This window comes from Barbus barbus (genome assembly GCF_936440315.1).
Source record: "Barbus barbus genome assembly, chromosome: 8".
Lineage (NCBI taxonomy): Eukaryota > Metazoa > Chordata > Actinopteri > Cypriniformes > Cyprinidae > Barbus > Barbus barbus.
Window position 1 is genome coordinate 9,465,161 of NC_136736.1, and position 141,260 is coordinate 9,606,420.

A 141,260-nucleotide genomic window follows, 5' to 3' on the forward strand; every position below is an offset into this window, starting at 1 on the left:
AATTCATAATTTTGACTAATTTCTTCATCACCTTGGATATCATGGTCAACGTTTCTACGATATTTGACTATCATTGGTTCTGTAGAGTTGATATCTCCAACTAAACACCTCAAAGTATTAATAACTTTCACACACTTTTTTACAGTTTTATCTATGTGTACTTTCCAAGTTATTCTTTCCTCAAACCAAACTCCTAAAAACTTAAGCAGCCATCTTTCCAACAACATCTCATTTTGACATCTCGCGTGCTTCTGTGTGATTTGGACAACTTCAAGTTACGCCCCCTGCTACTAGTTACGCCCCCTTCTTGCAGTCCGCAGACAGACGCTATTGTCTTTATCCAGAGGAAACAATTGACCCCACATGAGAATTGTGAAAGACCAAGCTTAGCCTTTAAAAAGAGGGTCAAAAAGAGCCATGATTGCTGTGTCATTACATTAAACATTAAAAGCGTAAAAAAATAGTATTGTCCACTCAGATAGTAGTTCATACCAGTGGTGTGGCTCCATATTCCAGCAGTTTGGTGATCATGGACTTGTCTTTCAGATAAACTGCCTCATGCATTACTGTCCATCCATCATAGTCTTTAGTGTCCATGTTGACTCCTGATAGAGCCCAGGCATGGAGCAAAGGGTAATCTCTGTTCTGCACCGCTCTGTAGAGTGACAAGTTACACAAAAATAAGCTCATAGACACATAAAATATAAAACATATTACAGGGGGAAGTAGTGAGATATTATGTGATTAATGCTTACTGGATCATTTCCATGGCAATTCTCACAGGGTGCAGATTAACAGTGTCTTCTTTCATGTGCAGGAGTTTGACAGCATGACAGCGCCTAAAAGAAACACCAGGCTATGTATGTGCTGGAAACACAGTTACGCTGACATGTTCAAATCGAGCATGCACAAATGGTTTTACTGCCCCCTAGTGTTAGTTTGGATTAAATTGAACTAGAATTCCCTATATAGTGAAATGGGCAGCTGTAAATAGAGGGCCGCAGTGATGACATTTTTGTAGGCCAACCTGGAAGTTGGCCTCATGCTGGTTCCCTCAATAATGGGATTTTGTTTTTGGAAGAAATTGCAGAAAAAAATCATTTATCTTATTGCAGAAAATAAGCTATGTGGCCTAATAAAAGTTTATGATTTCGACAACTCTTTTGGTCTTTATTTAAAACATTTACCTGAAAGTTTGTGTCTGAATAGTTTGAGAGAGAGCGATGAGGCTGTAAAAGTGAGCTAGTGCGTAGATGTAGTGAGTAGAATTAATTTCCTATTTAAAAAAAAAACAAGGGGGTACCGTATTACTGATGTATTTTATATTTTAGAATACATTTTCTAAAAAGATAAGAGTTTTTCTTAAAATTTTCAGACATTTAACCAAAATCCTGTTGACTTCGGGACAATGGAACTGGAAGCGCTGAAATGCTCACTCATTTCCAAGTTATGGCCTACAAAGATATGTCACGCCAGACAGGAGCAACACATACACATAGATGAAACAGAAGTTGACATACTTTACTACTCAAAAATGTCAGCTCAATCAACTGATTTCAGATCACAGAGGTATACTCTAAATACCTGTTCTTAATGGCCATGTCAAATGGGCAGTGTCCAAATCAGTTCACCTTATGAGGAGACGCTCCGTTTGCAAGCAGGAACTTAATCATAGGTTCCCCAACTCACAGGCTGTATGAAGAGGTGTTACATCATCACAGGTTCGGCAATTGGCATCCATCTTTTAAATAAATAATAAAGAAATCACTTTAGGTACAAAATAGTTTTTTTGTTGTCTAAATTTTCAGTTTAGTAACCTTCTCTAGGAGGACACTTAGAGAGAAGAAATCATTGTTTTCCACAGCTACGCAAGCAAAACACGGTATGATTCTGTCAACAAGTGATCTCCTTATCTAAGAGATAGCAGAGTAATTTCAAGCACAATGGACATATATTAATAAGTTTCATATAAAGTTCAGCTTTATATATTATCAAAGGACAGGTGAAACCGGTCTAAATTTGTTTAACAATCAAGTCTGGATGGAATCAAAGCTATATGGATGTAAAATATTACATTTAAGGTGTCTGCACAGTTATTCCTTTGAATTACAGACCTGTCTGTATAATCAATGTTAAGATCAAATATAAAGTTTCCAGCCTAAAAAATAATAATAAATGTGTTATTATTGTGTTACTGGCGCTGTAAGCAATCGAGTCTATTCATGCCTGGACTTCTCTGCCAAGTAGCCACTTAAGTGTCAGCACTTTGCCAAGTCTATGCAGAAACTCTTTGAGGACCGTTGTCTGTGTTGCTAGTAACCAACATACGAATCCTTTGTCTGCGTAGCTCATGAATATGTATTAGATAATGTTATTGTGTCTGTTGCTTGGTGTTCTGAGCTGCTTATTTATTTATTTGTTTGTTTATTTTAGTTAGTTGTTAGTTTTTGCTTTGACTACGATTTCGTGAACCAAGCTCTTTTAAAGTGGATTTTTTTTTTTCCATTATAAAATCAGTACATAACTGCGAATATCACATAATTCAGTCATGTGACTGACGATTTGCCCGGAAGCTGTCTTGTTTCTTCTAGTAACTTTTTTCCCCCTTCTTTTTTTATTGAGCATATTGAACAGAATATACATATACAATGGCACTGATGAATGTAAATAAATAAATATTAAGCAAGGCATATATACAATATAAATGCAAAGTACCAGAGTTACATTCTGAGAAAAAAAAGAAAAGGAGAAAAAAGAAAATGGTAGGGGTCTCTTCATTCCTCTTCAAATAAATCAAGTTCTCTTATTATTCCAACAAATTTCTGGGCCTATTACTTTTTATATATTCCCAATTATGGAAAGTAACCTAATTATGAATAAAGTCTCTTTTAAAAACAGAAATATAAGGTTTCATACATACATGAAGAAAAATGTGTCCAGAATCAACATTATATTAATTTTTATTTTGTCATCTAATAGCATTCCAAACATAATGTGTTTTCTAACAAAATTGGGCAGTGACAGAATTTTTGTCTCCAACCAATAAGACATATTTTCGCCAGAAAATTCTGGAATACACACAAAAAAGAAAAGGTGATCAGTTGTCTCTATGTCAACTTGACAGAAAATGCAGGCATTTTCTTCAAAATTAAACCGGTGTCTTAAAAACTCATATGAGGGATATATACCATTGAATATTTTAAAGTGAGTTTCCTTTGCTTTAGAAGCCACTGAAAAGCTAATATACTGCGTTTGCAATTTTTCAATAGTTGGCTTATCATAAGCTTGTAAAATACCGTTTTGGTACAAGTCTGTTGGATATAGTACAGAATTGAAACAAGCGCGAATAAGTTTGTTGGGAAGCATTGCTTTGAGGTCTTTACCATTAAAGAGAAGTGACAGGAGTTCACATGATCCATCTGGTATGTTAACAAAAGTGTTTTGTACTAGATTTATACAACTTTTTGGAATGGCATTTAAAACGCGCTCAAACGCTCACAGCGCAAACAGTATTTGGAACAGAAGTCACTGAAGGATAACAAACTCCCATCCTCGTTCATTAAATGAAGAACTGACTAAACACCCTTTTCAAGCAAATCAAGAATACATAGAGACTTATATCTAAATAGAATAAACCTATTGTTCCATATTGGGGTTCTGTGTGGAGTGAAATTGTGATTTTATAATAATTTTCAATACAGCAAGAACCTTTTAAGCACCTTTATTTTAAAGAGTGTAGTAGGAAATCAATTCCACCCAATTTTCTTAAAAAACCTCTTGGAATACAAGACCTTTTCTTCTAGTAGGCTAACTAACAAACAAAGTAGAGCCCACAATGATGGGAACAAGGTGCTGTTTCAAATTGTAAAATAAAACCACAAAAGACCATTTTTAAATGTAATTTTAATGATAATTAAAAAACAATCTTTATATGTTTATTTTGATTATTTATATAAAAGTATACAATTCACATTCGATTTTTCCGAAAATACAACAACACTTCAGCTAAATGCATTGGCACAAGAAAAACCACACGTAGGCTATATAAAGTTGATAGTTAAAGGACCTCTGATTTAAATCCAGAAATGTCATGGGATTAAGCAGTATGTCATTCAGTCACGGTCTGAGAGAGAAAGAGGGAAATCCACATTAGAAACTCACCTTTGAAGCATACTTTGAATTTAATAAATAATTTGAATAACTTATAAATGAATTAGGCAGTTCAAAATCAATAGTAACAACACACACACGCACACGCACACACACACACACACACATATAATATATAATTTTTCTAACTAAATATTTACCGCATAGCCTGTAAAGTTGCTCCTCTGATTATACAGTATAACTGTAAAAGCAGAGGACATTGCTGTCTGGACCATACTGACCATGGAGATGGTTGTCTTCAATCCCATGCTGAAATGCTGATTTAAAGAAAGAGTTCTTACTAAAATATACAACTGTTAATATAATAGAACGCTCACATATGAGGGTATGAGATACATACAGTGGCATAATACTGGTGGTCACACATCTGGTGTAGTCCCTCATGGCATTTGGTTGCCGGATTGACAACAATGTCAGCATAGTATAGGATAAGTGCAATAACTGAGATGATAATGGTCACAGCAGAGACTGCCAAACAAACAGAGACCTAAACACAAGTGCAAATGTAATTATTTTTTGTCTTTTTGGTTGTTTATTTTGGATTTTCTGTTATACAGAATATGCCTGCTGATGTGGAGCCTTTGCATTTGATTATGAGTGAAATACAAGAACGGCATATGCCAGTCTCTAAAATGTGTCTGTCTTGCTGTAAATTAAAACTCACTGCTTTCAAGTTGGCATACTTTTCCAATGCTATTGCAGCTGCGCCTGAAATGACAAACTGTTTGGAAAAAACGAAACAAAATATAAAGTTCAGTGATAGGTTTATTGTTGGCGGATATACAAATTTACTGTGCATTCCTTTAAATACTTTGCTGTCATCTTAAACCATTATATAACCATGTCCTAACGTTTTAGTGTAATTTACCAAAATGCCACTCCACCACGGCACACCAAAGTTAAGTATCATTGTCCTCTCCGCGGCGAGCAGAGGAATAGAATAGGAGATGATCAGCAATCCTATTACTATCTGAGTGACCTATGAGAGACAGAAAAAAGAGAGGTGGCTCAGCATACATCAAGTAAAATATTACTTGGGTTTTTGTAATCTACTGTAGATGAGAGTAAGTTTAAATCAGTTTTAGCTGAGGTGTGATGTTGAACTATTTCTGATAGTATCTTAAACAAAAATGATCGTTCTTCTATAATCATTATTCAGTGTTTAGCACTACTTTCACATTTACACAATATGAGTAGTATAGTGCATAGTCAAGAATATACTAAACATATTAAGGACAAAATCTTATTTATAAGACTGGAACACACAAATCAGAACTGTAATGTACTAAACTATATTTGTAGTTTTAAATGTCGATTTTCTTTAAATATTATTTAACATAACTATAAATGTTGTAATGTATAGGCTAATTAAATGATCGACTTTGTTATTTAAAAAGGTAAAAATGCAGGGGCCAATATAAACCCCTAACAACATCTATACTGGAAATATAGAATTCATTATTTCAGAGGAAATTCTATTTTAAAGTGTTTGTGTTTTTAATAACCATGTTCCCTGAATCAGGAGCCCTAAGACATTTTGAAGTCTATGCATATTATATAGGCTACAGATAAAGACAAGATGCAAGGTGCAAAGAAAATGTAAATGTACACACATTGTCTATTTGCTGGTATAGACATTTGCTTTAAGTTAATTTATGAAATTATCAGTGAAAAGAACCCCCATTTGCTTTCAAGATTTTAAAATTGTGCTAGAAAACCTCCCTGAGAACCTGTGCGGAGCCCTTTAAGATTATTGAAGCCATAACACGACGTTCACTCACCCCGAATATTTTGGGCTCCCCCTTCGCGATGCTGTCCCGCAGAGCTTTTTGTTTGTCTTGTAGTTTTTCCTCTACCTGACTTGGGCTAGAGTTCACTGAGAGGTCCGTCGACACGGTCAAAGTCATCCTTCGATTACAAGTAAGTGAGTTTTAATAACAAATGTGAAAATGAAGAACACAACTGAGTAATGTCAGATACTTTTAAGAAGTACAACAAACTCGGAATTCCACATGAATGAGTGAGACAAGCTGACCTAAAAAAGTCTGCAGGGATTCTTTCAAGTTGTTTGTTGTGTAGCTACTAGCTGGACCTTCTCCTGTTGCTTGAATGAATCTCTAAGTGCGCAACAATTCCAAAGAAGGGATCTGGGCGTCAATTCTCTCTGTATTACAAAAACAGTTAGACCCACCCTTGCGTTTTTATGCAAGCATCACAAACAAAAGGGGTCCGTCCACCCCCTTCTCCCCCCATAGGAGCTTTTATCGAGCGTCTTCTATCACTTCATAAACAGCTCTGTTCCCCTCAGCCACGAGCTTTCTAGGATTCCCAGAAACGATATTCGAGGTGAGTCGGCCGTGCTTTATTTGAATGAAAATTACGTATGACCGGACATATTTATCAGTAACATGTGACATACTTTCTAGCTGTATTTTTGGGTGATACCTGAAACTATTTTTTAAAAAAGTGCATTTAAATTGTGTAGTGGCTTGCAATAGTTATCGTGTGCATTTGTGATCGTATACAAACTAATAAAAACGCAAACTTGAGCTGTTTTGGACATCTGGTCAGTCCAGCCCACTTAAGGCAATGCATGTATTGTACAACCCTAACCCTTTTCCTCTGCACTGCTGTTGAGCAATCAGCATTGCATCAAGCTGTGCTGCTCTTCTCTCCAGACACATTTTCTGTATTATATCCGCCCACTTCCTCTCCTCACAAAGATGTTTTTCTTCACCAGCATCTGTATTCCAGCAAAACGTTCCATTAATCCGGGGGGAGCAGATCATGTTTCATAGCGACTCTCTCACTATTATCTAATTGTGTAAGGAGCCATTATAATCATTGATCAGGATTTTGAAATGTTTCTGTTTTACAGTACCTCAGTTGAGTTTTAGCTGGGCTTTCAAGATGTCAAGCAACCAAATGCCGTCTGCTGACTCGGATCCTCCCAAATTCCATCGCCTGTTCAAGTTTTATGACCCTGAAGTGGTGGCAGTAAGTGGATGTGGGCCAAATAATTTGTCATTAAGGAAGACAGATAATGGTAGTTTGGGATCTTACTGTAACAGTTTTCTTTGAGATGTTTTTCTTAGTGTTTGAATCTTTACTCTCACCATGTGTTTTCCCTCTCTAGCTTATGGCAATATTATTAGGTTTGTTCCAGCTCCTCCTGACTATACCAACCTACAGCATCAGCCTTGATATAAAATATTTGTTTATGTACCCCCTCTGTGTTGGTTCTGTGGTATGTTTATTTCACTACTAAGACACTGTAGTTGTTAAAACACAAAATACATAAATGAACATACACAAAGCAAACATAGCATATAAACACATATCAAAAAGTCCCATTGACATTCTGCCCATTAATAAGCTTTTGTTCAATTGCATACTTTATTCTGACAATTGCTTTAATGTAAGATCAACTTTCTCTTCTAATTCTGATGGGCTTTTTTCATGTAGTCTGTGATTGCTGGATCATTTGGTATGGCATCTGAAAGAACTCCTAAGAGAGAACTGGTAAATTCAAGTAACTAGAGCTTCTTATTGGTTCTGAATTGTTCAACTTTATTCTGACTTAAAGTCAATTATCTGCTTTTCTCCCTGTAAGTTAAAAAACTGTCTGATCTGTGGTCTTACTGGCCTGGTGGGGACACTGATTGGACTTATTCTGTATGGTTATGCTGCAAGTACCTCTCTGAACATCCCTCCTTGCTCACATGAATCCGATGAAGACTACACCTGTCCAGAAACGATCTTTCAAGTAAGTGCAATGCATTGACGTATCCTGCCATTCGCCAGTTACACAAATGAAAATAAAAACTGGCCTGTTTTACACATTAAAATCTACCTGCCTACTTCTTTATGTTAACTCTAAAAGATACCACTACATTGCAAAATAGCATAATACACATATTGTGTGCTGTGACTCACACTATTTTTATCATGCTTAATGGAGAATGTATCGGCCAGATATATTATTGAATACTTTTCAGTTGATAAAAAAAAAAAAACATGAACTGATTAAATCTTCTCTTTTTGTTTTGACAGAGTTTTTACAAAGCCATCGCTGGGCAGCTGTTGTTTTATAATATTGCAGCTCTGGTTATTCATTGTTTTCTATCATTTTCTGCATTTAAAGGACTGAGAATACATTGAGATTACATTTTCCATACAGCACACACTTCTCTTTTAGGCACAGATTTTTATGAGCGTCTAGTCCTTTATATTTTAATTAGTATTTTGCCTCCAAATCATTATCACTGCTATTGTTTTTCTGTCCTTGTTTTCTCTTCTTCTTATTAAAAATGTGAATTTACAATATTTTCATGTACAAAAAATACTGATTTGAAAGTGGAGACATAACTTACTATACACTGTAAACATTTAACCCACTATTACTGAAAATTTAAGTTTATTTGCTACTTTATTCGTTTTTTAAAGTAATAATATAAAACAATGTGGTGCCAAAGTTACAATCTTGATGGTATTTTCGACCACGTTGTTTCATTCGCAGTGGAATCATTGCTAATGAAACGATCATTGAAACTCTGAAAACTAATAAAATCACAAATTATTGTGTCAAATGAAATGGATATAATCACACAATGATGAAAACACACAGCTTTACAGTGCTTGTAATGCCAAAAGCTAAAATAATGCCTCTTTTGTGCTTATATATATAAATGTGTTTCTGAAATATTAAACTTTTATATTTAAAAAATCTATGTTGCCTCTCTGGTGAATTATTAGGACCATGCTGCCATGCCACATATGGAATATTCCCGTCACATCGGGGTTTCCCTTTCAGTCAGCTGAACATACGACGATACCATATCAAATCAAAGTTAGGGGAACGTTATGGCATTTTCACGAAAGGATGAGAATGTCTTTTCATTTTCTCCATTATAAAATTGTTATATAGTTATTTAAGCCATACTCTAAAATTAAATGTAATATTCTCGTCAAAAAATGTAAGCTGTGTTTTAAACATATCTCACGTCCCTAGACGAAATCGACAATGGTTTCATCCAAAGATGGCCACGATATCTGTCAACGAGAAGTGAAACTTTCCCTCAACAATAGGAATATACTTCGTCTCCTAACCTTTATTTGGACTACTTTGCTCGAATTGACATCGATGCGGCTTTACCGGGCACACATTATGATGTCTTTCTGAGTTGTTATGTCGTCCGACGCTGTTTGGTATTGAATAACAACCCGCCTTGCTCAACTGCTCTCTTTTTAAGTGAGCTAGCCGTCCTGCTAACCGCGGGGAGATTCCAGTCTCCCGGAATAATTTCGGGAAAATATTTGCACTTTGTCGCGCTCAGTAACGCGCTACACCTGGTACCGATACTGTCTCGTAAGTGAAGTGTTTCTGGCACGAAGCGGGTTTAACGCCGAAGTCGTTGTCAGGCTCGGCGCTTCCGTCTACACCTTTGCGCCACTCGCTTCCAGTTAAGTTTGATGTTTTTCCATGAGCACTGTGCGGAGAGGACTTTGATTTGCTTGTACCTTGTAAGTATTGGAGGGTTCTTTAACAAATACCAAGATAGTAGAGTTAAGATTAGCTTCATTAGCATAATTCCTAGCCATACTTTAAGTAATCCACTGTTACGTGTGCTGTCTGAATGACATAAGACTGATCCAGATTACCTATCAATCTTCAAGTAGTGGTTTGATATCCAAAATGACACATACTACTGCTAGCCTACTTCAATTGAAAAGGATAGTTTAGCCAAAACTGGAAATTCTATTTTCATTTACTCATGTTGTTCCAAACCTACTGTAATGTAACGTTAATAAATAGATTATTAGCACACATAAGTAAACCTGCTGTTGCTCCTCAGCTGTCCTAGCAAATCAATGGAGAAGCTTCAAGACCTCAGCCAGCCCGAGTTGCAGGATTTGCTGGATAACTCTGAGCGGGTGGAGTCTATGGCACTGGAGTCTGATGAGGTAAGATGATTATGGAAGTTTGTTACAGATAGTTATCCCAATAATAAAAATTCTGTCATTATTTATTCACCCTCACATTGTTCCAAACTTATTTCAATGTCCTTTTCCCGTGGAACACTGAAAGGAGATGTTAGGAATGATGCGTTTGCTGCTTTTTTCCGTGCAATGAAAGTAAATGGTGCCTAAGGTCCTTTAAAATGACCTTAAACCCTTAAAAGTAAAAGTCCTTTATTATCATCAGGGGTTCAGTGAAGAACCTTTAACATCCACAGAACCTTTCTATTACACCAAAGGTTCTTCAGATTATTAAACTGTTCTTCACACTTAAACATGAAAAAGAAAAGGGTTTATATTGAGAACTGTTCACTAAAAGGTTCTTTAGGAAACCCAGAGTGTTTTTTTTTGTCTTTTTATTTAGGAGTGTCCTTAAGACTCATTCACCATACTGCATGTTTTTTTTAGTCATATCTTCTGAATTTCTAAAATGTGTGTCAGGATCAATTACAAGGCCTCGCTGCAGTGTTGTCAAGCCTACTGTGAGACATCCTTATGTGTCATATTTGAATATACATGAACATAAATGAGATTTCAGAGCTTTGGTTGAGGAGAAAAGTGAGTTGTTGAATTAGTGAAGTATTCAGTGAATAATTGGTTTGTTCTTCGCATAATGAATTTAAGGTAAATGTTGTATTTCACATCAGTATTTCTCAATCTGTCTCTGTGAACTGTAATTTTCCTATTACCCTAAATACCCTTGTGCTGCTTTAGAAAATGCAGCCCTGAAAGGTTACTATTTAGAATGACATAACACTTATTTTATCAGCACCATTTGTGTGGCATACAGTAGCAGTCTGTGGTGTGATTAAAGGGATAGTTCACCCCAAAATGAAAATTGTCATCTTTTACTCCCCCTCAAGTTTCTTAAATCTGTTGAACAAATTATGATATTTTGAAGAATGTGGGTAACCAAACATTTGCTGGAAAATACTATAAAGGTCATCTAGAAAAATACTATGGAGGTCAATCATGTAAATCATGACAATTTTTTATGAAATAACCTTTATATTATTGAGGCTATAAATGAACATTTACATTTGCATGTTTTGCTAAAGATTCAAAATTAAACATCAGATTGAATTTCCATTTATTCACTCCTCTCTGTACTCATTTTGTTTGTTTGTTTCTGGTAATCTCTTCATCACTTCATTCAGAAATGACCACGATCTACTCCGCATCAACAGCTATCACTAAGTCCTGCCGAGGATGGATTGTCCTGGTTGACTTTATATAGCGTTGTTGCTTTTGTCATGTGTCCGCTTTATTCTTCTGCAGATTCAGAACATTCAGTTGGAGAGAGAAATGGCTCTGGCTGCCAACCGCAGTCTGGCTGAGCAAAACCTGGACATGAAGCCCCGACTCGAAACCGAGAGGGTGCGACTGGTGGGAAAATATTCCGAACTAGAGGAAGTGAGAGAGAAATACAAACAACACTGTGCCATGAGAGGTAAGGGAATGGAGGAATTGATTTGGGTTACTAAAGTAAAGGTTTCAAAGAGAATATAGGAATGAATTCTGGGTAAATTGATGTAAAAAGAACTGGGAGAGAAATTGATTGAAGTCTGAGCAGATTTCAGAGGCGGACAGTAACTAAGTACATTTACTTAAGTATTGTACTTATGACTTTAACTTCACTACATTTGAAAGACAAACATTGTACTTTTCACTCCACTACATTACTATGTAGCAGATTTGAAAGTCAGTGGGTGATTTTTTTTTTTTTTTTTTTTCTTCTTCTCTAAAACGTGACTTTCTTTTTTTCAGACATTTTATCAGGAATCACTCTTGTAGGGCTACATGAAGTGATTTCTCAGCATTTTTTGAACACTGACCAGTTGCAAATGTGATATTTATTTACAGCAATTCAATAAGTAAAAAATGTGGTATATATTAGACACAATATTGTCTGATTTTGCTAAATTGTGTAAGTGAAAATATTACCTATAAAGCCAGAAGAACTGTTGTGCGTCTCCTGATAAAACACAATAGGTGTTGGTCTTGAAGCAGCACTGCACAGACCGTTCTGTGTGTGACATCAAAGTACTGCGAGAACGATTAGACAGCATTTTTGAAATTTTTGTTTTGATGTCAGATAAGTCTTGCTGTTTTGCTTTTTTGTTAAAGCAGTGTTGCTGTTGTAAAGTTATACAGATGCAGTTGTGTTGCTGGGTTTTAAAGCAGGTTTGATTTTTATTTATTTTTTTATTTCTTCCTTATCACTCTGTATTTACATAATTTCACTGTCCACTCTGTTTTAATGTGGATGAATGGCTACACATAGATGTGTGCACACACTGTCAGAGCTGTCTGAGATCACCACCATCCTGCTTTTGTGGGGGTGGTAGGGGTGTTAAATAATAATTATTATTATTTCCCCATAGGTTTTTAACATTCTAAAAGCTCTTTATTCCAAAGATACTACAAGCTAGTCAATGTATTCAGTAGGTGTAACATATTGTAAGTTGCTTCAAAGGTATTGCAAGGATTACGTATAACAATAATAAAACAGTGCTTTGACATGAAAAAGGAAATTTACTTTTGGTACTTAAGTACTTTTAAAAGCAAGTACTTCTGTATATAATATATTATAAATTGCATAGCCCCTTTGATGAAATTCATGATCAAAACCAGATTAACATTTTCTGATTTCTGTTGATAATGTAATATTGATTTTATTGGAAAGTTTTCTCTTTTTTTTTGTCATTTTTATATTTTATTTAATACATTTTCCCTATTCTTTTTCTGTTCAGCTGTAACTGAAATGTTTAAATCTTAATGTCCTGTTGTTGTATATTGAATCTTAAGAAAAATAGAATGTAAACCTCTTAGGAAAATGTTTCAGTGTTGTATATGGAACATAAATGAATTTGAATATTCTAAAAGAGAAGAGCAGCTTGAAAAATATAATTAATCTTTTTATATTATTAGTACTGCTTTTAGCTCAATGAAGTGAAATTAAAATGACTTAACTTTTGTTCACACTACAGTTAAACTGCCCTGGCAGTTTTCATGGTACTTTAAGGCACCCTGGAAGCATTACAGACACTGGAATTCTAAATGGAGCATGTTGTTCAGCCAGAAAATCATCTTCTATATGTGCATGTCTGTCATATAGTGCTGTTCTATGAGCTTGTTTTGTTCTGGCACTCATTCTCCTCCCCTTTTTTTGCATCTGTGACATTACGTCACACAAAAGCTATGTGTCTGGCCTCTTTCTCCGTAGTCTCATTCTCCTTTCTTTCTCTCAGTCTATTCATTACTGCTTTTTCCTTTGTTAAAATGATTACGCATTTCTAGTCAACTGATTTGTTTGCATAAGTTCTCACTTTTCAGTTTCTTGCTCTATTACAAGCCAGCCTATTTATGTGTCAACTCTGTCCCACTTCTGTTTCTCTTTTTCCTCTCTGCAGACAGCATCATGGGGCAGGTGTCTCCGGAGGGGCTGTTGTCTCGTCTGCAGATAGAGGGCGCCAACACAGAGGCAGAATCAGAGGTGGGCCACTTTGACCTTTATAATCACCTATTTTCATAGGTTTTTTTTAATATATTGGAATTTTCATTGTGAAACTGTCAGGTTTGTTTATCGATTGTGGATAAAAAAGATGATTGTTTGGGAAACAAATGTACAGGAAAGAGAAGAAAGGCTTTTGCCTTAAAATCAGTTATTTCTTATACCTTTACATTATATTAAACTTAATAATTAACATCAACAAACATTTTTACATTATATACCCTATGAAACTGTATGTGATCGTTTTAAAAATGATAACATCCTGCACATTCAAATGATGAAAGTCTGGAAGCCTTGATGTAATCATATAGTTTTTCATAAACGCAAGCATTAAAAAGTTTTCAAAAATACCAAGACATTGTTCTGTTTTCTCACAATGTTCAATATTTCAAAAATACAATTTAAATAACATTATACATGACTGTATATAAAGAAAGGGGATCAGAATAAAAATAAGAAACTTATCGAAATAAATAAAATTCATCCTTCTGTTCACCAGTGTAGCATTTAATTTAATCTAATCAAAATAGTAATTTAGTAATAATATAAATTATTGTAATTAAAAGTAATTATAATCTAATTATGAATATGATGATAATATTTTAAAATGACGACTTTAACTGTCCTGGCAAAGTTATCAAATAGTCTAAGCAGTTATTACACTAGTCTACTGAGAAAATCTTCTGTAATCCTTAAAAGGATTCTTTGAACAGAGATCTTAATGCAAATATATTTTTTGCAAATAGAAGTAGAATGCTTTGCAAAAAGTAAAAAGGTGAATAAAAGTGGCTGTTTATTTAAACAATACTCTGTTTGCGCAAATGTCTGAATGGTGGTGTACATTCATAAGGCTTATGAACTACTGATCCCCTAAGCATTATATAATGTTATAAAACGTTTATGGTTTTACCAACCCCACAGGATTTGTAAATTGCTCAATCTCTTTCCCTCAGGTTTTAGCGGATGAGTTTCTCGAAGGTTCGATATCGCTGGACTCCTTCCTCGAACGCTTCCTTTCCCTCCGCTCTCTCGCTCACACGAGACGAGTGCGCATTGAAAAGCTGCAAGAAATTCTCAGCCAAAAAAGCAAAGGGATAGGAGATGCTACAGTGACATCACAAACCGGTGCCAATCAGGATGCTGGATCATCATCTCAGTGGCAACAACCGCAGCCTCAACAGCAGCAGAGCTCCAAAATCAGTGCACCCTCCAATGCTGCCACTTCTGCTCTGCCCTACACCCCCTACCCCATTGCTCCCCCCTCAGCCTCCACAGCATGCACCACTAACCCTAGCACAGCGTTTCAGCCCTACCCTGGCCAGGGTACCCCCTTCCCTCCATCGACAGGCTACACAGCTCCCAGGCCTGCGTTTGGTCCTCCAACTTGCCCGTACCCCACCCAACCACCATTTCCTGCCCCACCATTTGGGCAGTTTGGTCCCACGGCTGCGCCGTACCCCAGTCCATACCCCTATGGAGGGTACAGCTACCCCACAGGCCCCCATGGGCCATCAACCCAATCACCCACAGCTAGACCTCTTTATAGGCCCGGTTTTGGGGTACCACAGCCGTACTCCTGAGCCACTCTGTGCGTGTCTGTCTTTCTCTTTTTCTCATGATCCTCCCTCTCGTCTCTCTCCCACCTTTCTCCACCTGCTCTGCCTTTTCCTTACCCTCAGATTTGTGGTTTGCGTACCCATGTCACATCCTGTTCCTGTCTGAGGCTTCTAAAGACACTTGAGATCGAGCGTGTGCTTGTTTCCCCCATGAAACCTCAGTCAGAGACTCAATACGGCCGCCCAGTGTAAACGGCACAGTTCCTCTCCATTTTAAAGCATGTTATCAGTTTGCAAAATCTCTGATTTATTATTATATTCAATGATGAAATGCTGTTTTTTTTATGACATTGTGTTACAGCTCAGCCTTATTTGGCTGTTTTTTTTCCTCCAATCATTGTCAAAATTTTACTGAGACAAACACGCCACACTACATGGAAGCGTTACGTTAGCGTTAGGCTAATCTCTTGTCTATATCAACACTTGTTGACAACGTCAAACCAGAAAGCACAGCACCATTTTCCACTCCATCACAGATGAGAACTTAAAAAAGCCGAGCGTATTCTTTATCATGAATAAATTGACAACTTCCACGTGTGCAGATTTGGGTGTGGTGCGTCCTGTTATGAATGCTTAGTGTACCAATGCGCCAAATCACTCCAAACCTTCTCGATACCTCTTTTACTCCCTCTTTTTTTCTTTCACACCCTTCCACTCCATTTATTTAATACACCCCTTGACAATAATTGGAAGGACGGTGTACTTAACAAATCAAACTGATATTAAAGGGAAACTGGAGAACAAGGGATATTAATATAGACATATCTATCTGCTATAGCACAGGATTTGGTGGGGCAGTTGAGGCAGCACAGAGCATATGCAAAGAAAATAGGCGCTACATAACATGCTTACTTTAGTAAATATAGCATTCTTTTGTGGTAAAACTATGCAGACGAATGCCTGGCTGCATATTTTACACTGAATTTAGACACAATGAGACATTTGATGGTCTTGTACAGCTGGCCGCCCGGTTTGTTTCAGAGGCCCATTGCCCTCAGAATCATAACATGGTTGGGATTGGATCTGGTTAACCAATAGATTGCTTTATTTTGTGGTTTGATTTGAGTCCACCTGGTGTTATGTAGATCCGTAAAAGCCCCATCTATTTGAGGTCTCCTTGTCGGACAACCGGAGAACCATGTGAATCACATTAGCACTCCACACTAACCGCCCCGAACTCTTTGGCAACAGGAGCTGGGAGCGGGGCCTTCGAAGCGTCAGCTTTAGAATAGGCGTGTGGGGTTCTCTCTTTATTTTTGTACTTTAAAGCAATTCAAAACCAGAGGCGTCCTCAATCAAGCCTCGGGTGGCTTTATCTAATTCATGTACTCAGTAATTAAGACTCAGGTTTGTAGCAAAACCCCCACGTTTAGGTTCCCTCCCCAGCACCTGGAGCGAGGGAGAGGGGTGATACGACACGAGGATGAGAAAAAAAATGGGATGAAAACTTTATTAGCACATTGATTTGCAGCATTAGAGGAAAAGAAATTCAATTGCATTGGTTGTGATGACTGTAGCCTGTTAAAAGTGTATTTTTATTGTCCTTTTTTTCGGGTGTGAATATTAAACACTGAAGTTGATCTACGATTTCTGTGTTGATTGGAATAACTGACTTTTTTTCTGACTTATTTTTTAGTGAATTAAATCCATTGATCAAAGGTGACAGTAAAGACATTTATAATGTTACAAAATATTTCTATTTCAAAAAGATGCTGTTCTTTGTTCAAAAGATGTATCAGAGTGTTCACAAAAAACATTCAGCAATACATTGATAATATGCTCAACACTGATAATAATGATAAGAAATGTTACTTGAACTATAAAAATCAGTATTTCTCATGTGACTCTAAAGACTGGATTAATGGTTACTAAAAATTCAGCTTTTGCTATCACAGAAATAAATTACATTTTAAATAAACTCTATTTAAAAAAAATAGTATTTCACAATATTAATGTTTGTACTGTATTATGTGTTTAAAAAATGCAGCTTGGGTGAGAAACTTTTTTTCAAAAAAACGTACTGACCCCAAACATTTTTTTTTCCTCTTACAGTACAATCCCAATGTTTTCACAAATTTACAAGAAGCGCAGCGGTAGTTCAGCTCATTGACTCACTTTTGAAGGCTGTTTAAATTCCGTTCATATTGAATCATAGACGAGAGTTTCAAGAGGGTGTTGGGGGAATTTTTTGGTACAGGTATAAAACCCAGTCTTTACGGGTCTCTCTCCGACTGTACGATATGGTAAACCAACCCCGGCGACACCTGAGAAAAATCGAGAGAGTGAGGGAGGGAAAGAGGCGGCTGGGAAACATTGAATGAAAAGAAGATATGAGTAACAGTGAAATGAAAGGATAGATGTGGATATCGGTGGTTTTGTAGCCGTAATGATTGCTGTAGCTAGTTCCTGTGAGCACGATTAATCATCTTAAGCAACGTGTGTGAGCGTTTTCAGAGTGTGCCGTACACCACAAGAGGCTCAGTTCCTGTATGCAGACAAAGATTTTGAATATGCAGATTTTTTGTTGCATTGTTTACTTCCATCTTTAAATTTAGGATTAAAAGATAATTTCACCAAATTTTACCACTAACTTTAATTTTTTTAATTAGAAAATTTACGTTTAAAAAAAAAAAAATTTTTTTTTTACATTTAATACAAAGATAAACAATGTCACTGCTTAGTACTTTTCTCCTCCCACTTACCAACACAGTTTTTTTTTTTTCAAGCTTTTCTTCATTTTTGTTTGTATGCATCTCTCTTTGAAGTGAGGAAGCAGTGCAATGTGCAATCAAACAGAGTTTGAGATTAAAAGACACGCTCTGTGTGGAGAGACAGAGGATGGGGGCGGGGAAATAAAGAATGTAGCTTATTTCCTTTCACTTAATTTTTCTTGTCACTTGCTCCACACATTTGTTCTTGTCAGTCACAGGCAAGGTAAGATCTGATAATATATTGTTAACAAGCTGGTTAGAAGTTGTGGTGTTTCATTGATGTTTGACACTCTTTGAAGAAGAAAATCTTCAAACGCCGCTGAAGCAGAGACGTGAAGACAGCTGTCAGTTAAAAACGACATAATGTAGCATTTCTAAAATAATCTAAATAACTTAAAAGGAAGTCCAGTTTGTATTGACAAATTTATTACTGTATGTCACTAGTGAATGATTTGTTCTTATTGTGGTTCAAGTCACGGTACGATTGGTCTTTGGCCTTCTGTTAAGAAAAAGTGCAGGCCAACGATTTTAATATGGTCATGGTTACGTATTTTTTTGCTTTATCTGAACCACTAAAAAGTATGAGAACAACGAAATTAAATATTCAAATTGAGCCAAGGCCCAATAAGATAAACAAAAAGACATTGCTTGTCATGTACAAGAGGTCATTAATTTGACCTCTGGGCCTGTTATCCTTTGATGTGTATATGGTCACTTTGTTTAGTCAAATGAAGTTTTTGCATTAAATGTTTGGCAAACCTTTTGCCAGATGGAAAACTCTCTGCTGATGACTCTTACGGCGCTCCTGCTCCTTGGAGTTCGTAAGTAAATTGTTTGTTCTTTAAATATACTTCATTGTTGCATTTTTTGGATGATTATATGTACACGGATCTGCTCTGCACCTGAAACTTTACCACTTGAAGAAAATATCAGTAGTAAGTCGTAGATGTTCAGATAGATTTTTATCTGTCTGATCTAATATTTCTCTAATAAGACAAAACTGACCAATAGCGCACAGCTAGAAGTTATTCAGATGCAGTCACAGTATTGTATGTTATATAGAAGAACTTTTAGAATGCAAAACATTGAACATAATGAATATCATCATATATATAAAATCACAACTTCATAATTTCAGGGTCTGCAAGAATGCATTACAAAATTAATTGTCAATAAAATATGTCATGCTCGTATAGATTGTTGTTGTTGTTAATTTGTCAAATTCTTACTCTAAACTTCCTTTGGAAACGGATGTCAGCGCAAATATTTGAACATTGTATGTATCTAATATGGTGAATTCAGTAAACCGGTTAACCTTTGCAATAACTCTTTTTACACATTTCTTTATTATAGAAAAAGTATATATTTTAGATTTTTTTCTTTGTGTTTAACAGATAAACTGCATACAACAATCATAAGGGAGTAGAAACTTAAAGTTTGTCGTTTACATGTACAATGGTATTATTTTATCCCAAGTTATGCCATAAAAAGATGCTGTTGTTGTTGTTTAAAGTTGTCTTTGCTTTGGAAAAATTGAATTTATGATCAACATTACATTGCATACTGTTAAAAAGGGAATTCATGCCAAATTACAAATTACAGCCAACAGTCTGCTAGATAAATCATTTTGCCATTTGAGTTTTATAAACGATAAACGATAAAACATAAAAAAACAACAACACATACACAGCCCGGGACGCAGTTTTCACATGAATAGGTAATAACTACATAAGGTTTTAAACCATTTAACATAATTAACCCCAGAACTTTTAATATATTTTTTGTTTTCCATCAAAAATAAATGTAACTGGACACTTTCTTAAATATTAAGCACTGAAATGTGAAAATCATATAAATGCCACCTGTATTACACGAAATGTATGTTGTTGTGAATAAACACAGGCTTAGTACATTAGAATTCAGTTTTAGAATCCTACAATTTTCAAATTTATATATAATAGTAATAGTTTAATATAATTGAATAAATAGACAGTTTAAACGTAAATAACTTTTAAGCATTTGAAAAGTTTTTCTATTCATTCCATTCCACTCACATAGCCATAATGATTATATGAATAAAATCATTATGGTTCATTTTGATATTTTGAAATTATAGATCCATTTATGCCGTGATTCTGAATTTTCTGAATGTCCATCGGTTTGCAAAGTGCAATCTTGCAATCAAATGTGCAAACTGTGTGAATGTCTTCGAGCACTGTGCAAACATGCAAGAGTGTAATGAGTGCAAATGATCCAGCTATCTGCTCTCTGACCTCAGTAACAGGGCGTTTTATGCTTGAATAATGCAGTGCATACCGTGTTTTACATAGGAAATATTGTATGAAGATGTAGAGTTCTTAAAAGGAATATAATATTGAGATGTGACGATATTAGTGACAAAAATATAATATAGCAGCTGAAGCAATGTCTACATGTTAGTTGCAATGCAATAAAATAAGAGCACAGAACAGCAATCTGCATACTGCAATTAACAGTTTCTTGGTGCAACTCATTTCATTTACATTTGATCCTTGAAATATTTCAAATTCCTTCACAACTGCACATTTTATGTGGTGAAAAATGATGGTGATGTTCCAACATAGTCATGAAAGTAAATTATTTCGACGTGCTTTTTCCTTTACAGAAGGAATCTTAGCTCAGACCCCGGGCAACAACACCACAATCCTCTCAACCCCACGACCCACTAGTGCTATGACATCCACTACCCTACAGGTCACATGTCCAAAAATCCAAGTTATCACTAAGCCTTTTCTGGTCCGACTGAAGGTATCTTTTGAGAAAGGGAGTTCATGTGAGGGTCAGCTGTACCTGCAGTACCCTAATCGGAGTACAGACCCTTTGTGCTTTAACAGTCACTTATCACGCAAGCGGAGGGATGAACTGTGTAAGGACATGAGATGTGGACCCTTCGATTTCATTAAGCCCATTTCTAAAGGGATTAAAGAGTTTAAAGGTCTTTTTCTCACAAGCGACATGACATTAAACTATGAAGACTGCTCAGGCCTGATGATCGCTTGCCAAGGTGTGTTTGTGTTTTTAAGAAAATATTTACTTTATAGATTATATGAATTTGTTTGTTGTAATGTTTTTCTTGATGCTTTTTTCATATCAGGTGTCATTGGCAACATAGTTATACTGTAAATCTATTTAATATGCTGTGCATTTTGAATTACACATTGTATTCTTTCCTTCCCACATCAGATCCTCTAGGAAAAGAGTTGGCTGCTTATAAAGCAGTGACTGGCATATTAATTTTCTTGATCTTGGGTGTCATTCTCGTTCGGTTCAGTCGGCCCACGTACAAAGCCATCCGCAAAAGATGTGAGTCAGTGAAGTCAACGATCATGTTTTTGATTTTATATTACTTATAAAAAATATAAATGCTTATGAATTCAAGCATTTCTTAGAGTTGTTTTGTACAGCCCAAAAGTACAGCTGCATAAAATAAAGAAAAAATATTTCAGATTCTGCACCTTTTCTAGGTCACTAATCAAATATAAGCAAATTATGTGAACTTTTTGTATAGATGGTCTGATGTTCTTCTATTAAAGCACAAGAGTTCATGCAGCTTGAGTACCGTAGACTAAAAAATAGTCTGAGAATATAATTTGTAAAAGCATTTTCATTAGTGCTCTCATGTGCATCTCACTTGTGTAATCACATCAACATATGGCACTATATAGTTAAAAAAGACTATTTGACTCGCACGCTTTCCTGTTCTTTTGCCACAGATTTTATTTTATTTTTTTAAATCCTGTGTAAATTAAATGCTGTGTCTAATTGGACTATTTTTACCTGGTTTAATGCAGTTTCACAAAAACGTCAGAGTCGCTGGGTCGGCCCGACTCAGAGCGGTGAGTCATCATCTCACACATTAACACATTCATGACTGGCAGCTCAGAAAAGATTCAGCATTTTATCTTTCTTTTTAAAGTGTGCTATCACAGAGGTCAAGGACCCCCAAACAAAAACACAGACAAGAGACAGTCCTTTCCTGGTGAGTAATCTCTCTCTTTCTCTCTATCCTGACCGTTCTGCACTCTTTCTATTAATCTGTCACTCGCATTCATGCTCATTTACTTTGTACTCAATTACATAATGATAAATTGAGTAATATGATGTACTGGAATTTTCATTCAAACCGCTCAGCAATACAAATCACATGTGTGTGCTTTTTTGGTTGTGAGATCTATTTGGATACGTAAGATTAAACTATTATCCAAAATAAAAACAACTTTGCATGAAAAATCATCATCAATTATCAATTTTGACCTTCGTGACTATATACAACAAATAAGATCATGCAATGTCATCATTTGGAGTCAATGAGTCAATGTATATTTAAAAAAAAAAATTATTGAGAAAGGATTTTGTCCCAAATTATCAACCTACTTTGTGGTTATAGGGATTATTATAGGCTAATTTGGAATGACCTATTTGTTTTATGCAATTTTTAATTTATTTATCTATTTTTAAAAAATGTTTCTTTAATGCTAAATGCAAATAAAATAAAATAGTCAAAGTTTTTGCTTTTGGTAACAATTTTGCTGAAATTGGAAGCCAGAGCTGAACTGAAAGTAAAACAGCTCATACAATATTTAGTTGCATATTTAGTTCAATCCCCGAGGTTGAGAAATTCTGACCAGGATTAGAGATTTTTGAGCTTCCATAACCTGTCTTCTTATAGACTAGTGGAAATAAAGCAATTATCCCAATTCTTTTTATTGCCCTTTACGTATTTGTGTCTGTAGATTTCAGTTACGATACACATTTTAAAGGCTATTTTCTCAAAATGACTTTTTTCTTTTCTTTCTACATTTGACTCACCAAAGCAAAACAAGAATTTCGAACCTGGCTTTACCCAATGTTCAGAATTCTGTTCTGGAAATGAATGCAAGTTAGTGCATATTTAATTAGATAATGCCACGGATGTAACTTTTCAGAAAATTTGTAATACAAGAAATGTTTGCAATTCTTAATATGGTCAAGCAACTGGGGAATTATGGAGATGTCTATTAATTCAATTTTGATCCTGTTCACCTGGGGTGTCTTGGTGAGTTTCAGACTCTGTACGTGAAAAGTGGCAATGCTCTGTACTGGTACCCATTCTTATCTGTCTGTGTTGTCAGGTTTGGAGAGGCTGACGGTAAACCAGAGCAGAGAGCCCTCATCCAACAGAAACAGTGACTATGACTCATACAGCTGAAGGCCTGTGCTCACAAAAGACTTACTGACCCTAAACACAATGCTTTCGTCATCTACAATCAGCAGATTGTTTTACGTTACACAGCTTCGGTTGTTTTGAGCTGTCGATTGGCAAGTCAAGAAAGCTGTAAATATCTCTGAAGAGTGAAACTGAGAAAAATAATAATAATTTAGTCTCAACATAACCACAAAAGCGCTTACTTGGTATAGCATAGCAGGCTTCCTTTTATTAATTATTCATTTTTTATGCTTTGTTTTTTATGACTTGATTTTGCTGTGTTTGTTTTTTGGTATTGTTTTTAAATAGTCAAAATGGGATTTCGCTCATGTCCTGGAAGATGATGGCTTTTTAAAAAATGTTTATTTATGCAAGTGATTGATTTTTGAGTTGGAGTATGAATAATTTTAAATAAACTAAAAAGACAATCATTCAGATCTTTCGTGACTTTTGACTTGGGTTTGCAGAATCAGAATAAAGCTGGGAGTAAATTAGTAGAACAATACATAATAAATATATAAGCATGGTTATGTTGGAGCTTAGATGAGAAATTTGATGAGAAATGTCTTCTGAGGTGGCATGGAAGTGAAGTTAAGGTTGGGAGAGGGAATGTGGTGTTAATGCAGAATTTTGCAGCAATGTGGTTTCCTGTCGTAATTCTATTAACTTCCTGTTTGTGTTATTTCTGTCGCTCATGCTCTAAATATACTGTACATGTACTCAATCTGCTCATTCCTTTTGGTGGGTTTCTTTGTCTTTCTTTCTTTCTTTTTAATATTTTCTCATCTCTCTCTCTCACTCTCTCTGACCCAGTTGATTTTTTTTAATACTGCACTCATAGAGGGTTTAATATCACAACAGCTTAAAATCTTATGTTTCGCCTGACTGATGGTAGCTAAATGAAACTCTCTTTCTAAGTGCACCAGTGAGACAGAAAGTTAAAAACCTTGGTGGGTTTCTGCCTAAACCTTTCTCTCCATGTGTTTGCATGCACAGCAGTTCAAGATGGTTGTTTCAGTTCTGTTCATTTTTTTTTTTATTGTTATGTGGCTTTGTCTTTGCAGCTGCTTTAGTCTCTCCTCATATTTGAGAACAAATATACAGCCGAGAGAAAAAACGCAACAGCGGGTTTCGGGGGAGAATGTGTGTTGTGTGTGTGGTGGGTGGATAAGTGTCGTCTCCTCCTCATCCTCAGGTCAGATTGAAGGATTAAATCTGTAGTTTAAATGAGGTTCCAGCAGAGAACAATGACAGATGACAACAGATTACATGCACAGATTAATCAGAGAGACCACACTGGATACAATATCTAATGCATCTATCCGTCATTTCTCACAAAACACTTGTGACACTGACATCAAACCTACTTGTTACCTGCATACAGTCTGTTTTCATGTAAATCTTTTGCATTTAAATTATTCATACCAGCTTTTGCTTTATAATGTTAACAGTTCAATCAATTGTACAAAAAGTGAATTATAAAAGCCCCCCCAACCAAATAAAAATAAATAAAAAAATGTAATTGATGCCCTTGTGAATACATATTTTTGTCCATATCTATTTGAGCAAATGAATTGAGTTAATGCTTATAAAGTGAAAAGTTTGAAAATTCAGCAGATTTGTTTCCTTTTTCAAGATATGACTAAGAGAGAAGTCATGAGAACGATAATAAATGGGGATAACGGTATGTGAAAGAGTTCATATAATATATTTAGATTTTATGTCTTTAGATATTCTCAGTGGTCAAGAAAGCAGAGAAAGATTAGATGGAAAAAGAAACAGTGGTGTGATTCAATACTTTTATTTTCAGATGCATAATGCCCTCATTCTTGCTAATAGGATTTTGCATTTAATGCCGGCGTCTGCAGCATTTCTTCCTCATGTACTACTAATCATTAAGCTGCTGAAATTAAACATTAAAAGCATTGAGATCCCATTACTTTAATGTATGTGCAGAAACTCGCCCATTTGTGACAGCATAAATTCTGCATGTTTTATTATAGTAAACAGAAGTGTAGATAACTCAGAGAGAGAGAGAGCGAGATTAAGATGAGATAGGAAGTGGGTTTCAAGATTTACCAGGAGTTTCTTGGAAGGATGTCAACTATCTTTGGCTAGACAGAATATCCGAGAAATAAAGAGAGAAAAAAGGGGGAGGGGGAGATCTGAGGGAAAGAGGAAGAGAGAGGATTATTTACCATTTTAAATGAATAAATCTGTATTGTGTGAATCCAGATCAGCCAAAGAGGCACAGAGAGAGTGACAGACCGAAACAGTGCAGAGCTACAAATGACAAAAAAAAAGAGAGAGAGAAACAACACACGAAAATAAGGAAAGGAGGATTTTAAAATCATTTGGATACTTCTGAAATATCTTAAGTATGTTAGATTTACAAAAACTTCTAAAGCATAGAAACAAGTATCCTGACAGAAAATGGATTGATGAAACGCACACATTGGGCTGAGCATGTTTGTGAGAGAAGAGTGATATGTTACTTTCAGTTTTGCAAATCTGAAAACCTGAAAGGACCGTTGAGGCAAGTACAAACTTTTTGGAAATGTTATAGTGTATTATTATATATTTTTAACTTATTTTATGTGAAATTATATTAACATGTCACTTTTTGTAATTTAAAAATTGGAGTATTTGAAATTAGTGTTTTTTTTATGTGCATTGTATTTGTAATGGATACTATTAAAAGGAATAGTTCACCCAAAAATGAAAGTTTGCTGGAACTTTAACCTCCTTCAGCTCATTCAAGATGTAGATTACTATCTTCATTGCAACAGATTTGGAGAAATTTAGCAATACACTTCCTTACCAATCTCTTCAGCGAATGGGTGCCATCAGAATGAGAGTTAAAAATGCAAATAAATACATTACAATAATTCACAAATATAATCCGCAACACCAGTCTGTCAATTAATGTCTTGTGAAGAAAAAAGCTGTGTGTTTGTAAGAAAAAAATCCATCAAGATGTTTTTAACTTCAAACTGTTGCATCCAGCTAAATGAATCCTTAATCTGTTACGTTGCTTTCTCCGGTGAAAACGTCACCTCATCTGAATCAGGAGAGAAATATCCACAGATCAAGGTCTATTCTCGAGTGAAAACAGTTCTAAATAAATTTGTCATCGGATTTTGATGTGAGAGTAGAACAGGGGATGGACTTTTCCACCGGAGGAAGCATTACTATGGATTAAAGACTTATGGATTTTGGCCAAAAGCGATGGTTAAAAGTTAAAATGCCTTGATGATGGATTTGTTTCTTGCAAACACACAGCTTTTCACTTCACAAGGCATCCACTGATGGACTGGAGTCATGTGGATTACTTGTGAATTATTGACATGTTTTTTCAGCAGTTTGAACTCATTCTGACAGCACCCATTCACTGCAGAGGATCATTTCTCTAAATCTGTTCTGATGAAGAAACTCATCTACATCTTGGATGGCCTGCAGGGTGAGTACATTTTCAACAATTTTTCATTTTTGGGTGAGCTATTCCTTTAATAGATTTGTTTTAATAGATAAATGCAATAACAACAAAATTTATATTGACTAGAAGAATTTATTGTTGCAGGGTGCTATGGATGTGCTAAGTCTTTCTGGACTCAAATGGAAGTCTTCTACTATGAGACTGGTAACCATTCACTTATTAATAATCCTCTGTAAGTATGACTTTTTTATACTCTCCCCAAAACACTGCATAAACACTTGAAAATGAAGGTTCTTTTTTGGCATCTATGGTTCCACGAAGAACCTATAACATCCATAGAATCTTGCACGGCAATTTTCTTTTTTAAATTCTTGTGAAGTTTCTCAGACCAAGTTTGAATTGATTTAAATTGATTTTTTTTTTCTTTTGCATCTTGTAAATCCAATTTTTATATTACTGTTAATATGAGAGATCAGTGCTTAAATGATAAAGCAATTGTTACTAATCCCACAAACTAATAGCTCAACTCTCCATTTTCTCCATCAAAAGCCCATTGTCAGACACCTCCTTCCCCATCACTTCCAGTCCGGGTCACTGTTCCCTCCCCATGGCAGTCTCTCCCCCTCTCTCAGGCTGATCTGGGCCTTCTCTTCACCAACTCCAGCCCCTTCACCTCCACCCAGTCACTGTTGCTCATGCCTCCATCTGGAACAGCCTCCAAACCTCTTCTCCGAGCTACATTTGGTTCCTACACCATCACACAGGTACTGCAGTCTCGATTACAGTTAATGACTTTTATCTCAACTTAAAAGATAAAGTTACTTATTCTGTTCTACCACTTCTTTTCTTCTCAAGGTGATGTCTGAACCCATTCCTCCCCTGACTCCATCTCTCACTGCATCACTGCTTTCTAAAACCATTGTGAAAGAGAAGGAGGTTGACAGAGGAGAGCGGTTTAAGGTGCGAGTGCTGTTTCACATGAGGGGTGATGCTAACAGAGGAACCTGTGTTACTCTCCATGCTTTCAAACAGACAGAAGAACAGAAAGCTTCCTGCATCACTCAGGTATTGTTGGTTGAAGATGCTATATATATATGGCTCAGGACAGCATATATAAATTTTTTTAAACAATATTAAAATGACTGAAAAATGAAAATATATGTATAAAAAAACTAAACTAAAACTTACTGAAAAAAGAAAAAAATTATATATTAAATATATATGTAAAATGTGTATGTATATATATATATATATATACATACATTTATTATACACTCAATAGTTTTGTTTTTGAAAGAAGTTCCTTATGCTAAAAACAGTAATATTGTGAATTTTAATATATTTAAAATGCAATTTGAAATGTATTTTAAAAATCAGCATATTAGAATGATATCAGAAGAACACTGAAGACATAATCTGAAGAGTAATCGCTACTCAAAATTTACCCTTGCCATCATAGAAATAAATTACATTTTAAAATATATAAAAATAATAAACAGTTTTTCAAATTTGCATAAATATTTCACAGTATTACCATTTTTAATTTTGATCAAATTATTAAAAATTTTGACCGGTATATATTTTGCAGATTTATTTATTTAGCCATATGACAATCCCCTTTTGTTTTCTTCCATTTCTCCTCAGCCACCTTTTGGGTTGTGTGTGGTCACTCTGACACTTTCAAATGACTGGTTTGAGCCTATTCAGAACATCAAGGCAAACCTGGACCAGATTTTCAGGCAACGTCACTTGAGCAGAAACCGTTCTCGTTCTCGTAACCGTGGGAGAAGGCATCTGTATGTGCCAGGAGGACTCAGGGGCCAGTCTGATCAAATTCAGCTCTACTACTCTTCCTTTGGTATTGAGTCCAATCCTAAAGGCGGACCCCCTCTGTGTGTGGAGGAAGTATTGCAGCAGTCGGAGAGGAAGTTGTAATACATTGGTCCTGTGGGACTTGAAGATGAACAGATCAACAAGACCGAGCAGAGCTCTACATGTTTAGACAGACAAGTGGAAGAGAAACGTTGGTTGGATTCCAGTGTGCTGATTGTCTACAGCAAAGGGCCTGTAAGAGCTGGGCAACCAGTCAGAGTGTCAGTAAACCTGAGGGCAAATTTTAGTGTGGAGTCACTGACCATTAGGTAACATTAATATTATTACATAAAACTGCTCAGCACATTTTATGCTACAATGTGTTGCATATTTCTGTTCATATTTTTTCTTTTTTTGCAGACTGAAAGTGAAAAAAGGGTTGTTGTCTCTAAAGGTCCACCCAGTCATAAACTCCGACCTGTGGATGGTTAATGTAGAAAGGACAACGGGTTCAAAACATGATGTTATTTCCATAAATAGCCACAGCACTGGCACTCTTCCAGACAGCACAGGGTAATCAATCAATCAATCAATCAATCTGTTTGTTTGTTTGTTTGTTTGTTCATTCAGAGCTGCAGATATAGCGCCAAAGATAAAAAACAAAACATGCCCACCTAAGATATCTGGCAGCCTATCATTTTATAGCTGGCAAGATCTGGGCCAAACATTTATATAAAAATATTTAAATAAATAGTTCAGTCATGAAACACAGCTCTCTATTTAGTTCAGTGTTCCCAGCCAATTGGATTCACATGCTCATATAACCAGGACGTATTCAATGAATGCCATGTCTGTGCACTATGCATGTCCTCATATCAGCCAACTGCCTCCCCAGCACCACCTGCCTACATCTGCTACGGGAAATCTTTCTCTCTCTAGTAGCAGCAGCATGCTTTCTTTTTTTATGATCTGAGCATTTAGCAGAAGCAAGTCTACTTGCTCAGCAGCAGCAGCAGCAACGTGACAGATCTAGATCTCTATTTCATAGGTGTGGTCTACCAAGACCACACCTATGCACATTCAATTTACATTAATAAAGATTTTACAATCTATCCCGATAGTTGTCACGACTGAATTACACTTGTGCTTTAGTTTAGCTTTTTAGTCAACACACCAAAGAAAGTGTACTTGTTTAAAGCATGACAAAATATACATCACAAACCCAAGGGCTGCTAACTCTCACACATTCAGAGTCATGCAGTTGAGACACACATCCTTTTTCTTACGCAGCATTGCGAAGCAAAGAGGACACTGACAAAGATCCAACAGAGAAGACAGAGCAGGCAGCACAGTGCAGCAGCAAGTTATTCAAACCAATCGGATCTGTAATTTATTGTAATGTATACTTATGCATGCTGAGTCTCTCACTCATCTTGTACCATGTGACTACAAGCAGGCAGGTCAGTGAATTACTTTTATGGTTACACGCTACATGTTTCTGACGTGTTTAGGTTAGTAACTAATATGCTGTGCAGCCTACCTGGAAATAGGTTAGCATTAGCATTTTTTTTTTTTTTGAAGCACTGCAGCAGTTATTTTACAGTTTTTCACTGTAGTTTTTTCCAATGTGGGCGACTTCAAGCTGAATTTGGCAGCCCTGCTGAAAGCTAGTTGAAACAATAATCTGACATCCATTGTTTCTTTTTTTGTCTTTGTCACTTTCCTTGTGTTACAGCACTTCTGCGCTAAGCCAGGTCTCCTGTCTGTCATTTGAGGCTTTACACAGAAACTTTGGCATAGCGATGACTGTCACTGCTAGCTGGTGGGTGGAGTACTCAGCACGCAAGTTTGCAGTGTCACCACACGGCACAGCGACAACCTTTTTCTCCTTTACTGACAGAGAAGTGGTGGGCATTGCCCCCATCACAGAGGTAAAGATAATTGCTAATTTTCATATGCATCCAAGTGATCATAAGGATCACTACCAGAATGAGAAGTCCCAATGCCTTTAGTTACTAAATATTATTTTCATTCTATTCTATTCGTTCTATTCATTTTCTCCATTGTATCAACTTGTCTGAGTCTTGTCTGTTTAGCATTTACAAAATTTAAGATGATAATTTTTTACCATCTTCCTGCAAACTACTCAAAGGAATACCTTACCCAAAAATGAAAAATGAAAATTTACAGAATATTTACTTTTACCCTCTGGTCACCCAAGATGTAGATGAGTTTGTTTCTTCATCAGAACAGATTTGGAGAAATTTAGCATTGCATCATTTGCTCACCAATTGATCCTCTGCAGTGAATGGGATGAAAACATTGCAATAATTACAAGTAATTTATACAATTCCAGATTATAAATTAACGTCCAGTGAGGTGAAAACCTCACTTGTAATAAACAAATCTGTTATTAAGACATTTTTAACTTCAAACTGTTGCTTAAAGTTAAAATGCCGTAATGATGGATGTTTCTTACAACCACACAGTTTATCACTTCATAAGACATTGATTGATGGATCGGAGTTGTGTGGATTACTCATGGATTATTGTGATGTTTTTATCAACTGTTTGGACTCTCATTCTGACGGCACCCATTCACTGCAGAGGATTCAATCGTAGGTAAGTGATGTAATGCTGAATTTCTTCAAATCTACTCCAATAAACAAACAAATTTACAGCTTGGATGGCCTAAGGGTCAGTAAATTAAAATTTTTTGGTGAACTATTCCTTAAATGTTAAATGTTTGAAGCAATATGTATAAAGAACTAGAAAACATGGAGTTTACAGAGGTCCTATTCTTTTCATTGGCAGAGCAACACAATTATCAACACAGCTATCTTGACGAGCCAACCTGTGTCACTTCCTGTCATTGTCTTAGCGATGGGCCTTGATGGCAAAGTATCAGATGTGACTACAGCGGTGAAGTGTCATTCAGCCAATGAAGATATCGTCAAGGTAAAGATTTTGGAGAAGGTCTGCTCTAATGCATGAAATATATCAACTCATCTGACAGCTCTTTTCTTGTCTGGCAGGTGTCTCATGATTGCTCTGTACTTTTTGTGGATGGGAGTGAATCAGGAAGGGGCAGCATCTGTGTGGAGCTGGAGTTTTCTTTGGGAATGCACAGTGGCTCTTTGTGCATGGCTGTGTGGGGTCCTGTAGTTCCAATGCGTGTGTTTCTCTCCGACTCTGTCCTGAGTCCCATAAAGGCTGGAGCTACTTCAGTGAGAGCGGGTATGCAATATTTGGTTAAACTTAACAATAAGGTCCCATAAGTTTATGCTAGTTAATGCATTGCCCTTGTGAAAAAGAAGCATAGATTTAAGAGTGCTTATTAGGGAAATAACATACTTTAAGTGAATGTAATGTTTTGGTCACTTAACTGCATGTTATCTGAAATTAAATAAAAATGCATTATAGTTAAGTACTTTCTTTGAACTTATGCTTTTTTACCCACTTAAGTAGGACTTAAGTACATATTTATATCTAATTTCATAATTACTTTTCTTTCGTCTTTCGCATATGGTTAAAATACTGACAAATGTACTAACAAGCATATGATAAATGCAATTTCTATTAAAACTTGTATCTCATGTATTTAAATATATTTGTAATAACACATTTGCAATAATTTATTTTAAATTTAGTACATTTAAAAATACTAACTTTAAATAAACTTTCAAAGCCATGACAGTATACTATCTTTGATTCCTTTTAAGATTTTAAGTCCACTACAAGTTTACATTAAATACAGTTAAGTACATTTCTTTTTAACAAGGGTTAACTTTGACTAACAATGAAAAAAAAATTGTTACAGCTTTTATTAATCTTTGTTTTATTAGCTATAATTAACTAAAAATTCAACTGTTTGTGTTGGCTCAGGTCCATTACATAGCTAAACAGATAAAAAAAAAATATTTTAATAATTAATTATTACTGAGTTTAATAAATTTACCAAATTAAACCTTATTATAAAGTATTCTTCTGGAGACTGTCCAATAGCATAAGGTAATGGCATCGATCATAATGAAATCACAATCTCTCTTTCTTAGGTGTGAACCAGTTTATCAGAGGTCCACCATACAGATTTTGGCACAGTTCAGTGCCCAATCAGGAGCTCAAGGCCAACCAACCAACCTACATGCTTGGATCACCGGATTGGTTTGTGGATGTGACTGAACTTGTCCGAGACTGGCTGAGGATAGAAAACCCATATATTGCAGCTCTTGATAAACAAAAACATTTAATTGGCTTGAAGCCTGGAATTACATCATTATATGCTGGTATCTGAATTAAATACACCTAAAGGGTTAGTTCACCAAAAAAAAAAAAATTAGTAATTTTGTAAATTTTTTCAATTTAAGTAATATTTAATCAAGTAGTAATTTTTGTCAATTTAAATCCGTTTTCTGAGAAAACTCAAAAGGAGTTATTTTTAAAAATGTCTCAATTTTGCCATACAATGATGATACAGTGCATTTTGGCTCAAGATATTTTGAAGGTCTGAAAAATCAAAGTTAGTGGGATCCAAAGCAACATTGGACCCAGGTAAAAGGGGTACAATGTTGTTTTGGATCCCACTAACTTTCATTGTTCAGTCCTTCAAAATATCTTCTTTGGTGTTCAATAGAAGAAATAAGGTCCTACAGGACACAAAGGAAGGCGATAAAATAATGACAAGATTTTCATTGGTGAACTATTCCTTTAAATGTAGGTATGTCTTGGTTCCTTCTCCCCTACTGCTTCACATATCTCACATATGTTTTTCAAGGTGATATCAAGTCAGTGGGATGGAGTGCTTGGAAGAGCTAATGTCATTGTATCCTCTGAACCAGTCACTCCTGGTGACCTCTCCGTTCAGTTGGTGGGAGGGCTTGGCCTGTCCATTAATTCCAGCCCATCTCATCCATCTATTGTCACAGCAACAGTGAATGCTCACAACACACTGTACAACCACGGGCAAGTAAGTAAACCGAGTACTAACATTTTAACTCTACTGTTTCTAGCAGCCTTTGTTCTAGTCCTTATTCTCTCCACTCTTCTTTATTAGGAAGCATCCATCAGTGTTTGGATCCAGTTTGATGATGACTCCACTATACCTGTAAATGCCTTTAGTGGGATTCCATTTACACTCCGGCTCTCCTCTTTGGCTGAGTCCGTGGTTGCTGTGACACCTGCTCCATCCCAGCGCATTTTGGCACAAGGTGATGGCGGTGGGCCTCTTGTGAAAGCCGAGCTTCTGGTTTCCACCTGTGAACCAACATTTAACCACGTTGAACCAGAAGTGATCCAAAAAGGAGGTGAAGCAAAAAGATTGGCTAAAGGCTCTGGCTGGATAAGGGTGAATCTGAACATGGACTTTTGGCCGATGGGGAGTGAGGAAACCAACTTTGAGATGCATGATGTGACTGATTTGTTTGTCGACTCCAGCAAGGATCTATATGATAACTTTGAAAATCAAGAAATGACGGTAAATTCCACAAGTGACTATGATGTTGGTAATGATGTGTTCAGAAGAAATGACTTGGAGCAGGCGGTTTTGATTCCCAACCATGAAGAAAGTGCCGTGTATTTATCCCCTGGAGTGGAAAAAGAAAGGAAAGAAGTTAAAACTGCTGATAGACAAGTAGAGATTGGCATTGGAGCTGTCCTTTCTCTTCTCTGTCTCTCTTCTCTCCTTTTCCTGGTCAACTGCCTGCCATGTCTACTGAGAGAACAGAGGAACAGAGAAAGACGAGAGGGCAATGTAAAAGACACCGTGGAGAAAGATGAGGAAACTGTAGAAGAGCAAGAAGAGGGAAAACAGTGTAGTGAAGTGGAAACAGGAAAGGACAGAGGGGAAAGGAAATGACTTTTTGACTTTCAGATTACCACACATTGCATATTACCTTGTGTATATCCTGGAAAAAGTCAATAAGTCTTTATTTGCCCTTTACAGTTATATAATTATAGTACTGGCCATCAATCTGAGTTTTTTGGGTGAGATGTAGTATTATGGTAATGTAAATGAGGTATTTTTTGTTACAGTTTTTTTCTTTCTTTTAAAGTCATCTGTACAGGAAAGGCAATATGCTCATAATAATGCATAAGAGAATAAATACCACACAATATTAATCTAACAAACTTTTTTATGATCTGAAATGATAACTTAAAGTCACGCATACTTGAAGGGTTTTAGACTTTTTTTTACACCACTCAAAAAGGTGAAAAAGATTCAAATGTTCATGTTCTTTTCCTAAAAGGGGCTGGCGGTGTTCAGTCATACAGACAAAACTTCTTGGACTTTATTACAATAACAAAAACTGATGTGATTCTAATTCATTCCGATTAACGTCGCCATGGTAAATTAAATAAAGTTCATTCAGTTTCAACTAAGTTAGAACGTCTTTAGACCATCTTACCACTTGTTTTTGCAAATACAATCAGAAAACCACAATTACAATCAAACCGAATAACTGTATAACTTAGTCTTGTATTAATAGTCTTGTATTTCTGCGAGCAGTTACTTCTCGTCTGCATCGCTCCCTGGTGGTCTAGTGGTTAGGATTCGGCGCTCTCACCGCCGCGGCCCGGGTTCGATTCCCGGTCAGGGAATGACTGTTTTTCCCCTTTAACAAGGTCATTCGACATAAGAAGTCCCATTTGTAAGTAAAAAAGTATTTGGCTGCTTGGTATGTAAAAGAAACCTTTAACATACATTCTATCTTATAAATGGACCGATAAAATCTCAAAAAGCCAACAAAACTAACCAAAGAGTAAAATACTTTAAACACGTAATAGGTTCAAACAGGAAGCCACAGGCTAAACTTCAGAATAAAACACAAATGGTCTTCTGGCAACAGCAGAGTGGCGCAGCGGAAGCGTGCTGGGCCCATAACCCAGAGGTCGATGGATCGAAACCATCCTCTGCTAAGCATGGGTTTTCTTTTCAAAAGGATCTTATTTCGTTCCCTTTTTTCAGACAATAACCAATTTTTAATTCTGAGATTTACATTTTACAGTTTTATTTCAAATCTAGGAATATCATACGAATCTCTATTGCCTAAATGATGTATGAATTGTAAAGGTTTCAAAAGAGCTTTACAGGAGCAGCTACAATAATAATAATAAAAATAAATACACAATTGCAATGAACTATATAGCTCGTAGATCTACAAGCAGCCATCTACAAGCTAACATAGCTAATCTCAACAGTTTCCACAATGAGCAGTCAGTTGGAGATCTGGAAAGCACCAGATCAACTTTTGGAGTTTAGGTTGTGTTGGCAGAACTGTTCTCTGGACAAAACATAAAGGTGCTATAAAACAACTGCGCCCAACGTGGGGCTCGAACCCACGACCCTGAGATTAAGAGTCTCATGCTCTACCGACTGAGCTAGCCGGGCAGATACATCACTCCCATTAGCCAAAATATTCCAAACAAAGAACGAAGTACAACACACTGAAACATTACACTTTTTAAAAATGTTTAAATGCCTTTAATACTTCGAGCACTTAAAAACAGCAGACTTTTGTACCGCCAAATCCGTTAATACCGTGTGGATAAGGTAAAACACTTACGTTCATCAGTGCTAGTGCACCATCTGCTGCTCACTTTTAATATTACAATTCATGGACAGTCAAGTTTAACCGCTGCTAACATCTACAGACCTTAATCTTCCTATTAATGTTTCCATTTATATTTCATAAGCCTCTTTTCTTTCTTGTGTAAATTATACCATGAGTATCATAATGATTCCTTTGACATTCTGAAGACCACTGAGTTCATAAGAAGGCATGAGTTGGAAGCGCTGCATTGTCATCAGATATATTATATCAGACTCCTCCACAGGAGGCCGACTGCTGATGTGTCTTGAGGTTGCAGATCCAGGCGAATCGTTTCCCACAGCGGGGACAGACGAAGGGTTTCTCTCCTGTGTGAACTCTTTGGTGTTTCTTGAGGTTGCCTGCCTCTGTGAAAAGCTTCCCACACGTGTCACACTTGAAGGGCCTCTCGCCTGTATGCACTCGCTGGTGGGCCACAATGTTGGACAACCCTGGGAATGCCTTTCCACAGTACTTACAAACATAGCTTTTCCACCTACCTTTCTCCGTGTGCTTTGGTAGCTGCAGCACGGCAAGAGAAGCCCCAGGCTGAGTTAAGTTAGACATAATTTGGGGAATCACAGTTAAATATGAAGGGTTTGTTCTGCTTGCAGTCTCTGTCTGAATTACTTCAGGTCTACTGACGTGGCCTGATGCTTCAATTTGGCTTTGCCTCAAAATGGCAGTTTGATTCCACCTTTCCTCTTCTCTGATAGACTCCTCTGCTACATTTCTAACAGCACGTGTTCGGGTTGATGACGCTCCATCCCGTCCACCTTTGGAGCTTCTAATAGATGATACAGTCTCTGACTGAACCAGCATACAGTCTTGATCCTGATCAGACTCTGTATATGAGCAGGATGGATGTGTGGGCCAGTGCGTAAAGCTGGTTTTAGGTTCTGCAGGTCTGTCATACAACAAGCAGTCCGTTCCTGACATTTCAGTGGCTGTCTTTTCTCTGCTGAGCAGAGGCTGGTTTGTGGGTGAAGTTCTGCTTTTCACCATTCCCTTGTGTAAGTGTCCTGAGCCTGTGAGAGCTGCAGTTTCTCCTGTTGTTAGACCCTTGCTAGGTCGAACAGCAAACCTGTGGTACTGGTGCTGTTGAGAACTACTTGGACTGGACTCAACAATACCTGGATGTGAATACGTTCAGATACTGTAAGAGTACTTTTAATCTGCAAATAGCTCTAAATTTAAGATGACATTCAAATCTGTTTAGTAAGGTGGTAGTATGTAGTGTTCATATCTGTATATATGTGTTGAAAAGTTAACCTTCATCTGTTTACTTTTCATTTCCTCACCTTGTATCTGCAGTCCAGTAGAGGGAGAAATATTGGTTCTCTGACCCCTATCCAGTCCATTTTCACTCAAATGGGAAAATTCCACCTCTGTAGGCTGGAAACAAAATAAAACTACATTCATGTTTTTTGTTGTTTTAATCCTAAAGTGGCTTACGTTTACTTTGCAGCGGTGATGTGTCACTTTCCTCTTGGCACTCTTTAGCTCTGTCCTAGTTTTTTGCATCTTAAGAGAACAGAAAATCAACAAACCTTCTCTGCACCAGGTGCAACTGTGCTTTTGGCTGGTGAGGTAGAAAGTCTTCTGCTACAATTTTCTGTATTTGACTCTGCTGAGAAATGAGAACCAATGGTCATTTTTTGGATACTAGATTCCAGGCCAAAGTATGTAAATAACTAGTTCGGTCATGAAACTCTAATGCGCCGGTGACTGGCTTCAGCAGCCTCTTTTTTTCCCCTATCTAGGTTAGTATTTAGTACCGGTCCTACCAGTAGGGCTGTGCAATTAATCAAATTCGATTATCATGCACATCTCGTCAGTAAAGCCGGTTTCGTGATTAGTAGTAAATCGCCATCACCTGCTTTCAGATGGAGCGGCATTTACTACACAGAGCCGTAGTGCACTGACAAGCTAGGCAATATTGCGTTCATAATCAAAGGCGATTCATCTGCGATTATGAACGCAATATTGCCTAGTTTGTCAGTGAACTACGGCTCTGTGTAGTAAAAGCCGCTCCACCTGAAAGCAGGTGATGGCGATTTACTACTAATCACGAAACCAGCTTTACAGCCCTACCAACCAGACTGTGTGCTCGTCTTAACCCTCCTCCACCCCAGCACCGCCTTCTAGATCTGCCACATGTTTTTTTTATTGCAGCAGCAATTCAATGCCACAGTGTCTTATTGAGCAAGCCTTTATACTTGCTCTGTTGTAGCGGCAAATTCTTATTATAACATAATCATATATCATAATATTCTACAAATGACTTGAGCATCAAATAGAGGACTGCTTTTTTTGGCCCTCTACTCACTCACCATCTTGCTCAACTATGGCTTGTGTCTGGCTTCTTTCCCACTGGTCGTTCAGATCGTCCTTTATCAATATTGTTTCTGGCTCTCCATCTTCCACCTGTCTTTGCTGCTGAAACCACGAAACAAGGTTTGTGTTACAAAATGGCCCTGGCTGACACACAAACATCTAAGTAATTTACTGAAGCTTTCCCTGTGTAAATAAACTAGGAAATTCTGGTGTATGATGAATTGTGTTCAGTGGATTGTAAGGGTGTCATAATGTTCCTAATAACTGAAGTTTGACAGTACAAAGAGCTGTGGATGTTGAATTTTTTTTTTTTAAGAAAATTGGGTAAGTATTTATGCTACTGTTGAACAACCGGAGTATGATTTATTAGTATTTATCAATGGCTGTGTTTCCTTCAGAGCAGTATGTGTATCTAATCATTCATCACAATGTAATGGTTTTTTCAAATGGAAAATCTGAAATTATGTTATTGCATAGTGCTGACTACATTCTGGTTATTAGTTAAATATGTTTGCACTGTTCTGATATTGTTAAGTAAATTTTACACTTGTGGTTGCAAAGGCAGTGACCAACAGATGCTTCCATAAGGTTTTACTTCCTCCAACTACCTGCCTTCAGGGTCAGTGTTCTTCAAAAAACAAACACAAAATGAGTACAGAAATGTTTATTTAAAAATGTTCAACACTTATTATACCAATAACTGCATTTCGACTAAGATGCTTCACCTTTTTCTACAGTACACCACAGGACAGAGATTTACTCTGAATTTGCTATTTATATAAAAAAACACTTTGACTCACATTCCTATTAATCAAAAACAATGTAAATCATGTAAAGTCTTATCCAGAAGAGATATGATGGTGGCATACTACACACTCATTAGCAGTAATCTAGTGATCATTTATTGACTCCTCCTAGAGAAAGCATTTCTTCTGCAGCTAACACATCAGGATGGTACTTCTGTTGGTGGTTTCTGAGGTTTCGTATCCAGGCAAATGTCTGTCCACACTGGGTACAACTATACGGTCGTTCTCCTGTATGGACTTTCTGGTGTTTTCGCAGGTTTCCCGCCTCTGCAAAGAACTTCCCACAGGTGTTACACTTGAATGGCTTCTCACCCGTGTGAATCCTCTGGTGGATGACCACCTTTTTGGGGCGGTTGAAAACTTTGCCACAATATGTGCAGGCAAAAAGTTTTTCACGAGCAACTCTGTCATTTCTAGTCTGACCAACTCTTTGTTGGTTAAATATGACATCTCTGACATGGTGGTAGCTGTCCATGCCGTGTATCTTTGAAGATGTTGATGCCACTGCTGCAAAGTCATTTGTCACCAGAGGCGGATTGGAAGAAGGCAAGAGGATCCTGCTATCCTGACGTTCCTCCCTCCTGTATTGGGGATAAACACGTGGAGCCTGGCTTTTCCCACATGCTACTTTGCTAGCCCACACAGAAATCTCTTCCCCCTCCTCTGCAGGGTCGACTTCTATGACCTCTGAACGGCGCAAAGGGTCTGTGCACTGGCTCTCAGCTGATATTGCATTGTTCACGTACGTGCAAGATCGCAGCCGCAAGTCTGCATTGTCACTCCCTTGCATAAAATAATCCCTCATAGGACTGGATTTTCCATTCAAATCAAACTTTCCTTGAGCATGTAATTTTACGGGCTCTTGGGATATCCCCTTAACCCTCTCAAACTCTGGCTCAGATTTAAGCGCAGTGTCAGATCCACTGACCTCCAAAGTCGGCTGCTGCATCCCAGAGACCTGATCATCATCTTTCACCATCTGAACATCACCAAAACCTGCCTCTCCAGTCTGTGATGGCATCTCTTTTACTCCTGAAAGAAGAGAAACCGTGTTAAGACAAGCTTTAAAAAGAGTATTGTTAGTTACCCATCCTCTGGTCATTTTAAAATAGGTGGCTTATGTTCTTCTGTCCACTCACCACCATCTCTGATGAACAGTCTCTGCTGTGTTTGGTCCTCCTCAAACATCTCATCCTTTATCAGCACTGTGTCCGCTTCTGATAATTCTGCATCTCCTGTCTTTAATGAAAGGAAATGTTTCACAAATCTCTATATATTATACAGATATGCATGTTTGCTATACATATACATGTATGTTATACTATACATCTGCTGTAACCTTTGAGCTCATTATTACAAATGTCACAATGAAAAGTGGATAAATCAGTTATTGTGGTTATCATAAAGAGATAACGGCTTTCCTACCATATTGTTAGTTTCATTTTCCTCTTGCTGAGCAGCTGAGTCTGTTCCTCCACCTCTCCACAGTCCCGAGTTAAACTGAGCTCCATACAGCACGTCTGGATGTGTGAAACAACACAAAACAGAGTACTTTCACTACATTAGACTTATTATTTATTAGGTGTGACAGAAACACTGGCGGTAGAATATTTCATACAAGGTTTCATGATCACACACACCGTTAGTTTGGTTCCTGTATTTGTCAGACAAAGCGGCGCTCACTTGAACCCGGTTGGTGCGATTCAGTGAACTAATCCTCCTCTCTGCAAACCCTCGAGCCATCTTTAGCTCCAGGATGTGAAGTTTTCTCTTCAGCGCTTTGTTTTCACGCTGACATTGGGTCATCTGTAAGGTTATAACCGCGTAGTCGTCGTCTACGAGTTTGCATATCTCAGCCACCGCTGCATTTGCCAGCACCTCCATAATGGAAGCTAACTGAGTCTGAAAAGCGATGCGATTTGACATGGTTGACGTTTCAATGGACGTTCAGTGATTTGGGAGCTGGATGAAAGTGATACAGAATTCAAAAATTTAAAGACACATCTTCAAAACGTCGTGGGAATAACACTCGGGTTTGACATCGCTCAGCACTTCCGGTCAGTAGTAGTGACGAAAAAACCATAAAGACTCTTACACAGTGCACACCAATTTAGTGTCGACACTGTTCAATAATACATTTACTAAATTAATGAAACTATGAATGTTGTTTTGGCCACTCTGTTAGTTATAGTTTGGTTAATTTAGGCTAAACCGTTTGTCTATGGCTTTTTGAATATTCACCCCAAATGAAAATCGTGTTTATTAACTCATATGGTTTCAAATCTGACAAAAATCTATCCGAACAGTCACTTCGACTTGTCACTTTAACAGACTGATAAGCTCTTCTTGCACTACACTCATAACAAAACAAAACATCTGCACAGTTTTGTTTTTGTACATTCAACTGGTTTGCACTCCATCTATTCTGCCATGTGCCTTGTGCACTTTATCTATCTCTCTTGTTTTTATTTTCTACAATGTCCTCAGACTGATAAGCTCTTTTGCACTACAAATATATCTACACAGTGTTGTTTTTATTTAACTGGTTTTGCACTCTATCTGCCATGCGCCTTATGCCACTTTATCGATCTAATTCTTATTTTTTTCTACAATATCCTCATTTGTATAATTGTATAGTTGTATGTACATATGTTTAAACTGTATTTATCTGTATCTGAACGTGTTTAATGTTAATTAATTTAATGATCTAATTCTTATTTTTTTCTACAATATCCTCATTTGTATATTTGTATAGTTGTATGTACATATGTTTAAACTGTATTATCTGTATCTGAACGTGTTTAATGTTAACTGTATGCACCAAGGGTCTGAGAGTAATGCAATTTCAATTCTCTGTATGTATGTACTGTACATGTGGAAGAATTGACAATAAAGCTGACTTGACTTGAAAATCTGTTTCTTTACTACAGCAGTCAAGCCAGCGCCACCTGGATCTCGATGCACGTGTGTTTGTGGTATTACGGTACGGAGACACGAAGCGGCCAAAAACCTGACGAAGACCTATATTTCAGCGGTTATGAATTAAATGTGTCCCAAAACACAAAAGATAAAAGATATGTTCGAATATATTATACTGTGTAGTTTTCCATAAAAATAAAGTCTGCTAAAATACATTATAGCACTGATTATTTCCTACTATTTACTACATGCATTATTCAAATTCCTTCAGAGTTAATACGAAAATGTCAATAAATTATTTTTCAGAACGACCAAGTCTCTATCTGTGTCAACTTTCTCTGCGTTTTACTGTCGAATTTTAGAGCACTTCATGCTTACTTCTGCTGACAAGCTTTATGGAGATGCTGATTTCATTTTCCAGCAGGACTTGGCACCTGCCCACACTGCCAAAGGTACCAAAAGCTGGTTCAATGACCATGGTGTTACTGTGCTTGACTGGCCAGCAAACTCGCCTGACCTGAACCCCACAGAGAATCTATGGGGTATTGTCAAGAGGAAGATGAGAGACACCAGACCCAACAATGCAGATGACCTGAAGGTCGCTATCAAAGCAATCTGGGCTTCCATTACACCTGAGCAGTGCCACAGGCTGATTACCTCCATGCCACGCCGCATTGATGCAGTAATTCATGCAAAAGGAGGCCCAACCAAGTATTGAGTGCATAGAGATGAACATACTTTTCAGAAGCCTGACATTTCTGTTTAAAATATCCTTTTTTTATTGATCTTTTGTAATATTGAAATTTTCTTAGAGACTGAATTTTGGGTTTTCATTATCTGTAAGCCATAATCATCAAAAATAAAGGCTTGAAATATTTCACTCTATGTGTAATAAATCTATATAATATATGGGTTTCAGTTTCTGAAATGAGTGACAAAAAATATTGACCTTTTTCATGATATTCAAATTTTTTGAGATGCACCTGTATAAGCTGCTGTGGCAGGTGAATTTGTTTAAGAATTTCAGATTCTTACATGGTAGCTAGGAGACTAAAGTTTTAGTGCACATAATGGCACCGCGGACGGCCCCGTCTTTGATTTAGCTCAACCATTCCCTGTATCGCTGCCATAGTTTGACCAAACTCCCCCTTCAGCCCTGAAATTCAGCTGCTGGCTGCTCTCCTCTTTCTCTTTTTTTCTCTGCCATAGCTGTTGATGAAGGCATACTGCCAGTTAGTGATATGCATGTTTAGTTTGTGCATGAGGTTGTGGGTTTCAAAATGTAAAAATTATATAAAAGATCCAATGTTGCATTTAGTTTACAATTTGGATTATTTTTATAAGTTTGCATGATTCCTGATAAATGCCATTTCAACTATTTCTGAAGTGCTTCTTGTTGGAAAGGAATCTTATCAGAATGTCTTTCTGTTGGACTTGTGCAGGCCTATTTTTAAAAGCAGTTAAAAGCTGTTAAATTATTAAGTAGTGATTTATGTAGGTGTTTTTATGTGGTGACCACTGGGGGGGGGGGGGGGGCATATATCTTTCTTGGTTTTATTCCCTGACATGAGGCATGTTGCAAAGTAAAAGTTTCACGCATGTTTGTTGCATTCTAACAGGAAAGAGTTCTGTGTCTTTATTTAAAATCAACAATTATTTTATAAAGAACACCACTTTCTCACATTACGCACTGAAGCAGCCCCTGCAGAGTGAATAATCCATTCTCGATCCATCGATTTCAACAAATTCAGCACCACCCTCATGGACAGCACGTCGCACGTTAGAAGGTATACCTGTAAGCAACCTCCGAAGGTATAGTTCGGGGAACACGCCTAGAAATGCTATACCTTTAGTTAAGATATACCTTTAGAGTCTTCGTAGTGCACTAAGAGGCAATGTTATCGGGAAACGCACACCAGAGACATAATGTATTGTGACAGACTTTGTTTTTAATTTTCTCCAAAACTTCAAAGTAAATCCCAATGAAGGTTGACATAGACAGAGTCATGGTCGTCCTGAAGAAGAATCAATTGAAATTTCCTTATTACCTCTGAAGGAATTTGAATAATGCCTGTCTAAATGTCAAGGAGTGCTACAATGCATTGTGACAGACTTTGCCATTCATTTTCTCCCAAATTCGACAGTAAAACGCAGAGAAAGTTGACACAGATAGAGACTTGGTCGTTCTGAAAAATAATTTATTGACATTTTCGTATTAACTCTGAAGGAATTTGAATAATGGATGTAGTAAATAGTAGGAAATAATCAGTGCTATAATGTATTTTAGCAGACTTTATTTTTATGGAAAACTACACAGTATAGTATATTCGAATATATCTTTTATCCTTTGTGTTTTTGGACACATTTAATTCATAACCGCTGAAATATAGGTCTTCGTAAGGTTTTTGTCCGCTTCGTGTCTCCGTACCGTAATACCACAAACACACGTGCATCGAGATCCAGGTGGCGGCTCACTTGACCGCGGTTCTTTACTGGATATCTGAATTGTTAATTTTTTTTACTGGTCTGAGCTTTGATGAGATTTTAGCCATTGAAGCCTATCTGTGAAAGATGCATAAATCAACAATCATTTAATTCTGCATAAAATACATAAATAATACATGCAACATATAATTGTTTTTATTTCCTTTTTTTAAATTTTTTTTTTATACATTTTTCATAATGTGCATCAGTGTTACACAGATCAGTCATCATTCCACAACATCTTGCAGAATAAATTAACAAATAATTAAATTAGTTGGGGGAAAAAAAACAATACATTTCAAATATTAAATATTAGCTACTTGTGAAGACTTTATGTGTGACACTGGACCACAAAACCAGTCATAAGTAAGCACAGGTATATTTGTAGCAATAGCTAACAATGCATTGCATGGGTCAAAAATATGTATTTTTCCTTTTATGCCAAAAATCATTAGGATATTAAGTAAAGATCATGTTCCATGAAGATATTTAGTAAATTTCCTACCGTAAATATATCTAAACTTAATTTTTGATTAGTTATATGCATTGCTAAGGACTTAATTTGGACAAAGGCGATTTTCTCAATATTTAGATTTTTGCACCCTCAGATTCCAGATTTTCAAATAGTTGTATCTTGGACAAATATTGTCCTATCCTAACAACACATACAACGGTAAGCTTATTTATTCAGCTTTCAGATATATAAATGATTAGTGTATACAATTTTGTTACCCTTATAACTGGTTTTGTGGTCCATGGTCACATATTACAGATTTAAAGAAATCATTCCAAGGTCGTCAGAGACCACCTCCAGTGTTTGGCTTAGCTTCTTTTCATTGAAAGGCTGAGAGGTTTTGGGTGGTTTGCTAACTTTGCTGTAGATGGGTTGGTTCTCTTCAGGAATTTTGTTTTGTTGAGAGTTATTGTTTTGAGTCGACTGTACAATCTCAGGTACACTATAAATTGGCTCCTCGGACTTCTGGTCAAGTTTTTTACTTGTGTTTAATTTTACATGGTCATACACCTCAGCGTACACAGGTTCTTGCTGCTTGTCATTGTTTGGCATTGTCTTGACAGGCCGGCAGTCTATCGTATTGGTAGGGCTGACTTGGACAAAATTGTTAGGTTTTGGGCGGATGACATCTGCATGATCAGAATACACTGGTTCTGATTCATCCCTATGATGAGACAGGAGAGGATCTGTCTTTATATCTGCATACACAGATTCATGACTGCCTATTAAAACGGCAGGATTTGAATACACAGGCTCAATCAAGATAATACCGCCACCAGGATCTGAGTGTGTGCTTTTTGAGGAGCTAATGGAATCTGCAGGGTTTGCATACACAGGTTCGGTTAAACCAATAGGACTTGCAGGTTTTGTATGTACAGGATTTGAGACAGCATATACGTTTGGGCTAAGGACATCTGCTGGATTGGGGTTCAAGGGCAGTTTTGCATCTGAAGGCTGAGGGCTGTTGCGGCCCTCCGTATCAAGCAATGTAAAATATTCTGGGCGTCTGGGCAGGGGTGAGCGAGGAGAACGAGAACGTGGAGAATGTGGCGACTGCCTGTCTCCAGTAACGGCAAGGCTCTTCTGTTGGCAAATAGCCGACTCAATAAGTTGAAGGATCTTGTCACTCTGACTGGTCTCAAAGTTAAAGGCTCCAGGGCCCGATTCACAACGCCTGCCTGCTTCTATAGAAAACAGCATCTAGAGAGGACAACACAGAGAAAGTCAAAAATATTTGTAAGCACTCATTTAACATGTTAACTAAGTTACCTTATATTGGACAAAAAAAGAGTTTACTATATATTAGGCTATATATCATTTTAACATAAAAGTTTGTAGAGTAAATAGTTTTTAGAATTTTTTTTCTGCTGACCTTATCTCGGCCATAGCGGCGCAGCAGCTTGTATGGCCACTCCATTACAATCCTCCTGGTCTCCAGATCTTGAAGAATTAGCATGTCCTCACCAGCTTGTAGCCAGTATTGTCCTTTCAGGCCACATCGAACTGAAGCCTCGTTCTGCAGTACAACCACTTTAAACTCGCACACTAAAATGAAAGAGACATCGAGATCAGAATTAAACTTAAGCTGTAATTAAAGGGTCAAATGTTATACCATCTGTTTGTGTTTTAAACCAGAATTGCATCAAGGTAGTTCAGTGCTGGCTGGTCAAATAAATTCACTCTTTATACAGCAATGAGATAGGAAGTGGTGAGAGTGGCCTTTTAGGAACATGACAGCATAAACGATACATTTGATTATTGTTTGTACTCACGCTGTTCTCTGGACATGTATATCTGATTGTCCTCCATAAGAGGCACTGTCTGTGGTGCACTTTTAGTGTGTTTCTGTGAAATTATGAATACCGTGAGAAACACTAGCAGACAGGGTGTGGAGTCAAGAGTACTGTACTTTAAACAACCAGTTATGTGGCTGGAATGTAGAAGTTTGTTTTATGCTCAGCAAGGCTATATTTATTAAATCAAAAATACATTTTTTTTTTTTTTGAAGAATAGAAAGTTCAAAAGAAAAATATTTATTTGAAATAGAAATATTATAACGTCATTAATGCCTTTACATATGTTGACTCTTTTGTATAGTGCATCCTTGCTGAATAAAAGCATTTTGTTTTAATAAAATCTGACCCCAAACTTTTGAATGGTAGTGTGTAATAAAAACATATCTGAAAAATCCAAACCCTCACCTGAAAGGCAATGTTACATATTGTGTCCACCCATTCTCCACAGCTTTCTTTCTTTGCTGCAAACACAAGCCTCTTGTCCTCTGTCTCCACACAGAAAGCAGCCATGTTTTCCCCTGGACAAGCCTCTGCATGAGGAGGCAGCTTGACGACACTCACACAGTCGGTCAGACGGACAACTTTCCTCTCTGGATGTCGTCTGACCACCACAGTTGTCCGTTCATGAAAGGCCTCTGATAATTCTAACCGTGCAACGCCGTGCCGACTGGCCGGGTGAAGGGCCAACCAATATCGCTTCCACTTCTGTTGAGAACAAATACAATATTAATTCTTATATTTATTATTTTCCTTCATCCATGTTTCTGCAATTCAACGACAGTGAGATTTATCACATTTAATAAGATCTAGTCTATCAGGTGGAATGTGTGCTTCAGGTAATGAACACGCCTCCGGATTGCTAAATATTAGCATTAAAAAATTCTTAAAAAAGCACTTCACGCCGGAGGTATGGATGTAATTACTCACTCAGCCAATCCCTCATTTACCTCACCTGTATTGTGTGTAAGGCAGGGCCTGAATCTAGTATAACGTGACGTGCACTTTCATGAGGGTGTGTTTTTGTCAATGGAATGTGCTGTATTACAAAAAGCAAGGCAGAGATGTGCACACCAAGTTTCAACTTGTAAAGGCAGTCTCGTTCCTACATCTCATACCATAACATTTCATGCCAAAACACAGGGGCATGGTGAGTTATATTAAAAAAAAAGTACAATCAAATACCATCAGGCTTAAAATCATTGTATATATTTTATACTTTGTTTCTCCAATATGAACATTTTGTAGTTTGAGACTAGAGGTTAACAAACACAAAAACATCTGGCTGTTTTCAATATAGAAAAAAGGCCGAAATGACAACGCTCTAATGATGTCTTACCTCACCATGTTTCCGATGTTGTAGGTAAACTTCACCTTGTTTCCTGTGAGTGTCCATGTCTGCTTAATCTGAAAAAGTGCTTTAACAAATAGTTTATCTTTTCCCAGCACAATGTGTGACCTCCTTTAACTCTTAACACATATTACCAAGCCTATTTCATGAGTTAGAGTATTAGACTCCACCTCTTAAAGAAGCAGAAAAAGACTAATTTAACAAAAGACTGATTTAGATAAATGAATATTCACTATATGACTGAATTATAAATTTGAATGGTTTTCTTATTTCCTCAACATTTATGGCTTAGTTTGGCCTAATCACAGTATATAAATAAAGATCAAACAGCTGGATAACTATGGCAATCTTCTAAAAACCTTTATTAACATAATGGCCAATATAAATATCCAGCTTTTTGGTTTTGGATTGTGCATCTTCATTTTATACTCCACTCGTTACAGTTTGACATTAAGTATACATAAACGTATTAAGATCAAAATATGATTTAGTTTTAAATCACTAATTAGAATCACATGCCCATATGTAAACGACACACTTCAGAACAGCATAGGGCTATAAAACCGCAGTAAATTGTTTTCTATATTTTTGAGGGGATGAACTTCACTATTAATTTAGCAAAATGTAGATGGAGCAGTTTTTAATATTTAAGAAGCCTTGTAATTCCAAAGTTGGATTACAGATAGTGCTCTAAGCAAATACATAAAATGTAAAGTGTCATACAAATAAATTAGCCTCCAAGTGGCTTTGGACTGATGTTTAGGCTGTCCAATCAATGGAGTAACCATGAGACTAAAGGAATGTGCACTATTTGCTAAACTGGTTATTTTGAGTAAGTATGTAGTCTACATTGATTAACAAAATCTAGATAGTAATTTCACATGGTGACCAATTTTTATCATACAATATATTGTCCTCTGGGGTGACATTTTGCCTTACACTTTGGGTAAAATCTCATTTAAAAATGTTTATATTTGCACAATTTTTTATCAAAATGTATTTGCCCTAGAATATGTTTTTAGAACAAATCCTTGTTGTAAACCACTAATTATTCTTCTTCTTAAACTTCTCAATAACTGAATTTATGTGATCATGAGGTTACAACTCAGATATGGAAAATTATAGTGACACAATATATTGAAAGTTAACATTTTAAAGCATTTAAAAAGTAGTAAGTTTCTTTGGAGACCCTCCTTAAGCACATACAGAGCTAGCTGAAACGGTATTGTACATGCACAGACTGGCACACAGACATAAACTCACAGCCTTACAGACAGACGCACAATTATGTTATGTGCAGTGAGCAAAAGTCTACGAACAGTCATTCACATAAACATCTTTCTCACTATTACTTAATAAAGGATTAAGTATATAAACCTGTCATCATCATCTGACATAATTCATCTGTAGAATGCATGAGTATTCAGATAGCAAGAAGTAGCCACAACAGTGCGTCCAGACTCTTGGTAATCTTGGTTGCTTTTCATATCATTTGTTCCACAGCCGGATTTCTGGCCAAACTTACACAGTATACCTGCCAGCTGTAAGGGAAACCTGGAGAAGAACTAACGCAAGGACAGTTAATCTGGTAAAAGATCTGCATACATCTTGAAAGAGTGTGGAAAATATCAGAACAATACCTATGGGACAGGGTATCTTTGCAAAATCATAGTAAATGACCTTATGTTAAATGATTTTATAACTATTAACACAATATAAAAAGCTTAAAGGATTAAAAACTAAACAGGCAACAAGAAACTGATGCAGCACTCTACAATTCAATAATGAATGAATAAATAATCTATGAATCAAAAATTCTGGAATGTTAATATGAAATATTCTTTGCCCTTAAAAGCAGAAATAATATAAACCCTTTTCCCAAAAGGTGGAGCAGTTTCGCTATGACATGTTTCATTCTTAAGTGTCTGATTAAGCAACACAAGGCGTATCTGTTTGCACTTGCTCTTAGCAAATACATAATAAAAATGTAAACAGTCATACAAAGAAAATTAGTCTCCAAGTGGCTTTGGACTGATGTTTAATCTGTCCAGTCAATAGAGTAACCACAAGACTACATACACTGGGAAAACCCCTCCTTTCAACAGTAAACAAGAAAAGGTTCTACTGATCATTTACAATATACTAAATTTGCCAATTAAGGGAATAGTTCACCCAAAAATCCAAATTTGCTGGAAATTAACTCATCCTCTGGCCACCCAAGATGTAAATTAATTTGTTTCTTAATCAGAATAGATTTGAGGAAATATAATTATCACTTGCTCACCAATGGATCCTCTGCAGTGAATGGGTGCCGTCAGAATGAGTCTAAACAGCTGACATAAAACAATCACAATAATACACGAGACTCCAGCCAATCAATTAACATGTTGTGAAGTGAAAAGCTGCATGTTTGTAATTAACAAATACATCAAGATAACTTCAAACTGTTGCTTACGGCTAATATACGAGTCCTCGATCCATTATATCGCTTTCTCCAGTTTAAAAGGTAATTTTGTCTGAAACAGTAGAGAAATATGCAGATTAAGCACCATTTACAAGCGAGAAGAGGCCAAAACAGTTAGTTATGATGGTTGGTTTTGATGTGAGAGGAGAATAGGAGATGGACTTTCTGTTTTGGATGGATTTTATGTTTTGGCCAGTTGTTTTACTATAAATATGCAGGTTTTCGTTTGACAAGATGTTAGTTGTTGAACTGGAGTAGTGTGGATTATAGTGCTTTTAGATATTTGGACTCTTACTCTGACGGCACCCATTCACTGCAGAGGATCCATTGTTTAGCAAATGATGAGATGCTGAATTTCTCCAAATCTATTCCCATGACAAAACAAACTTTTGGGTGAGCTATTCATTTAAAGCTGCAGTCCGTAACTTGTTTTGGTTAAAAATAATCCGAAATCAATATTTGAGCAAGTACATAACCAGCCAGTGTTCAAAACTATCTCCTTACTTTAGCCCGATTCACAACGGTTAGTTTATAATAATGTTTTCTAATTTGAGTGGTACGGGTAGGTTTTCACAGGAAATTCGAGCACGCTGCTGCCTCATTACGTCACGTCTGCAAACAAAGTTGTCCCGGCTACTAGGCTATCGCATGTGAGGATTCTGCAGGTGACAGATTGTTCATAGCCTTTTCTTACAGCAGCTAGAATAATTAAATTTATAATTTTGACGACGGATTGTAATCCAGAAAGGAATGTGAAAACAATTAAATTAGTTTTAAATCTGCTTCGGATTACAGGTAGCCTGGAATTACACAAGATTTGTATTTTAAAGAAAACAAGTTCAAAGGGAGCATAATTCGTTTTTTGGGTTAAAATAATTTCTTAATATGAAATTCAAATGACAATTAGATTAGATTGTACAGAAGTTGAAATCTACACGTTAATACACACTATACTCGTCACTCAACACTGATGTTGTTAACATTAATAATTTGAGAATAAAGTATAACAATTTGCATGGTTTGATGTGATTAATCTAATGGTTTGATGTGATTTAATCTAAAGATCAGCTAACTGATTTTTAGATTAAATCACCATTGGTAGTGCGATTTATTGTAATGCTTTTTTACTCAGTTGGTCAGAACAAACGTGGCAGACTTGTTACTTGCTTGTTCAGATGGCAATATACGGTGAAAAGTCTTATTTGGGTCATATATTCCAAGACGTAGGCTAGAATCTGTGATTGCGAAGTACAGTAAACATCCACACCGGTGCGGTGACTTGACTGACACACATTCACCTCAAAACATTTAATCCAGGCTGAAGCCGTGCCAGAGGACATCCCACGCAAGGAAGATAATTCCGCAAGTAACTGCAATTCCAGGTTTTCAAACAGATGACGACAAAGAGGCAAAACTTACAGACAGCAGCTTTAACTATGCTTTTTTTAAGAATCACTTTACATTACTGAAATAATTATTTAGCTCACCATTTGATGCATTTAATCTTCTACAGGCCTACCCAAAACTCCATTGACCAATCCAGTTTATGTGAAGTCCTGCCAAATCTCACTGGTCTACTAGTTTATGTCCCCAGATACCAGCCAAAAGACTGGTTAAGAATGCTCAGGGCTGAGGTTTAGTTTATTTTAAATGCACAAACACAAAAAGACATCATGGGACAGAACATGCCCAAGAGGGAACCTGCTTGTTTTATTAGATTTTTTTTCCATTTTTGTTAATGCGTGTTGCACACTGTGACAGAACTTCAACGGAGGAAGGAGAAAAGAAACCGGAAAAAATGTTTCTGTGAAAATCCCTCAAAAGTTGTCAGCTGCCACCAGTTCAGTCCATCATAGAATGGTCCACCCGTCAACGCTCCTTGTACTGTCAGGTTTTCTTTGTCCCAGCCCTTTACCCTCCCACCCTATGACACACACCTCCCCAACAAAACTTCCTTTTAAAGAAAATAAAAGAGAAGACAGGAAAAAAAAAAAAAAAGATGGCAATGACACGGGGGCATACTGCTAGTCACTATCACAATAGTGGAAATCACATAACTGTTCCTCTGAGATTAATACAAAGATCTTCCAGGAGAACTAGTCACAATCTGCAGCGGTCCAATAGGAACATTACACTGAGTAACCCGCCCACGTTATACATGGAGACAGACGGAAATAAAAAGCTTATAGAAGAGCATCCAGCACCCACCCACCCCCCGCCCTCCCCACCCACGAGCCCCACACAACCCCAGGAAGATTGAAGTATGTGTGAGGGTGACCCCTGGCCACCAGCGGTCACATAAAGTCTCTATAAAGAAGCCCCTAACTGGAGGGTCTCTAGTATTTCACACCTGGAACAAACTCCTTGGCCTCTGGGTTCAAACTGCTCTTGCGCTGTGGAAGAAAAAACAGATGAAGAACATATTACAACATTAAAATCTCACCAAAGTTTATTTGAGGTCTACAAAGCGGTTTCCTGTATTTGTATCGCAATGCATTGTTTCTAAAATGTTTGCATCGGTAAAAACCGATTTATATATAATTACTACTGGATGCGCTACACTTTTGTTTAGAAAGTGACCAATATGTTATATGTAGATTGATTTCTCCTCTCGAAATTGTTTCTCATGCGCGTTCTCTCATCACCGCTTCATGTGAATAAGACATATCACAATACTACGGAGACCTGAGTAAAAGCAGGGATTAAAATCCAAAACCTGACTTGAAATAAACTAACAAATCAATCGGGGTTAAAGCGGTTCCATAAACGACAGTATAAGTTCACACAATCTAACTAATTTGAGCACTTATTCTTAATCAGCCCTTAATGTCGACCATGGATCAAATCGATCCACCATGGCAAACAGCGAATATATCTGTGCCGTTTAATGCATTTGAGATGTTGTGTTTTCCTCAGTGTATAACTGACATGTCACGAGTATATTTTTCATCTGTAAATGTTAGAAAGTAACGCAAATATATCAATTTTGCTGTCAGGAGTGGGCAAGGCACGCGAGAGCAACGAGCGCTGCTGCGCGCTACACAGACAATAATTCTGAGTCAAATATGCGTTTTGCTAAAATATTCGTTGTTTGACATTAAATGTGCCTTTTGTAGAATTTTAAACCTACATAAGTGTATTTTTATGACAGCAGTAACTGTAAAGGGTAATACTTTAATGGTAAATAAAATTTAAGCTAATACAGTCCTAATTACTAAGCTCCGATGAGTTAATGTGTGTTTCTTATAGCAGTTAAAGTCTACTTTTAATTTAGTGATTTTAACTTTTAGGTTGGTGATTTTAATGTTTTAAAGAGCAATGCTAGATTGTAATGTTCTAATGCTATCTGTTCTAACTATAAAAGGTACATCAAAGGTACATCTGCCATAAAACCAGAGAGAAAGGCTGCATGGCTGTAGTAGCCTATAGTGAGAGAATCAGGGGTATCATTGCGTTTCTATTGGTCAGTGTTAGAAGAACTCAGTTTAGCCTGACATTCAGCCTGCCCTGGACCAGGTTAGCTTTCCAGCATAAGTTGCCACAGTGACTGAGGTTGATCTTTGATAAATTTGCTTTATGGAACCAAATCAGTGTCAGACTAACTGAAATAAGCCTGGCCTATTTGGTAAACTTGTTTTAAGAAACAGGCCTCAAGGCGTTAAACACAAGTTAATTTATGATTTGTTGTCTGTTTGAACCAAAGAAATAAAAGCGATCATTTTTTCCATTGCATCGTATTGCATTGAATCTTATCGTGTTGAATCGAAATCGGATCGCACTGCATCCTAAAAGGTGTGAATCGTATCACATCGCTAGCTGCCCCATATGCATCTTCAATGTATTGTAGGCTATGCATCGAGATGCGCATCACATTGGCCTCAGTTATGGAGATGCACATTCCTACTGTAAATCAAGCATCAAATCATTACGCTGTAATACTTACTGCAATGTCTTCGGCGTTTCCGTCACTGACCGACAGCCCGCTAAGCTGCTGTTGGATCTGCCCTACTCCAGGGGGAAGGTCTCTGGCAGGAATGAACCAATCCTGATCCTCCTCCTCCAACATCTCCTGGAAACAGCGCTCAAGAAACTCCTGCTCCAACAGTTCCTCCTCCACCTGCAGCAAGATGTCCGACCCAAATTTAGTGGTCATTGGCTACTGTATGAATACATATTAGACATGTTGTAATTCAGGCGATTATGCCAGTTTTGTTTAAAGGATATAAATATAAAATGTGTATGAATTGTAAGGTGCCACTTTTTAAGAGTCATTATGGTAGTTCTTCTGACTTGCTGTACAGTTAGAGATGGAGAGAACAAACACTGCAAATTTGTGAAAACAAATCAGACTGTGTAACTTGAGATACAAAGTAACGTTAGTCACGACAGTCAGACAGTACGCAGCGACAGACGGTCTCGCTCAAACATGCTTGCTCTCAGAATCTCAGCCAATCTCATCAGATTATTTTGTGTTTATATACAGCAATAAACAGTGGTTCACAAAACATTCCAAAAAAATGCCAAGACAGGAAACAAATCATAAATGCTATGATTTCTCAAACATACACATAATCTGCATTGATCATAAAAAAATATGAGTCCATCACTAAAATAAAAATGAACAAAAAGCACCCTAAAGTATTCCATACAACTTCTACACTACATTGCAATATCTTTATTCACTTAAACCATCCCCTCCATTACAGTTCTCAAATCTCACTCATGCATGTGTTCAAAAAGGAAAATGCTGCCTTGTATTACATTGAACAAATATTCTGATGGCATTGACACAAAACACTATTGCTTCTTAAGCAACACGACAAACCACTACACGGCCAGTTTAAAAAACATGACCGCAAATGGGATGAGAACTATAGCACAAGGGAAGATTAACAGTGAATGACTTTTTGCCACACATAATCACCATCCACTTCACTTGAAAGGAAAATGGAAACTCTAACATCCAGCCTAAATTCCCGTTCTCAAATTCGGGCTAATTTTTGCATGCAATTTGTCTTTTCAGCCCATGTATAAAAATTACATACTGGCTGACTGAAAATGTAAGTTCACTCTCTTGACAGTAGGTGGTGCTTACAGAAAAGCAGATATCAGATTTTTGTATTCTCTGTGATGTTTACCAAACAACACCAAATACATGAGTAGGTTCTGGATTATTTCTCTGCTATTCACTTTCACTTGGCTCTTGACATGCGACCAAAAGTGTGAATCTTTTTGGTTGGCCAGTTTCATTCAAATTGCGATGGAAAAGAGATTAGAACACCTTGGCGTAAAAAAATCTGTTGTATTGACTATAGGGCTGCACGATAAATCGAAGTGAAATCGAAATCGTGATTAGGCAGAAGCTGCGATTTTCATGCGTATCTTTCAGTGAAGCACGGTTCTGTGATCAGCAGTAAATCTCCACCTGAAGGCCAGAGAGCGCTATCAAGCGGAAACTCCAAATACACCCCGCAGAAGAAACCCGCTGCAGCTGAATTAACAGAAGATTTAACTGCACTTTCATTGATTCAACGTGACTAATAAACACACAACTACGATAATATATGGTTTATCTGAATAATTCTAATAATTTTCAGTATAATACAGTATATTTATAATGCAATGCATTTATTACTGCTTAGAATACTATGAAATATGTTGCATGCCTTATTCTGTGTAAGAAGCCACGTCATCTCACAGAAGGATTTATTTCAAACACTCGACTGATGTTATGAATGTGAATGTGGTATTTTCACATGCTTTCAGATAGAGCAGCATTTACTACACAGAGCCGTAGTTCACTGAGAAGCTACGCAAACAACTGTCATAGTCGTGCAATAATATCGTTTGCGATGTTTTTGCGTTACCTGTCAGTGAACTATGGCTCTGTGTAGTGAATGCTGCTCCACCTGAAAGTAGGTGATGGAGATTTACTGCTGATTACAGAACCGGCTTTACTGACAAAATGCAAATGGAAATTGCATTCGATTAATCGTGCAGCCTGACTACGTGAACGTTTATGACACCCACTCATTCAAATTAAAGTTGCTTTATGGAAGAAAAAAGGTTTGCAGTGACATAAGTGACATTGGGAAGTCGTGGCCTAATGGTTAGAGAGTCGGACTCGTAATCGAAAGGTCGGCAGGGATTGTAGGTGGGGGGAGGGAATGTCCAGCGCTCTCTCCACCCTCAATACCACGACTGAGGTGCCCTTGAGCAAGGCACCGAACCCCCAATTGCTCCCCGGGCGCTGCAGCATGGCTGCCCACTGCTCCGGGTGTGTGTTCACGGTGTGTGTGTGTGTGTGTGGATTTGTTCACTACTCACTGCTGTGTGTGTGCACTTGGATGGGTTAAACGCAGAGCACCAATTTCGAGTATGGGTCACCATACTTGACAATACGTCACGACTTTACTTTTTACGACTTATAAGGGCGAGTAAATGGTAAGTGTGTGAATTTCCTTTAATAAATTTTATTGAACTTGTGAATCCTCCTATTTAGAAGTAGGGGTCGACCGATATGTGTTTTTCAGGGCCGATGCGATACCGATTATTACAGACCAAGTAGACCGATAACCGATATATTGCACCGATATACATGTCTGGTGTAAAAATTAAAATGAATGTCAAAATTAAGAATAACAAGGGCTCTGACAAAAACGGCCTTCCCTAGTGTTGGTTGCACTTCTTACTCTTGTCTTCCCCCATGCATCCATCTACAATAAGGGTAATATATAAAGAGAGAGTTAAAAGTGGGGCCACTGTATGCTTCATGATTAAGCCTATGAATACTAAATACCAAAGCTAAACAGCTTGGGAAAATGTAAGTATTTGGCTTCATTAATTTACATGTTAGAAATGTATGTGTAATAGCATAACCTCTCATAATTCTTCATTAATAATTTTCAGGTGACTAAATCATAACCTACAAGAGGTGACTATTCAATTCATCATCTAATGCACATCAGTTGATTAATTTAAAAAGCACAATGTATATAATAAGTGTAAATAATTTAATTGCCTTCATAGCTCCATTGTAGAAGTTGTGAAGAAGATCGCAACTATTTTAATGAAACTATAACACTAATAGCCTGTAATAGGCTCACTTGGTTCAATAGCCTATTGAAATGTCCCAATTTCCATCATCCTAATCTTGGCCTATGTAACAGTAATTTCCATTAGTTTTCATTTACAGTGCACTGCAAATGAAGGCATAAAACATTAATTTAATTGATATTTTAATCAAATGGGTTTACTATTAAAATTAAAACATGGAAGAAATAGCGTATTGTGTGATTGTTCTTTTAAACAAAAGTTGTAATAATTGTAGTAGCATTAGTAAATAAACCGAACTTTTATTTTGACGGGTTGCCATGAGGACCTCTTAAGTTTCTGTAGCCTATTTATGATATGACGATCGTTTTACTCAAACGAAACAGTCAAATGCTCATGAAGTAACTCTCAGAGCAGTTCTGGGGATGATGTTCATGTATTTATGTCCTCATTTAGTGACATGGCAGATGCGGAAAACACCGCGAGCGTCGCGCACTTCAGTGTGTGTGTGTGTGTGTGTGTGTGTGTGTGTGTGTGTGTCAAAACCGCGCGTCTGTGCCTTTCACATACAGAGACAAGCCGAACATGCAGAATTCATATTTAAATAGTCTTTTTGCAGCTTAATGTTTACAGATAGTCCATATCATGAGTCGATTTAAGTGTACTGACCTACTTTTGATTAATTCATCCAAACTTTGGCTAATTCCTTGACTCCGCGTTATACAGTAAATTCCATATGACTGGATTCCGCGATTCCCCCTGCGTTTCCCCCATCTCGGAAACCATAAATAGATAATATTGAGGTTTTTACAACTTCAGTGTAGTGGATTGTAATTTATTGCAACTTGAGCAACGTCTGCTGCTGCCTTTGAGAGATAACTGATGCGTGAAGCAGCACCAGTTAGCAAGCGCTTTCGGTGTGAGAGCGCCTTTAGTCTTCCACCTTGATTGGTCGAACTCCTGACTCTCAACAAATCAGATGCGCGGTGGGCGGAGACTGCTCTAGGCCACAGAGTGGTGAGTTCCGACAGGCTGCATCAGAGCCAAATAGCGCGTTTCAAAATTAAATAATTTTATCGGCACATCGGTTTTGAAAATGACCAATACCGATTATCATAAAAATGCTTAATATCAGTGCCAATAATCGGCCAGGCCGATAATCGCTCGACCCCTATTTAGAAGTATACATACAGCAGGCATAAGCGTTCAGCAGGCTCACACTGACCTGTCTATTGTACTCCTCTTCGTTCTCCATCCACATGTACTCTGCGAAGGGGTTGGCATCCCCCTCCTTGTGTCCATTCACAACATTCTCATCCTTCCCTGATCCGCTGCCTCCTGGTGTCTTTGCTACCTCAGGACTGTTAATATCAGCAGGTTCTGGGGGTGTAAAATGCTATATTAATACTAATACTGATCCCATTCTCAGTACATAGTACCTCAAACACACATAAAATTAATACCAACGAACAAAGATGATTTATGGGCACTGGATACATTTACTTTAGATCAGGGTTCCTCAAATCTTTCCCTGGAGGTCTATTCTGCTGCAGAGTTTAGCTCCAACCCTGATCAAACTCACCTACCTGTGATTTTCTAATGATCTAAGACTGATTGGCATGCTCAGGTGTGTTTGATTAGGGTTAGAGCTAAACTCTGCAGGAGTGGGCCAGATTTGAGAATGCCTAGTTTAGATTATATGCATCAGTAAAACTTTACTCATTACTGTGCATGTGTTAAATGAACAATTCAAGTATAAAAACGTAATCAAATTTAAGTCATTGTTATCACAGCAAGAATGATTAGCCCCTCTCTGTTTGTTAAAGACTGTGTTGGCGCATAAATAAAACTTAATAACAAATTAGACGTTCAATATTACAAAATGAAGGCCCAGTAATGTTTACTAAGCTCTTTTAATACCTGCGACACGACACCGTGAGTAACGCACACGGTTTAAAGAACATTATATAACTATCTGTTACTAACTATTAGTGTGTTGCATAAATGAGACAAAGAAGAGGTCAGTCGACACCATCTTTCTCCACATGGATTTGATTCATTGTAACATGAGGCCTGGCTAGGGATCCAGAGAAAACCATCTATAGTATAAACCACTTTAAAAAGTCTCCAATCAAATCAGCTTAATTTCTGCAGTAAGATGAGTCCTACCTTTGGATAAAACACTTGCTCTAACTTTACGTTTGTGAGCGTGCCGTGTAATTGTGAAGCTATGCGTGTTAGCTCGAGCCATAACAACAACAGCAGTCTTTCCACGTGAAAAAAATGTTGTCTGGCCTCGCAGAGCAACGTTTAAATGTTATTTGAATGCCACTGAAGTAAAAACGGACGCTAGTTGTTTGAAATACTCAAGTTTTAAAGGATTTGGTTAAGGAAATGAGGGAGCGTGGTGGATGCGTGAGCTAGCCACACGACTCCATCGCATTCATCTCACTAGGCCTCCATCTACTGCGCTTTACACGAACTCTGCCAAGTGAGCCTATAACGGTTTAATTTGCTTTATATCGCACGCTAAATGTGTCGATTTAGTTCTGTGTCGTTACTCTACGCATTCAGCGATGGCTACCATTTTACAAAACAAAGAGTGAGAGCAGCACACTGCACTTACAAAGTCAAAAGATTAATGACTTCTTTTGAAGATGTGGGCTGTTAAGAGGACTTACCCGGCATTGTAACGCGTCTGTCCCTGCAATCTATCGCCAAATAAGTGGACTAAAAGAGGTAATTTTCCTGTTTGCAACGACACCGTTACCTGGCTAGATTTCACCCCACGTCAGAGTGCTCATGTGGGCCTTTCAAACAAACGTCGCGAGCGCCTCCTGAGGGCCAGCGTGGGTACTTCAAAAGAGCATTGCAAAATGGCCAGGAAACTGTCGCATGCTTTTAAAGTGAATTCAAAGATGCATTGACTTTTTTGTGCTTTTTTGTAAGACACATTCGGGAGGGTTTTACCTGCATGCAAATTCAGCGGAGAAATATTTGGTTTTATGCCAAAAGACATCTCTTTGCCTGTACTTGAAGGTGGTTTGGATAGGAACATTAGAGCATTAATGCACAAGCACTGACAAAAATCAAATGTAAGAACATGGTTGTTTTCTTTGGACAGATGCGCTGACATAGTTTGGATAAAGCATCATGAGGTGTAATCTCTTATGAAATAGTGTCATTAACCCAGATTTGGACATGATATACAGGGTTCCTACAGGGTTGGGAAAAGCATGGAAAAAAGAAAGTAGAGTATGGAAAAATATTTGTGTTTCCAGACTTTTGACCCTTTTTAGTTTGTTTTTTTTAATAATAGAAAATTAAGAATTTAATGAAAATAAATTTATCGTACAAGAAGTGAGGTTTCATGGCAGCTGTTTAGTCATTCTTTAGTGATCACCAAATATGACAATGAATTCAAGGTGCATATTTTTATTATGCAAAATGCAGGTTATAAGCATTTTGGGCTTCTTCACACTATATGCTTAGCACCTTATTACGTAACCTCAAGGACCTTTGCAAAAATAAAAAAAATATACAGAGTTTTATGTGTGCACAATGAACCATTAAATTTAGGACAATGCACACTGAGCCACTTGTTGTGCCATCAGCCCATTTTGTGGTGTGGTTTCTTGGCCACCACAGAGTATGCGTTACCTAAGGCCTTGAAATAGCCTATGGCATACTGCCCCAATGAAAGCCAAACCTTACACACTTTTTTACAGTACCAGTCTTTTTTATAGACCCTTGAACTTACATTTACATTTAGTCATTTGGCAGACGCTTTTATCCAAAGCGACTTACAATTGGGGAATACAAAAAGCGATTCATCTTGAAGAGGCAGTCAGACAGAGGAAGTGCTCGTAACACCAAGTCTCAGTCATTGTTCAAATAAGTACAAGCTAGTAGGTGGAGAGAAAGGTTTTTTTTTTTTTTTTTTTTTTGGCAAATGTTATGCCATCAGCCCATTTCGTGTCATGGTTTCTGTGCCGCCACAGAGGATGTGTTAAATTGGACACCAGGCCTTGATATTAGAGGTACTACCGTAAGAAAAGCAACATTTTGAGCAGGTAGAGCTCTGTTAATTCATGTGCATCCATGCTCTCGTTTTATTCATAGTAAGATGGCAGTGATGCACAAAGGAAATAGGTTTTATAAAACTGGAAATTGTAATGTGTAATCATGCAAAACATTACCATGCACATGTGAATAGTTTCTTGAGGGCTCAAAAAAGTTTATTTTGTGCATGTAAAAGTGCATGTAAAAGTTTTTTTTATTTATTTATTATTTTTTATTTTAGGGACTTTGAGAAAATCAATGACAAAAACCCTGAGAAAATAAAAATATTTACAGATGACTGTACTGTATACCATAAACATAAAGCTGAAAATAATGCTCTATGAACCATTTATGTTAAATATGGTCTGAAAATCTACAGAGAGGTTTGGAAATTTGAGTCTGGAAAAGTATGGAATTTTGAAATGGAAAATGTGTAGGAACCCTGGATATAAAACACTCAAATGTTTAATATAGAGCAACCTAAGTGATTAAAAAAACTAATTGGTACAAAAACACTAATTTACAGCATTTTAAGGATGAGAACAATGATCCAGATGTTATAAACAAACATAACTCCCTGCTGCATACTACACAAGCTGTAGAATCTACTGTATATTGACCGCTAATTACAATATGTTGAAACAATAAAGTATGAATACATGATAAACGGCAAAAGGAACGGTTACTTTTAAACTGAGGTTGCTTCCGCTGTTCTTTACGTATAATAGGAAACAATCAGCCAAACGAATATTTAATTTTGTTTTCTACGTTAAAAACAAAAAACACATAAGGTTTGGAACAACTATAGGATGAATAAATGTGACACAGGACCACAAAACCAGTCATAAGGGTTAATTTTCTGAAATTTGAGATTTATACATAACCTGAAAGCTGAATAAATAAGCTTTCCATTGATGTATGGTTTGTTAGGATAGGATATATTTGGCTGAGATACAAGTATTTGAAAAACTAGAATCTGAGGGAGCAAAAAAAATAAATAAATCAAAATGATTAGAAAATCGCCTTTAAAGTTGTCCAAAGGAAGTTCTTAGCAATGCATATTACTAATCAAAATTTAAGTTTTGGTATATTTACGGTAGACAATTTACTAAATATCTTCATGGAACATGATCTTTACCTTTATCATAATGGTTTTTGGTATAAAAGAAAAATCAATAATTTTGACCCATACTCCCATACTGTACGACTTATGACTGGTTTTGTGGTCCATATGATGAAAGAATTCTTAATTTTGGGGTGAACTGTCCCTTTAAGGCCAAGTGAAGTGCATTGTGGTGTGAAAATCTGCCCCCTGGCACAACTCTCAAATCTTGGGTTATACAGGGACATCTTTTAAACGTCCCTGTTCATGAATGACATCAGACCTAATGGTATTATTTTTTTATTATTATTTTTCGACTTGATGGCCCCTGGTTACTAATGCTTTTATTGTATGGGGAAAAGCATAAATTCTTATTTCTTGGAAAATATTTAAAACAATGTGATTTGATGAGTAAATGTGAAGGTGAGTAAATGTTTTGGATTTTGATTTTTGTGGGTGAATTAACTCTGTGACCTTTTTTTATCTAACAAATAAAATCACAAATGTTGTATAAATTAATGTAAAGGCCCAGGGCTAATATATAATTTTGAGAATATCTGTTGAGCTGTTATCGAATCAATTTTGACCCATGCATTTCGACCTTTCCATGACCTTTCAAGTTGATCGTTATCACTGGATTTTTAAATAGGCTAATTAAATATTCCGGACTTATAAAATTCCCTGATATTTCCAGGATTTCCATCACTATGGCTATTGCAGTGACTGTAGTAAATATTTTTTAGATGACTATCTTTAATTGTTAACTTCTGCTGCTCAATAATTTTATAACTTTATAAAAGGAGAAAGGCAAACAATAATATTATGTTCTTGTTTCATTGTATTTTATTACAAAGATAATGAAAATATTTAAGGGGACAAATCTGTGGGGATATTAGGCTGAATTGACCTCAGATATATTTTTCTTAATATTACATCCTCTGAGAAAAGTCAGATGATGGTTGTGATAAAGACAAGGAATTTTTTGAGACCACTCATATACAGATAAAGCAACAGAAGGGGTTTCCATCTCTAAAACCATCTGGATGCTGCTATTGTCCCCAAAGCACTGATCAACATAAACCTATGAAGACAAACAGAAATATATCAATTCACTGATAGGTTAGACTCAAATAGTCAAATGGTAAAAGCTGAGAAAACATAGACGAATTAAATAAAGTCAAACTCTCAAATGTTTTCACATATTTTTCAAACAACCAAATGCATTTGAGTTTTTCTTATTATATATATGCTGTTCAAACATTTTTACTGTTCTACCTTGTTTCCATGAAGTATCAGAGTTCTGAAAACTTGTCCAAAAGGCTTTAGCAGCCGTAGCACTGCTGAAGCAGCACTGGGCTGATTGGGAACATTACATACAACCAGCAAATGATCCAAAGGCGTCAGCAGCCCCTGAAAAACAGTGGGACTTGTTGAAGAATGGATGGTAAAATGTTTTTTTTTTTAAATTATTATTAACTTTTAAGTTTGAATATTTGAAATGTCTCCAGAACAAGTGATACTTGCATTTGACAATGATGGTCCCACAAAAGCATTAAACACTGACACCTGAAGTAAAAGTATATATTAAACTCACAAAGTAAATAAAAAAATGAACAAAAAAGCATTTATGAATTGTAAAATTGCTTCCATTTATCCATCAGTGTGTCAACTCACAGGTGAACTAAAGTCAACCGTTTGGGACACCAGCTCCAAACTTTGCTGTCTCATGTGAACTGGGATCGCAGAGTAAACCTTCACCATCTCCTCGGCTGAGAATTCAGTTGGAAACATCAGTAAAGCCTGGAAAACACACACAAACACAAGCTGATATAGAAGTGCTGTATTTTACTGGAAACTGCTTTAGAAAAAAAAGGTAATTATTGTTTTAAAATAAACAAGTGTAACATATACATCCTTAAATGACACACCTTCTTCCATTCTAGACAGGTTGTTGTATCAATCTCAGTTGCCATTAAAACCTCAACCGAGTGACCAAACGGGGATGCCATTTTGATGAGTTCACTCTCAGAGTATTCAAGAGGGATTCCAGACACACGAATCACACCCTTCTGGTAGAAAACAAGAGAACAATACAAATAAGTGAGCTTTGTAAAAAGAGTAATGTTTCCTACTCTAAACCAAACATTGCAAATCTCAGGCCACCAGAGATCACTGTTTCACATTTGTTCATTTGTTATAATGGGACTGTTGGAGCGAACTAGATGCCTATCTTCCTTATTTTCAGCCTGCAATGTTGAGACTAAACTGATACTGGTTTAATGGTGGTGTTTCAATCATTATTGTGGTAGTGATCACAGTTCACACTAGAGAATAGAAACCTTTATAAAACACCTTCAATTAGAGTTTTGCTTTAAGGGCACGAAGTTCTGTTATCACCATAAATGACATCAATAACCATCAGTATTTTTAGTACACCTCCCAAAACTTACTGTTTGTGCTGATGTTTTATCAGTCGTCTTAGTTACTGGCATCTGAATGCTGATGGATTCAGTGGTTACTTCTGATTTTGCAGATTTGACTGGAAATGAAGACTGTTGATGACCTTTTGTCATGGCATTGTAAGTGTTGGATCTGTGTGGAGAGGACAAGGCTCTTTGTGTAGTATAATGTCTTGCTTTATTACAGTCTAGAGAGACAAAGCTTTGCCTTATGCTGCGTTTTGATTGAGGGGGAAAATAGACTGAACCAGGCCTCCACCTAGTGACTTCAGCAGGCCCATGTTGCGGCCTCTTCAGGAAGGAATTTGATCCTCTTCCTGGAAGGAAGGGAAACAGGGATTTATAATGTTACAGCTGCACATTTCTGGTCCAAAAATAATAATAATTAATTAAATAATTATTTTTATATAATTTTATTTTATTTATTATTATTATTTTTAAATAGGGTAACAGCATTAAACCTAAAGAAATACATGTACAGTACATTTTTTACAAACAAGCACCCCACAACCCTACACAGGACAAGTGGTTTAGAAGACAGACGGACAGACAGATAGTAATAACTCACCTGAATGTCTTATTTTTAATGGTCTAGATTGGGTCGAGAAGTGCTTATAAATAACTTTAGATGGGCAACATCTTTCAGGGCTGAGAGATCTATGGGAATGGGAGTCTTGCCAGTCGCCATTTATAATCCTTGGATTCCTCTGTTCCCGTTGAGTGTATGATGACTCTCTGGATGATTCCACTTGACCAGATGAGATCCATCTAGCATGGCATTTAATGTCCTTTGTTCTTTTGTGCTGTTGAATGTCTTGTATAATGAAGGGGAGATTCTCTGTTGTTAACTGGTTGTCTGGGCATTGACTAAGTAATTCTAGATCCTCAAGAGAAAGGCCAAGGGTGGTTAAAGCTTTGATCAGATTTTCTGTTGGATACTGCAGCATTGCTTGTTGCTTTGGCTCTGCTTCTTCAATCTGTGGTCTATCAGGAGGCATCATTGCTTTGGCTGTCATTGACTGGTATTGAGAACAGTCCATATGTGGTTTTAAGGCAAAATGTTTGCCAAGATGGTTGGGACTGGATCTAAAAAGAGCTTCCTCAGATGTTGGCAGTGGCAATGTTGTATTATTCATGATGGGACCCAGTGTTTTCTCCTGAATAATCTCTTTTGTCAGAAGTGCACCACTCTCCTTATTGGCAATGCCTGAATTAATTTCTGTGACTGATGTTGAAGGATGACTGACCATGTGAAGTGTGGAATCCATGTTTTTAAAACCCCCTGGGTGCTGGTACATGCTCAAAAATGAGGATCTTTGAATGCCAACAGGCTGTAGGATATTTAAAGGAACAAGAGGGTTCCCATAACCGCTATTATTTCCAGATGCAACATTACTGATCAGGTTTAAAACTAGCTGAGCTTCAAGTTGGGCTAGTCTCAACAGGAAAGCTTGTGCTGTTCCAAATAGTGGTGGCACACTGGTGAAAACACTGCTCATCTGAGACAAACCCACTGGCCTGGGATTGATTTGAGCAGCATGTGGATGTCTGTGGGGGAATAAAGATAGAAAAACAAGAATATCTGAATAATTCAAATTTGCACATTCAGCATATTTGTTTTCTGGATCTATTAATTTATACAAAAATGTATTGAAAATGTAATTCATATATAATGCCAGAGTTAAATAACGATGAAATCATAATAAATAATAATATAAAAAAAAGAAAATAAATTATTGAAAAGAAAGCCATATTAAATTATTTTCCATAATCGTTTATTAATAATTTTATATTATCTATAATGATTGCTTATTAAGATTTGAAAAACTTTTGCCTGGCATTTAATGTGCTATTGTGTGCCCAACGTACAGAATAAAAAATAAAAAAAAATAAAACCAGAGACTTTGTATCAAGGTCAGTAATAAAGTCTCTTAAAATATCAGTTAGTTTGACCTTTTTAAGACAAGGCAAGATTATTTTAGGGTGTAATATGTCATGTGGTGCAGCTCCCAAAAAATATAATGTTAACTTATAAATAATCTTAATGTATTTATTACCCATTTTTTATGTTTTATGATAAATATATTAATTTTATAGCTTGAAAACTTTAATTATATTGTACTTTTATATCTTTCTTTCTTTATTTTTATTACAACATATTTTCACAAAACTTTGAGTCACTAAATTGAAGATTTTCGAAACCATATTAAACCAGCACAAACACTACATTTCAAAGAATTTGGCACACATCTTTTTTTTTAACTAGAGTTTTATTTAACTCTACGTCTGCTCATTATTCAAACGACTACAGTATATAAAAAAGCATTTGTTGATAAGTTCTTCCTTTCTCTGAGGCCATTAATTCTCATTGATGCTCACCATTTGCTCCCAAAGCTTACAATATTAACTGTGAAATAGTTCTCTGGTGTTGAACATATGTATAAACAAGTTCTTTAAAGCTTAGTGAAAGCGCAGCTAGTCTCAACAGAGCAAGAGAGGTCAACTTCCTGAAGGCTTTCCATCAGACATGTGCACACTTCATTATATATAATTAATAACATGCCAGTTATGCCTGTGACAGCATGACCTTGTAACATGAGCAAGACATTTGTCTAGTGTAAAGTACCACACGGATGTCATAGTTCCATAGTCACAACCACATGGTCCCTGGCACGTGTGCTCTCTCTTGGACATTTTGAATATTGTGTCATCTATTAAAGAATTATGTTTTTAAAGAAGGGTTGACAAAACCATTATTCAAAAATCTGTCCAAAAGAGTGCACACATTTGCTAAATGTTTACAGTTCAAACAATGAATGCATAAGGTGCAGAGTAAGGTTAACAGCCAAAATTACATACTATTTTCTGTCATACAGTGATGATTTACTAGGAGATGTTACTTGGTCAGATCCAGTTCTTTTTTTTTTTTTTTTTTTATGGAAAAGTGCACCTGCTTACATCAAATCCTAAAATTATGTTTAAAACACTGTACTCGATCACTTAAGTGTACAATTTCATGACATTTCATCAACTGTTTGTTTCTTAACACACTTCAGTACAGCTTTAAAAAAGTGCACCTTGTAATTATATTAAATTTTATTTAATTGAAAAACTGCATTTAATACAAATTCAATGACACATTTTCACTGAATTTCAAATAACATGCAATTAACTGTAAGCAAACATTGCATTCAATTCTCACTTAAGTATATTCTTAAGTACTCTTTTTAAAAGTATGCTAATAAGCACTTCTTAAACACAAGGGTATTCCCAGTGCCGGAAAGAAACAAACTTGAGCTTACTGTCTGGTGGCCAGTGTTTCATTCCAGTGAATAAAACTAAATGTTAAAGGTTAATGTTGTTTGGCACATCTACCAAGAGGGCTGTTGACACAGCAAAGCTAGTTATCTAAGATGAGACAATCAGTTAGAATACGCCAAAGCACATTTTGTCAACTTGTCACATTTGACTTCCTGATGAAATATTGGCTACTTTAGATGATCTGTTTGTCCTTGGTGCTGCTGTAGAAGCTAAGCAGACTCTGTGGTATCAAATGAACAGTGTGTCTGAGCAGGACAGATAAGAAAGATATGCTAGGGGACATTGTGGAAGTTCTCAGATAGGCTGCAGTGAAGACAAATATAATTTAATACAAAGTAGTCAGAGAGATTCCATTGACTCCCACTTTGCATATTAGAGTTTTACAAAGTTTTACAGTATCATTTTAACAAAATAGAAGAGCGGTATGTTCCTAAGTGTGATCTCTGACCCCAGCTGGCATGTAACTGAAATACCAAGTGTAACGAGAATCAACAACCTCCAGCTTGCTTTCCTAAAGAAATCATCTGAGCCTTCTCACTCTATCAGTCTCACTCATCGGTCACACATCTATTTAAGAAATCTTATTTATAGACATGATCATCTGAGGCAGGGTCACTCCCAGAAGTGTTCAGATTCACACATTCATCAACTCTCACATAAGGACTAACAGCAAGGGAAGTAATGTAAATGTCCAATTTCTTTTTTTTTCTTTTTTTTGTTGTTGCAGGAATTGTATGAGGGCCTGAAGAAACTGTGCAACATGTCGCTCAGCATATGGTGCTAAGTTAATAAGCTAATATGATTTACAACTCCTGGATAGATATTCATCATGCTGTCTTCATTCCTGGAAGGTGGGAACATTGGAACAGTCCATGCTGGTCAGTCAAGGGCAACCCATTACATGAAACTAAACATTAACGTGATGATAGAACAACTTAGCGCAATATTTCTGCTCTATCGTACTAGGATATGGGGTTTTAGCACATTCTGGAATGAGACCAGAAGTATCTATGTTATTAACTCATAGAAATGTTAATGACCCAGCACCTTGAAAAGGCCAAACATACTGAATTACACAAGCCTCGCCTGAAAAATTCAGGTCTCTGTTACATCTAAATATGGAGGTGGGGGGAATCCTGTCGCTCTAGCACATGACGTCCTGAAAGACTTTACCCAGATCAGTATATTATATCAGTAAATTTGAGCTATGTACTCCATGAGATACTGAACAAGGCGAGAAAGAGGAATCTTATTTATCCCACCCTCATAAATTTCCACACGTTTGTGTACATACATAAATAAGATGTTTTAAATATAATTATAAATAAATAACCGACTTGTGCCCAAATTATGTCCCAACATCAGTCAAATTATTATTTTTTCTACCATGTTCAATTATTTCATTAAATATCTTCACTATGTCTTGACAAATATCAGTCTACAGATAATAATGGAAGATCTGCTCTTTTATTATAAAACCTGAATTGGTTCAATCTAGGAATCGAAAAGTAGGCTAACTATCACATTCTCCAGTAGTTATTTGAATGCAAAATGATATGATATGATATGATATAATATACTATAATACAGTTTACAAATATAATATAATATAATACAGTGTAAAAATATAATATAATATAGTGGATAAAATTAGGAGTCATTTGTTGTAATTTAAAAAAGTAGTTTATAAAACTGAAGACTATCAGTCTGTAGTCACCCTGTGGGCAACAAGAGACAGAAACATGCATGCGATTTTGACTTGAGAACAAATTCAAGACCTTGACACACTTGTTAAAGTTCACAATGGTTGTTAAAAATGGAATCCAACAGGTGACAAGACACCAAACAAGTTCACAGTCATAAATTTCTATGTTTGTGATTAGTGACTTATGACTCATGGTTTCTTATCCAATTAAGGTTTTGTTGCTTCAAAACTTCTCAGGACTGATACAGAAGCATAACAGCTATTTTCAACTTAAATTAGAAAGCAAATAAACCAAGCTCTATTATAATACCTCATGTTAAGGTAAATATATCTGCCTGTCACTGTTCGAACTAGCAATAGATTTGTACCTTGAAGTAAAAAAAAGAAAAAAAAAGAGATTATTGTGAGATACACGTTAAAATATGAAAAAAAGTCACATTGTGAGAAATAATTGTGAGATACGTGTAATTATGAGAAAAAAATGTCATAAGAGAAACATTCAAGGCATTAGGAAGTCACAATAACAAGAAATAAAGATGCAGTTGATAATGTCACATATGAAATCACATTGAGATACAAAGTCTTATCAATGAGAGATAAAGGGAGACATAAAGTTATTGATTTCATGTATCCCATACAGAGAATGTAGTGTGTCCCTGAATATGATAAAATAGCCTAGATGACACTCTAAAATAGTAGAGTGATGACACTGGCAAGCCAGCATCAGCTGTCAACAATAAAAATAAACGCCTCTCCGTTAAGAAACTAGTTGAAAACCACTTGGATTGAAAACTTTATAAAAAGACAGAGATGTGAAAAAATGCAACTTGATTAGGCTGTGTTTAAATGTATAGCAGTATGTAAAAAGTTAAATGTTAATAGATGCTTACTATCCATTTCAAAATAATTAGAGATAATTTATATGTTTCCAACACGACTCATGCTGAAAGATTCATTCAGAGACGCTTCTAATAAAATTCTTATATACTCACATGTTGGCTTTAGTTAAAGTTGAGCTGGAGGTTATTTTTCTTTGGAGTGAATTCTTCATTATTTATCACTTCAGATTTCAGAAATCTTCAACTGTTCCTCCTGATTGTCATTTCAGATGAACACCAAAAATTGCAATTTGAACACTATTAGAAGCACACACAGATTATTTACTCCCAATGCGAAATGTCTTTTGTCTCCCTCTGTAAATTTTATCCTACTCCTCACTCCAGTCAGACACACATACACACACACACACACACACACACACACACACACACTGTAACACATTCTTTCTTCTCACATGTTTTCATCCCCCAGACTCACACATGCTTACCCTCCCAACACCAACCCCTATCATTTCCCTCAAGGCTTTCCTCTCTTTATTTTGCCCTTTGGAGCACCTCTGCTGCCATACACTCTCTCTTACACACTTCACAATAATAACTACACACTAAAATGACTAGGTGATGATCAGCACTGTATTTTAGGGGTCAGGCTCAAAAAAGTGGTGATGAAAAAATGACTTGATCACAGGATAGATTTGAAGGTTTCATGCATTGTTTAGGATTGGACACTGTTCTGTTATACAATGATGTTCAACAGACAAACTGTTATTCACTATGTCTATCACTCAATCCAATAGGCACTTTATTACCCCATAAGGCCATGTGGGACTTTTAAATGGCAGGGAAGCAACATTACAAAATAACAGTCACAAAGTGCCTAATCAAATGAATGATTAAAATACTCAGAAAGCTGTGCTTAAACTAGGTTATCATCATTCTAAACCCTGCTTTTAACCCTAGGTGATGGTACGTTTCACATTTGTAAGGTTTACCTGAGGTTAAAACCCTCGCAATACAGCACCATAAATGTCAATTTTCAATTCTACTTCCAAATTTATATTCAAGGTCAAAATACAGTATATGTTACTGCACCATGATTTTCTGTTCAAATATTGCACCAATGCATAATATAATGTTGCAAATGCAGACATTCATAAGAAAACATTAATGATTTGGGTAAAAAAAGTGATGGACAATACTATGCAAACACAATATGTATGAGCAAAGGTACATTACCTCATGAACAGATGAAACAGATTCATCTTGTCGTTTTTGGGACTGTTTCCTCAATCCAGGTATGACATTTTACAATCTAATAGTGGCAAAATAATTGCAAGATCTGATCAAGAAATTAGACTTCCTGTGCAGTTTGGAAATTATACAGTAAGTATTTTCTCTTAATTCAAAAAATATCTAGTTAATATCTGGCAACAAAGATGAGGTCTTTGATTTTGGTTCATCCCAAGATTTTTACTTTTTAAACATCTTAGGGAGTTAATATATTTTTTTATTAATGTCACCTTTGGCTTGCTTACATTTGGGACTATTAGGCACTATATTATTTTCAAAGCTGATTTGGAAAAATATTTACATCTCCATAAACTAGAAATTGCGCAGCTTATCCCATTCTTCTTTAGTAGGTATAAATCATGATTTGACTCTCAAACTAGAACAAATATGAATAATGAAGATTAGTAGAAACTACATTTGCCTTTTTGCAAAAAAATTATGAAAGACAATCTGTAAAAATGTCAGTGTACGATAACCAAGTTTATGATAACACACCATGATTTTCTATTCAAATATTGCACCAAGATTTGCTTGAATGATATGTTGCAGCAAATATGGACATTCATGAGCACACATTAATGACGTGGAAAAAACCCCCAGAGACAATCCTATGCAGACACAACAGATGTGAGCAATACATGCAGGTACTTTTGGTGGCTCATCGCAGGTGGGAACAAATAAAAACAATTCTGTGGTATATTTTGAATTATCTTTCTTCAATCCAGGTATGACATTTTTTCAACAATTCAAATACTTATACTGCAGACTTAGGGAATTTAAATGACTCATTCATTTCTGTTTTCCCCAGCTCTAGAACCATGTGTAATTCATCCTTTCAAGGCAACAATTTAACATCGACATTAGATGAGATTTTAAAGTGGTATGCCATGTGTCAGGGACATTTTGGCACTCTTGTCGTTATGACCACTACAGCATTATTTTTATTTGTGGGAACACCGATCCACTGCTGGTCCCTCTGGGTATTTCTCCATGGGAACATCAAACCCAACTTGGTGTTTCCACTAAACATCACTGTACTGGAGCTGCTTTTCAGTATTCATTGTATTGTAGACTTAATTGCTACCAAGTATCTCACAGTAGCATACCATCGGTTCTGTATGTTTCTCATTGGTCTCTGTTGAACAGTCAGGCCTTTTCTCCAGATCTGCATGTGCATGGAACATTACCTGGCAGTGATTCATCCAGTAACATTCCTGAGATACAAGGGCATCCAGTACAGGACTGCATCAGCAGCAGTAGCTTGGCTAATTGCAGTGGGCAACAGCGTGAGGCTCCTTTTCATCAGAATAGAATATTTCCCCGATCATGTATTCTTTTTGTTCTTTTGCAGTGGAGTGATAATAATTTCATTTTGCTGTGCATCTGTCCTTTGTGCTTTGAAGCATCCAGGACCAGGAGTTCGAAATAATGTACAAATGACAGAGAAAGACACACACAAAACTGACAGAGGCAGAGCTGTTGAGAACCAGCAGAAAAGGAAGGCCTTCAGAATCATCTCTCATATTTTAGCGTCCATCCTGGTTTGTTATTTGCCTCTAGTGGTAGCTTATTTTATGCGCATAACTAATATCAGTAAGCAGGTATTGGCATGTGATGCTTTTCCAGCCATTCTGTCCATCACTAGGATTACTGTATTAATTTCACCACTAGTCAGGATGTATAGTGAAGGCCATCTGAAACACAAACTGTGTTTATCAATGCTTAGAGAACAAATGAAAGGAAAATAGGAGAAACTGAGAAAAAATGCATTTGAGAGTGTACAATGTGTGTACTAAATACCTTGAGATTTGTTTCTTTTTCTTTTACATTGATTGGTCAGCTAATTATAAAATATTTAGAGCTACTTCCTAATGAATGCATCTATCTACATGGAGAAATAGTAAATACATAACATTTGCTACACATTATAGCCTGCATTAAAAGTGATACTATGGGATAAAGTATAGCATAGTTTTTGTTTGTCCTTATTTACATATATACAATACATATATAGTTTATATAGATTTACATATATGTTGTATGATGAATGAATTCACAACAACTGAAAACAGTAAATAAAAAGGTTTTTGACCGGAATATTTGTGTGATATATTAAGGGATTGAATCAGATCATTGAAAAGTGAGATGTTGAATTTACAAATGAATCATTCAATGTTATTTGTAAACCAGATCATTAAAAAGAATCATCTCCAAAGAAAGATTCCTCCATGTATCAGGCAATCGCTATCATCTAATAAAGATCTAATATCATCTAATATTTGCAGCGTGTTTCTTTATTTTGTTGTGTTGAGAGCATTTGCAGCACATTTGTTATCAAATTGATGAAGTTGTTTTCTTAATTTGCAGGGTTTTTTTCTATTTGCAGCGCGTTGAGCTCTCTTGGCCACCATATTACATACAGTAGCATGTTGTCCCTTTCAAATCAATATTTCATTTCCACCTGTTTATTTATTTGGTGAGTAGTCGTGTGACAAGCAGACTGACTGACTTTACTTTATCCCTTACATAACAAGATTTCATGTACAGGTCAGGCACTACATATACGACATGCATACATAAAAATTTTGACGATAACTTTTATTGTAACACTCAGTAATCAAAATCAGTACTCTCTCTCAAATAAACACACACATGCGCAGACACAGGTTTCTTGCAATGCTATATTCAACAAATATAAATTAATACAGTATTATTAGTTGTGTCAAGAACTTTTGACTAATTTCAGTTTCTATTTTCGGCTATGTTTGAAGTATTCATTATTAGTTTACAACATAGTGATTAAACATGGCAAATATTTAAATATCGTAATGGAAATTACTACAATCTGTACCAATCAGTCACATACAATTGCTCAATGCATCTCTTGCAGATATACACAGATTTTAGTCAAATACTATTATATGCTTAATGTCACATCATTTTGCTTCTTTGAAATCTTAAATGCACCCCCCATTTGTTCTCTTAGCTTTGTTAAACACAGTATGTGTTTCAGATGGCCTTCACTATACATCCTGACTAGCGGTGTAATTATTATAGTAACTGAAGTGATAGACAGGCTTAACGGAAAAATTTTACACATAAATATTTCCTTACTGATTTCAGCTATGAGTGTAATATAAGCTACTACTTGAGGCAAATAACAAATCAGGTTTGACATTAAAATATGAGAGATGATTCTGAAGGCCTTTCTTTTCTGCTGGTTCTCAACTGCTCTGCATCTGTTCTTTTCTCTCATCTCTACATTCTTACGATCGCCTGGTCCTAAATGCTTTAGGGCACGAAGAACAGAAACACAACAAAATGAGGTTATTATCACTGCAGTCCAAAAAAACAAGAAAAACATATGATCAGGAAAAAAGTTTATTTCCATAAAAATGAGCCTCACACCGTTGGCCGCTCCAATTAGCCAAGCTGCTGTTGCCAATGCAGTCCTGTACTGGATGCCCTTGTATCTCAGGAATATTATAGGATGAATCACTGCCATGTAATGATCCATGCACATGCAGATCTGGAGAAGAGGTCTGACTGTCAAGCTGAGACCAATGAGAAACATAACCAATTTATAGCTTGCCACTGAAGGGTAATATGTAGTAATTAAGTCTGCAAAGCTTTGAATACAAAAACCTAGGTCCACTATAGCAAGATTCAGTGGCAACACAACGTTGGGTTTGATGTTCCCATGGAGAAGCAACCTGAGGGACCAGCAATGGATCGGTGTTCCCACAAATAAGAAAAATGCTATACTGAAAATAAAGGCAAGGGTGCCAAATTGTTCCTGACAAATGCAGTACATGTACCACTTTAGAGGCTCATCTAATTTGGAGGTTGAATTGTCGATTTCTGAGGATGAATTACACATGGCTGTACAGAGCGAAAGAAATGAATGAGTTAGTCAATTTCATAAATGTCATAAATTTGCAAAAATAGACAAGGAAAGTAAGTTCAAATGAACAGAAAGCACATCTTAAGACATCACAAAATGTTTATTTTTTAGATCAATTCTTGTCATCAGTTTGTAATTTAGCTAAATTAAAGTTATTGAAAGAAGTGTCATACCTGGATTAATGAAACAGTATGCAAAAAAATGCTACAAAATTGGTTCATTTGATCCAAATGGTCAAAAGTATCTGACTTTGCTTCAACTGTATATGGAACTATATATACATGTGCTCATACATATTGTGTTTGCATAGTATTGGCCACATTTTCTTGCTCATGTGTGTTTTTGAATGTTAATATTTGCAACATCATGTTATGAAGTGGTTTAAACAAATCTTGGTGTAATATTTGATTAGAGAATCATGGTAAACTAAAATGGGGTAAGATGAGCACCCGTGGTTTAGGATATTTTGTTTCACAATACTGTTCCAACAAAACTTTATAAAAAATAGTTCTTCACAATCACATGTGGACAAATGTTACATTATGAAAAACCCTTTTAGAGGAACCAGGACATCCTAGTATCACACCACTCTCTCATTTCAAATGCTTTGATTTGATCTTAGTGAAAATGACCTCAGAGGACCTCATTATTACAATTAGGCTACTATATTATTGCACTGTTCGTCTTGTTGCCAGGCCGATTGATTTGGACATTATAATGGAATTTTTTTTTGTTTTGTTAGAGGAAGCTTTAAGACATGGGTGGGAAAAGTTGATCCTGGAGGGCTGGTGTCCCTGCAGAGTTTAGCTCTAATCAAATACACTCAGGATTAGGTCTTCAGGATGCAGTTAAGTTTTTTTTTTTCAGGGTTGGAGCTAAACTCTGCAGGACAGTGGTCCTCCAGGATCAACGTTCCCCACCCCTGCTTTAAGATAATAGACACATATGACTATCATATAGCACAGGTATCCACTAATCTGGCCCACGAGATTCACTTTCCTGCAGAGTTTAGCTCTAACCCTAATCAAACACACCTGAGCATGCCAATCAATGTCTTCAGGATCATTAGAAAATCACAGATAGGTGAGTTTGATCAGTGTTGGAGCTAAACTCTGCAGCGCATTGGATAGCCAGGGCAAGATTTGAGGAACCCTGATATAGCATATTGCCACTAAAATCAATATTTCATGTCCCTGTGTTTATTTATTTGGTGAGTAGTCAAGTGAAAAGCATACAGACTGACTGTATTTTATCCCTTACATAACAAGACTTAGTGGGCCAAACACTACAAAAACAGCATGCCTACAACATTACAATTGTGTTTATCATTTTTATTGTAATACTCAGTAATCAAAATCAGTTCTCTCTCTCAAATAAACACACACAAGCATAGACAGAAAGGTTATCTTGCAAAGCTATATTCAACAAATATAAGACAGTATTATTAGTTGTGTCAAGAACTTTATTTACCAATTTCAGTTCCTATTTTCAGTTATATTTGAAGTGTTCATTATATGTTTATTCCATAGTGATTAAAACATGGTAAATATTTAAATATCTTAAAGTTAATTAAAAATAGTCAAAACTATATAATATACTTTATCTAAATAAATGTAAGAAAAAGAGCAATATCAATAGTACTATGTAATGTTGGCAACATTATGTAACAGCTTTGCATTTAGTATCTCTCCTATAGCCTAAAACATGAACAGAACAACTAAAGCATACACAGACAAGAACGGAAAAAAAACTGAAAGAAACACAGAACTTAAATGCACAACCAAACCAATCTCTGAAATGAGACACAGTTTATACAACTCCATCAATAAAAAAAAATAAAATAAATAATAATATACCAATAAACTCAAAGAAAACTGATCTAGAAACAGTGAAAACCAACTCAAAGACCATCTCAAGCAAACAAACACATAACTCTGACAATATATTTATTGCTTTTTTGGAATCTTCGATGCATTAATCATTGAAGTTCCCATAGATATTTATTATTCCTGTTTTTCAAGGCCTTATTTGTCTTTAATTTGTTCTCTAAGCTTTGATAAACACAGTATGTGTTTCAGATGGCCTTCACTATACATCCACGGTGGTGCAATTACAGTTTTTTACAATACTTTTTGCACTAATAATAGAACCTTCATGTAATTTTTCAAAACTCTAAATACAAAACTCAAAACAGTCATTATTTGTAACACAGGCTATCCCATGTTCAAAACTGTGTATATTGCGTTCATATCTTTAAAGAAGCCTTTGCAGAAGCATTGGTTCAAAATACTAATTTCAGTATCATAGGAACATAACTTTAGATCACCCACACACAAGATACCCATAGTTTCATTGTTTAGTTGTTAGGACAATCATTAAATATAGTTATTCAAAACACATGATGCAGCGTTCGTTATGGTTCTACACATGCATACATCATTGAGAAAAGTACAGACACTGGAATCATTAAACAAAATTTGAAAATTATTGATGAAATAATCAACACAACAGGTTTTTCAAAAAACTTTAAACAAGAAAAAACTACTTTAGGCCTACAGTAAAATGTAAACTGGACTGTCTCTCACTGCATTTCTATGTTTTTATCAACCCTGTCTTGTGGGTTTGGCCACAGGTTCTCATACACATCATAATGGATGTTTTCATTAGTTAAACATCTTGGAAAAAATCTTCTGGTATGGCAAATACAGGCCTGACATCAGTTTCCTTTGGCTTGGAGAAGAGGGACTTGTTTGTGAGGTCTATTGTGAACCTTCCACCTCCATGTGGAGAAAAACACCTCAGTCGGGTTACAGTAAGGAAAGGGGAATATGGGGTAAATACAAGGTGATAAACTGGATGGGCCTGAAACCATGATTGCTCTCAGTGCCGTCGCTAGGAATTCTGGGCCCATTGCACTGATTTTGCTATGGGTCCCCTCAAAATCACATTTAGTGTGGGGTGGTAGGGCTCCCAGCGAACATCGTTCTGGGCCCCTCTCAACCGCTGGGCTCTCAACCTTTCATTCATGTCATGGCCTGCCTCATCCAAAAATATGAATGGTTTTCATCAGCTTCCAGCTCTATCAACCTCTAAAAAGATTGTAGGAAAAACAAATACTGATAACAATAATATAGAATTTTTGGGATTTCTTTTCTCCCAACAACAGGCATCTTGAAACTGATCATACCTGAAGTCCTCGGATTGACATTAAAATAAGAAAGATGATTCTGAAGGCCTTCCTTTTCTGCTGGTTCTCAACTGCTCTGCCTCTGTCAGATTTATTGCATCTGTTCTTTTCTGTCAGCTCTACATTCTTGCCATCGTCTGGTCCTGAACGCTTTACAGACTGGCTGTACAGAGCTGCCAAAATAAATTAATGAGTTGGTCAGTTTCATTAACTTACAAAAATAGCCAAGCAAAGTAAGTTCAAATGAACATAAAAGCACTTTGAATAGACAGATTTGACAAAATGTTTATTTTCTAGATCAAATCTGATCAATAATTTGTGTGTAATTTAATTTAAATCTATAGAATTAAATAAATTAAAATCATTGAAAGAAATGTCATGTCTGGATTAATGAAGCAGGATGCAAAATATGCTACAAAACTGGTTCATTTGATCCCAAAAGTGACAAGCCACCAAAAGTGACTGATTTTGTTTCATCTGTATAGGTAACTATATATGCATGTGGTCACATATTGTAAAATTTAGCATAATTTAATCACCTTCATGTTGTTCCAAACCAAGGACGCAGTATTCAAATTACCCCCCCCCCCCAGTATTTATACATGAAAATATGTATAATTGATTTATTTTGTAATATTTTCTAGATCAAATCTTGTTATTAGTTTGTGTGTAATTTAACTTTAATTGTATTTAATTGTAATTTTTACAATTACAATTATTAAAAGAAATATCATACCTGGATTAATGAAAGAGGATGCAAAATATGCTACAAAGTTTGTTCATTTGATCCCAACAGTGTCAGGCCACCAAAAGTGACTTTGTTTCAGCTGTATAGGGAATTATATACATATTGTGTTGCATAGGATTGCCCCCTATTTTAAAGCCATGCAATTAATGTGTTTCTGAATGTTAATATTTGCAACATCATTTTATGAAATGGTTTAAGCAAATCTTGGTGTAATATTTGAATAGAAAGCATGTTAATCTCATAAATATGTAGACCTGATTTGTGAACATTAGTGTTCCCAAACGAATGTGAGTTTATCATAATATATCAGACAAAAATTCCCCCTCATTACACAAATTAATAAAACCCAACTGTATCGCACTTTCATCAACACAGCTCTCAGAGTTTCATGACTGCCGTTTGACTGGGAGAGTGCAGGAGGCTCTGAAAATGAAGAGAAGCGCTGTCCAGCAGACTGCAGTAGATTGCACTAAGAGTTACGATAAAAATAATGAAATATTTACTGATAAGGAAGCATGATAATATTGTATAATCTAGCTACCAACAGTCCACATATATTGTAGTATGTAGCTAGTTGGTTGCAAAAGCTGTCACTGAGGCAGTGCCTTTTCTAAAGGTACACATCTCCACATTTTTGGTACTAATATGTGCACTTTAGGTACTGATATGCACCTTTAAGCTACTGTTATGGACCCTTTAGGTAAAAAGGTGTACCTTTTGAAAAGTCAAAACAGTTTGCACCATTTTAGGGCACCCATGCCTCATTCATCACAATCCCATGATCTCCTGGCGAAGCGACGAGTGCTTTCCTGAATGCTTTCCTCAGCTTCCTCAAGCAACCTCACCTCCTTCCAAGGTTCTCCCTCTCAACTCCAAATGTATTGAAAGTCTTTTGGAGAAAGGTTCTGTCTATTCCTGAAAGCTATGCCCACTTCAGTGACATTTTCTGCTCAAAACGAGCCTCACAATAACCATCTCACAGACCATGGGACTGTGGCATTGAATTTATTCCGGGTGAGCCAGTGCCCTGTGGCAAAATACACCCACTCTCCATCCCTGAACAGAAATAAGTATTTGGATAAATATTTAAATTTGCCTTTCAACTTCCCCTGCTGTGTCAAGTTTCTTTGGCCTTCCGTATACCAGGCACTTAAAAAGATCACTGTGAAAGTCCCCTATCCACTTCCCCTCGTCCCAGCCAACCCGGTCTCATCCCAAGTCGTCACATATTGACGCTTTGGTTTTGGCGTCGCTTTTTGACGCTCAAGGTACCCCTTTAGCGTCACTTTTCACCATCTGTGAAGAAAACGCAAGATATAGGAGGCAGATGCAAGTACTGGCATAATTTATTTAAAAATGATTAATATACGCTAAGTGTTTCCTATTTAAAAAAATTACCTTCCCTTCACGTCGAAAAGTGACGCGAGAGGGGTACCTTGAGCGTCAAAAAGCGACGCAAAAACCAAGCGTCAATATGTGACAAGTTGGGATGAGACTGTGTTATCCCAGCGGTTCCAGAACAACTGTGTGGTACATCTATCTTGACCAAGTTGGACCTCTGAAGTGCCTACAACCGGATACATGAGGGGGATGAATGGAAGACTGCCTTTGTGACACCTACGAGTACTGCACCACATTGTACATCCCCACCGCATTCCAGGAATTCATGCGTGAGGTGCTTCGGGGGTACCTTCACTGTTTCGGACTGGTATAAATCCACATATTTGTGTACTCCCAAAGCATGGCTGAACATCACCAGCACATTTCGGAAGTCCTTCAGCCCCTGTAAGAATTCCAACTCTTCCTCAAGGCAGAGAAGTGCACCTCTGCACTGTCCTCAACTGTCCCACACCCACTACAATGAAAGAGTAATAACGCTTACTTTGTTTCTCTATTATTTTATTTTTGGTTCATCCACAACTTGAGTTCCATCACTCATCTACTCACCAATCTTCTAAAAGGTAGGCACAAGTTTCTGTCCTGGACCCCAGCTGCCACTCAAGCCATGCAATGCCTCAAAGAAGGATGAAGGCATTGGCTGGAGGAAGCCCGACATCTGTTCACCGTCCTTACCATTCACAAGAATCTTGAATATCTGCGCTAAGCCGAGAGGTTGAACCATCAAGGCCAATGGGCTCAGTTCTTCAATATTTAAATTTCTACAAATCCTACCATCCTGGTTCAAAGAATGTAAAATATGATGCCCTGTCCCATTTCCACACTCAATAAGAGTCTCCTGAGAAGCCTGAGCCTGTGATTCCTTCCAGCCTGATTGTAAGTCTCATTCAATGGTCCCTTGACAAACAACTTACTGATGCCAGTGCCTGTGAATCCTCTCCACTGGGGTTCCACACATTTCCAGAACTCAACACACTCCGCTAATCAGATCTGTTCACTCCTCCCTGCTACTGCTACAAGGTCGCTTCTGGTAGCCAAGAATGGCACAGGACGTGAGAAGGTTTGTAAGAGGATGCTCCGAGTGTCCAGCAAGCTTCTCACATTGCCCACTCTTTGCATCCCTGGTCACACCAGGGATTGGAATTCATCACGGATCTGCCACCCTCGGATGGTAGCACATTCATCCTGGTCATAGTGGATAGATTTTCTAAAACATGCCATATTGTTCACCTCAAGAGACTCAAACATGCATCTCAATCATGCACCTCCATTGACTCTCTGCAATGGAAACTGCCAAGTTGATGTTTAACCATGTGTTCCAAAACTATGGCCTTCAAAGCAGACATCACAGACCTCAGTTCATCTCCAGGCTCTGGGAGGCATTCTTCTCCCTCCTGGGTGTGACCGTAAACCTCTCCTCCGGAAACCATCCTGAAGTGTATGATGGTGGTCCGCTCTGTGGACGTGTTCCATACATGCACAGTAGATTGGCTTGAACAGTAAACAAACATGTGAACAAACAATTGCCCAGAGTTATTGCACATCTGGTTGTCTTTATATTGTTTTATCGACGGATTTTACAGGTTCGGGTTGGAACGAGCTTCTTCACACAGCCTGCGCATGCGCAGTTGGTGCTTTTGTAGCCTACTGACCACGCATACTTTTACGCACACACCCTTCGATTATGTATCATTTTTACGTCTTTTTACGTCTTTGGGCCCTCAGACGACACTGCATCACTCATCGGCATGATTCTGTCATTGACATTACTAAATGGGCCCAGGAATACTTACAGAAACCACTGTCGGTAAACACAATCCACCGTGCCATCTGCAGATGCCAACTAAAGCTCTATCATGTGAACATGGTCCAGAAGCACCGTCATGTCCTGTGGGCCAAGGCTCATTAAAAATGGACTGTTTCAAAGTGGAAAAGTGTTCTATGGTCAGACTAATCCAATTTGACATTCTTGTTGGAAATCACGGACGCCGTGTCTTCTGGGTTAAAGCGGAGGGAAACCTTCCAGCGTGTTATCAGCATTCAGTTCAAAAGCCAGAATCTCTGATGGTATGGGGGTGCATAAGTGCATACGGTATGGGCAGCTTGCATGTTTGGAAGGCACTATGAATGCTGAAAGGTATATAAAGGTTTTAGAGCAACATATGCTCCCCTCCAGACGACGCAAATTTCAGCAGGACAATGCTAAACCACACACTGCAGCTATTACAACAGCATCTCTTTGTAGTATAAGAGTCTGGGTGCTGAATTGGCCTGCCTGCAGTCCAGATCTTTCACCTATAGAGAACATTTGACGCATTGTTAAATTAAAAATATGTCAAAGACAGCCATGAACTGTTCAGCAGCTGGAAACCTATATCACCCAGAATGGGACCAAATTCCCACATCAAAACTCCAGAAACTCATAACTTCGATGCCCAGACGTCTTCAAACTGTGTTGAAAAGAAGAGATGCTTCACCATGGTAAACATGCCCCCGTCCATCAAAGCAGGCATCAAATCTGAAATGAGCTTATTTTGTGCATAAAATTGTAAAATTTCTCAGTTTAAACATTTGTTATTTCATCTATGTTCTATTGTGAATAAAATATTGGCCTATGTGATTTGAAATTCTTATAGTTTTCAGTTTATTCAAATTTAAAAAAACATCCCAGCATTTCCGGAATTCAGGTTGTACTATGTTCAAGGCCCAGAAAGGTAGAAAGGAGATCGTTAAAATAGTCCATGTGTTAGTGGTTCAACCTTAATTTTATAAAGCTATGAGAATACTATTTGTGCACAAAGAAAACAAAAATAACAACTTCATTCAACAATTCTCTTCCATTTCATTCTCCACCGCACCTTTACGAGAATACCATGACGTGTGTTTGATGCTGTTGATGTAGAACCCGGATGCGCTGCGGCTTGTTTGCAAGGAGAAGAATGTACATGCATGCGTCGTGATATACTGTAATGAATGCACATTGAAGACTGACACAGAAGTGAAGAAATTGTTTAATAAAGTCGTTATTTTTGTTTTCTTTGAGCACAAAAAGTATTCTCAAAGCTTCATAAAATGATATAAGCTAATGAACGGTAGTCTGTAAAAGTATAATAACAATGTTTATATTAGCAGACTATGATTTTCTATTCAAACATGGCAAATAAGATTTGTTAGCACCATTTTATAATGTACTGTTTTAAATTTCGACATTCATAAGAAAATTGACATGACATTAGATAAAAATAAGTGACAATGTGAAACCTATGAAACAATATTTTTTCTTATTAATAATCACCCTTTTATAAACATCTATAAAGCTGTCTGAACTGTAAAAATATCTGTGTACAATAACAATGTTTATGAAAACACATTATGATTTCTTTTTAAAAATCATCAAGCTTTGGTCATTTCATGCTGTTGCAAATCTCAGCCTTCATAAGCAAATATTGATCTATGACATCAGCTAAAAAAGAAAGAGAGGAACAATCCTATGAAAACAAAGTATGCATCAGCACAGGTTATATTTCCTAATGAAAGGAAGAAAGGCAGTTTTGGTGGATTGGTGCTGCTGGGATCAAATTAAATAATTCTTTAATTTTGCATGCTGCTTCATGAACCCAGGTGAGACATTCTTTTAATTCTTTTAATATATAAACTGCAAAATTTATGGGTGAAGTTACACACAACTAACAGTCAGACAACTCCTGTCCAGTCTTCCTATTGTACGAAAGTGCTTTGTGTATATTTGAACTGACATTGCTTACATACTTTTGCAAATCATACAATAAATGAAACTGACTCACATCATTTCTGTTCTTCCCAGCTCTGAACAACCATGTACAATTCATCCTTGCAAATATACAATTCAACCTCCATATTCAATGAGGCTCTAAATTGTCAGGGGCATTTTGGCTATTTCTTCATTATTGTCATTACAACATTATTCATATTTGTGGGAACACCAATCCATTGCTGGTCTCTCTGGGTGTTTCTCCATGGAAAAATCAAACCCAACTTGGTGTTTCCACTGAACATCACTATACTGGAGCTGTTTTATTGTTTTCTTTGCTTTATAAACTTAATTATTAATAACTATATCTCTCTAAAACCCTATGCATTGGTTCCCTTTCTCATTGGTCTCTCCTGGACTTTGAGACCTCTGCTCCAGATCTTTATGTGCATGGAACATTACCTGGCAGTGATTCATCCAGTAATATTCCTGAGATACAAGGGCATCCAGTACAGGATTGCATTGGCAGCAGTAGCTTGGCTAATTGGAATGGGCACAGGCTTGAGGCTCCTTTTCATTGAAGTACCATTTTTTCCAGATCATTTAATGTTTTTTGTTTTTTGCATTGCAGTGATGATAATTTCATTTTGCTGTGTTTCTGTCCTTTGCGCTTTGAAGCGTCCAGGACCTGGTGATCGACAAAATGTAGAAACGGTAGAGAAAGACAATAAAACTGAGAGAAGCAGAAGGATTAAGAACAAGCAGAAAAAAAAGGCATTTCGAATAATTTTTCATATTTTAGTGTCTATGCTGATTTGTTATTTACCTCTAGTTATAGCCTATTTTATGTGCTTATCTAAAATTGATCAGCATTTATATTTATGTGATATTTCTCCAATGATTTTGTCCATCGCTATGATTGTTGTATTAATTTCAGCAATATTCAGGATGTATAATGATGGCTATCTGAAACACAGAATGTGCTTTTCAAAGCTTAGAGACCAAGGAAAATAAGAGACCACATTGCTATATTAACTTCTTGTTTTCTCTAGGATTTTTGAATTTTCATGTACTGTAAATTATGTGTGCATTATGGACTATACTTTTGTGACAGTGATGTTTTATTTATCTTTACTTGAAAGAATAAATGTTATGAGCCAGTTTTGTTTGTTCTACAACTGTTACTTGACATTTACATTTATTCATTTAGCTGACGCTTTTATCCAAAGCGACTTACAATTGCTATATATGTCAGAGGTCGCACGCCTCTGGAGCAACTAGGGGTTAAGTGTCTTGCTCAGGGACACATTGGTGTCTCACAGTGGATTCAAACCCGGGTCTCTCACACCAAAGGCATGTGTCTTATCCACTGCGCCATCACCACCCTCATGGACATGGAAAAAATGTTTCTAAAAGTGTTGCATAATTGTTGTTGCAAAGACTATAAGTGCATATGAATGCAAGACTAAAGATTGCAGGCTAAAGATAATAGACTTGAACACCTGCAGCTGTTTTACAGCAAATGTCACTGAACACATTTTTTCTGTGGTATTTAGCATTTACATGGCTTTCCTCAGAGTGCAGTATTTGAGCGCTTTGAAGCCGTGAACCATTTTGTAGAGCAATTGCTTCAATTCTAAGTTTCAAAGGTCTCAATTCATCACTAGTGCGAATGCAGCAGGCCCTCAAAGGTGTTCCAACCTAAAGTTTTATGGGTGATTTGAGGCAGAATGATAAAAAAATAAATATAAAACAAATTCTCCTCCACAGCTCACATAGTATCATTAGCCTACTATAAAATTAGTGACATAAGTATATGTTCACATTTAACACATAATAATTGGTATGCATTATTTCCCAAAATATATTGTTGCAAAAATTATATTCACAAGCATGCAGGGCATGATATAAGCTAACAGTGACAAACATATGCAAACAAAATCGGAGTGGGCACACATATGTTGGTGGTTGTCTATGAACAGACCAAACAAACTGGATGATGCATGTTTGATATAGTAGCTCCTGGGATCAAATAAAACAGTGCTTCGGTGAATATTTGAATCCGTGCCATCAATCCAGGTATGATATTTCGTTCAATTTTAATTCATATAAAATATTCTTATATGTTTAATAGTTAAACTATACCAATGTGCACATTATATAAAACTTTATTTTGAAATCAGTCTTTTTGTCCAGTCTTACACCATATGAAGTATTATTAGTCATCTGTTTTGAGACACATTAACTATAAAATCTACTGTATGCATATTTGAAAATGATAAGGAAAATAAACTGCTCTACTTTAAATATTTGATATATTTGATATTAAATTAAGAAGCTTATTATGAAAATCCATATATTTTTATATCCCCAGCTCTGTTCAACCATGTGCAATTCATCCTTCATAATCTGGAATGCATCTATATTTGAATGGTACTGCATTTGTGAGGGACGTTTTGGGACTTATTACGTTCTTTTCACTTCAATATCTACTTCTCTTTGGTGGTTCCTCTGGGTCCATTTCTGTGGGGACATCAAACCCAACTTGGTGTTTCCACTGAACAACAGTATACTGGAGATTTTGTATTGTTTTCAATGCATTGTAGACAACATTGTTATCAGGTATCCCTATAGACTGCGCCAGAGCATGCTTCACTTTCTTATTGGTTTCTGCTGTACTTTCAGACCTCTCATCCAGATCTGCATGTGTATTGAGCAATATTTGGCAGTGATTCATCCAGTAACATTCCTGAGATACAAGGGCATCCAGTATAGGATTGCATTGGTTTTAGTAGCTTGGCTGATTGCTTTGGGGAACAGCATGAGGCTTGTTTTTGCATTGCAGTGATAACAACCTCATTTTGCTGTGTTTCTGTTCTTCTCGCCTTGAAGCGTCCAGGACCAGGAGATCGAAAGAATATAGAGATGACAGAGAATTACAGACAAAATAAAACTGACAGAGGCAGCGCTGTTGAGAACCAGCAGAAAAGGAATTCCTTCAGAATCATCTCTCATATTTTAGTGTCTATCCTGATTTGTTACTTGCCTCTAGTAGTAACTTATTTTGTACGCATATCTAACGTTGGTGAACCTTCTTATATATGTGAAGCTGTTTCACTGATTCTGTCAGTCACCCCAATTACTCTGCTAACTTCACCGCTAGTGAGATTGTACAGAGAAAGCCACATACTGTGCTTTTCAAATGTTTTCAAATGAAAGGAATGTTGCATTTTAAAAGAGATGTGACATTAGTACATGGGAGTCAAAATTAGATTTCGTCATTTATATGTGACTTGTGCAAATACAAATTAAGATTACATTTATTAAATAGCATGATGTTGCCACTATAATACAGCACTATCATTTTTGTTATGTGTGTTATGATTATTTGGATATATCAGTTGCTTTGAGAAATAAATTGACCCTTGTTTTTTGGATTTTGAAAATATGGTTTTCACTAGGCAATTAATTCACATAAAGGGCTTGGCACAAAAAACTGAAACAATTAATGTGTTATTTAAAGAGATTTTTAAGTGGCATATATAGAATATAGTGAAACAAGCATATGAAAATAAAACCAAGATTTTAATTTTTTTATGAACATTTATTGTAAAGAACCATTAAAATATCACATTTTATCATTACGGTGCTTCATCACTACAGTGTTCTTGTAAAATGTTCCATAAAGAGATCATTATGTAAAAACTAAAAACAAACAATCAAAATGTCTGTCTATAATACAGGTGTTTTTATAAACACAAATACTGATTTTCTATTCAAATATTGCACCACTATTTGTTTGAACCAACCCACAAATAAGCTGTTCAAAAAAGAAGAAGAAGAAGAAGAAGAAAAGCATAATGATTAAGAACATACTGATGACATGAGCTAAAACAACAGGGCCAATTCTATGCAAACATAACATGAGTAGACACTTTTCTTGGAAATACCATCAGTTACTAAAAGGTCAGACCATTTGTAATGTAAGATAACACTGTGGCTATATCCCTCTTTTTCTTATTTGTGTGTGTCTTTTTTTTTCAGTCTTGAAAGCCGTAACATTCAACCCTATTCTTTATTTTCTCCACATTGCATAGTTGTTACATGTATGATCTGTTTTAGTTTAGTTTCTATGTCTCCGTCTTCCTGCCTCCATGGTTTTTGATTAGTTAGTTACACACCTGTTTTCTGTTCCTCCCTGATTACGTTTAGTATTTAGTATTTAAAGCCTATTATTTTGGATGTACGTTTGGTTGAGCCCTTCTCAGTCATTGGATTATTAAAAGAAACCCTTTGATTTTGACTCCTTCGCCGTGCGCTTGTTTTAAACACACCAGACCCATAACAATAGTAACTTTATTAAACAAACATACTATAAAAGAAATAAAGATAGAACTATTTGACTGTATGTGAAATTAGCAACTGTCTAAAATGTATGACAGCACATTATGATATTCTATTCAAATATTATACTAAGATTTGCTTGGAGCATTCTATGGGATGCTGTTGCAGAAAACCCTCCTATATATTGATTTATGACATGAAAAACAGAGGCACTCATATGTGAAACTAATTGGGAGCAGACACACACACATACACACGTTTAGAATTTCATTCTGACGGATGAAGCATGGCGGATGGGGTGCATTCAGCTTGATTTTTTGACACAGTTTAAAACAAAGGCACTTTTGGTGGCGTTTTATTCTTGGGATCAAAAACAATTCTTCTGTATATTTTGCATGACCTAACATCAATCCAGGTATGACATTTCTATAATTTTAATTCATGCGTCAGTTTTACGTATTAAATTAATAGTGGCAATCTGGATCCAGAAATGCATTTTTCTATCTGTCTTACTAAATAAAATGCTTTAAAAATATGGTTTAAAAGGTTTCAGTATAAAATTGAATGTAATGAAAATGTTATTTTGCCAGCACACTGACCCATTTCTGTTTTTCCCAGGATGTGCAATTCATCCATCAGCAATACAACTTTCATATTTGATGAATCGGTGGACTGGTTCTGCATGTGTAAGGGACATTTTGGCCCTATTGCCACTTTTTTTACTTCGATATTGTGCTTCATCGTGGGAACGCCGATCCATTGCTGGTCTCTCTGGGTGTTTCTCCATGGGAACCTTAAATCCAACCTGGTGTTTCCACTGAACATCACTATACTGGAGCTGTTTTTTTGCATCCAATGCATCATAGACATAATTGTTATCAGATTTCCTTCTGTGGAGGGTGACCGTTTAGTTAATGCTTTCATTGGTTTTAGTTGGACTGTCAGACCTCTGCTCCAGATCTTCACGTGTATTGAGCAATATCTAGCAGTGATTCATCCAGTAAAATTCCTGAGATACAAGGGCACTAAGTACAGGACTGCATTGGTAGCAGCAGCTTGGCTAATTGCTTTGGGCAACAGCTTGAGGTTCATTTTCAGTGGGATGAGCTATTTTAAAGATCACATATTCTTTTTTGTTTTTTGCATTGCAGTGATAATAACTTCTTTTAGCTGTACCTCTGTCCTTCTCGCCCTGAAGCGTCCAGGATCAGGAGATCGCAAGAACGTAGCGATGACAGAGAAAGACAGAAACAATAAAACTGGCAAAGGCAGAGCTGTTGCGAACCAGCAGAAAAGGAAGGCCTTCAGAATCATTTCTCATATTTTAGCATCTATTCTGATTTGTTACATCCCTCTGGTTGTAATTTACTTTATGAATATATCTAAAATCAATAGGTATGTATATTTATGTGAAGTTGTTCCACTAACACTGTCCTTCACTATAACTGCTGTATTATTTTCGCCATTAGTCAGGATGTATAGCGAAGGCCACCTGAAGCACATAATGTGCTTTTTAAAGAAAAAATAAAAGGAAAATAAGACAAAGTGAAAGAAATTGGAGCTTGAAAGATGATTAGGTATTAGATTTCTTATAAGAGGTGTGACATTAGAACATAATAGTAATAGAGATATTTTATTCAGTCATTTGCATGAGACTGATCTTTTGTGCAAATCTGAATCAAAGTGGAAAGCATTTATTATATAGAAAATATTGAAAACAGTACACTACTTTTACTATTTTTTTTCATTATGTGTTTTGGGGCTGTTTCTGAGCATTATGGAGGTCCTAAGTTAAACCCTGACTGGAAGCCACATCTTTCCACTCCTTGCTTAAATGTGTACTTCATTATGACAGAAAACCCTTTGAGCCAGTGCTTGCATGCCACTGATAAATGAATTAAAACACTGTTTTGTGGGCCCCCGGTGGCTCTAAGCAGCCACTTACCTACAAATAGTCCAGAAGCATTTTATTATTTGTATAGTCAGTTATAGAGTTTTTAAACTTTTGTGTGAAAAAAAGGTTTTATGCACACCACATTGTGTACTTGCATACTTAATGAGCTCCAATGTCTGTCTACAAAGACTATCGAGAAGACTAGAGTGCAAGCATTTTTTTTATAACAGCACATTATGATGTTTTATTCAAATAAAAGCATTCTTATACCATTAGTTTTAACCAGTTCATAAATATGCTGCACACACGTAAATGAAATGAACTAAAACAACAGGTACAACACTATGCAAACACATATGAGTGACCACAGATCCAGATGAACAGATGTAGTGGATGAGATGCTTTTGTAATTTGACTTTCATAGTTCTATGCACTTTATAGAAAATCCTTCTGTTAGTTAGTTAGCCTATTAATTTATTTAAAGAATGTGTTAAGTTACTAAAACTGTCACCTAACATTTTTGCCCATTTTTGACTGTCTTGGTCATGCTGTCACATAGCAGAATTAAATCACAACTGATCCAGATAATGCAAATTGAAAGTGTGCTGAGAATGTCCTGGCCACCTTCACACAGCAGCAGAATATGATTGTCAGTTCTGTATACGAGTCCGGTAACACTTTAGAATAAGGAACGCTTATTCACTATTAACTACGACTTTTCCCTCAATAAATTCCTAATTTGATGCTTATTAATAGTTAGTAAGGTTGTTGTTAAGTTTAGGTATTGGGTAGGATTAGGGATAAGGTCATGTAGAATAAGGCATAAATATGTGCTTAATTAGTACTAATAAATGGCCAATATTCTAGTAATATGCATGCTAATAAGCAACTAGTTAAGAGACCCTAAAATAAAGTGTTACCGGAATTTTAAACCAAACATGGTGTTTCCATTGAACATCATTATACTGGAGCTGATTTTTTGCATCCAGTGCATTGCAGACTTCAGCGATTTCAAATATTCAACAACAATGAGCTTTAACAATAACTTTCTCATTTGTCTCAGCTGGACTTTCAGACCTCTTATCCAGATGTGCATGTGTATTGAACAATATCTGGCAGTGATTCATCCAGTAATATTCCTGAGATTTAAGGCCATCCAGTACAGGATTGCATCGGCAGCAGCAGCTTGGCTAGTTGCAGTGGGCAACAGCTCAGATCATATACTTTTTAGTTTTTTGCACTGCAGTGATAACAACCTCTTTTTGCTCTGTCTCTGTCCTTTGTGCCCTGGTGCGTCCAGGACCAGGAGATCGAAATAATGTAGAAATGACAGAAAAAGACAGAAACAACAAAACTGACAGACAGCATCTTGGATGGCTGAACATTTAAAAATGGGTTTCAAAGTACAAATTTTTGAAAAAGATACCATTAACGTCTCTAAACTACAAAAATGTGTGAAAATTGTGATGTCATGCGCAGTTATGTCTGTATGTGTGCACAGACACAAAGTGTCTTCGTGACATTGCCAACTATTGGCCTGGCATGCAAAATACAGCATTTTTAGTTGTTTTCATGGATGCTTGTGAGCAGAGATCATTTTGACAATGTTGCTGTCTGTATGCAAGAGGATCATAATTGTAGTTGCTGCGTTGAGGGTACAGATTCAGACATGCTGTGCTGCTGCGTCAGCTGCAAGACGGGCATGTTGCACAGTGGGCCTACCTTCCTCTCCTCCAGTTCTTTAGAACAGTGTTGTCGTAAATTTACCCTTAGAAGAAAAATGAAAGGAAACTGAAAATCTAATGGAGGTTTAAGGATTATTTCATTTTAGATTTCTTAAAAGGGATGTGACATTGAGTGTAATAATGTAATATCTATCTGTGTGCTCAACTTTTTTTTTTTTACATAATTTGTATGTCTTTTGTGCATTTTAATATAAATAACTAGTTTTGTTAAAAGATATTACCCTTGTTCTGAAAATTATGTGTAATTACTATGCATTTGATTAATTAAAAAACAACTGAAAATATAACAAATGGCTTTAATTTTGATTTTATTTGAACGGTTTTAATGAAAGCAAGCAACAAAAATGTCAATGAAAATATGTCAATAGCTGAAATGAATGGCACATTTTACTATCTACACTGCATATATTTTCCCCATTGAATCAGTGAGGCTGCTTTGCAAATCTTAGCATTTAATTTTTTATAGCGTCCTTATGACATGTTGCTTTTAGATTTTCACCTGGCGAAAATATGCAAAATTCTATTGCTACTGAAATTTGGTGTTAAAACATGCCTGTCTACAATAATATTCTAAGATCAGAATTTTCTATTCAAATACTGCACCAAAAATTAGTTTGGACCATTTCATATAGTGTTGAAACTATCACTCATAAACATTAATGACATGAGCTAAAACAATAGGAGCAGTCCTCAAACACATTTTGAATGGATACAGGACCATTTATAGTTTCTGACAAGCATATGAAATATGTTGGATGAGGTCATTTCTGTTGTTTCTGTAACCCTTATTATCATTTTAAGAGGAAAATTATTGGCATTTGTCACATAAAGAGAGAGTGATCAACTTGTATTTCCGAATGTTAAAAAAAAAAAAAAAACACTGAACTGATCTAAGTCTCAAAGTTACCAGAAGCACTATGTAAAGGAGTTGGCCTGGAGTTTAAATCAGCCAGGGGCAGATTTAAAAATATATTTCACTTTTCATCATACAAATGAATACTATCACCTCCCGGCTCTTAATGCATCGTGTTTCCTTCAGGAACATCAGTGAATGTTTGAACCTTTTTTAATTGTTGTGTTTGAGTCCCTCAATCATCCTCAGTGTGAAAAGGTGGATCTCAAAATCATACAGTTACTGCTGGAAAGGGTTAAAATATGCAAAAGATGCTGGAAAACTGAAGATTCTGCAGGACCTGGAGGATTTTTCTGAAGAACAGTGCTCAGTTCAACTGTTCAGAACAAACAAGGGACTCATGAACAACCATCACAAAACAAAAAAACAGTCGTAGATCATCCAGGTAACCACACACAGTATTAAGAACCAAGGGTTCCCAAACTTTTGAATGTGGTTATTTTAATAATTTCAGCTATTTTTTTTGTCTTGTGGACTATATGTAAACATCTTTTATGGAAAATATCTTACTCAGGACAGTACTAAATAAAAAATAACATGCATTTTGTATGATCTCTCTTATTTTGGTAAAATTATCCACATTTTCACAGATTCTGCAAGGGGTTCCAAACTTTCGATCCCCACTGTAGCTACCCAAATAGCCATGAAATTTGAAACTGCAGGCTGCTTTTCACACAGGTAGGATTTAAACTTAAATCAGTTTCAGTAGGAAAGATACAGAAATGGACAGAGCGAACACAGTCAACTGTATCAGCACATCAGTGGCGGCATACAATTCACTGCAAGGATTCCAAAGTCTCAAATCAACCAGATTGAGCTGCAGGAAACAGGTAGGCTACAAAATATAGTACATTTGAATGATAATGCTGTTGTAAATGTAGACTAGCCTGTGTTTTCTATTTCATTTAGGCTCTTCAAAGATCTGCAAAGTGGTGGTTGTGTGCCTGGCGTTGCTGTTTGGTATTCTGCTGGCTGGATCATAGCTCTAGCATTCAAGTACAGAGCAGACACTGTCCAGTTCAAGACTGACTATGACCAATGTATGGATGATCAGGACTATCTGAACAGACGTTACTACAATCTGACTATAGAGAGAGATCAGCTGCAGGCTAGTGAAAAAATCCAAATGAAAAAAGTACAGACTTTAGAAAAGCTGCTACTAGTTGTTAGGTAAATATTGTCTAAATATTGTAGTTAGTTTCACCTCAGCATTACTTATTCGTACATACACTGCTCTGTGACACAGTCATTTTTTACAACTATATTCTTTTAAGGGTGCATGACAGGAAGGGGCAACGTTTCCTCTTATATTTATTGTGTCTCTGCTACAATGTTGTCATGGAATGAGAGCAGACACAGCTGTGCTGAGAAAGGAGCTTATCTGGTGATCATAAATAGTCCAGAGGAACAGGTCAGTGAGAGTGCAAACAGAGACAAACCTTTGTTTCAGTAATACATGAAACCTGACAGTTTAACTGTGTCTGTAAACATAAACATACATACATGTACTATTATCATTCAAATCATTTTGCCCACCTGGGTGCTAACCATTTCTTTTCATATGGGCTGCAACAGGAATTCATGTCTAATTTAAAAATTAATGTTTGGATTGGCCTCTCTGAAAATGTTACTGAGGGAGTGTGGAAATGGGTGGACAACACGGAAGTAATCAAAGAGTGAGATCTGACTTTTACACACACACACACACACACACACACACACACACACACACACACACACACACACACACACACACAATATCTAAATATATGTTGAAACACAATGTTTACAGTGAAGAGATTTCTTCTAATTAAAACTTTTATGTTCAAGTTCTGGGCAACAGGAGAACCTAACAATAGTGGAATTGAAGAATGTGTAGAGATGTTTACTGGACTACCAAGCCAGGAAAACTGGAACGACTTGTCATGTGAACAAAAAAAACTTTACATTTGTGAATATGAATATTAAATGCTTATTTTTTAAGCCATAGAGTATGATTATTCTGATGCCTTTTTCCACTCTTTGTGACTGAGAAATGGTTAAAGAATCAGTAGAAAAATGTAATATATCTGAAAGTCAAGAGAGACATTGTGTACTCCTATAATATGATAAATTACTACGCCTCTTCTTAATCTGACAGTTAATTGAGATGACATTCAAAAACACTTGCTGTTTATTTAAAATAATTTGAACGTTTTTGTATGATTTAGTTTTTTTTTATTAATGCATAAAGAAGTATTCACATATTATAACATCACACCTGCTAAATTACACATTAGAAACGATCTCTATATTATATTCGATTTTCTTGAATTTGAAGCCTAATTCAGACTCATTATCATAGTCTTGCTCTTCCTATATGGACAGAATACAGTTTTTTAAAGATGGTGGATAACACGTGTTGTACATTAGCCTATATGTTTTATGCTTTACATTCAGACAATAATAAAAAATCTTTGTCTTTGCTTTTAACATTTTTTCATGAAAAGATAAATTCAACCAGGTGTATGCAATTTGTTAATTTTCATTTTTTTACATACATTTTGCATACAGTGATTGAAGGCAAGTCAGATCTAACATTTGTAAATAATCTCGCGATAGTTTTGTATAAGAATCAAAAACATGCCACTCAAACTCCCTACAGATATAAACGTCGTCGTGGATAATATGTTTTATTATGACAAAGAAGACTTTAATTTTGACAGGAGTTATATTAACCCGGAAATACAGCAGAACCGTTGCTCTCTTTACTCTGCTTTAAGATGGCTTTCAGAACTGGATATGTTTTCAAATGCTTTCAGAATATTTGGTTTGAATATCGGTCATAATCGGATGGTGTGGGGAAATTAGATCGGATTCGAGGGGGTTTTGGCCACTGTAAGCGGCGACAGCTTCAGTTTCCCTTCGGCTCTTACTCTGGCTGAAGCGTTGAGTTTGTAAATATTACCAGCTCTCCAGTCAGACTACATCTAGACAAGTGCTTCTGCTAAAATGGCCACCATGGAGAAGTTGATGAAAGCGTTTGAGTCGCTCAAATCATTCCAGCAGCAGCAAGGCCCGCTGTCGGCCGAGGAGCTCGTCCAGAAACAGTGAGTGCTGAGCTCATGTTACTGCTGCTGCTTCTTCATCTTCATCTTCATCACCTGACACAGTCGCTATAGTAATGTTGGCATCACATGCTGGAGGGCAGTATGTTTTCTCGTATAAAGCTGGTTATTGTTGTCGCCTTGGTCTTAAAATCACATGACACTCAACACCTTAGAAGTGTCACACAGCCTTGTTTGTTTGTGTATATTAAGTATTTATATGAATCTGTTCATCTTCTCATTTTTACATCTTCTTACAAGACGTGTTTTTCCTTGCATGCCACTTAAGGTGACTCCGTACCATCAGATACCAAAAATTGTGTCAGATATTTATTATACACTTTGACAGATTTCTTCAATGCAATTTTCAGCTCCGTGTATTGAATTGTCACCACAGTCATACTTAAAATCTTTTCGAAATCACCTAGTTTTGTCTGGCCATTTTCATTTTTTTATAAGCTGAATATGTATTTCAATTCTTGTGAAGTGTTGAGTCTGAATACAGTCAGTTTTCAAGTACTGAGTAATAATGTGATATAACTATAATAAAAGAGAAAAATGTAAATAATATTAATATTCTAGTGGTCATCGCTGAAAATAAATACCTGAAAATAAATGCGTTACAAAGACATCGGATGGCAGTTGTGTGTAAATAAATGAAGACATTTCCTCATTTAAGAGACATTTAAGAATCATTTGAATAGTTGACTTTGCATTCGATCGGCTCTGAGCATATGTTAATTCATGAAAATGAATGAATTAATGCTCTGTTAATGAGACAGGTTGACATTTTTCTGGATAAAATAAAAAAAGCTGCACTGTGGAGCTTCTGTCACTAAAAAAACAATTCCTTGTATATGTAAACATACCTGGCAATAAAGCTCATTATGATTCTTATTCTAAAATGTCCAGATATAAACTGTTTGGTACCATTTTAGATGTTAAAGGACCTGTCTGCCAAGCCTCTAAGTGCGTCAACCACTGTAAAAAATGACCTATTACATATTACTCATCTGCTGAAGTCATTTGGTTGTGTTTAAACAAATTCAGATTTGTTGTAAATCACCACAAGTGAACAGTGATGTTATGTGCTGTGGTCCAGAAGAACAGCTTTATTGCTGCATTGTTAGCAAGATTACATTAACCTAATGAATTTCGGTAATCGGTATTGGAAAATAAACAGTATCTGGCTGACAACTGTGGCAACAACATAATATACTCACTGACTTTACAGATTAATGTCAGATTTATAACTCAGTTGCTTCTATTCATGTTAAGGTGCATATTATCAAATAGAAAATATGTGCTGGAGATGTTATTCATGTGTTTAATCAAATGTTATAAATTCAGTTTATGTTTGTTTTTCGTGACATTCCCAGTAATATTGTGTTTTCTTGCAGGAAAAAAGACCTTGCTACAACCAAAAAGGACAGAGTGACTCATTGCCTGACGATATGTGAAAACATCGTGGCACAGTCACTGAGGTATGCAATAGTCAATGGACGGACACATCGGATTAAGGATAATCAGATTGGTCACATTTTATGAGTCGTTGGCAAAAGCCTGTTGATGTTTTTTCACCCTTATAATGCAAATTCAATGAAGGTATTCAAGATTAAAAATCCTGAATTATTACAAGTGGCCTAGCAAATTTTAATGTGAGTGCCAGCATGCTTGAAGTTCAGGTCTCTCAGCTTGTCTACACTTGAATACAAAATAAATCTGTTTGGAAAAACAATGGCAGTAAATTAAAGTAAACTTTAGAAAGCCCGCACAGATGTTTTTAATAGTCCTTCACCTGTAGGTCAGCATATATGCTACTGTTCAAAAGTTTAGGGACAATACAGATGTTGTGAAATCCTGGCTGAACTTGGGAACTTGGGTAAAAACGGTCATGGGCTTTGACATGGTTTTTGGAAATTTTAATGGTAGAATTTACTTCTAAATGGTCTTATAGTCATAACAGCTAATTTCCTACTGTTTTGGCTTTACTGGCCTTGCTGCACTCATCCTAACGCTAAACAAGAGCTGAATCTGGAGCACCATCAACAGTACAGGTCATATACACAATGCAGCAATATGAAGTTTATTATTCATTTTGCTGCATCAGACTCGAGGCTACATTCTTTGCTTAACTGTGTAGCCACAACCTGGTTTTTTAGCTACCATTTATTTTTTGGCCAACAGTATTATTGCTAGACTGCACAACAGCTTCATAACAACACAACGACATTGTCTTGGAGCTGTTAGTGTTTGAGGGTAATTTTGCTGATAGTAACAGCTGGATTTAAAGAGGAACAGACCACACTCAAATGTATAGCCTCCTTCTTTTTTATAATAATCTGAATGAGTGGCTAAGCCAAATTGCTTTTGTTAGGACAAAATATACATAATGCACATATTTTATCTGGGCCGCTGCTAATTTGAAAGTTTTAGCCTACATTGTTTTTTAGCAAACTAGTATTGCTGTCACAGCTGTGTATGTAGTGTATGTCATTCCACTGACACCTTTTCACTGTGACTTTATCAGGACATCTCCAGAGTTCCAGAAACTTCTCGGAATCGCTATGGAAATGTTCTTGTTGTGCAGCGACGACAAGGAGTCTGACGTCAGGATGGTGGCAGATGAGTGCCTCAACAAAATCATCAAAGTAAGTTATGTACACTTTATGTATCTCATATATATTTATTTGGACTCTAATGATGATTACAGTTACATTAAATTACATTATTATGAAATGTACATTTACATTAAATAATTTCTTGCAGGCATTGATGGATTCCAACTTGCCTAGGCTGCAGCTTGAATTGTACAAAGAGATTAAAAAGGTGAATCAGATTGTATTCTTTTTATGCGATTTGGATGTAACAAAAATTCGTCTTGTTTCTCGCAATTCTGACCTTTTTTTTTTTTTCTTCTCAGATCTGTGAGATATAAACTCGCAATTCTGAGAACATATCAGTCTTCCCCCTCCACCTCAAAACTGGACTTTAACTCACAATTGGGAGTTTATATCTCACAATTCTAAGAAAAAAGTCAGAATTGTGAGATTAAAAGTCGCAATAACCTTTTTTACATTTTTATTCAGTGGCGGAAACGGGCTTCCATATGAGAGAGAGTTCAATTCTGGTATAGGATTCTGAGCACAAGGAATATTTTGTCTGATTGGTTATATTATTTTGTTATTCTTTGGGCGCAAATAGACAGTTGGTCTGTGATTCATTTTGCTTTCTTCTTGGTTCAAACAATGCTTTATTATTTTTTTCTAGGTGAGTTTTTGGAAATGGCATGCCATATAGTTTTCGTAGGTACAGGGGTCTTGTTTTCTCTAGGGAAATGTACAGATCACTAATAAAGCACTGCTCTGTCTATTCTCACAGAACGCTGCCTCTCGGAGTCTGCGGGCAGCCTTGTGGAGGTTTGCTGAGCTTGCTCACCTAGTGCGACCTCAGAAATGCAGGTATGCTTATTGACTTAGTCGGTTACTTCTATTGGTCTGCTCAGGAATAAGTGAAACTGATATTGGGTTGGTTTACAAAATGAAAATCATGCTTCTAATTGTAATGATCAGCAAACACAGATGAATCCTCTTCTTATATCTCTTTTTTTTTCTCCTCAGGCCGTACCTTGTGAATCTTCTGCCATGTCTGACACGGATCACTAAACGTCAGGAGGAGACTGTGCAGGAAACTCTTTCTTCTTCAATTCCTAAAATCATGGCTGCCCTGGGACACTTCGCCAACGATGGAGAGATCAAGGTAATAACTAAAATTTGTGAGTTCAGTACTACAAAGAAAGAGATTGAAAACAGAAAAAACTCAAAGGAAACCACTGTACACTGTGTTTTATGGTTTAGCTGAATGTTTGTCTGAATGTTGATTTGGCACCTCAGTGCAGGATTTCCCACAATGTTATCTTCTCTCACTGTCTGAAGCCGTGAATGCACAGTGGTGACATCATCTTCTCAATATGGAATGTGACTCAGACTGGATTTAATTATCCATGAGCCCCCTCTCCCTCACATCAGTAGGAGACGGAAAGAGTCTGTTCCTTTGCCAAGAACACATTTACATTTAAAGACAGGAGACTTGTCAGTTTAGTGCTGTTTTCTTATGTTTAAATCCAGCTAAAGTCATTATTACACAAATTTCACATGCGAGGTCAAGTGAAGGTCCTTGGAAAGACAGGAGACAAGGACAAATCAAATTGTGTAGCTATGCAAACACTCCAGGAGTGCTTAATCGGCTAACAGTTTAAATATTATACAGAATACACAATCTTTCAAAAGTTTAGGGTCTGTAAAATTGTTTTATGTTTTTGAAAGAAGTGTCTAACGCTCTCCAGTGCTGCATTTATTAGATCAAAAATGCAGTAAAACTGTTTATATAACTATATATTGTGAAATATTATTTTAAAAATGCAATTTATTCCTGTGATAGAAAATCTGAATTTCCAGCAACCATTACTTCAGTCTTCAGTGTCACATGATCCTTCAGAAAACATTCTAATATGCTGATTTTTTTAATGATTTTATGCTGAAAAGAGTTTTGCTGCTTAATATTTTTGTGGAAACCATAATACTTTTTCAAGAAAGTATTATAATAATCAATAAAGCAAATTAAACAATATGATTTCATAATCTCACTTCCTGTTTAAATTACTCATTCACATTCTTATCATATTCAATAAATGATTCTTATCCCAATCACTTTGAATGTGGCACTTATGATTTCACTCTGAATGTGTATGTAGATGCTGCTGAAGGCCTTTGTTGCCAATCTGAAGTCCAGTTCTCCCACTATTCGCCGAACAGCGGCCAGCTCGGCTGTCAGCGTGTGTCAGCACTCACGCAGAACACACTACTTCTACACCTGGCTCCTCAACGTGCTGCTCGGTAGGACGCTCACACAAACTCTGAAACACGTACACTGGAAAAACATGGTGAAAACGGTGTGCTTCAGATGTCTTAATTCATTTTGCTGTTTTCTCTCTCAGGTTTGGTAGTGCCGGTGGATGAGGAACATTCCAGTCACCTGGTTCTGGGTGTATTACTGACATTGCGCTACCTGATGCCTCTTCTTCAGCAGCAGGCTCCTAACACCAGTCTGAAGGGCAGCTTTGGGCTCGTTCGTAAAGAGGCAGATGTCACCCCTACACCTGAGCAGCTCATTCAGGTACCAGAGTTGAAAAAGCTCATTGTATTCTTGTGATTTGACTTATTGGTATGATGGAAAACAGGCTCCCCCTTAATCATATATTGAATTTCCTACACTACATTCAGTAAAGCTGAACTTTCAGGATTTTTGTTATGTTGTTGTGATTCATTGTGTGTTGCTGTGTGTTTGTGTACATGTAAACTCTATTCTTTGTTTCTTAGGTCTATGAACTGACCCTGCACTACACGCAGCACTGGGATCATAATGTGGTAACCGCATCTCTGGAGCTTCTGCAGCAGGTGTTTCGCACTCCTCCCCCTGAGCTCCTGAACGTACTCATCACATGTGGCAAAATATCACACACCAGTGTCTTCAGAGAAGAGACTGAGAGCCGTGCACGCAGTGGCAGCATTCTCGAGCTTATTGGTAAATATTGCATTTATACAGTCCGTTGCATTTATCTCATCAGTGATCATGCCGTAATAGTTTGGTCAGTCATCTCTGTTTTACAGTCAGTGAAGAAGCATCCTATGAGAAAATAAGGTTTGTGTTGGGTATGTAAGGGACTTTCATAAGTAGAGAGCGACTGATAGTGGCCGATACCGATAACTAGTCATTTTATCCAAAGCGACTTACAAATGAGGACAATGGAAGCAATCAAAATCAACAAAAGGGCAATGATATGCAAGTGCTATAACAAGTCTCATTTAGCTTAACGTAGTACATGTAGCAAGTTTTCTTTATTTTTTTTATTATATAATAAAAAGAAAACCAATAGAATAGAAAAAGAATAGAGCAAGCTAGTGTTAGAGGCCTTTTTTGCTTTTGTTAATTGTATAATAAATAAAAAGAAAACCAATAGATGGAATACAAAAAGATTAGAAAAGCTAGTGTTAGTTTTTTTTTTTTTAAGAAAACAAGCAGTAAATGAATAGAGTGCCAGTCTAAAAGGGATAAGATTTTTTTTTTAAAGAATAGAATTAGAATGGAGTGCTGGAGTTAGCGGATCAAATTAAGTATGAATAAAAATATAACTAAAAATGGAAATCATAGTCCGTAACAGATTAATCGGCCGATTGTTTTTAGAATCGGTAATATGAATGAAAACAATTCCCTTAATGTTAAAAATGGGCAAACTTTATTTTGAAATTAACAGTAATGGCTTAACTAATTACACATAAAAAAATTGACAAATTTATTATTTTTATTTTTAATTCATATGAAATATTTACATAATGTAGAGAACATTGAGCAATGCTTTTTACGATGACCCATAAAACTATAACTATTGGTCAACCTCCATTTGTGGAGTAATCATCTGTTATGTTTGGATTTATTATCTGAAGTTGTTAAATGGTTAAAGTTCTCTTTTTGTATTTTAATTAATCTTTGTTACTCACTAATGACAAGCCCTCTTAATATTTCCCACACTGCTTCTTAATATTGCCTATTCTGTTTGATAACTACTTCAAAATTCACTGCAGCAATTTTCACGATGCATGTGATCTTCATCCTCTGTTCTTCCTTCCGCTAACCCTCAAAATTAATTTTTGAGCTTTTTCTGCTCTCTTCACTTCATGTTTCCTGCTTACAGCCGGTGGGTCAACATGCAGTCCTCTCCTCTTCAGGAAGCAGAAAGGTGACTTCTTGACTGCCCTTCTTTTGCATCTAACCTACTGACATGTTTCTTTGTTTGTTTCGAGGGCTGTCTGTGGCATGTTATTAGAGCAGTTTTGATACTGAATGTGCAGTTGGAGTTTTAGACTGTTACAGAAATTTAGAATGGTGTTTAAAATAGAAAATGTTTGTTGTATTGTAATAAGCCTTGTATGTTGTGCTTCTCTCAGGAAAGCTGTTGTCAGGTGAAGAAGAGGGTTTGGAGGATGACCCTGAGAGGGCAGAGGTCACCACAGGATCGTTCTCTGGTAAGTTGAGGAGAGGAGTACTGTTACGTTGGAAGACTTGTGAATTTCTCCTGATAGATGAAAAAAAAAATCTGCATTAACATCTCATAAAGTAACCTGAAAGAGGGACCAGAGTCATATTAAGGAATCAGAATGTTATATATGTTATTGTTCAAAAATTCAGTAAGATTTTAATGAACGATAGTTCTGTTGAGCAAGGATGCTCCAAATTGATTAAATATTTAATAGTTGATAAAATATTTAATTTATAATTTTATAAAATGCTGTTCTTTTGAACTTCATCAAAAAGTTATGAACAAAATGTATTATAATTTTCACAAAAATATTAAGCGAACACAACTGTTTTTAACATTAATATTAATACATTTTTATTGAGAACAATAGATAAATAAATACAAAATTGAATGAATGAATGTTTCTTAAGCACCAAATCAGCATAATAGAATGATTTCTGAAGGATCATGTGACACTGAAGATTGGAGTTATGGTTGCAGAAAATTTGGCTTTGCCCTCACAGGTATAAATTAGATTTTACAATATATTAAAATAGAAAACAGTTATTTTAAATTGTTATAATGTTTCACAATATTTTTGGTTTTACCTTTTCAGTTTCTGACCACAAAATTGGATGCTAATTTTTCTAGAATAGATTTGAGGATTCGTTGTTTTGATTGAGCACCTTAACAACCACACAGCAACATGCTAGAAATTTCACAAAACTCCCGTAGCCCAGAGTATCATGGGCTTGAATTTTGCTTTCTTAAAAAAAAAAAAATATTAGTTCATTTTTATTTGTTCATACTCCTTGAATTCAAACAAATGCATTGGATGTAATGTATGACAGGGTTAATTGCTTTGTTTTTCTCTGTCACTTTCCTCAAGCCTCGGTTGGTGGCGACAGCTCCAGTGAAGCTCCCTCCTCATCGGGCGTTTCGTCTCTTGGCACATCTGACATCATCACAGAGCAGCCACGCTCCTCCCAGCATGCCTTGCAGCCGGGAGACTCAGTGGACCTGAGTGCATCAGAGCAGGGTGTAGGGCCTGATACTCCAGATGAGGAAGATGAGGAGGACATGCTAAGTCGCAGCTCAAGCGGGGGTGCCGGGGTCGTCAGCACGTCCGGTGACTTAGTAACCGAAGGCAACCAGATGTTGACGGGAGCCGTGTCATCATCGCCCCCTAGTGACAGTTCCCAGACGACTACGGAGGGGCCGGACTCTGCCGTGACGCCTTCAGACTGTGCCGAGCTCGTAAGTGTCACCAGCACCAGCAGACGTTATCGGACCTATTCACCACCTTCCCCAACACCCACAGAAGGGCCGGACCCGCACTCCGACAGCGAGTCATCTCTCTACAGGCCATCCTCTTCCTCCTCCTTTACCTCGACTACTTCTTCCACCTTTTCTGCCATCTCTTCCTCTAGCAGTAGTGACCAGGTCAGCAGAGGACGGGGGGTGAGGCTATTGTTGCTCTTCCCCACCCCGATAGAACCCCGCCCCTAATTTGCTCCACCCCCCACATGCACGGCCTCTTTCCTGAGGTGTTCGAATGCCTTTTATTTCCCTGATTCTGGACCTGTGATTAAAGACCTTGTCCCAACAACACTGAAGTTGATCTGACATCAGTTTTAAGGGCTTCATTTTATCATAAATCAGTGTTGTTATTGTTAACTAAAACTGAAACTTTTAAAAATAATTTTTGTTTATTGAAAAAAAAAGCTTTTGATTAAAAAGTATTGGATGAAATACACAAGTTAAATAAATTAAAGCTAAATAGAAATATAAAAAAACCCAAAAACGAATAAAAGTTAGTTACACAGCAGATAACCAAATGAATAAAACGTATGAAAACTGATTATATTAAAAAAAATATATATATATATAAATGATATAAATAATACTAAAATAACATTGGATTGAATTTGAGCCATTTCCCTGTTTTGATAAAAGCTATAATCTCTGGCCACAAGCTCCCTTCTGCCAAATTAGGAGACTAAAATTATATAAACTAATATCTAGTAAGTCTTCGATATGTTCTGGTAATGCAGCTGACAATAGATTAACACCCTACTTTTGTTTTTTTGTGAGGCCCAAAATTGTCTTGACATGCATATTATTATTATTATTATGCAAAAGTAAGTTGTGATCAAGCAATATTTGAGTTCCTAAAGTGATACTGCATGTCTGACTGTTCCTGTTCTTTGTGTGCATTTGCATGAATGAGTTGATGTGAATGTTTATGCTTGTTTGTGAGTTTGGTCCATTTGTGTATGTATGTGTGCATGTATATAAGTGTGTGTATGTGTGTGTGTATATATATATATATAGTATATAGTGTATATATATATATGTGTGTGTGTGTGTGTGTGATGTTTAGGTGCTGGACGGCAGTGAGAGTCAGTACTCAGGGATGCAGATCGGCACACTTCAGGATGAGGAGGAGGAGGGCACAGCTCCACCACCTGACAAAATACCAGAACCTTTCTCTCAGTCAGCACTGGGTACATGTTCATTTTGTACTCTTTCTCAGAAATGCACCCTGCTCTGATGGTCTAACTTGTGTGTCAAGTGCACATGTTTATTAGTCATCCTTTTAACTCACAGTTCTGCTTTCTCTTGTCGTCAGCTTTAAGTAAGCCCCATCTTCTGGAGGGAAAAGGTCACAACAGGCAATCATCTGATAGCAGTGTGGATCGATTCATACCAAAGGAAGAGGTTCTGGAACCCGCAGAACTCGACAACAAGGTAAACACGTACATGGTCTTTATAGTCCAAATGAATAATATTGTTCATCTCAGTTTTTCACAGATTCTTTACGGAGATCTAGTAGTTAAACTGCAAATCCTGTGAATATTTTGTATGTATTGTGTGTGTATTAGCCATCTAGGATTAAAGGAGATATTGGGCAATATACTGACCTAAAAGAAGAGCCTCTGGTGCACTGTGTCCGGCTGTTGGCTGCATCTTTCCTGCTCACCGGCCAAAGAAATGGTGGGAAACAATACATTTACTCTCATGTGTTGTTTGACTCTGTATTTGTCACAATAGCATGCAAGTGCTTTTGGGTGTTGGTGTTTGCTAGTTGAACATTAGTGTCTTTCTTCATTAAATAATTAGTCTGTGTGTGTGTTGTAGGGCTGGTTCCTGATAATGAGATCCGTGTGAGCGTTAAGGCGTTAGCCGTCAGCTGTGTGGGGGCAGCAGCAACTCTTCTACCCGAAGCCTTCTTTAACAAACTCTACCTGCAGCCACTGGAAGGACAACAACCAGATGGTGAGAAAAACACTGACCACTATCCAAGGATTCTGTTAATGTATGGGTCCATTGAATCACACTCTTGCTTTTGTGTCTTTTTGTTTTGTTTTCTTTTGGTTTGGTTTGGTTCGTTATTTGTTTTGACATTTTTTGTTTTGGTTCGTTTTGGTTGGATTTGGTTTTTGTTTTGTAATTTTTTTTTGTTTATAAATTCTACATTTGCTTTTATTTTTGTTTGACATTTTGTTTTGTCTTTAGATGACCTTTTATTTAGTTTCTGTCTTTTTTGTACATATCTGTCTCGTTTTTGCTAGGGACGAGTCAAGGACTCAACAGTCTTTATCATAATTCAAAAATAAAACAAAGTAAATAGAAACTACCCCGTAAGGGAAAATACTTAGCCACGGCAAGATAAGACAGGGTGTGGCGGGGCAGGACACACTGGGAACCAACAGGACCGCAGAAACATTAGATGACGATCTGGCATAGAGCAAAGAGCAGGGAGAATAAAAAGGGAAGAAATAAGGAGCGGCACAGCCACAGACCTCAAAACTGAAATGATACCAAAGTAGATAACTGAATTTGTCTTTGTGTGAACAGAGCAACAGTACATCAGTGATGTATTGCAGTACATTGAACATGGGGATCCTCAGATCAGAGGAGCCACAGCCATCCTGTGTGGGGCTTTAATCCAAGCCATCCAGCTCAAAACACGCTACAACCCGGAGGCATGGCTGTCCCAGATCCACTCCGTCACAGGTGAAAACTACAGCTACAGCTCGATCTAATGAATCACACACTCTGAAGCCTGTCTTCACAATCTCTGTCTTTGTTTTCTCAGGAAACTCTTTGACACTCGAAAACTTTGTGCCTCTGCTGCAGCGAAGTCTAAAAGATGAATCTTCAGTCACATGTAAAATGGCATGTGCTGCTGTTAGGGTGAGAAAATATATATGTATATGCATGTCCCTCAGATCATTTTAAACGTGAAGAATGCTAGTTTATGTTTTTCTGTTAGTTTTAGAGGAATTTATAAATATTGTGTTTTTACACAACTACAGCACTGTATCATGGCGTTGTGCAATGGCAGTCTAAGTGAAATTGGCCTGCAACTGCTCATTGATCTGCTGACCTTGAAGGACTGCTCCTATTGGCTGGTTCGCACTGAGCTTTTGGAGACGCTTGCTGAGATAGATTTCCGGTAAGTGGACACAAACTTAACTTGTATTTGAAAACTTTGTAAAGCACATATTGATGCAATCTTTTATAAGGCACATATTTGACTATATAACTGCTGAACGTTGTGAAAAAAATGACAAACATATAATTATTACAATCAACTATGGTTTCTGTGTTTGGCAGGTTAGTAAGTTTTTTGGAGCGAAAAACTGAGAAGTTGCACAAAGGAGAGCATCATTATACTGGGGTATATCATCTTTCTTTCTTTACTCAATTTAAGATGATTTTTTTTGTTATTTGTTTTATTAATCTAGTATTAAATAATGATTAAAAAGAATAATAAAAATAATACTTCTGTCATAATTCACTCTTTGTTGTTCTCGTATTACTTTCTGTCAAGGATACATTTTTGAAGAATATACTTGTCACGATTTTATGTATAAAAACAAAACCTAATAAAAGTATAAAACAATCATCAAAAATTAAATTTTCAATTTACATCATTTAATATATTGCCAGTTCAGCAACGTGTTATATGTAAAACAAACACACACACACACACACTGAACTGCAAAAACAGCTACACTTCCTGAATATGGTTGTTTAATAAATATTTTATTTATGTTATATGACATATTTATATTTTACAAAAATTTAATTATTATACAAATAAAATTAATAATTTATAATATTTTACATTTCATTAATTTTTTAATTAATGTTGTATGTAATTAATATTTGAATAATGTATTTTTCATATTATCAGTTGTTGAGGCTCCAGGACAGGGTTCTGAATGATGTTGTGCTTTATCTACTGGGCAATGAGGACCCACGTGTGAGACATGTGGCAGCAAACACCATCAGCAGGTATTTAGACATTTCATCTCTGACTCAACATCTCCTGACTGCACATCACAGGTCTCACACTCTTGATTTTAATCAACCTTTCTCTACTCAGGTTGGTGCCCAGGTTGTTCTATGACTGTGACCAGGCCCAGACAGACCCGGTTGTGGCCATAGCTCGAGATCAGAGCAGTGTTTACCTGCAGCTGCTGATGCACGAGACCCAGCCTCCATCACAGTTCACTGTCAGCACCATTACACGGTACACTACAGCCATTCTTCATTTGCTTGACGTATTTAAATGGTAGCTTTCATTTGTATTTATTTATTTATTGTTTTGAAAGTAATGAAGTAAATATGATATTACAAAAGATTTCTATTTCAAATAAATGTCCTGAAAAGACATGTATCACAATTTCCGCAAAAATATTAAGCAGCACATCTGTTTTCAGCATTGTAAATAATAAGTAATGTTTCTTGAGCAGCAAATGAGCATATTAAAATGATTACACTGAAGCCTGGAGTAATGGCTGCTGAAAATTCAGCTTTAATGTCACAGGAATAAATTACCATAAATTTGACCATAAATTATAATACAAAATAGTTGTTTTAAATGGTAAGAATATTAGACAGTATTACTTTTTTAATACTAATATTTCACAGTATTACTGTAATTTACAGCAGCCTTGGTGAGCATAAGAAACTTCTTAAAAAATCTTACTGACCTCATAGTTTTGAATGGTTGTGTACTTGGCTTAAATCTAATTCTTTATATGATGTGCTTCACTGCAGAACATACCGTGGCTACAATCTGAGTCAGAACGCACCGGATGTTACTGTGGAGAACAACCTGTCTCGGGTCATCACTGCCATCTCCCACGGCCTCACCTCCTCCACTTCCAGAGCCATGACTGTGAGTGCCTTAACCTTTTGAGTCAAATTCTTATAAAATTTTGCTTTTATTGGACTGTCTCCAAATAGCAAGAGCCCACGGGAGCAGTACATTTTTGTTTTTTATTATTTAAAAGATCATAACTTGATCTTTTTTTTAGTTTAATTTTGTCTTGAGTTATCTTACTTTTTCTTGAAGTACCATAATGAAACAATTAAAGACCTCTGTGGGCTTCTGCGTGGTTGGAAACACTTCTGTTTGGTGGTACAGAAGTAACAAACAGCTGCTCTTATTTGAACCAAAGATCTAATCTCTGTACTCTCTAGTTTGGCTGTTGTGAGGCTCTGTGCCTTTTGTCCAACACCTTCCCAGTGTGCACTTGGAGCACAGGCTGGCATTGTGGCTTTGTGAGCTCTTCTGTCTTTCATCTCAACCGCTCCAGCCAGTACCGGAGCCGAGGACGCTCCTTTAGGTATACACTTTTTGTATTTGGAAAAATCTGAACTTTACAGCAATAAAGTTTTTTCCTGTAGTACCAAGAATAAAACCAGCTTACAGTACATTTGATGTCTATCATATTGTTAGTATAAAGAATATAAAAAGCAAATATGCATTGTCAATGTAAATGCAATGTTTTATCTGCTTGTTTCACTCACAGCAGTAGTATAAATGTTCTCTTCTTCTGTAGTCTCTCTCAGCCTGGTGGTAGTGAAGAGGTGCGGCGGTCTCTGACGGTTGGTGTGGCCAGTATGGTTTTGTCTCTCATCTCCTCTGCCTGGTTCCCTCTTGATCTCTCTGCCCATCAGGCTGCTCTGCTACTGGCTGGAAATCTTCTCGCTGGTACAAACTCATTTAGATTAGATAAGCCACAATCACACCTTGGCTGTTTGCAGTTATGTTTGAGAAAAATATAACTATTATTTTTTTTTTTTTTTTTAAAGAAATGTTCGAACACAATCTTCCCTTAAGTAGTAATAATAAAATTGTTTATATTAAAATTGGTGGTGTTGGGGGGGGGGGGTTAATTTAGATGTTTTTTACCCCTGCTAAACCCTTGTCTGTTGGGGGTCTTTTGTTGACTCAGAACAGAAAATGTGTAATTTTTAAAATGAAAGTTGTAAGAATACAACTATGCATATATAATTGTTGGTTATTTAGGTCTTATTTAGGACTTATTTATGTGTAAATTTCTCAATTGCACCATCATTTGTATAAGCAAATAAGCAAACTTTTGGAACTTCACTACAGTAAAAATCTACACCCCTGTAAGTTAATCTTTTGCACTTTAGATGTTTATAGTTTCAGAACTTTATTTCTATGTGTGTTTGTTTAGCATTGATATGTAGATTTTATTATTGGTTGATATTTACATTTTATTTACTACATAAGTGTTCTGCATTATGATCTTTCCTTTTTATTTCCCGTAGCCAGTCAGTTTTGACCACCAAAGTGCACCTTTATGTCCACTTATTGAATGAAGTTATTCGTTTTGTTCATCACCACATATTAAACCACTCCGATTAAGGAAACCTAATTTTTATAAAATAAACATAATTTAAATCTGTCAGAAATGACCAAATGGCCTAGGAGTGTTAAGTTATTGAAAAAGTTATTTTATTCTGTTCATCCAAATCTAATGAAAGTCTCATCTCTGGAGCTATTTATTTAATTTTTACTTTGTTTTTTAGGCCCATTTGTATTTAAAATGTTGTTTTCTACCTGTTTTTGTAGCCGTTGCACCAAAGTGCATGAAGAGTCCATGGGTTGGAGAGGAGGAGTCTAACCCCGCCCCCTCGAAGGTGGAGGAGGCGTGGCCTGCTCTTAACGACCGCTCTCTGGTTGTTATGGTGGAGCAGCTGTTCTCACACCTGCTAAAGATCCTCAACATCTGCGCCCATGTGTTGGATGACACACCTCCAGGCCCTGCGGTCAAGGTAAAGAAAGGATTCAATAGATCCTGATTACCATAATGCTATCACATCACATCAGTAATATTAATTACAATGGTATTAAAAGCTTTGTTATTTCTGTTAATCTTTCCTTCCAGGCTACTTTACCCTCATTGGGCAACACTTCTTCTCTCAGTCCAATCAGACGGAAGGGTAAAGAGAAGGAGATGACGGAGCCGAGCACCACCCCCATGAGCCCAAAGAAAGGAGGAGAAGCCAACACAGGTACAGTCACACCTTCAGTGCCTTCAACATGTTGACCATACATATTAATAATTCCACTGTCAGTAAACAAGGAAAATGAGTCTCATGGTCTTTTATTATTTATTAATTGAATATTTACAGGTATATTGTACTGTTTTTCTATACAGGCAGAGCAGCGGACAGCACAGCGACACCAGCAGTTAACAAATCCACCACTCTGGGCAGCTTTTATCACCTCCCTCCTTATCTGAAGCTTTATGATGCACTGAGAGCTACACATGCTAACTACAAAGTCAGTTTGCAGTCAAGCGTTTTGCTTTGTCTATTATATATAGCAAATATTATTCAAAAGTTTGGGGTCAGCATAATCTTTTTTTCCTTTTTGGAAGAAATTAATACTCCTATTCAGCAAGGATACATTAAATTGATCAAAAGTGACAGTAAAGACTTTCATAATCTTGATCTGTTTCAAATAAATGCTGTTCTTTTCAAATTTGTATTATTTAAAGAATTCTGAAAAAAATGCACGCACATATTAAGCAGCACGACCTTTGTCAAAATTTGATATCAGAAATGTTTCTTGAGCAGCAAATCAGCAGATTAGAATGAATTTGAAGGATCATGTAACACTGAAGACTGGCGTAATGATGCTAAAAACTCAGCTTTGCAGTCACAGTAATACATTGTACATTAAATTGTAAAAATATTTCGCGTTACTGTTATTACTGGGTTTATTTTAATCGAATAAATGCAGCCTTGGTCAGCATAAGATACCTTTAAAAACATTAAACATTTAGACCCACAACTAACTTTTGTAACATTTTTAGTGTATATTGTCAGTTAGTTCTAACTAGTTAAGGGAAGCAAAACAAGATATCTAAATAAATGTTTTTTTTATATCTCAAATCTCAATTCAGGTGGATAAGATGAACAAAATGCCCATTCCAAATGGATTCATTTTGCTTATAATTATTATTATCTAATAGGTCACGTTAGACCTTCACAACACCAATGAGAAGTTTGGGAGTTTCCTGAGGTCAGCGCTTGATGTCCTTTCACAGCTGCTTGAGTTGGCCACCCTGCATGATATTGGCAAAGTATGACGTCAAAGCCTAATGTCATCCTGTCAGTGAGTAAGCAAAATTAATGTTCATAACAAACTTTAACCCTGTTTTTATCTATCTAGTGTGTTGAAGAGATCCTGGGTTACCTCAAGTCGTGTTTCTCTCGGGAACCCACTATGGCCACTGTGTGTGTTCAGCAGGTTAGACACGCTTAAATCTTCTGTTGTATAAAAGCATTTGCTAAAATTAATAAATGTAAATGTTCTGTTTTAATCCATGACCTTACAAAGTCCTTGGCTTCACCATGTGCTCTGTGTTTACAGCTGTTGAAGGCGTTGTTTGGGACCAATCTTGCATCTCAGTATGAGGGGGCTTCATCTCACCCGTGTCGGTCCCAGGGCAAGGCCCTTCGGCTCGGCTCGACCAGCGCCAGACCCGGCCTCTACCATTACTGCTTCATGGCCCCATACACTCACTTTACCCAGGCCCTCGCAGATGCCAGCCTCAGAAACATGGTGCAAGCTGAACAAGAACAGGACGCTTCTGGGTGAGTGAGAGAAGACTTGTGTATAATATTTCCTTAGAAAGATGTACCTATAAATAAATATAATATAAAATATAAAAAAATTAAGAGGACCATTATGACTAAACATCATCTCTGTGATCCTGTAGGTGGTTTGATGTCATGCAGAAAGTCTCCAACCAGTTGAGGTCAAGTATCACCAATGTCACGCGCCACCGAGGAGACAAGGTAGGCTGCCCCATAATTCATGACTATAATTAAAACACATAACAATGACATCTTGACAACTTACTACAGTTAAAGTGTCTAATAGTAGACTACTTGTGTGTGTGCTTCAGAATGCCATTCATAATCACATCCGTTTGTTTGAGCCGCTGGTGATAAAGGCTCTGAAGCAGTACACCACCAGCACCTCAGTGGCCCTGCAAAGACAGGTGCTGGACCTTCTCACCCAACTTGTGCAGCTCCGGGTCAACTACTGTTTGCTTGATTCAGACCAGGTGAGCCTTTTAGAGCTGTGGATCAAACTCCGACTGAGTCAAAATGCTACTTTACTCAACTAAAATTGAGAATCAAAACAAACCTTTCTATTATTTTATTTCTACGTTAGACATAGACTGTTGTAATATTTCACTACCCTGTGTTTGTTTCAGGTATTTATTGGTTTCGTGCTGAAGCAGTTTGAGTATATTGAAGTGGGGCAGTTCAGGTAAGACGATCTGTATTTGTACTGTAAATTTAGATTATTTTATCCTTGCTTACTAACAAATCTTACTGTCCCCAAACTTTTGAACTGTAGTGTACACTCTAATGCACATGCTCAGATATACAGATAATGATTAGTTTGCACTATACTGATTTATTTTTTCTGTGTAGGGACTCTGAAGAGATTGTGCCCAACATTTTCTTTTTCCTGGTTCTGCTGTCCTATGAACGCTACCACTCCAAACAGATCATCAGCATCCCAAAGATCATTCAGCTGTGCGATGGCATCATGGCCAGTGACAGGAAGGCAGTAACACACGGTGTGTAGAATCACAATACGAATATATATTCACGTCCTTGAGCAGAATATTTATCGACTGTGTTAAACAAAACAAACACCATTCCAAATTTTGTAATTTACTAACACTGAATAAAGAGTCTAAATTAAACAAAAACGACATTTTTTGGCTTTAAAATGTCACATAATATTACATATAGATTAATCATTAATCTAATAATTTAAAAAAGTTAATTGTTCATTCTTATGCTTCTCGTTATTTCCCAGCAATCCCTGCTCTGCAGCCTATAGTACATGACCTGTTTGTGCTGCGTGGCTCCAATAAAGCAGATGCAGGGAAGGAGCTGGACACGCAGAAGGAGGTGGTGGTGTCCATGCTGCTACGCCTCATACAACACCATCAGGTAACACTTTGTGCTGGACTCTGTGTTACTAAACATTGTGCTTTTATTGCATTCATGGATTTACTTGTAAAATAATGGATGTTTGTGTGTGTGTAGGTGCTGGAGATGTTTATTCTAGTCCTACAGCAGTGCCATAAAGAGAATGAAGATAAATGGAAGAGGCTTTCACGGCAGATTGCTGACATCATACTGCCAATGATTGGCAAACAGCAAGTGCGGCTTTGTCTAATCGACTTCCTGACTCTTCTTTTAAGAGTTTCATCACAAATTCAGAATAAATAAGTGTGCTTTACAGATTTGTATCTGTGTGCTTGACAGATGCACCTGGACTCCCACGAGGCATTGGGTGTGTTAAACACACTGTTTGAGACAGTGGCTCCCTCCTCTCTGCGGCCTGTAGACATGCTACTGAAGAGCATGTTCATCACACCTTCTACACTAGTGAGAACCTTCAGTCAGACATTGCATAGATTACTTTCCACATGCAGTAGATATTATTATTATTATTATTAGGTGAATAGGATGAAGAGAGGCTGTCAAAAATCATGTGAAGTTGTGGTCATATGAGTGAAATTCCGTTCATTAAGGTTGCCAAATAGAGAAGCGTGATTTGTGTGGATCTCTTTAGCTATGGAATCAGCAGAGCTTTGGCAACTTTTACACAGCATGCTCCTCAGCAATCAGAGACCCCACTCTGTGACTTTACATGGTCTTCTGCTTCGTGGCTGAGTTGCTGCTGTTCCTAATCGCTTCCATTTTTCAATAATTCCTCTTACAGTTGACGTGGAGTATCTAGCAGTATAATTTTTATAAACTAGCTTAATGCAAAGGTGCCATCCTTTCACATTACCACACTTGAGTTCACAGAGCTCTTCAGAACAACCCATTTTTAGGTGCTTGATTTTACACTGTGGCAATGGGTCTAACTGAATGCAAGCTCACCTTCATCCTATTAGTTGGCTCATTGTTTTCCTGTTTTCTTCTGTAGGCATCAGTGGGTACAGTGCAGTTGTGGGTGTCTGGTATTCTTGCCATTCTGCGTGTGCTCATCTCTCAATCTACAGAGGACATCATTCTGTCTCGTATTCAGGAGCTTTCTTTGTCGCCTTACCTTCTCTCCTGTCCCACCATCCATCAACTGTGTGATGATGACCTGTCCCCTCCTGAAGCTCCGCCCACCACCATGGAAGACACCAATGGGGAGCTGCAACGCTTCCCTCCGGAGGAAACCTTTGCTAGGTAACTGCTAGTTATTGGAAATAAAGTCAGTCAGTGTGGAAAAATGTAGTATTTTCACCAGCTAAAAATGGTTTTAAGTCCGTTATTTCTATCTTTTGCTGTAGTGTCAGTAGGAAATATCAGTTTACTTTTCCAAACATTAATTTTGCCATTAATTGTAATAATCCAGTCACAGTGAGATTTTTGTCTGACAACAGCCAGTGCTCCACACAGAGATCTGATCTGATCATCATCCAGTCTGTCTGGAATGAGATGAAGAAACAGAACAAACCGAGACAGACTAAATCCAGAAGAACTCTGGCAACGTCTCCAGGATGCTTCAAGAAACCTACCCGCAAAGCTACTACTGTTAAAGGTTTTAGGCACTTGTGTAAAAATGCTGAAAAATGAGGATGCTGTCAAAAATAATGTCATAAATAGATTTTCTTTATCAAATCAAATCAACATTTGGAGTGACCATCCTTTGAGCTTAAAACAGCTTTTGTGCACTTGCGCATAGTTTTTCAGGTAGCTTTGCAGGTAGTTCTCTTGAAGCATCTTGGAGACATTGCCACAGTTCTTAATAAATACAATCATTAATCCCTTTTTGTTTGTCAGGTTCTTATTGCAGTTAGTGGGGGTGTTGCTGGATGATATCGCCACTAAGCAAGTGAAAGTTGACATGAGTGAACAACAGCACACGTTTTACTGTCAGCAGCTGGGCACACTGCTCATGTGTTTGATCCACATCTTCAAATCAGGTAGGCAGAGCCCACATCTCACATGTCTCAACTCATATACAGTCACATGTCAGGGTGTAAGAACCAAACACTGGCCCTTTACAAGTTCAGCAGACTAAATGTTCTCAGTAAATTCACATTTCCCTTTAACTTTCCAGGAATGTTCCGGCGGATCACGGCAGCGGGCAGCAGGCTGCTGAAGGCAGAGGGAGGCGAAGGAGGTAGTTTTTATACCTTGGAGGGTTTGAACAGCCTGGTGCTCCAGCTTATCACTACACACCCATCTTTGGTCCTGCTCTGGTGTCAGGTCCTTCTCATCATTAACTACACCAACTACACCTGGTGGTCCGAGGTGCATCAGACACCCAGGTCAGACTATATGCTAGCAGCCTAATGAAGCCTCATCCAACTGTTACAACCAGGCTAAGCAAAATTTTTGGGAACTTTTAGAATAAATTGCTGTTTGTAAGGGCAAAAACATATTGGCCTTCCACGGGTTGTGAGTTATATTAGTTATATATTGGTTAAGTGAAGCTTGAAATTGCTCTTTGTAAGAGGTAAGAGCCTGTGGTTGATCTGTTGTTGTTTATTGAAATGTTACTTTTCCTTTAAGCAATTTGTTTTTCCTTTATCATTCCTTCAGGAGGCACAGTCTGTCCAGCACTAAGCTGCTGAGCCCTCATTCATCTGGAGAGGAGGAGAGGCCCGAAGGGAAGCTGGCTATGTTAAACAGAGAGATCGTCCGACGAGGAGCCCTTATCCTCTTCTGTGACTATGTGGTGAGATTTCTTTAGCAATGTGTGCCCTTTTTAAAGCAGTGTCATGAGCTTGATTTTTATTTTATCTACCCTAACTTCCACATCACTTAATTTTTTTTTTTTTTTTTTTAATATAAATTAATACTTTTACTTAGTTCATCCAAAAACAAAAAATCAGTCATCAGTTACTAACCCTCAAATTGTTCCAAATCTGTGAGTTTTTTCTTCTGCTAAACAGAAGGAAGATATTTTGAAGCATGTGGGTGAACAAACAGTTGCTGGTCCCTATTGACTTCCGTAGTATGGGAAAAAAATCAAATGGAAAGTCAGTGGGGACCAGAAACTGTTTGGTTTAATCACATTCTTCAAAATATATCTACTTTGGTGTTCAGCAGAATAATTTTTTTTACAGGTTTGGAACAACTTGAGGGTGAGTAAATGATGACAGAACTTCCATTTTTGGGTGAACTCTCCCTTAAAGTGAGTGTACCGGCCAATATGCATATCTGATTCTGATAATAAAAAAAAATCTCTTAAAGGGGTCACATGACGTTGCTAAAAAGAACAATATTTTGTGTATTTGGTGAAATGCAATGTGTTTATGTGGTTTAAAGTTAAAAAAACACATTATTTTCCACATACTGTACATTATTGTTGCTCCTCTATGCCCCGCCTTTCTGAAACGCATAGATTTTTACAAAGCTCATTGTTCTGAGAAGCGAGGCGTGCTCTGATTGGCCAGCTATCCAGTACGTTGTGATTGGCCGAATACTTCAAGCGAGTGACAGAAATGGTACACCCCTCACCGTATAGTTATGGCGTTTCCCAGCGCGATGAGACTAAAACAATAAAACCCATTGCAAACAAGGCATTTGTTGCATCCAGTGGGGACATAATTACTGATTATAATGACTTATACTGTCTTTTTAAACAATACCATGTCTGCATTTGTGATCGGAGAAACAACAAGCACTACTCTACACTGCTCAAAACTCGTGTTTGGATAGTCAGTAGCAGAAACATACTTACAGGCTGTGAGTCAGAAGCGCCAGACTGTCCTTGCAAAGTTGAAATTGCCCCACTTTATAGAAACTGTGAGCAAGCCAGCATTGTAACATTAGGCTACTCTCCTGCCAGGTTCAGGAAATAGTCCTCTGTAAATTGCGCCGCACACACTCGAATATTTGCGTTGTACTGTTCTGGAACAGTGTTGTAAATACAGCTTAACCACTGATTTCTAGTTGTGTCCTCTTTTGGAAGCCCAAACACAGTAGTTTCGCTTTCACAGTGTCTCCAGGACATGGCGCCAGCGGCAGCAACAATACTACAGTGAGAATAAAAATCACGCCCCTTTCTTTGCGTATACATTTAGGCCAGGGTTTTCAAACTCAATTCCTGGAGGGCCGCTACCCTGCAGAGTTTAGTTCCAACCCTGCTCCAACACAAAAACCATGTAATTTTCAATTGAGCCTGAAGGACTTGATTAGTTGGATCAGGTTTGTTTAATTAGGGTCGGCGCTAAACTCGGCAGGGCTGTGGCCCTCTAGGAATTGAGTTTGACACCCCTGATTTAGACGGTGTAATGAAAAATCTCATGCCATGTGGTGGCGTGTTTTAGGGGGGCGTGGACAAGTCTTAACTTTGATAAAGAATATCTCTTTGGTTTTGAGACTTTAGTCTTTGCAACTTCAGGGATCTTATCTATGCATAAACCGCTTGTAACAGGGAAACTTAAAATCGCATCATATGACTCCTTTTAGCTGATAATTGATCTCTGTTTACCAAGCTTACCATTCATCATATTTCTAATAAAACATATTATACATTGCACTTAACAAATTTTTTTTGTTTTTTCTCTTCACGTCTCAGTGCCAAAACCTGCATGACTCTGAGCATCTGACATGGCTGACAGTGAATCATGTGAGCGATCTGATCAGTCTTTCCCATGAGCCTCCAGTACAGGATCTCATCAGTGCTGTGCACCGAAATTCTGCAGCTAGCGGACTCTTCATACAGGCTATACAATCACGCTGTGACAACCTTTCTACTGTATGTATATACATGTGCACTACATCTTCTTTGAGTTCATGATGTGATGATCTTTTCAGTTACTTATGTATTAAATGTGTAAATCTCCAGCCGGTAATGCTGAAGAAGACACTGCAGTGTCTGGAAGGCATTCATCTAAGTCAGTCTGGGGCTCTACTCATGCTATACGTGGACAAGCTTCTCAACACGCCGTTCCGTGTCCTGGCTCGCATGGTGGACACACTCGCCTGCAGACGTGTGGAGATGCTGCTTGCTGAAACCCTGCAGGTAAAACACAGACACACACACACTCACTACCGGCTTATTTCACTGTCTGTGTCATTTGGTGTAATAGACTATAATTGAATAAAACTAAAATTATTGCAAATAAAAGACACAATTAAAATACTACTACAGAAAAATTAAGTTAATAATAGTTAAAATTAAAGAGATCTCTCTGGGGATCTTCTACCACTGAAATAGTTTTGAGGATGGGCAAAAACAATAAAATCATCTATTCTCACCCTTTCTGACTCCGAGGTCCCATATTGTCAAAGACAAAATGTAAAGGCCCCCCAAGACATTTTTGGCATTTCTGCTGTAATAACAAAGCTGGTGTTTTTGTGGACAGAAATAGGAGAGGCAATTTTAATACATTTAATGAAATATTTAAATATTTATATAAATATTGAACATTATATTTGTAATAATAAAATTATATTAATTTGTTTAAAAATATATTTAAAGTAAATATTTTTTAAAAATAAGATTCAATAACTGAATGTTCTTCAGTGTTTTATTTTTATTACCAATAAATTTACATGCCTTTTACATGACTTAAATTTTATTTACTCATAAATAACAAATTCTACCTGCTAAAATATTTTAGAGACTGATATAACTAGAAAAAAATCCATTATTGGCTATTTAAAATTTTGATTTCCATTACTTATTCAGATGTGGAAATCTCCCTTTTATACCTCCCTCATATGTCCAGGATTTCCAAGACCGTGAGAATCATGGCTCCTAAATAGAAATGAATGTTGTTGAGAAAAACAAATTAAAATAAGAAATAAAATGTCAGCTTTGTCTAACGTGTTTTAGCCAATTTTATATCTTATTAAGCCATCTTGCAGCCCCTTTGGAAGTGTGCTGAGGCCCCCTAGTTGAGATCATCTGCACTAAATGATTATTGAGGGTCATGTTTTCTCCTCCTGCTGTAGAATAGTATCGCTCAGCTGCCACTGGAGGAGCTGGACAGGATTCAGCAGTACTTGCAGACAAGTGGCCTTGCGCAAAGGTAAGGCACATCATCAGTCTACTTTTTTTGTCGCTGTAATAAGACCTCCCAACCCTGATTTTTAAAAAATATTCTTTTTCTTTTTTTTTGTCAGGCATCAGCGGTTCTACTCCCTGCTGGACAGGTTCAGAGCCACTATTGCTGAAGATACCATGAGCCCTGCCGCCCCCTTTACCTCACACCCACTGGATGGGGACCCGCCCCCTCCCCCTGAAAATGTGGAACCCAATAAAGTATGACTTACAATGATGCTTTCTAGGTGAAAATAGTTGAAAACTTCTTGGCAAAAGCATAACATTATTGCTATTGTGTGTGTATGTGAATTGCAGGAGTGGTATGTTGCTCTGGTGAAATCTCAGTGTTGTTTGAGAGGGGAAGGAGCTCTATATGAAACTACAGAGCTGCTGACAAAACTTCCTCAATCTGACCTAAACGCAATCATGACCTGCAAGGTAAAGACCAAATACATAATAATAATTTGTTACATTTATATAGCACTTTTCAGGGTACTCAAAGCACTTTACATGGAAGAGGGGAATCTCCTCGTATAGTCATGGCCAAAAATGTCGGCACCCTTGGTAAATATGATCGAAGGCTGTGAAAATTAATCTGCATTGTTAATCCTTTTGATCTTTTATTTAAAAAATTCACAAAAATCTAACCTTTCATTGGAGAATAAGAATTTAAAATGGGAGGAAATATCATTATGAAATAAATGTTTTTCTCTAATACACATTGGCCACAATTAACGGCACCCTTTTATTCAATACTTCTTGAAACCTCCATTTGCCAGTTTAACAGCTCTGAATTTTCTCCTATAATTCCTGATGAGGTTAGAGAACACCTGACAAGAGATCAGAGACCATTCCTTCATCCAGAATCACTCCAGATCCTTCAGATTCACAGCTCCATGTTGGTGCTTCTTCGCTTCAGTTCACCTCACTCATGTTCTACAGGGTTCAGGTCAGAGGACTGGAATGGCCAGCAGCTTGGTTTTGTGCTCAGTGACCCATTTTTGTGTTGTTTTTAAGGTTTGTGTTTGGATTATTGTCCGGTTGGAAGATCCAAACATGGCCCATTATAAGATTTCTAACAGAGTCAGTCACTTGTTGATTTTTTTATCTGTTGGTATTTGATAGAATCCATGATGCCATGTGTCTAAACAAGATGTCCAGGACCTCTTTCAGAAATATAGGCCCACAACATCAAAAATACAGCAGTATATTTTATTGTACACTTGGGGTACTTTTTTATCCCTGTGTTCACTAAACCCATCTTGAGTGTTTGCTGCTAAAAAGCTAATTTTTTAGTTTCATCTGACCATAGAAGCCAGTCCCATTTGAAGCTCCAGTCATGTCTGATAACTGAATATGCTGGAGTTTGTTTTTGGATTAGCTAGGAGAATTTTTCTTGAAACCCTCCTAAACAACATGTGGTGATGTAGGTGCTGTTTGACAAATTTGTTTTAAAGGTTTTCTGACCCCGAGACTCAACTATTTTCTGCAATTCTCCAGCTGTGGTCCTTGGAGAGTCTTTAGCCACTCAAACTCTCCTCCTCACCGTGCATTAGGACGATATAGACATGTCCTCTTCCAGGCAGTTTCGTAACATTTTATGTTGATTGGAAATTCTTAATTATTGCCCTGATGGTGGAAATGGAAATTTTCACTGCTCTAGCTCTTTTCTTAAAGCCACTTCACTAATTTGTGAAGCTCAATTATCTTTTGCTGCACATCATAAATATATTCTATGTATTCATAAATATATTTATATATTTTTCTCATTGTGATGGATGATTAAGGGAATTTGGGCTTTGTTTTCTCTCCTGTTTATATTTCTGTGAAACAGGAAGCCATGGCTGGATAATTTCATGTTCATAATCACCCTGGAATGCTCAAAATTGTGACTATGAATGGGAATATACTTCAGAGATATTTTACTCATAAGAATTTCTAAGGGTGCAGTTAATTGTGTCCAACGTGTATTTGAGAAAAACATTTATTTCATAATATTTTCCCCATTTTAAATTATTATTATCCAATGAAAGGTTAGATTTTATTGAATTTTTTAGATAAAAGATCAAAAGGATTAACAATGCAGATTAATTTTCACAGCCGCCTCTGATCATATTTACCAAGGGTGCCGATATTTTTGGCCATGACTGTATCTCTCATTTTATAACACGAACAGACACTGAAGTTGTGCTGTTGTATTTGCAGGACTTTAACTTGTGTCTGCTGGCATCATGTCTGAGTGTTGGGGTACAGAGGGTGTGTAAGGATCATGGGACGGTTTTATTTGACACAGTTCAACAGGTGGCCTTCGAGCGATTGGCTGGTGTTGTAGAGCTCCTCCCCTCCCCTCATCAGCCCCTCCTACCCTCTTCCAAAACGTGTGCGGACTATTGGCAGAAGCTTAAACAAGTCTACAGTGAGTCACAATCAGAATTAAGCTCATTTACTTCAAACAATATGTCTACTCATGCATAAAAAATTTATCCCGTGTGTGTGTTATCTCATTGTTTTGATGACTTTATTATTATTATTCCAACATGGTGAAAATAGTAATAATAAAAAATGAGAAGGTGTGTCTAAATGTTTGTAGGTGTAAGTACATAGGAATTATCCTTTGTGGCAAATTCTACAAATTATAATAAAGTTGTAATGAACATCCTCTCTCATTGCATGTGTTTATGTGTGTGGTTGCAGGTGAGCCGGGGTTTTATCAGACAGTGTTGAGTCTGTGTGGGGTGTTGAGTCGGTACCTGCTGTCTCTGTCCAAACTGCCATCCTCACTGCACATTCCCAAAGACAGAGAGACACTCATTACCACCTTCAGCACCCTCGCCATAGAGGTAAGACTGATGCATCCTTTCCAAATAGGATTTTTATATGGAATATTCTAGTGGTTGACAATATGGATTGTTTAATGGCTAATGCCGACATCTTAGAAGGCAAAATGGTCGATCGATACAGGCCTACATGATATCACAATACTTACCGGGTGATGCCAGTAAGTGAAATACAAAAGTAGTTATATATATATACACACAAAGACAGTGCACTCTGGCTGCTATATAATAAAAAAATATCCTGGCTCTTCCAAGCTTTATAATGGCAGTGAATGGGGGTTGAAAATTTTTTTTTAAGCCCAAAAAAGTGTATCCATCCGTCATAAAGTAGTCCTCACGGAGCAGGGGGTTAATAAAGGCCTCCTGAAGTGAAGTGATGCATTTGTGTAAGAAAAATATCCATATTTAAAACTTTATAAACAGTGGTCTCTAGCTTCGGCTAGCTGTTGTACATGCGTTCTTGAGGGAGTGGCTTAGTGTAGGCCTTGGGTAAGCTCAGAAGGCCTTTATTAACCACCCAGAGCCATGTTGAGTACTTTTTATGATGAATGGACACACTTTTTTGGGCTTCAAAATCTCAACCTCCATTCCTGCCATTATAAAGGGAAGAGCCAGGACATTTTTAATAACTCCGATTGAATTCGTCTGAAAGAAGAAAGTCATATACACCTAGGATTGCTTGAGGGTGAGTAATCATGGGGTAGTTTGGGTGAACTATCCCTTTAAGTGTGCAGCCTTACCCAAATTACATGATATGCCATGTTATACATTAAAGTTCTATAAATTAATTCCATTTTCCGCATTGCAGAATTCATGGAGCTCTATATAAATCAAAGGCGCTAAGCTCATATTTCTCTTTCTATCTCTGTAGGTGGTGGTTTGGCGTTTGCTGCAGGATCAGCTACCTCTGAGTGTGGACGTGCAGATGAGTCTGTCGTGTCTGTGTCTGGCTCTCCAGCAGCCGGCGGTGTGGACACACTTTGCCTCCCACACCTACCTTACACACACCTGCTCAATCATCCACTGTATACAGCTCCTCATCCACGCAGGTGTGTACTACAGAACTTCACCTTCAACTTCAAAACTCTGGAAATACAGCCTACTGAAACCTTATAAAAGTGCTATCAATTTGAAAATGTATATTTATTTTGTGATTTATAATGTGTTATGTAGTTGCTGTTGGTCCTGGTGACCAGCTTCTGAGGCCTGAACGGAAAACATCAGCGCAGTCAGAAGACGAGTTAGACTCTGCAGATAGTAAGTTGACACATACATGTTACACACTGCTCCATGATGACCATAGCAACAAGTGTTAATTTCTCTGTTTGCTTTTTTATAGAACAACTTGAATGGTGGTGTTGTGAGATCATGGCCGAGCTGGTTGAAGGTCTGCAGAGTGTGCTGGCTCTGGGTCACCATAGAAACAAGAACATCCCAGCATTCCTTACACCTACCCTACGGAATGTCATCATCAGCCTGGCCAGGCTCCCCATTGTGAACAGCTACACCCGAATCCCACCACTGGTGAGAGAGTATGATCGAGTGTTTATGCATTCATTATGTGTATGTGTGTTTAGAAGTGTTTGAAAGTATTGATGTGTTTGATTTAACAGGTCTGGAAGCTGGGCTGGTCCCCCAGGCCGAGTGGAGAATTTGGCACAGCATTGCCTGAGATCCCTGTAGAGTTCCTGCAGGAGAAAGACGTCTTCAGAGAGTTCCTCTACCGCATTAATACTCTGGGTATGAGAGACTAGTTTGAGTCCTCTGTCTTTTTAAATGTGGTTCTGAAAGGCAATTTTGTTATCTCACAGAATCTTTGATTTCTTCATTACATCACTATCACCTTATGTTTCTTCATGCAAAAAAATAAAATGTATATATGTATATTGTATGCAAATGTATTTTATAATACATTAAATAGGTAAGCTGCTCTGTCCAATTAACTATTGAAAAGTATGAATACACAGCCGCTCAAAAGCTCAGGGTCAGTAAGATTTTTTTTTCAGTATTAATAAATTGGTGAGCATCCCTTTCATCATTCAAATATTAAAACATATATATAAACACACTGTACAAGAAACACATCTGATTGTTAAAAAACTGTCCTATATAAAATATACCCATTTAGTGTATTTTTGCATACATTTTTACACATGCATTAATTCACCATTTGGATTGTGAAATGTTTAAATTAATTAGTAGACAATGATTTTAGTCAAACTTTTATAGCTTCATACAATCTGTCACTGTGTTGACGTCAGGCAAACATGTGTAGTCCTTTTTATAATACATGATTATTAAGCAGTTTGATTCATTCATGTGGTCTTGCAGGCTGGAGCAGTCGGACACAGTTTGAGGAGACGTGGGCCACTCTGTTGGGAGTGCTGGTCACTCAGCCAATCACGATGGACCAAGAAGAGGAAACCCAGCAAGAAGTAAATCATCAATAACTTCTGCCAAAACACTCGTCCAGGTTTTGGATATTGTGAGTGATCGATAAGAAGTGTCTGTTTGTGTCACAGGAGGATATGGAGAGGACTCAGATAAATGTACTGGCGGTTCAGGCCATCACCTCTCTGGTGCTGAGTGCAATGACTCTGCCGACAGCAGGAAATCCAGCTGCCAGCTGCCCTGAACAGCAACCCCGCAACAAAATCCTTAAAGCTCTGGACACAAGGTTTGTATACATTTATTTCATTCATGGGTTGGGCCTCTAGGTTTAGATGTGGATCATATGTTTTCTGTGTGTTTTGTAGGTTTGGTCGTAAGCTGAGTGTGATTAGAGGCATGGTTGAGCATGAGATTCAGGCCATGGTGTCAAAGAGAGACAACATCGCCACACACTTCCCCTATCAAGCCTGGGACCCTGTGCCATCCTTATCATCCTCAACGGCAGGTCAGTGGTCAGCTGAAAGATCCTCTTGCTTTATATGTGCACAGTATCTTGTCACATTCGTGACCTTTGCGTGTGTGTGTGCATCTGCAATGTTCAGGCACCCTCATCAGCCATGAGAAACTCCTGCTTCAGATTAACACTGAGAGGGAGATTGGCAACATGGACTACAAACTGGGTCAAGTTAGTAAACTGACTACTCTACAAACCTTGATTTTATTAACATATTTGATTCATGCTCATTTTATCTAGAGTTTACACTCATTCACTTCACACACTCACTGTTGCGTAGTAATTTTAGAGGTTTATGTATAATATTGTGCTATTTTTTTAGCTTACCTGTTATCCAGCAAACACAAGGAGTGTATGCCAAATATTTTTTTCTATTATTCAATGGATTTTGTTATTAATTTTAAGGCCATAATCCTTGCCTTTCTGAATATGGTATTCGGCTTCAGGCACATCATTACTTACAATATCAATCCTGTACACTTTGTAGGTGTCAATTCACTCAGTTTGGTTGGGAAATAACATTACCCCTCTGAGGGAGGAAGAATGGGGTGAGGATGAGGAAGATGAAGCAGATGCTCCAGCGCCTTCCTCACCACCACTATCACCAATCAACTCCAGGTCAGACATGCAAAGTTACTAGCAGAACAGCTCCTTAAAATCAGCAACCCTTTCAGACTTCACACTCTGCATTGCCTTTCTTCTCGTCCGGTCTAGGAAGCACCGTGCTGGGGTTGATATCCATTCCTGTTCTCAGTTCCTTCTGGAGCTCTACAGTCAGTGGATCCTCCCTGGCAGCCCCAGTAGCAGGAAGACTCCTGTTGTGCTCCTCAGTGAGGTGGTCAGATCGGTGAGTTCATTCCTCAGCCTTTAAGATGTATAGTAAAGCTGGGTGATAGAGCTAAAAATGTACATTTCAATATTTTTCAAAATTTGTTCACAAAAATGTAAAATGGTGGGTTTTTTGGCCCCAATGAATTTTGGCCCCATGATCTGGATAGAACAGCTATTGTTGCAAAATACCTAACAATTTATTGCAAAATCAACACTTTTTTTTTTGTGGCATTTTTGCCTTTTATTGGAATTGAAAATGAAGTGGACAGGAAGCGAAGTGGGAGAGAGAGATGGGGGAACAGGATCGGGAAAGGTTTGTGAGCTGGGACTCGAACTCGGGACGCCCAAAGTGCAACAGCGCTATATGTTGCGCGCTGGCCACGAAGCTATTGGCGCCAACCAAAATTAACACTTGTTAAAGGGGTCATATGACATTGCTAAAAAGAACATTATTTTGTGTATTTGGTGTAATGCAATGTGTTTATGCAGTTTAAGGTTCATAAAACACATTGTTTTCCACATACTGTACATTATTGTTGCTCCTCTATGCCCCGCCTTTCTGAAACGCATAGATTTTTCCAAAGCTCATCGTTCTGAGAAGCGAGGTGTGCTCTGATTGGCCAGCTATCCAGTGCGTTGTGATTGGCCGAATACCTCAAGTGTGAGACGGAAATGTTACGCCCCTCATTACATTACCATGTCTGCGTTTGTGATCTGAGAAACGACAAACAACAAGCACTACTTTGCACTGCTCAAAACTTGCATTTGAATAGACAGTGGCAGAAACGTACTTATAGGCTATGAGTCAGAAGCGCCAGACTGTCCTTGCAAAGTTGGAATTGCCCCACTTTATAGAAACACCCTTTGTTCAAGCCAGCATTGTAGGCTACTCTTCCAGGTTCAGGAAATAGTCCTCCATGAAATGCGCTGCACACACTCTAAAATTTGGGTTGAACTGTTCTGGAACAGTGTTGTAAATACAACTTAACCACTGATTTCTAGTAGGGATGCATATTGGAGTTTTGCCGATATCCGATATGCTGATATTTTTCAACTCATTTTGGTACCGATATATTTCCATTTGTTTGGAAACAACACCAAGTCTCTCCTGTGCAGAAATTATTAGCAAAATATTTTAAATTTTGGTTAGCTTTTAACAAGAACTTATTTATTAGAATTAAATAAAAAAGAATTAAGGTTTTTTAACATTACATTGAAACTTCGAAAATAAACTATATATCAATCGTTGCATTTGTTTCCCCAGAAAGATGCAGTGTTAACTCTAACATTTTATTTTAAGATTTAACATTTGTAGATGGTCTAAAACAAAATAGTTGTAATAATTCTGAAAATCTTTTAGAGCTCATGATTTGTTTAAAAAATAAAACATATTACACATTAATGAATAAATCAGTATATGAAGAGTTCAGATGCAAAAGCCTCTAAATGCCATCTAAAATTTTCATCTAAAATGAGCATTTTTATCAGGCTTCTAGGTTTAAGTTCAGTAATTTTACTCTAATGGCAATGAATGGGTCCTTTTCTGTGCAGTTAAAGTGAAATAACTGAACATAAATATAGGAGCCTGATAAAAATGCTAATTTTAGAAGAAAATTTCAAATGGCACTTGGAGGCTTTTGCATCTGAACTCTTCATATATAAAATAATTTAATTTACAGGTGTTACGTTTGTGATTTTATTTAATTTTTTCATGTAAGCTATAGCTTCTGACCATTAAATCAAAACATACTTATTATTTTATGACATCAATTACTGCTTTATTTAATCAGAAACACAGTCTAAATGTTATTTGTGTAGGCTATTTAAATTTTAAATGTTAATTTAATTAGAAGTAGGCCAACAGCGCCCCCTACAGATTAAAACTCCTTACCAAACAGGCATTAGGACCCGGGGGAGGCTGCCGCTGCTGTCTTTGCACGTGCTATTACTGTTTACTCTATCACACAACGAAAGTGTCATTCTGTATGTGCTTTCACAGATTAAGTGCAGCGATTCAAATCAGTGAATTTAATCATCATTCAGACAAAACTTTGCTTCAAGAATGAGCAACACTGCTGACGCGATCTAATCACTAGCACACCCTGAACACATGTGAGTTAATGTATTCCTCTTATCGGCAAGACATATTGGCATACATTTTTCATATCAGGCCGATGCCGATATTTACATTTAAAGCCATTATTGGCCGATTCCGATATCAGTCCGATAATAACGTGCATCCCTAATTTCTAGTTGCGTAAACATTTGGGCGGTGTTTTGCAAATCTATGGGGGCGTGGCACAGTCTTAACTTTTATAAAGTATATCTCTTTGGTTTTGAGACTTTAGTCTTTGCAACTTCAGGGATCTTATCTATGCACAATCAGCTTGTAAAACACAAAACTTGAAATCGCATCATATGACCCCTTTAAAGGGGACCTATTATGCTCCTTTTTACAAGATAAGTAAAATAAGTCTCTGATATCCCCAGAGTGTGCATGTGAAGTTTTAGCTCAAAATACCTGACAGAATTTTTTTTATAACTTGTTAAAATTGCTACTTTTAGGGTATGAGCCAAAACGTTTTGTATTTGAGTATGTTGCTTTAATGCAAATGAGCTGTTGTTCCCGGAGAAGAGGGCGGAGCTTCAAGAGCTCACGCTCCGGCAATAGCAGTGCTAGCCTTTGCAAATTAACATTCCCCTGTTAGTACAAGCCTGTTATCTTTACAGAAAACATACTGTACATACATACAAGTCAGTCATCTGATTGTACTGTGATCTGATTGTACTAAATTCGTGTTTATGAATTACACAGACAGGGGCCACAGCACGATAAAAATAACAACATAGCTGGTCTCATGGTGCATGGCATGCTATCACAAACTTTATAAGTCCCACTTGTGATTATGAGCTCAACAAACTCAAGCGATCGACTCAAATTGCTTTCATATGCAACTTTTAACCACCACATTCCTATTCACGATCATTCATGGGCAGCACCAGTGAAAACAGACAGAGACGATGGTAGCTTTATCATCATTAGCCTTACAGAGTGCCAAGAAGCTCTTTCAGAAGGGCAATTTGGAAGACAAACACATGATACTTACTTTGTCTGGAGCTGACGTTCGCGCACAAAGTGTTGGTATTGATCCCTACACGTATTGGGAACTTTACCGATTTTTTCCAGGACATTTCCTTAGACAATGAAACTTAACCACAGTGTCCTCAGTGGCTCAGATGGAGGGAGTCTATAGAGACTCCTATGTTCGTTAGTGCGTCCCAAAACGCAACACTTGAAATGCCTCTTTGGCGCTGACATTGTAAATCTCCAGCAGCTACAGCAAGTAATCAGTGATGGTGGAGTCGGACTGCTGCTTCTCACTCAGGGCTGTCTATGCTTATAGGGCAGCGTCACAAATGGGAGGGACTTTTTCCCCTCGGTGACGTTAACAGAGGGAGAATCTGAAACTGCTCGTTCTGAGAGACTGTTTAGATGCAGTGCCACTTACTACTTTTTACTAAATGTACACAAAATTAACATTTAAAATCAATGAAATTGGAAATTTTGATAACATATTTTGAAGTGGCGTCTAGCGGTGAAACTTGCATACTGTGTGTTTAATGTTTTAAACATTGAATTCATCAGTCCCTACAGGATTTTGCGATTCTGCAATCACTGAATTTATCGCTAAATTTTCGCAAGAGCTCGCAAATTTTCGTAATTGCTGCAGATTTTCCGCAGATTTGGGGTTTAGACGCTCCCATGATGTCATCGCAAAGCACATTGAGTCAAAGAAAGTTTGTTTCTCAGTTTGAAAAACGTAATGAACAGCCTTGCATTCTCATAATGCCTGATTTACGAGAGCTACATTGGACAAACGAACCGAAAGCACAACGAATCCGCATCAATAATAACATCTCTGTCAAATCTTGTGAGAAGCATTCAAATTCGGCACAGAATTCTGTTAAAGCTACGGATCTCAGAACAAAAGCCACTGATGTGGAAACCAGGAAAAACATTGTTCAGTAAACACAAATCTCTACCATTGACCATGAATTTAACATAACTACAGGAACAACTTGTGGCAGAAATGGTGTGTTTTCAAGTGTTTTTAAATGCTTCACACAACTTTTCCCAGCACTTCAAAGCTTTAAGTATTACCAAATTCGAAAGTTGATGACATTATTTGTTCATCCTTCATAGGTTGCCTCCATTTATAAAACTAAAAGTTTCATAATGTAGGAAAGCAAACGCTTTTTTAAAAATAAAAAGGACATTAAATTACCACTAAATGGCTGCAGAGACTTATAGACTTATTAGCTTGTAGGCTTATTAGCCATTTCCACTCCCTATATATATATAATTTAAAAAAATGTTTATCAAATTATATTTAGACATTATGAATGACCGTAATAAAAGTACATTTGATCTGCATCTCAACTACCCAGACAGCACCATTAAATCTGTAAGACGTCTGCTAAAGATCTGGGAAACATCTGCCTTGTAATCTGATAAACGTGTCAGAAGCAGTTTTACATGCATTCTAATAAATGTCTATTTGACATTTGACAGGAAATGTCTTAGAGACGCATTGCAGATGAGCAAACACCCTAAAAAATACGTCTTGCATGTGTAAATGCAGACATCAAATAGACATCTTCAAGATGTACATGTGCTTTACTGTCAGGTGCTGGTGCCACCTTCTGTAGAACTTAATGGCACTGGTGTCCTCAAATGTTAGTCTGGAGCCCTAAAATGGTTGTCGAAGTCAGAAAAGTTATAACAATGTTAGAAGAATGTTGTCCATGGTATATTTTCACTGCAAAACAATAAGAAATGCCACAAATATCACCGCAAAGTTTTAGAAAAGCTGCAGCAAAATCAGTTATTTTAGGCCGCAAAAATCAGAAAAAAGTCCTGCGAAATCCCAGAGGGACTGATTCATGATCATTTAAATTAAGCTAGAATTTACAGAAATTGTTTGTGAAATAATATTTTGCTGCATGTTATCATGAACTAACCAGTCAGTAATAATTTCTTGCATTTCACAAAGCTAAAGTTTACAAAACAGTTCTTGCCTCATTTCAAATCAGACATAACTGAAATGAGTAAGATGTAAATTCAGTAACCGTTGTTTCATCAAGTACATCATGCATTTTATTATTTACAATTCAGACCAATAACTCCTGAGTTTGTGAGTTGTTTTGTGATTCTTTACAAGAACTGGGTCACAGGAGTAATTTGTTCATGAATCAGACTATATTAGTCATACTGTGTGTTTGTTTTAGTGATTCAATAGACACATTTCAACATTTGTTGCCCAGCACAGTAAATAAACATTTGAGAGTTTGAACATCGTTTTTTTAAGAGCGTACACATTCAAATTTTCTTCTATACACTTACCTCTGCTCTTCCTATGCAGTTAACACACATCCTTTCTTTGTCTCTATGTCATCAAGCTGCTGGCAGTGTCTGATCTCTTTACTGAGAGGAATCAGTTTGATATGATGTTCACCACTCTGACTGAGCTGCAGAAGGTCCATCCACCAGAAGATGAGATTCTCAACCAGTACCTTGTACCAGCTATCTGCAAAGCAGCTGCAGTGCTTGGCATGGTGAGCATGTATATGCACTGATGCAGCAGCTATATAAATAAATGCAGTTACAGCTATTTAACAGTCTGGACTATTGTATTTGTGTCAGGATAAAGCCATCGCAGAGCCTGTGTGCCGTCTGTTGGAGAGCACCTTGCGCAGCACTCATCTGCCCAGTCGGATAGGCGCTCTTCACGGCGTTCTGTACGTGCTGGAGTGCGACCTACTGGATGATACGGCACGCCAGCTTATACCTACCGTCAGTGAATACCTGCTCTCTAACCTTAGAGCTATAGCACAGTGAGTAACACTACAACCTGAATACATACACGCGCTTTACGCTGTCTTTTTGCTGGAATTGAATTAACAATCTTCCTATTACCCGCCTTGAGCTTTAAACCCTACTCCACACCAATCATTAGTGTTCCACTAACTCTTAATATTTGCAGTTTTATTTAAGAGAATATGGGATGAGAGGTTAACGGCTTGCGTCCTGCATTGGATGAAAGACTTTATACTGTTAGCATCTCTCTTAAGAATTTATGCCCCATGCAGTCAAAGCTAATGCCAAAGTCTCTGTGGCATGCTGGGAGACTCAATAATAGGCTCACTCTGGCAATCACAACACACGCCTGCACGCTGCATGGTCATCAGCTCCTCATTAGCTGTAATGTATGGTGTCTTACTGAGATCTCTCATTAAAGACCAGGGCTAGAATTAGCATCAGACAGCCTCACTGAAATTAGATGAGTGTGTTTATACCTAACACTGTTGGTGTGTGTCTCTCAGATGTGTGAATCTACACAACCAGCAACATGTGTTGGTGATGTGTGCGGTGGCCTTCTACATGATGGAGAACTACCCCCTGGATGTAGGGTCCGAGTTCAATGCCGGGATTATTCAGGTGGGTAGAGGCCACACTTTGGAAAAAAGTGTTGATATACTGTAGTAACTCTTTCCCTGCCAGTTTTTTTTTTTTAAAGAGTTGCCAGCCACCGCTAGCTTCATGCATTCTGTTTTTATCAACATTTGAAGTTTCATTAAAACATATATATTTAGAAAAAAAAAAAAAGAGAGAAAATAGCTTTTGCATGTCAAAGAGTTAAAGTGGTCCTATTATACTCTTTTACAAAGTCTTGATTTTGTTTTGGGGGTGTAATAGAATATGCTCTCATGCTTGGTGGTTCGAAAAATGCATTATTTTTCACATAATTTACAATATTACAATACCTTTCTCCACAGCCTGGCACAAACGGTTCAATTAGTTCCGGGTTTGATGAAGGCCCGCCTTCCGAAAAACGAAATGTGTTGTGATTGGTTAGCTGTCCCGGTGCGTTGTGATTGGCGAACAGCTTAGACGGTGTTTCAGTACTGCCCCGCCCCTTGCCAAAGCAGAGAGTTCCGGATGGTGTCAATATTGCCATATCAGTTTGAGCTGGATTCAAACCCCAAGAATATTGAACAAGAGAATCGCGAAGAACCTTTGTACGCACGGATTGCAAGACATATTAGAGTGGTAACATTATTGTTGTTTTTTTGGGGGCTAAATCTCGATTTGTGCCGGCTTATATGCAAATTAATTCTCTGCCAGCAGGAGGCGCTGTTAGAGTGGAAGAGATCGAGGTTTTCCCGGTAACGCTGTACACAAAACAGAGCTCCGCTCACAAACGCTGCTTTATCAGACATTACATGCAAGATGAAATGAAAATGACACCAGCCCCGGGTTTCGATTTTGAAACGTGTAGAGCTCAACCAAGCCCCACCCCCCAACCATTTCCGTAGGCGGGATTTATTTTAATGATATTCTAATAGACCGCTTTGTGACATCACTAACTTTGTAAACACTAAAAAGTGTCTTATGTGACCGGTTGCTTAATTTTGTTCCTGTGAAACCGAAGTGAAAATACTAGATAAGAAGATTAACATTAAAATTAATGTTCGAACTCTGAGATTTTGTATAGAAATCTAGGGTTGTATAGAAATCTAGTTTTATCTGAGTTGATCCATTGTGGAGCTGCTCCTCTTACTGGTGGCCATAATTTTTCCCAACAGGGAAGGAGAAGGGAAACAATGCTGTAGTCCAAACGAGCCGTTCGTTGTAGTTCTTGAAAAAGGATTTAAAAAAAATTTAAAATCTCCCTTTGGAGTGGACTTTGAGATTTGTAACTTTGTAGATCTTTTTTATGCCCAAACATACACACTACACACTGACTAAAATTCAAAAAGTGAAAAAGCATAATAGGACCCCTTTACCTGCTCATTCTGATTCTGGACCTCAACTGGTCGGTTTCTGGGTCTATGAAGTGATGCTGTTTTTTTCCCCCTATCTATAAATACATTAATTCAGAAAATCATTGTAGTTTGACAGGTAGTTTGCCATAAATTATTTTTTTTCTCTAAATAATGTTAAGTCATGTGGCTGAACAAACATGCAGAAATGACAAAGCAATATATAATCTTATAATTTGACCTTTCTGCAACAGGGCAAGGTATATTTAGGTTGTAAAATATCACGTGGCATGACTTTACAAAAACTAAATTATATTTCTAAATTAATAAAATTCTGATATTTGTGAAAAAAATACATATATATGTATTATATTTATCCAAAGCGACTTATAATTGCTATATATGTCAGAGGTCGCACGCCTCTGGAGCAACTAGGGGTTAAGTGTCTTGCTCAGGGACACACTGGTGTCTCACAGTGGATTCGAACCCTGGTCTCTCACACCAAAGGCATGTGTCTTATCCACTGCACCATCACCACCCATCATTTACTCATCCTCAAGTTGTTCCAACCCTGTGTGAGCTTCCTCCTCCTGCTGAACACAAAACAACTGTAAACAGTAACCATTGCAGTAACCAAACTGCATGGTAGCTGGTTGCCATTGACTTTGAACCGGTATCTGTTTGGTTTCATTTGAAAGTTACATTTTTGGGTGAACTATCCCTTTAAATTTAAACTCTTCTTGGAAATGGTGTTGTATGGTTAAATGTTTTTAATACGAATGTGAATATAAAGAGAAAGAACTTGTGCTTCATTTTTAAAAGATTTTTTCTATTCATGGACACTGATCCTTCTCTCTCTACTCTTGTACCTTTTCTACATTTCCAGATATGCTGTATGATGCTATCTGCTAGTGAGGAGGCCACACCGTCCATCATCTACCACTGCATTCTGCGAGGTCTGGAGCGGTTGCTTCTGTCTGAACAGTTGTCACGCATGGACGCAGAGACGCTAGTCAAGCTGAGCGTTGAACGTGTGAACATGCCCAGTCCACACCGTGCCATGGCTGCCCTGGGTCTCATGCTCACCTGCATGTACACAGGTGTGGCTGGAGAGGAAGGCAGGACACATTTCAGCTACATCTTTAATACTTACCCACCCTACTAACACCAACAGCCATAAGAACAGACTCACCTTAAATGCTCACCCTACTAACAGAGCACATAGTAGCCCAATCCTCAGTATGAATTCAGCAAAAAAGTGTCTTATGTGACAGGTTGCTTAATTTTGTACCTGTGAAACCAAAGTGAAAATACTAGATAAGAAGATTAACATTAAAATTAATGTTCGAACTCTGAGATTTTGTATAGAAATCTGAGTTGATCCATTGTGGAACTGTTCCTCTTACTGGTGGCCATAATTTTACCCAACAGGGAAGGAGAAGGGAAGTCCTGGGTGCCCTGCTGATGCAGACCCCACAGCTCCTGACAGCGAATCGGTCATTGTCGCAATGGAGCGAGTATCCGTCCTGTTTGACAGGTACGTATGTCTCTTTTTGAAGAAACTTACCCTAGCTAAAACCATTTTTTGTATTCCACTAATTCATCTGTGGAAAATGCTTGCCGCAGGATTCGTAAAGGCTTTCCAAGTGAGGCACGTGTGGTAGCCCGGATCCTTCCTCAGTTCCTGGATGACTTTTTCCCACTGCAGGATGTCATGAACAAAGTCATCGGGGAGTTCTTGTCCAATCAGCAGCCTTACCCACAATTCATGGCTACAGTGGTATACAAGGCAAGTGCCACTTTTTGGGTGCAGAATGTTTTGGATATCTTACATAAAGGGATAGTTGAACCAACAATGAATAAATTACTCACCCTCATGACGTTCCAAACCTATAAGACCTTCGTTCATCTTCAGAACACAAATTAAGATATTTTTGATTAAATAAGAGAGCTTTCTGACCTTGCATAGACAGCAACGCAACTGACACGTTCAAGGTCCAGAAAGGTAGTAAGGACATCGTTAAAATAGTCCATGTGACATCAGTGGTTCAAACGTAATATTATGAAGCTAGTGTTGTTTTGGACCCCATTGGCTTTCACTATATATTCATGTATGTGCATATATTTCTTGATACAGGTATTTCAGACACTTCATGCAACTGGGCAGTCCTCCATGGTTCGTGACTGGGTGCTACTCTCGCTGTCGAACTTCACACAGAGGACGCCTGTCGCCATGGCAATGTGGAGCCTGTCTTGTTTCTTTGTCAGTGCCTCAACCAGCCAGTGGATCTCTGCCCTGTATCCTTAAACACATATGATTTTCAGTTATTGCACCCCTTGTAATGGTAAGAGCACACTTCCTATTCCATATTTTCTTTTCTTTTTTCTCTTCATCCTTGTTTTCCTTAACATCTTCCCTTTAGCCTGCCGCATGTCATCAGTCGCATGGGGAAGTCTGACACAGTAGACATTAGCCTCTTTTGTCTAGTAGCTATGGATTTCTACCGACACCAGATCGACGAGGAGTTAGACCGCAGGGCCTTTCAGTCTGTTTTTGAGATGGTGGCTTCACCTGGTAGTCCGTATTACCAGTTACTTTGCTGTTTGCAGAGCATTCACCAAGACACGTCTCTATAATACAGAAAACAATAATGCATCATTAGGACCTCCATTGCAAATTAGGCATCAAAAAGATGGTAACAGTACCCGAGCATAAGACATCACACTTATCAGAACGTTACACACCAGGATGCATGGCAACAAGAAACAATTATCTCTGATTGGTTGTATGTGGCAGCTACTATAACGTTAAACACCAGAGGACATTGTCCCAAGTAGTTCATAGTTATTAGAGACAGTGGGACCAATCCAAGAAAAGCTGCACATCCACTCAAGTATGTGGCCACAAGAACCACAGTGCACCAGAATCTGTAATTTAAAAAGAAAAGAAAAGCAGTACTACCATCAGAATATTTGACTGGTTTCATGGTATGTCACTTAACATCTTAAAAGTCTATATGGATGCAAGCTTGTCTTCTCTATATTTTGTATGTATAAATGCTCTTCATTTGGTATCAAAGAATGTTACTGTGGCAAAACTGTGAGGCTGGTCGCAAAGGTTACCGGTCTAAACTGACAATGCGTTTCCATCATTAGTAACGTTATATTCTAATATAGAGACTCAGCTATAAACAAACTGACTGAAGAACATATTGTAGTGAATGTTCTTAAATATGATGCAAACACTATTAAAATATCTCTTGCACTTCTGGAATTCAGCAGATCCAAGATCAGTTCTTTTAGTCCGCAGACCTGGAGTTCAGCTACTCCAAGTTACTTATTGTCCAAACTTGTTAAAATCGATACATCTGGGTATTTTATACAATGCCGGTCTTTACCCTCCTCTCCAACAGTCCATACTCTCCGAAAGACACTCGCCACTTATTCAGTTAAAATCATTCCTTTTGCATGGGCGACGCATTGCTTTGCTCTGTGTTTGCTAGCACTTGAAGTGAAAATGGATTGTAAATTGAATTTGTATATCCACTCCAATGTGGGAGAGGTTACGTACGACTATTGGTAAGATAAGATTTTTGTGTATTTAAATGTAAAATGTGTTTGACTTACTAAGTAAGAGGGGTAAATTGCCTGGAACAAAGTTTATTTTTCCTCTTAAAATTTGGTTGTCTATATTTGTTGTTTTTAAGTTCATACTTTTTTTTTTTAAGACGGAGAAAACCCAGAACACAAATGTGAATCTCTTAAGTCCTTTTGTATGGACGGGGTTTGAAATAGCCATAGCAGTTAGCGTAGAGAAGTTTTTAGATGATGGTTTATTTGCAGCTCAAATCTACATACTGTGTCCCTTGAAACACTTTAGTTTTTTTGTTAAATTTCTTTTAAAAGCTCAGGACGAAAGATATGATTATTGATCTAGTGTAATAACTGGAAGTATGTATTTTAATCTATAGAGTGTTTACATCAATGTACAATTTGTGTAAAAGAAATGCTATTTGTGATTAAATGAATAAACTGTGGTGCATGACAACACCTATTGGTGGACATGAGATGGTGTAAAGAGAATGGCTATTTTAACCAAATGTGTGCAATAACCCAACCTTTCATTTTTGATAGACTAAAAAAAAAACAATAATTTATCCATCTCAGGTGGCATAGAAACCTTCACGGTAAATATAAGTCTATTTGAGAAGATGATGTATATTAACTTGAAGCATGCTTTAGTCTGCTTTCAATATTGAGTCAAAATTTTATGTGATGACGACAACATTTGACCAATGACAGATGAATAACAGACAACCAATGACTGGTCATGTCTAGTATGTATATGTTTATTATTCGATGAAATGTTTGCTTCCTCTTAGTGAAGCAGAACATGTACATAGCAATTAATACTTGATATTTTCACTGCTCAGTGAAAAGCCTTTACTTCTCTGAAATGTATTGTCAGATTCATTTTAAATTCATCATAAATATCGCCCCATGCCTGCACGATTTCTTGCAAATCTACAGATTATAGAACCATTCAAAATAATGGATTTACATAATCTACATACTGTATCCTTTGAAACACCTCTTTAGAGGCTTTCAGTTTTGTTGGGCTAAATAAGACAGTAGTGTTAGGGGTCACGTGCAGCTGGAATAACTTGAATGCCTTTCATAAAGACCACTAATATGGTTGGACTAAACGTCAAATACTGCAGAATTAATGTTACTACTGAATCTATCACAATTTTATAAATATCAGATGGTAAATACCTTTTATCCTCTATAGTTTGTGCTTGGAAGCTTCATTTGGGAAAGAGAGGGAAGAATCCTGACTGGTTAATGCATTTCAGATGGGAATGATTTTTGA

General features: G+C 37.1%; 9 protein-coding genes and 1 pseudogene across 17 annotated transcripts; 5 read left to right on the forward strand and 5 right to left on the reverse strand.

Moving 5' to 3' along the window:
• Positions 1-3,885: 3,885 nt before the first annotated feature.
• Positions 3,886-6,310, reverse strand: LOC306873972 (uncharacterized protein). The gene is made up of 7 exons (XM_079423597.1): positions 6,206-6,310; positions 5,952-6,078; positions 5,039-5,149; positions 4,835-4,891; positions 4,511-4,657; positions 4,311-4,427; positions 3,886-4,123 (listed from the first exon to the last, which is right to left on the reverse strand). The coding sequence occupies exons 2-7, from the start codon at positions 6,075-6,077 to the stop codon at positions 4,109-4,111; spliced, it is 573 nt and encodes a 190-aa protein (XP_079279723.1). The 5' UTR covers position 6,078; positions 6,206-6,310; the 3' UTR covers positions 3,886-4,108.
• Positions 5,964-8,890, forward strand: LOC306873973 (uncharacterized protein). 2 transcript variants are annotated; one of them, XM_079423599.1, is made up of 6 exons: positions 5,964-6,090; positions 7,049-7,167; positions 7,307-7,417; positions 7,636-7,692; positions 7,784-7,936; positions 8,224-8,890. In XM_079423599.1, exons 2-6 carry the CDS (start codon positions 7,081-7,083, stop codon positions 8,329-8,331), a joined length of 516 nt encoding a protein of 171 aa, XP_079279725.1. In that variant the 5' UTR covers positions 5,964-6,090; positions 7,049-7,080; the 3' UTR covers positions 8,332-8,890. The 2 variants fall into 2 exon arrangements, with proteins under 2 accessions (XP_079279725.1, XP_079279724.1); XM_079423598.1 differs by lacking the exon at positions 5,964-6,090 and adding an exon at positions 6,374-6,516.
• Positions 8,891-9,199: 309 nt separating this feature from the next.
• LOC306873974 (vacuolar protein sorting-associated protein 37D-like) lies at positions 9,200-16,904 on the forward strand. Its single transcript, XM_079423600.1, has 5 exons — positions 9,200-9,693; positions 10,026-10,134; positions 11,467-11,638; positions 13,602-13,684; positions 14,656-16,904. Exons 2-5 carry the CDS (start codon positions 10,042-10,044, stop codon positions 15,280-15,282), a joined length of 975 nt encoding a protein of 324 aa, XP_079279726.1. The 5' UTR covers positions 9,200-9,693; positions 10,026-10,041; the 3' UTR covers positions 15,283-16,904.
• An 878-nt stretch (positions 16,905-17,782) lies between these two features.
• On the forward strand, positions 17,783-23,687 carry LOC306874077 (T-cell surface glycoprotein CD5-like). The gene is made up of 7 exons (XM_079423812.1): positions 17,783-18,252; positions 18,799-18,850; positions 20,674-21,072; positions 21,252-21,371; positions 21,860-21,904; positions 21,985-22,047; positions 23,180-23,687. The coding sequence occupies exons 2-7, from the start codon at positions 18,799-18,801 to the stop codon at positions 23,254-23,256; spliced, it is 756 nt and encodes a 251-aa protein (XP_079279938.1). The 5' UTR covers positions 17,783-18,252; the 3' UTR covers positions 23,257-23,687.
• Positions 23,688-26,839: 3,152 nt separating this feature from the next.
• LOC306874243 (transmembrane protein 132C-like) lies at positions 26,840-34,452 on the forward strand (annotated as a pseudogene). The gene is made up of 11 exons: positions 26,840-26,921; positions 27,239-27,453; positions 27,545-27,754; positions 28,334-28,830; positions 28,922-29,074; positions 30,237-30,432; positions 31,316-31,459; positions 31,537-31,738; positions 32,557-32,783; positions 33,276-33,467; positions 33,555-34,452. The product of its transcript is annotated as a transmembrane protein 132C-like (transcript).
• Positions 34,453-35,963: 1,511 nt separating this feature from the next.
• Positions 35,964-41,313, reverse strand: LOC306874241 (uncharacterized protein). Of its 5 annotated transcripts, XM_079424141.1 has the most exons (9): positions 40,871-41,262; positions 40,656-40,750; positions 40,370-40,469; positions 40,159-40,262; positions 38,421-38,526; positions 37,638-37,717; positions 37,389-37,482; positions 36,733-37,220; positions 35,970-36,702 (listed from the first exon to the last, which is right to left on the reverse strand). In XM_079424141.1, exons 1-9 carry the CDS (start codon positions 41,154-41,156, stop codon positions 36,319-36,321), a joined length of 1,737 nt encoding a protein of 578 aa, XP_079280267.1. In that variant the 5' UTR covers positions 41,157-41,262; the 3' UTR covers positions 35,970-36,318. The 5 variants fall into 5 exon arrangements, with proteins under 5 accessions (XP_079280270.1, XP_079280268.1, XP_079280269.1 ...); XM_079424144.1 differs by having other exon boundaries at positions 35,964-37,220; positions 37,638-37,714; positions 38,421-38,523; positions 40,871-41,313; XM_079424142.1 differs by having other exon boundaries at positions 35,964-37,220; positions 38,421-38,523; positions 40,871-41,296.
• Positions 41,314-44,768: 3,455 nt separating this feature from the next.
• Positions 44,769-48,459, reverse strand: LOC306873413 (docking protein 1-like). The gene is made up of 5 exons (XM_079422681.1): positions 48,280-48,459; positions 47,349-47,648; positions 46,920-46,992; positions 46,520-46,692; positions 44,769-46,347 (listed from the first exon to the last, which is right to left on the reverse strand). Exons 1-5 carry the CDS (start codon positions 48,334-48,336, stop codon positions 45,400-45,402), a joined length of 1,551 nt encoding a protein of 516 aa, XP_079278807.1. The 5' UTR covers positions 48,337-48,459; the 3' UTR covers positions 44,769-45,399.
• A 3,968-nt stretch (positions 48,460-52,427) lies between these two features.
• Positions 52,428-60,640, reverse strand: paip2b (poly(A) binding protein interacting protein 2B). Its single transcript, XM_079423339.1, has 4 exons — positions 60,490-60,640; positions 59,034-59,188; positions 54,699-54,872; positions 52,428-53,148 (listed from the first exon to the last, which is right to left on the reverse strand). The coding sequence occupies exons 1-4, from the start codon at positions 60,494-60,496 to the stop codon at positions 53,092-53,094; spliced, it is 393 nt and encodes a 130-aa protein (XP_079279465.1). The 5' UTR covers positions 60,497-60,640; the 3' UTR covers positions 52,428-53,091.
• Positions 60,641-63,806: 3,166 nt separating this feature from the next.
• On the reverse strand, positions 63,807-71,803 carry LOC306874080 (uncharacterized protein). Its single transcript, XM_079423817.1, has 8 exons — positions 71,450-71,803; positions 66,000-66,979; positions 65,423-65,748; positions 64,901-65,041; positions 64,647-64,772; positions 64,497-64,538; positions 64,248-64,382; positions 63,807-64,053 (listed from the first exon to the last, which is right to left on the reverse strand). The coding sequence occupies exons 1-8, from the start codon at positions 71,506-71,508 to the stop codon at positions 63,865-63,867; spliced, it is 1,998 nt and encodes a 665-aa protein (XP_079279943.1). The 5' UTR covers positions 71,509-71,803; the 3' UTR covers positions 63,807-63,864.
• A 25,400-nt stretch (positions 71,804-97,203) lies between these two features.
• On the forward strand, positions 97,204-140,453 carry LOC306873435 (huntingtin-like). 3 transcript variants are annotated; one of them, XM_079422717.1, is made up of 67 exons: positions 97,204-97,538; positions 98,936-99,019; positions 100,066-100,186; positions 100,305-100,364; positions 100,917-100,996; positions 101,156-101,294; positions 102,289-102,430; positions 102,532-102,710; positions 102,914-103,118; positions 104,287-104,331; positions 104,540-104,617; positions 105,500-105,867; positions 106,994-107,117; positions 107,243-107,361; positions 107,496-107,607; positions 107,752-107,889; positions 108,472-108,630; positions 108,713-108,810; positions 108,933-109,072; positions 109,234-109,297; positions 109,817-109,917; positions 110,009-110,155; positions 110,686-110,806; positions 111,112-111,257; positions 111,474-111,625; positions 112,517-112,719; positions 112,833-112,959; positions 113,106-113,230; positions 113,925-114,035; positions 114,125-114,202; positions 114,326-114,549; positions 114,675-114,753; positions 114,864-115,025; positions 115,179-115,234; positions 115,402-115,550; positions 115,796-115,932; positions 116,029-116,145; positions 116,251-116,373; positions 116,921-117,171; positions 117,769-117,911; positions 118,049-118,259; positions 118,534-118,669; positions 120,518-120,697; positions 120,788-120,964; positions 121,900-121,976; positions 122,071-122,209; positions 122,306-122,428; positions 124,196-124,406; positions 124,685-124,830; positions 125,699-125,876; positions 126,001-126,084; positions 126,167-126,351; positions 126,441-126,567; positions 127,159-127,262; positions 127,350-127,504; positions 127,584-127,723; positions 127,821-127,903; positions 128,220-128,350; positions 128,447-128,579; positions 134,024-134,179; positions 134,268-134,458; positions 134,948-135,062; positions 137,274-137,505; positions 137,819-137,924; positions 138,014-138,176; positions 138,525-138,685; positions 138,811-140,453. In XM_079422717.1, the coding sequence occupies exons 1-67, from the start codon at positions 97,441-97,443 to the stop codon at positions 139,022-139,024; spliced, it is 9,363 nt and encodes a 3,120-aa protein (XP_079278843.1). In that variant the 5' UTR covers positions 97,204-97,440; the 3' UTR covers positions 139,025-140,453. The 3 variants fall into 3 exon arrangements, with proteins under 3 accessions (XP_079278843.1, XP_079278844.1, XP_079278845.1); XM_079422718.1 differs by having other exon boundaries at positions 137,274-137,487; XM_079422719.1 differs by lacking the exon at positions 104,287-104,331.
• The last annotated feature ends 807 nt before the right edge of the window (positions 140,454-141,260 follow it).

What these genes read in the sequence shown, in the direction of transcription:
- LOC306873972 (XM_079423597.1), bottom strand. Translation starts at nt 6,077, where the DNA reads ATGACTTTGACCGTGTCGACGGACCTCTCAGTGAACTCTAGCCCAAGT. An exon ending in CGTGGTGGAGTGGCATTTTG is followed by an intron (nt 4,892 to 5,038) that starts GTAAATTACACT and finishes TTTTCCAAACAG; the next exon opens with TTTGTCATTTCAGGCGCAGC. An exon ending in ACCACCAGTATTATGCCACT is followed by an intron (nt 4,428 to 4,510) that starts GTATGTATCTCA and finishes TCTTTAAATCAG; the next exon opens with CATTTCAGCATGGGATTGAA.
- LOC306873973 (XM_079423599.1), top strand. Translation starts at nt 7,081, where the DNA reads ATGTCAAGCAACCAAATGCCGTCTGCTGACTCGGATCCTCCCAAATTC. An exon ending in CCCTCTGTGTTGGTTCTGTG is followed by an intron (nt 7,418 to 7,635) that starts GTATGTTTATTT and finishes TTTTTCATGTAG; the next exon opens with TCTGTGATTGCTGGATCATT. An exon ending in GAACTCCTAAGAGAGAACTG is followed by an intron (nt 7,693 to 7,783) that starts GTAAATTCAAGT and finishes TCTCCCTGTAAG; the next exon opens with TTAAAAAACTGTCTGATCTG.
- LOC306873974 (XM_079423600.1), top strand. Translation starts at nt 10,042, where the DNA reads ATGGAGAAGCTTCAAGACCTCAGCCAGCCCGAGTTGCAGGATTTGCTG. An exon ending in TGGCACTGGAGTCTGATGAG is followed by an intron (nt 10,135 to 11,466) that starts GTAAGATGATTA and finishes ATTCTTCTGCAG; the next exon opens with ATTCAGAACATTCAGTTGGA. An exon ending in ACACAGAGGCAGAATCAGAG is followed by an intron (nt 13,685 to 14,655) that starts GTGGGCCACTTT and finishes TCTTTCCCTCAG; the next exon opens with GTTTTAGCGGATGAGTTTCT.
- LOC306874077 (XM_079423812.1), top strand. Translation starts at nt 18,799, where the DNA reads ATGGAAAACTCTCTGCTGATGACTCTTACGGCGCTCCTGCTCCTTGGA. An exon ending in GGTCGGCCCGACTCAGAGCG is followed by an intron (nt 21,905 to 21,984) that starts GTGAGTCATCAT and finishes TTCTTTTTAAAG; the next exon opens with TGTGCTATCACAGAGGTCAA. An exon ending in CAAGAGACAGTCCTTTCCTG is followed by an intron (nt 22,048 to 23,179) that starts GTGAGTAATCTC and finishes CTGTGTTGTCAG; the next exon opens with GTTTGGAGAGGCTGACGGTA.
- LOC306874241 (XM_079424140.1), bottom strand. Translation starts at nt 41,156, where the DNA reads ATGTCAAATCGCATCGCTTTTCAGACTCAGTTAGCTTCCATTATGGAG. An exon ending in AAAATGAAACTAACAATATG is followed by an intron (nt 40,470 to 40,655) that starts GTAGGAAAGCCG and finishes CTTTCATTAAAG; the next exon opens with ACAGGAGATGCAGAATTATC. An exon ending in AGCCATAGTTGAGCAAGATG is followed by an intron (nt 37,718 to 38,420) that starts GTGAGTGAGTAG and finishes CTCATTTCTCAG; the next exon opens with CAGAGTCAAATACAGAAAAT.
- LOC306873413 (XM_079422681.1), bottom strand. Translation starts at nt 48,336, where the DNA reads ATGGACACTCACAGGAAACAAGGTGAAGTTTACCTACAACATCGGAAA. An exon ending in ATACATGTCCAGAGAACAGC is followed by an intron (nt 46,693 to 46,919) that starts GTGAGTACAAAC and finishes CTTTCATTTTAG; the next exon opens with TGTGCGAGTTTAAAGTGGTT. An exon ending in GCCGCTATGGCCGAGATAAG is followed by an intron (nt 46,348 to 46,519) that starts GTCAGCAGAAAA and finishes TGTCCTCTCTAG; the next exon opens with ATGCTGTTTTCTATAGAAGC.
- paip2b (XM_079423339.1), bottom strand. An exon ending in AAGAGGAGTACAATAGACAG is followed by an intron (nt 54,873 to 59,033) that starts GTCAGTGTGAGC and finishes ATCTTGCTGCAG; the next exon opens with GTGGAGGAGGAACTGTTGGA. An exon ending in GAAACGCCGAAGACATTGCA is followed by an intron (nt 53,149 to 54,698) that starts GTAAGTATTACA and finishes TTTCTTCCACAG; the next exon opens with CGCAAGAGCAGTTTGAACCC.
- LOC306874080 (XM_079423817.1), bottom strand. Translation starts at nt 71,508, where the DNA reads ATGAAGAATTCACTCCAAAGAAAAATAACCTCCAGCTCAACTTTAACT. An exon ending in ATAAAACATCAGCACAAACA is followed by an intron (nt 65,042 to 65,422) that starts GTAAGTTTTGGG and finishes GTTTTCTACCAG; the next exon opens with AAGGGTGTGATTCGTGTGTC. An exon ending in TGATACTTCATGGAAACAAG is followed by an intron (nt 64,054 to 64,247) that starts GTAGAACAGTAA and finishes TTGTCTTCATAG; the next exon opens with GTTTATGTTGATCAGTGCTT.
- LOC306873435 (XM_079422717.1), top strand. Translation starts at nt 97,441, where the DNA reads ATGGCCACCATGGAGAAGTTGATGAAAGCGTTTGAGTCGCTCAAATCA. An exon ending in ACAGCTCCTCATCCACGCAG is followed by an intron (nt 125,877 to 126,000) that starts GTGTGTACTACA and finishes TGTGTTATGTAG; the next exon opens with TTGCTGTTGGTCCTGGTGAC. An exon ending in CTACCGCATTAATACTCTGG is followed by an intron (nt 126,568 to 127,158) that starts GTATGAGAGACT and finishes GTGGTCTTGCAG; the next exon opens with GCTGGAGCAGTCGGACACAG.